Genomic DNA, 114,128 nt, shown 5'->3' on the forward strand with positions numbered 1-114,128 from the left:
CAAGCGACTGTATACAGGATAGTTCGTAGAGACGTTACTGGTGCGTGGTTTAACGTGTGGATGGTTAGCCTCCTTTACAATTTCTTTTTATTTGATAATTTTTTTGCATTTGCTTGTTTTTCTTCAATGTGTTGAATTTTTTGCTGATGTGCTTTTATTTACTTACCCTGAGAATGGTCCTACACCTTCCGATCGTTTCTACTCCGCTGTCGAAGCACGTGATAGACGGGCATATAGAGACAGACGGGGAGACAAATAGAACTCTAGAATGATTGGGGGGGTGGTAACCTAAGTTAAACATAAAATCAATGGACAGTAAGACTGATACAAAGGGAGACGGATGTAGACAGACAGATGGACCGAAAGACACAAACAAAGAGCCGGATGGACGGATGGGTCTATGGATGTATAGATAGGTAGACAGACCTACAGACCATCAGACACTTCGTTTAACAAATTCTTGTGGAACAACTCAGCCCCACATTACCTTAAAACCTTGAAAGCCACCTTCAGGCGTGGTGAGAGACTTGTCTAAGTCGTTAGCCACGCTTTATTGGGTATTTGCTTTGATAAGTGCAATCCCAGATCGGCGCTAGAAAAAAAATACATGTGATGAACATCTCTTTCATTCGTTGCCCACCTGATACATGGTGTAGAGCTCGAAGACGACCTAAGTAAAGTTAATAACCCAAAATGACACTCCTTAGGTGCTGGTGCGTCTTCCGATGGCAGAAGAAGAGGCTGCGTTGGAAGCAGCGGCCGCAATGGCCCACGTGGTCCCAGTGGGCATGTAAACACACGGGCGGAACCACGCCTCCGAAGCGTGCATATTCCATGTGGGCAGTTCATTTAATTTACATTTGAGCGCGAGAGCGGCAGTTGCGTTTTTGTTGAAAAATACATCATTTGTGAGAAGCCGAAAAATGCCCCAAGAGAGAATGCGAGCGAGCAACATCTTGTCACCATCACTAACCAGTCCCGAGTGAAAGAGCGTCCAGCTATAAAAAAAGCAGGCTACGTCTCAATCGCTGTGAAAATTTTCGGCGACTGCCAACGCTGAGTATTTCTCACCCCACTGCATGAAATGCGCGGGCCTCGAATGAAGCCCAGTTCTGTCTGCTGCTTGCCCGCCGTCGAGCGACATGACGCACAGAAGATGGCGGTATACGTTCGGTTGTAGCCCATAATTATAAGCTTGTGCAGGGAGCACAAGCAGGGAGCACAAGTTTCAAGCCTGAATGGACCCGATGCGCTGGCAGTTGATCCTGCTGTATAACCTCTTGCATAAAAAGGTCGTGAAGAAGAAATGCATTTGTCTTTGCTTAATTTTATCTGCTTGAGCGACCATTAGTAACATGAATCCAAAATATTTTCACTATTCATTGCTTCTGAAATTTGTAAGACGCCTTTGGAATTCCCATTTTGAGGTGCACCACAAGCGACCATGCGCGCATCTTTGGTAGGCAGCACAAGAAGCAGTGGTGTCACATTAAGAACACTCCGGAGTTAAACGATCTTTATGTATATTGTTCTGTACAGTTGAAAACTCGGCATTTAAAGAAAATGTCTCATTTATTCGGTGGGGTAAACAATTTACTATCGACGTTACCGGGGTCCCGAAAGTTGTCTTCTGTTGTCTGGCAACCCTTACAGCAGAACTCAGAGCTACCGGCTGTTTGTACGGTTTCCATCCAGTTTTCCTGTTGAAGTTCACATCGTGTTGACGAATTCTCTTCGCAGTCTTACACTTTCTTAATCAAATGGCACAACACAACTTAAGCAAAAAAGTGACCCGTGTGCGATTGGAACGTGCGGCCGCCGAGCGAGCCCAATGTCATGGCGAGCCTGCAGTGAAGACAGACACTTCACCCACTACACTAAAGAAATTAGAAGAGCACGCGGCACGAACCTGCGGCTTAAAAGCTGCTTTGCGTTTCTAACCTCGCGCTATGCTGCGATTTTATCAATTCTATTCAACCCAGAGCTTTAGCCACCGAATTAGGCAGTAAGCCAAATGGGGCAATATTTATTCAACAAAACAACGTTAACAGCATTGTTTATTGGAGGAAACAGGAAAGAAATTTACCTGCGGGATGGTAGCACTCGGGGGCCCGCCGCTGTATCACTGCTTCTCACTCATTATTTTTGCACTTGATCGGTAAATGATGGGTCAGTTCCAAGTTACGACTACTCGAAGTTCATTCGATAAACGTGTTTATGTAGTAAATTCTAATGTTAAGCTTTCGGTAATTTATCTCGTCGGTTCAGAAGTTTCACATTTGCGCACAGCTCACATTACAAGATACCTGAGACAGACGTCGGCAAGCTTGTGCGAGAATACCGGCCAAGAAAACAACTGCTTAGACTCGTTCGAAACAGCGTAAACACTTTACAAATACTCAGTTTACTTCAAACGGGGTTTCTTGTACCTGCGCCACTAGCCCGCGCTCTGGACTGGAAGTTCGACCACTGTGATGAGTACTGTCACAGATCAGGCGTCTCATCATGGCGCCAATGTAGCTTTATCTGACCCTCTGCGAGCCCGCTCTGTGCCGACATGTTGTGCAGACAAGGGGGAACTGGAAATGTGGTTGTCTTCTTATGCTTAAAAATCATTTCTGTACGCCCCATTTCGCCTGATTCGGCACAGGATCGCTTCGTTTTGCTTGAACAAGCCGCGTGTCATTCGGACTCAGCTGTCTCGGTACATTGCGTGCATCTACAGGTTCGCCTGGATTCAGTCTGGAGCAAACGTTGATACCTGTTTGCAGCCGAATAATGAAAAACTGCTCCATCACGCTGTTTGAACAACGCTACTGTTATAAAGGCATCAAAAGTGCGTAAGCAGCAACTCGCTCGGCTTGTTTGTTGCCACCCACACCCCAGTGAGCTCGTAGCACCTGTAGTGCAAAGCGTGTCGGCTATTTACTGCCTGCGCGGGCATGACATGCGTTTCCTGACCAAGCTCCTAATGCGGCACAGCCATCACAGTCTGTAAGGTGGTGCGGAGATCAGAAAGATTGCCCACCCTTGAACTGGGGCAATTAGAGTCTGCTGCAGTGCACCACCCAGAGCAGTAAGTACGTGATGTTCGAGGGAGTTTGTTTACGAGCACAGCGGTAATCGTACGTTTTGACGGTACCCATATTTCCATGCCTGATAATGCAAGCGTCATTGAGTGGTCCAGTATAATTTTAGTGAATTATCTAAAGGCATTGGAATTGTGCTCAAGTGCAAAGAACTCCTGCGGGTGTGCAGGCAGCTTGACTTGGCTTTGTATGCCTTCACTGTAATATCATTTTCCGACGCGAGATTTTTTATTGTTACCTGCATCACTTTGATTGGCTGTGGGACACTGGTGAAAAACATTACACCGTTGGCTTCTGCGTTAGAAGCCAGCGGTGCTGGAACGACGGGGATGCAAACTGACGAGCGCACGAAGGAACTCATTCTTTTAAAGAGCAGTTGCAAGAAGGCGCTACACACCTTAAGGGCTACACAATGAGCGCTTAGGTTCACAAGCCTTCTAGAAGCCGTTTATTTTTGACACATCCTAAGCAACAGCGAAGGGACACGTCGCAAACTCTGATGTAGAGCCTGAGAAGGGCTGTGACCTATGATTATCCAACCGCGTTAGAGTTCAGGCAGAACATCGATGCCTAGGCCTCGGATTTTTCTTTATGTACGCATGGGTGTTGTGACAATGGCATATTTTCCTTTACAACGTCAAGAAATTAGTAGCTTTTCAACGAATAGTATAAAACGTATTGTTAGCTCTAAGGGATAGGACGACATATCTTGTTTTTTGAAGTCTACAGTGTCTCTCATCTCAGCAGCGTGCGCTAGGAATGTTGTCATATGTATTGTCCCTTTGACGCCTATCGGGGAGTATGCCTCAGTTGCTTCCAGAGTCCCATATATATCTATTGTCAGCACAAACGACAATCTGAACCGGCGGCGGCAAACATTTCCCCAGTTTTAATTAGGCGTGTGCTCCGTAACATCGGGCCTAAAATTCTTCCCCCTAGAGGCCGCGACTGACATTCTCAAGAGCTGCACCAGCGAGTTTTGCTTACCTGTACTCTAACCTGTGGAATAGATAACCGCAGGGCAGGGCATTGTCAACGCCACCCCTGCCTTTTCGGTATTTGGGCATCTGCGCGGGTCTTCGAATTGTAGCCAAAGTTGGATAATGCAGCGTACGTATAGTTACTTTGACTTCCGGATATTGGAAAACGGACCTGAGTGTTGCTAACGCTTCGGCAGTGGTCAATGGAGCATCCACGATAGCTCCATAACTTAGTGAAGAATAAATGTGATAAGTAGGAATGTGCCGTGGCATCATGATCCCGATCCACATAAAGGATATCTATGCATCGCCCGCTTGTACATTTAGCAACATTAGTTTATAATTGCATACGCAGATAAACGTCGAAGGTTTTCAGTTGTGTAGCGCCTTAAATAAAAACGCTAATTTTCCCGAACTCGCACGAATGCAGTTCTCTGGCCATTTCTAGGATAAAGTCGGTTACGAGAACAAACGGAAAGCTATTAGAGTACCATGTGGCAAAAGTGCCAGATCTACTGGTTGGGGGAGGACTAACATATTTTTCCCCAGGCATCGTAATTTCAATATGGTAAAAAATATATTTGTATTATAACGACCGCTAGAAAAAAATGTTTGCTTCGGGGTTCTGCTCAAGAAACTTGCTGGATGTTCCCAACTTTCTACAAAGCACACGATAGAACAATGATTATATTCTCTTACGTGTTTCTCACAGAATGCGCCCTGGCATCCAGCTCAGATTCTTGACAGTTCTACTAGCAACTTTACAAATATCCAAAAACAGCAAAAAAATTGACGCATGTGAAGGGCGAACGTTCGTGTAATTCATGGCCACAGTATAAGGCATAAAGCGTGCGTAATGTTAGGAGTTTAGTGTGACTCGTAATGACATTTTACCCACAAAAAAGGGTTAAAACATTTTATTTCCCCTCACAACCCTCCCAGCCTATTTCTTGACGTCAGATAAGATAACACGCTGGCGAGCAAGGCGGCGCACACGTAAAGCGTGCTTTCTAACTGGATATTCAGCGCTGCCATAAGCATAGACTACATATTAACCCCAAAATGTTGAATATTCCCTGAAATGTTGAATATTTAGCGACCCCTCCGGCTTGAAGGGTACCGAATTTAGGTTTTGAAGTGTAGATATAGCTTCTAGACTTGTTCTTTACAGTGTCGCATATAGAGGTGAGAAGGTGCTGAGTGCAGCCTTTAAACAAATGTTATTTATTTATGTGCGAGTCATTGCAAATACTAATAACACACTGGACTTCTCATTGATAGTCACAAAACATATCGCATGGGTTAAACTTACAAATGGCGCAACGGCAGAGCCCTAAAAATAACTACAACCTTCGTTGAAACGGTTTTTGCTCAAAGGTTAGGGCTAAAAAAATTGAAGAAGGGTGCGCGTATGTAGCTCATCTTTTTTAAAGTGGTGTTCTTAGTTTTTGAATGCAGGGCCAATGGGATCTGCTCGTCAGTCTCCAGCAAAAAACTCTGAGGGATCTACTGATTCTACGCAACTTTGCCCAGATACACTGGACTGTATATAGAAATAAAAGATGGGTGGATAAAATTTGTTCAGAAGCAATAAAGAGTCGTGCACCTATTAAAGTTGACGAGCGAATCCGAGTGCAGTGGCTCGCTATTTGGGTTATATCGCTAATTATTGCGAGCCACCAAGCAACAGATTTTTAGTGGTCAAGCACCTTGGGGGCTCAGAGGAAGGGCGCTGCGCCCGCCAAGGTGAGCCAACGTGATTCACATCGGCTCCTGCTTTAGTGACAATTAACGCAGTTCTAATTGGTATCGCTGAGAGACGAGGAGCAGAGGATCCGCGAAGCTACGGAGCACCCGCAGATACCGGATTCGCCCAAGTGGGAGGTTAATTTCGGACTTTTTCCCGATTTTCTCTGAGCATCGAGGGAGCCCCGCGCTAAGTCTAACCATTCGGCCGGGGGATACACGGCAAGCATAGGCCGTTAGGCCTAGGCAGCCGAGGCAGCGAGGCATGGCTGAGAAAATGGAGATGGCCACGTCTCCCCAGACGACATTGACTCTGGTCGCTCACGACGGGGACCGGATGTGCCTCGAAATAGAAGGGGAGGATATGACTCCAGAAGAGAACGTAGACGCAGCGGATTGGAGGGAAGTCGTTCGCCGCTTTAAAAGACCCAAGGAGGTCGGCGCGCCGGTCCCTTCACACCTTCCCCGCTCATAAGCGAAGGAGTGCGCTAGGAAGACAGCAGCTTCGGCAACAATGGCGCAAGGATGCCCGACGTGTTGCCGAAAGAACGCAACAAGATTGTCGTGCGCCCTTGGGGTGGCCTAAACATCGTGAAGACTCCGATCGCAGTCATGGCGGCGGCCGTCATCACGGCGGCTAAAATATCGGGAGACGAAGCGTCGGGAGACACCTTCCTGCGGAACAACGGACAGAACATCATGATCGTATGTACCTCTGACTTATCACTGCACGGAAATACGCCAGAATTCAAGAGATCAAGATCGGGGAGCAAGTGCTCGAGGAGGGGGCTAACATGACGGTGCGGGACAGCGTGGTGAAAGGCGTTATTCGCGGAGTTCCGGTAGAGTACACGCCAGCGGAGATGGACAAGAGCATGGTTACTAACAGGAGCCTGACAGCAGTGGGTGGGAAAAGTATCAGAACCTCTACCATGGTGATCGTGGCATTTGAGGTTTAAAAGGTACACGAATACGTGTTTTTACGGGCCGGCAGTAATCCGATGTAGCACATACCGCAAACACTTTGATGTGTGTAAGAGATGCGGCAAGATCGAACATAGGAAGGACGTGCGCCATGCGACTACCCCACGGGTGTGCTTAGATTGCGGGGACAACATACCCGGTGAGGGCCACGCGGAGTTAGGCAAGCCGAAGTGCAAGCTCCGCGATGGAAAGCACTCGACAGCAGATAAGGGCTGCAATAACTAATTCAAGATTCCGTACATCGTTACGAAAAGGCGCTGGAAAAGAAGGATGGCTGAACAAGAGGAGCTGATGCAACAACGGGAGAAGCTTGCACCGAGTAACGTTCCGGCCCTGACGCCAGGAGGTGACGACAGGGCAAACAGCCAGGGGCGTGCGTCACGCTCGAAGAGGCGATCCAGAAAGGTTATCGCTGGCGGTGACAATAACGTCAACCGCGGAGCGAACAAAGGTCGCTCGAAATCGGGAGAAATACTGAAATGGGCACAGGTGAACGGCAGCAGCGGAGTCGGGAAAGGAAAGGTCACCCCGCAATCGTACGTGTCCAGCTCGACGAGCGAAGGAAGCATTGCAAGCTCCGCGGAGAGCGAGGTCATCAAGGCGCTTCGCGAGGCGAATGACGCACTCCGCAAAGAAAACCCGCGGCTGCGGGTTTTCTTTGGACCTGACCACGATCCTCATCGAAGTGATCGGCGAGATAGGAGAAGACGAGGTACGAAGACAAATCAACCACAAGTACCTCCCAACGAGCCCGGCGGAGTGGCACCCAGACTACCGGGGTGAGACAAACAAGAACCTCGACAGGGACATAGAGGTCTGAGAGTACAGAGCGGCAGGGCATGAAGTCAAATGTGGCTCAGCCGCCGGCCCGGACAGGATTACCAACAAATCCCGGAAGAATCTCAGCGAGAAGGGAATAGAGAGACTGACGGCGCTGTTCAACCAGTGCTGGTAGTCGGGCAATATACCCAAGAAATGGAGGACCGCGAAGGCGATCCTTATACCGAAACTCGGAAAGCCACCCAGCATCGAGAACCTCCAACCCGTCTCCCAGACTTCGTGCGTCGGGAAGGCACTGGAACACGTTCTGATAAACCGCTGGAAGCGTTACATCGAGAAAGAGGACCTGTTCCCGGAGTCAATGCTCGGATTTAGGGCAAGCTCTGCAACCAAGACGCGGTGATCCAGCTGAAGGCGTAAATCAGTGACGACAGGACGAAGACGCAGGACAACAAGGTGGTGCTGGGGCTAGACATGCAGACCGCGTTTGACAAGGTCAAGCCCTCTGCAAGTCTGGCCCAGGCCGACAAACTGAACATCGGCGAGAGGTCCTACAACTACATACCAGGGTTTCTGTCGGACTGAACTGAGGAAATCCAAGTCGGTGACCTGAAGCTAGAGGAGAAGCAGCCGGGCAGCCCCTGGATCCCACAGGGCTAGGTGATATCGCCACTACTCTTCAACATCGTGATGATCAGCGTTGGCCGGTGCCTAGAAACGCTGGCGGGCGGGCGTCACACGATATAAGCCGATGACATAACGTTGTGGGCCCCTGTTGGCACACATCGCTACAGACAGCGGTGGATGCTATCGACGAGCAACTTGACGGGTCGGGCCTGATCTGCTCCCCAACCAAGTCGGAAATCCTGGTGCTACCACCGAAGGGCGCAAGAAAGAACACCGATCTAACGGAGCACGAGAAGATCAAGATCAGAACCAGTACCATACAGGTGATTCCCGATGCCGAGAAGATCTGGGTGCTGGTCCTATTTAATCGAGAAACACCGAACCAACGGCGAAACGATCAATCGCCTCACTACCAAGGTGTCTGCTGCCACGCTGCTCGCAACGAAAGTGGCCAAAAGACAGGCCGGCATGCGGAGGACAGCCTGTTGTGGCTCGTTCACTCGTTCGCCATGAGCAACGTGGCAATAGTCGCCGCCTTTTACAACTTGCGGCTAGACGAACGCAATAAGATCAATGCGATGATCCGCAAGGCCTACCCGACGGCACTTGGACTTGACTGCACGAGCACCGACAAGCTGCTAGACCTCGGCGTGCACAGCACTCTCGAAGAGATCAGAGAGGCACACAGAGCCGCCCAGCTCGAACGGCTCGCGAAAACTAAGACCGGAAGAGCCATCTTGAAGAGACTGGGCGTAGACACCGATTCTAGCAAAAACGGCTACGGCCGCGCAGGAGATATCCCGAACTACGTAGGAAGGAGTATGAGAATCTATCGGATTCCTAAGAACATGAGCCCAGAAGACAACCGGGAACGAAGAATGGCGAGTGTCAAGGCAATGGTGCAACTGCACGCGGAGCTGCCGGAGACCAGGTACGTCGATGCTGCGGACTATCGAGAACGCGGAGCGTTCACGGCGGTGGTCATCGATGCTACGACCGGCATGCGCATGTGCGCGTGCGTGTGTGTGTGCGTTTGTGTGTGCGTGTGTGTGTGTGTGACTCATCGGAACAATTTGAAATAATCACGACTTCACTGAGAATCGAGTTTCTCAATGCCATCAATAGAAATGTTAAACCGACGTATTAGCTCCTAGAAGACAGAATTTGCCTCGAACATAATCGTACCCTACCGATGTGTCAAGTCAAGTGGAACGTCTTGTACAGCAAACTGCGGTTGCGGGTGGGCTGCGTAACACGTGAAAGCGTAAATTAATGCGAAAGTGGCGCGATCCCACCAGACATTATGGGACATCACCACCGCTCATACCGATGGTAGCAGCCAATCCATAACGCGTGTTTGGATGCATGGCCACTAAAATCCAGCGGGGCCATGTGCCAGAGCATACGCATGGTTAGCCGTAATCACGCCACTGACGCGCTGTTTTAACATTACTGCTGCGACATAAAAATGTCTTCAGATTCCTCTATAAAAACAAAAAAAAAGTAGACAAGAGGAAAAAATCTTTAAACGCCAGTAACAAACAGTATGTGCTTGAATTGCATATCTTGATGTGTGCGACTGTTATATTAACCACATCCTAGCGCTGAACAGGAAAATGATTTTATTGCGCATCAGGAATGATCATCAACGCAAAATGTATGTAACGTGCAACCTACTTAACCTGGCTGAGACCCAGTTTCCTAGGACCCAACTGATTTGGCGTGCACTGGTGCACGCAAAGTCAGCGATCAGCTGTAAAAATGTGGTCCAGACGCCCGTATCCAGTAGTGGCCAGGTATCGTAGCGAATATACTACTCTGTGTTTTATGTTGATATCGCGCCTCTTCAATAAGGTTTTCGACTTGAAAAGCCTGTGTTTCTTCGTTTATTCTTCTTATCGAGTTATGGAGCTCGATAAGGCAGCTTCAGGGGCACATTAGATTTTTTCAGGTGTGTAAGCATAGTGTTGTGATTCACGTTTTATTTATAATTTCAATTGTTAAAACTTTTGCTTGTTAGAATCGTTGTCTTCCTATTGGCTATTCTTCTACCCTCAATATGAATTCATTTTTGATTCTCGCGGCGTGTGTGTGAGGTTTGTGCGCCCGCTTCGTTTCCCCGTTTTGTCGGTTGAGCGCTGTTTGTATTATGATGAGTGCGGGCATGGTTGTAGTGCTTTTTGCTACCCAGTCGCAACTGTAGTGTGGCGCCACGAACGCAGTAGAAGTGAGAACGGCCCCAGGTATACGTATGGAGTACGTAAAACTGTTAGTAATAAACTCCCAGCATGAAGCTGGAAGCGTTCGCGTGCAAGGTCAAAGGCACGTTTAAAACTGCATTGCACAAATACCAAGGTTTAAAAAAGATTCACGAATTCACGAAGAAGGCAATTCTTCAAAACTAAGTTACAAATACTCCCAACCCGTTTCCCGCCGGATTCCACCATTTCGCAACCGTACGGCTAAGGACATCAGAACAGGCGAGGCTGTTATGCCTAGTACAGCTCAATATTTGTTTTCAGGTGGGGGATCCCGTATAGCCCTCCTAAGTGCGAGAAATGTGGCAGCGAGGTGTTCTGCAGTGCGCGACACCAACTGGAATGTTCGGCGCTCGGTGTGCACAGAAAACGCTACCAGAGGACACTTGGCCTGCTGCGGCTGGTGGCTACGACCTCTGAGTCAATTCACTTGGCGCTGCATTCTAAAAAAGGCCCCTACTGGACTGTCTGCTCCGTTTACTGCAAAGCTCTATACGTCTACCCCCGAACTGTTTCATCTGCATGGACGAAAACAGTTTTCGTTGCCAAAAACGCCTATTAAAAGAACACAACGGGAGAATCGTTATCCAACGCTTCGCGCTAGAACGCTTCGTGCTTCAAAGACACCAGACTCTTACCGTAAAGCTGTATAAAAAAAACCTAAACGTTTCTTCTTCGTCGGAAAAAATGCCAAGCACCAATGTCTCAGTCGCCGAGCGCATGCGTCAGGGTAATCTGGCATATAACATAGAGCTCAGTATTCTTTTAAGGAAACCGCCAAACAAGCATCGAAACCGCGTTACGAATGATAAGGCGCCTGTGAATAATGGGACCCTCCCACCATGTGTTTCTGGTAAAGATTATCTTTGCAGATTATCTTTGAAGGCTAGGCAAAATCTAGTGACACTGGCTATGCGCAAAAAATAAGCCCGCCGAGACGACGAGAAAGATTTCGTACCATCCTCCATCACCATCACTGCTTTATAACAGCTTTTCTGAACATCCACTTTCGCAGGCCGGCTTAGAAACCATTTTTTTTCATCAGAGAAGCCAACATTGGGGACTGCTTGTATCTGCCTTTCTTCAACTTGTTCCCGAGTTCTGCCGGCTCCTTAATTCCTATCCAATTTGCCACTCTTTGCCGAGGCCTTGGGTCATGTCAATAGGCCTTCTGTTTTGTTCAATGAACGTGCGTGAATTCCTTTATTCAATTGTTGCGGAGAAACACCCGCGTTTATGTTTTTTAGATCCTGGTAAAACCATAATGCCCGTAAACAGTATAAATGTGTAAGCCTTCTTTGAGGGCATTGTATATTCCCAGTGATGTGGAAATCGCGAGTTTAAGTCAAGTAATAGTTGTAATAACATAAGAGTCGTGCTATGAAGAAATACATAAATAAAAAAGAACGGAAACTACAACCAAACAAAATGCTCCTCGCTGTAGATAAAGTAACAAGTAAAGCAGGAATTAGGTTTTGAAAGCGCGAAGGTTTATGTACCCCGACGTCAAACCATTACTGAAGGCAAACAAAAAACTACAAAAAATTGGCAAAACAAAAAAAAAATAACCAGGCTTCAAAGTGCATCTAATCTAGCTGGAATGCGCTATTCGCTGAAATGACAAATTATAGAAAGATAAAATATTGAAATAAACCCCCAATTCAAGAAGGTTTTTTTGCTCAAGGACTCTCACGCGATCAGATAAAAATCAAAAACAGAGAATAAGGCTTTGTCTGGGCTGACGGGCTCTTTCAAAGCTGTTGAGGATAGGACAGGTTAGTGAACCATAGAAGTGACGTAAGAAATGCTACACGCTGGCTTACAATTCTCAGATTTTCTGCATCGATCTTGTTACTTTATTTACGCAGCTCATGCGCTACCGCCTACTTCTCGGGTGCTCCCACAGATCGCTTCACTTGAGGCCGTATAACCTCCCGGAGAGGGAAAGCTTCAGGCCGATGGATTCGTAAAAGTTATGAGAGAATTGAAATAGTTAACTATGCGAGATTACCAATGGCAAAAATTGTAGCCCAGAAACAAACAGATATTAGTTCACAAGTTTTTGTTGGGACTAATATAGACTGGAACCAGCTGGAAAAATTGAAATTGTGCTCTGGGAGTGTCGAAACATTTTCTTTAATTATCCTCGCTGCAAGTCCGGAACTCTCCTGGCTATGAAGGGCCTTCTGAAAGAAGAAACGTAATGCCTCGAGAATGAAAAAAATCCTGAGAATAAGCGTCTCTGTACTGTTCCTCGCCACGCTTACGTATTCGATGCTGTTAAACAATTTATTAGGAAGGAACTATTACCTGCGCGTTGGATAAGTTAAAAAAAAGTACATGCTGCCATCAATTATCTATGTTTAGGCGAAGAAAAGGCCTCCTTCCTCGGTCAACCATGAAATGTGGGATTAAAAGATGTTGGCTCCAAGTTTTTCGAATTATTTTATCTATAAGTAATGGTTTTCGTGCAGTGCAGTTGCAATACACACAGTTAATATTTCCGAATTGCACAAAACAACAAACCAGTATGTTACGAGAAACATGATAAAAGTAGTTCGAAGGTTTGATATAAATATTTATTTATTTATTTACCGTTTTGTTTATTTTTTTATTATTTATTCATTTGTTTATTTATTTACCTTGAGGTCCTCGAGGGCATTACATAAGGGCGGTTTCATATTGTATATAATGACAACAGCAATTATTTTGTTACAAGAAAACAAGGAGACAAGAAAACATGTGGAGGAAACACAGGCGGTCAACCAAAATGAGCAAGAAAGAAAAGAGCAAGGTTTTGACAAGTGAGCACACTGAAAAAGGCGCGCCACGTTATACAGCAGAAAAAATGGCCATGGCTGAGGTTGTCTATCACGTCCGAGGAATGCAAATAATGCAGTCTGGAAAGTTGAGTGCTGTGCAAGCGTTACAATGCTAGCAGGCAGAGCATTCCACTCGTTTATCGACAAAACAACGGGTGGGTATTTGTGTTTGTGCTAGAAAATATATGTTCTATTTTATGATCATGGTCGAGACGTGTGTAAATGTACGAAGCAGGGTGAATATTGTATGGCGGAACGGGTAATCACTGTGATATAATTTGTGGAAGAAAAATAGGCGGAAACATTTTCTGCGCATAGCAAGAGGTAAAAGCTGCTATTTCCGCGTTTAGCTCAGCAACCATGCACAAATTTATGGTAAATAAAAGAAAGCTACTTGTCCCCACAGGTCTACACTTTTCTTAATGACTGATACACTTTCATAGCGAGAATAACATGACAAAGTAAATGGGGCGGCTTTGTTAGTGAACAGATTCGAGCATATCAGTAAGGATTGCTCTGTGAGGGTGCCATACTATGGAAGCATATTCTAGGGTTGGTCGGATTAGAGTGTTGTATGCTTGAAGTATTTTGTCTTTTTTCTGAAGTTTTAGGTGGCGCTCAAGACGGCCAAGTTTCTGTAATGATTTGGCGGTAATTTGTTCTAGCTGGCTAGTCCAGGTTAGATCAAAGTGTAATAAAATGCCTAGATATTTTATAGATATAGAATTGTTTGAATTACTAAGTTGTTATGGACATACACATTGGTCCAAGGATCTGCAACAGATGAAAAACGTACGTGCTCGGTTTCGTTAATATTTATATCCATTTGCCATAAACGTCACCATTCTGATAATTTCGTAAGTTTGGGCTGCAAGATGGTTACGTCGTTTGGTTCTCTCTTTATTTGCTATCAAGAAGGTATCTGAAAAAATATCAGTTCCCTTCCTCTTTGTGAAGAATAATGACCAGCGAAGTTTTTTGCAGACCTATGACTGCACGAAACAAAACAGGTTTGTTTGTAATCCGTGATTGAGCACACTTTCTACAACTCATTGTGGAATCAAGCGTGGAAGGACCAGAGTTTCATTGTAGCGAACAAACATGGGGCTGACCGTTTCACTTCCATTTCGTTGTCATGTTACTGCCTGTGTAACACACAAGTCCCTAGAGAGTCCCGTCGATCTGGATCATGACGTGTCCACGTTTACATGACCGACCAGCAGAACAGGACTTTGATCATTGAGCGCATGAACCCTGGCTGCGCGTGCATGGCCCTCCCCCTTCACTCCCATCCGTGCACGCATAGCCAGCCACCGGGGATGTGCGCGTGATTAGACGTGAAAGTCACCGACGTTCTTTTCTCTCCGGACGATTAAAAACACCGCCCAAATCATCCATACAGGGGCGCTTCAAGTCTTAAACAATACACACTAGCTATTGGGTGCGAAAAGTTTTCGGTCTGCGCCGATTTATCCACGCGCTCTAGCTCCTTTGGAAAATGCGGCAGGTCTTGGGACCAAACCCAACTATCTGGATTGCGCATTCGATGTCACCAACTCAGCCACGTGTGAGGCCGTATTCTCCGCCGCTTGCTGTGGAATTTATGTAACTGTAAACCTATCCTACCCCTTAGGTGGTAGTTATTGCAGCTAGGAATTCAAACAGCACCTTTTTCAAACCCCAGGGCAGTAATCTTAGCGCCTGGAGTGGACCGAGAGAAATTGACTACTGTGAAACCCACTTTTGCCAAAATAACTACCAGGCCCACCAAAACAATGTACTGAAACCATGTAGTTTTAATTAGGTTTTCTTTAACGACTCTATATATCCAAGCAGCCAGAAAACTTGTCAAATATAAACGTAAAGAGATTGCTCTAAAAAATCAGTTTCATTGGGAAGTCCTGTGGCGGAAGCTAGCCCTTATATTGGGCTCAGTTTTATGCTGTACTCATGAGAAAGTTTCTCACTGTAAACAAGTAAAGCTTGATATTTGCTACCTTGTTGAGATGCCTAGGACGTCATAAAGCTGCCTGTGAATACTACCTTCAAGGTGAACATATCTTGGAGCAAGGAGAACAAAAGTGCACCGAACTTAGAACACTTCAGAAGAAAAGGGATGCAAAACAGCCGTTCTAAGTTTGTCCCAGTCTGTTAACTGCTCGCCTAACGCTAGAACAAGACAATAGCCGAATTGACATCATGTTGTCTTCGTTTGCCTTTCGTGGTATTGTTGTGTGAGCATCTGCTGATCGTCTTCATACAGATGTGACCCTTCAGAAGCTCTCTGTACAAAAACCAGTCTCTTGGCTGCTCAAGGGAACATTGAAACCGTCATTTCATTTTCCAGAAGGCAGGAGCTCGAGAGAATGAAAAAACATCTGGACCTCTTTCAAGCCCTTGCGGCCTTCGTAGTCTTTGGAAATGGTAAGTATGTGGCATTCTGTTGATTTATTTAATAAGCATTTGTTGTCGAGGAGCCATTATTTAAAACATTGAGCCGATAACCTTTTATTTCTCGGAGATTCGTTTACAATTCGTAAGTATAAAGCAAAGATAACCCCTTCTACCGTCTTCCCCTGAGGAGCCTAGTTAAGTGTCAAAAGCAAGAATAAACTCAATTTTAAAACATCGCTTTCGGCCTAGACACATGCTAAGATCGACTGCTTCCTGCTAATAATACTTCGTATTTCTACTGTAAGCAAAGGACGAATGTGTGACTTTCAAATTCTAAACGAAACTTTGGCAAGGGCAAAATGTTATCTAAAGTACCACCCAGAAGTTTCAATTGCTTCAGAAATATCTACCAGTCATTGTGGCTCAGGGGCTAAGGAGTGCAGCACGAGGACGCCGGATCGATTCCCTGCCGTGGCAGCCACTTTTCTGATTGAGGAGAAAAGCAAAAACGTCCGTGTGTACGAGATTTTGGCGCACGTTAAAGAGCCAAAATGGTCAAAATTAATCCGGAGCCCTCCACTACGGCGAGCCTCATCACCTGCGTTGCGTTGGTGCGTTAAACCCTAGAAAAAAACAATGAATCAGCTTCTGAAATATCTCATCTTGATGCCACATTTTTCAACAAATTGAGGAAGGGTTAAGAAATAAATTGTAAAGAATGAAGTACAATATAAAAACCGCTCTTTTGCGATACCACTGACACCACAGAAAGAAGCCAGATGAATTCGGCTAAAGCAATGCCCTTATTTGCAAATTCGTTAGTGTATTTAGGATAGATTGAGGAGCTACCTATGGTACAGTCGTTCTTCACAGAGAAAATATGCACAATAAATACTCGTTTAAAAATAAACGATGATTGTGTTGCCCTAAGTTTAGTAAACTTTACAAAACCTGGACCCGCCGAGTTTGCGCAGTGCCTAAGGAGATGTGCTGTTGAGCCCAAGAACGATGGTTCGATCCCGGCCGTGGGGCTGCTTTTCTGATGAAGACCAGAAGCGGAAAGGCCCGTGCGACAAGATTTCTGCGCACGTAGAGGCACGCCAATTGGCCCCGGTGCAGCTTCGGCACGTTAAGTCCCACATCCAATCAATTGAGGAAAACTACATGAAGACCAATGCTTTCTATCGGATCGACGTCTTTCATACAACCAGGGCATCAGATATACAGCGCTCTACCGAGCTGCTCCTCCGTCCAGAGTGAATCTGATAACATTGTCGTAATTGCTACTATTCTCGTTGAACTTGTCTTGTCCAGTTATAATTATCTCCCGTGAATTAAGGTGCGATGAAAATATGACTGCCCTTCTACGGAAAATGTCATGGAAAGAGAAACATTTTTTTAATTAACTTACGTAAGGAAAGACTCGAGTAAGGCGTTTGCTAGTTTTGTTCAGTATAAAGAAGCACAATGAGCTGTTTGAGTTTCTGCCTGCCTTGAAACTAAAGCTTCGTTATCAAGCCATCTGTTAGCATTTTCTCGACAATGATTAGGGCGTGTAGCAAATCCTTTAGAGAAACAGCGATGTGATCACAAAATATACTGTACTTGAAACTTGTTGAGTTGGGCCAGCAAAGGAGGAGGAGGAATAAACGTTTATTGATTCCTATAAGAGGAAAATTGAGAGCTGGATAATCTTCAGTGTAGTAGCGTTGATCATCCATGGTGGGTGGCGTCCCTAGTCCAGGATGCCATGGCACTAAGCTGCATGTCTGGCCCGGATCATCAGGCCGCGCTGGTCATCCAGAACCTCACTGGACAGGAGGGCCTCCCATTGCTCCGTCGGTGGCGCCAGGACCTCTGGGAGTTCTTTCATACCCTTGCACTCCCACACCATGTAGTAGAGAGTGTTGGGGGCGACGCAGAGTTGGCAGTCGTAACTGTACAGACTGGGATGAATCATCTGCAACTGTGGGGCGTGCGGAAAAGAGTTATTTTGGAGTCTTCTTATCTGCGTTGCTTCTTCTTTGGTGAGTTGTGGATGAGTAGGTGGATATTTCTGTCTGCTCAATCTGTAATGTTCCAATATGTCTCTGCAGAGTCGTGGGATAGTTGGGACCATCGGCGGCGGAGTGGCTTGAGCTGTGATGGGGGCGAGGGTAGTGGTTGTCTCCCGGTGGGAATGATCTCGGGCAGCTCCATCAGCCTCCATATTACCCTCTAGAAACTCGTTCCCCGGTGTCCACACGATGTAAATGTCCCGTACATCTTTTTATCCTTTAGCTTCAGGAGTAAATTAAGCGCTACTGTGGAGATGAGACCTTTCTGAAAATTTATGTAGGCTGTTTAGGAATCTGTGATTATATTCATGCGAGCTTCGCTTTCCGTGATCGTTGTAGTAGCGAGAGCAATCGCTTCTTCTTCTGCGCAGTCAATGTTTTCAGTCGGGATAGTTGTCGAGCTTAGTTCCTTTCCTTTGCTCTCGGTCACGGTTATCGCGTGTGCTCCATGGTTTGCGCTTATATATATCTTGCGGCGTCGATGTACCTCGTTCCACTTTCCTTACCATAGGCTTTTTTCGGTGCCTTTACCCTGGCATTTCTCCTTCCTTTTTGGTAAAGAGGGTGCATGTTGCGAGGGATATTTGCAACCGTGATGTAGGCCCTCAGACAAAAAGGAATGCGGCTTTTTTGGGTTTGGGAATCCAAGTTCACCTCATAGCCGAGACAGCGTAAAGTGGCGCGACCTGTTTCTGTGAGTTTCAGCCATTCAATTTGGCTAACCCTGTGGGCCTCCACAAGTTTCTCCCACGTATTATGTACCCCTAGTTGCAGGGGCTTCTCTGTTGAAGTCTTCACCGGGATACCCAGTGTCAATTTGTACGTTTGCCTCATCAGGATGTTGAGTGTTTCTTTTTCGGCGTTTTTTAGCCCCAAATATGCGGTACCTTGTGTAATTCTGCTGATACTTAATGCTTGTATTAATTGAATTGTATCTTCTTTCTCTAGTCCATGATTTTGTTCGCAACCTTCTTGACCAGGTGGGTTACCTGGGTGATGGTGCTTTTGATCTTGTGGAGTGTCACGCTCTTGTTCCGTCCTTTTGGAGAGTGAGGTCTAATACTCCCAGTGTGTCTTCTTTTGGGATACGGATGCTATGAAGCTTCACTTCCGGGTCTGGTGCTTCCGGTAGGGGTCTGCCTGTCGTCCTCTTTCTTAGTACCAGAAGTTCCGATTTTTCTGAGGCGACGGAAAGTCCACACTGCTTGAGGTCTGCCTTGGTGGGGTCTACGGCTTCGTGCAGGGAATCCTGCTGGTTTCCCATTGACGCTCTGGTTGTAGAGAACGTGAGGTCATCAGCGTAGATGGCATGCCTAAGACCAGGGATTGCATTTAGCTGTGTCGGGTAGGTTGATCAACGCGATATTAAAAAGTAACGGTGAGATCACTGAACCCTGTGAGGTGCCCTTTGCTGGAACCTGGAATTTGTCACTCCGAAGCTTTCCAAGGCCAACTGTTGCCGTCCGAGACTAAACGAAGTCCCGAACGTAGTTATAGGCCCTCACCTCACATTGCGAGTCTTGTAAGTTCTTCAGTATGGCCCCGTGCGATACATTATCGAACGCACCTTTACCATCAAGCGCCAGGATGGCGCTTTTTTGTGACGTGCTGAGGTTGTCAATGACCTCCTCCTTGATCTGTAGCAGAATACCTTGCGTCGATAAGTATGGCCGGAAACCGTACATGAAGTCTGGAATACTTATTTTGTTGTTGTGCTCCATGTGAAGGGTTAGGCGATCCAGAACCATGAGCTCCATGAGTTTTTCTACGCACGATGTCAACAAAATCGGCCTGAGGTTGGACAATCCGATAGGCTTGTTGGGCTTTGAAATCATGGTCACGTTGGCATGCTTCCACGGCGCCGGCATACTTCCACTCTCATACCTCGTTTATTCTGTTGAGAAAATCCTGCTTGATTTTTTCAGGGATGTTGCGGAGTATTCTGTTGGTAATCTTGTCCCCTCCTGGCGCAGTGTTCCTTGTGAGCTTGGCGAGCGTGGCATCCAGCTCGGCCCTGGTGAAAGGGGTGTCAATGTCGAGGTTCGGTACCCCTACTTAATCAGGGTGGGTAAGGGGTATAATTTGGTCTTGCTCACCAATAAGTTTTCTTTGCCGCCCTAGGGATATCCTCTTCAGTACCCGGGAAATTGTGGATGAGGCGCTCTATTTGTCATCCGGTCATGTTTTTGGATCCAGTGTTGGGGATGAGTGACTTCAGGATATTCCACGTTCTTTGGGTACTGAGTGTCCCCTGTAAGCGGTCACATAACTGGTTCCAGTTCTGCCTTCCCAGCTGGCTAGCGTACTCTTCTGCTTGCTTTGTTAAAGGCCAACTGCACTCAAATTTTACCTCGACCAAATTTATCTTTAATGCGTAGTAAGTACCCCCAGATTAACTGGGACACAAGTCGTAGCTCTGTTAAACGCCTAGTTAATCAGTCAGAAGCGTTTAAAAAAGGTCCGCCGCAGACCACGGTGCACCTGCCGGCGGATCGCGCAAACAGCCATGACGCGCCTGTGACGTTCCAACCGACGGGGACTTCTTCCTTTGGCCAGCCACGAAGCTGGAGAACCGGTTCAGCTCTGCTGCCCGTGCGCGCGTAGAGCTTGCGCGCATACTTTGTCCCGTGCTGGTGACCGTCCGGCCGCTCGCTGGACGACTGCAACGTCACTGCAATGGCCACGCTCTCTTCGGCTTGGGTTTCAAAATCGTCGATTTTTGCTGGCCGCTTGCGGCGTCCATGCGCGTATTTCAGCTGTTGTATTTTGCATGTTGCTTTCTTTTTAAGCAGACTATACGTAAATAGCGTTTTCAAGAGGACAAAATTTTGAGTGCAGTTGGCCTTTAAAGGAGCCATGAAGAGAAAACACAAGTTTGGTTCATTCGAAAGATTGCCTCGTTAGAACCATAACGACACCACTTATAACGCAAACTTCGCTCAAATAAGCTACATAATTAGGAAAAACGGGAATGGTCATGCGACCCACCAGCTCATTTCCCGCAACAGAACCTATGCCGTCACATGGGCTAAGCTCTGCGATTGGCGGAGGCCGGCAAAAGCAAACGCATGTTAGGCAGGGCTTACAGCTTGCATAGCGAGCTAAATGCCCGTGAAACATACTGCACATTCTTTTTATGACAAAGAACGGTGGAGTAAACGGTTGAAGGTCCGAACGAACTCGCAAGCGTGTGCGCCAATGCGTACGAAACTAGCGCGCCGGCCGAGCTCGACATCTCGCCGTCGCGCAGACGAATTTTCGGGTTCGAGGCTCTTCGGGGCCAACGAACCGTTCCAGCACGCACAGCCGCGACCTTGCTTCGTATCGTAATCCTTTCACAGGAGGTTGGCCGTCATATCGCCAACCAGCAAAGGTAAAAATAGAAACGAGGGGAGTAAGGAACAGCAAGAAGCGACGAGATAGTGCCAGTCGTCGCGTGAGTTTCGAATGGTGTTGGTTTGCTGCTGTCGTTACGAGCTCGTTTCCAGTTTACAACCACTGAAAACTTCAGTTTGTTCAGTTACGGCAGGGACCCTTACGTTAGCTCACTCCTGGAACATGCTGGCGCTCGTTGCCGACTTCGTCAAATCGCTCTGACCTTGGGGAAAAAAATGCCGTAAACACCGCGCATTGACGCTCGTATCTTTCTGGTCGAAGCAGAGAGCTCGCGCGAACGGCTTTCCATACACGACACCGGCCAACTGGCATAAGTGATACTGCTACTGAAATTGAACTATTATTAACCGTAATCAAAATACGGCACATACGTACCAGTCTATATTCGTCCGTCGCGACGGGGCTGACGAGGCAGCGGTGCCGAAGGCTGGGCGTTCGTCTGTTGTGGCTATCGCGGAATGGTCGCTTTCCCGTCCACCGCGTATCCCACAACTCTTGCCGCTCGTGCACTTAGAAGCATTGAGCGTTATTGTGGTGTGAGGTTGTTAAATGCAAGCCCGAGCTCCTCGGCGAGAGTTTTGTTCTCCGGATCAGGCGATTCCATGACTAGGGCTGCGGGTGCACTAGGTTTTACTAGTATTTTTAAAATGGCCGCCGTCTCGATCGACTCCCGCGTGTGGGTGCTATATGGAGTCGACATACTAAGTATCTGTTTCATGGACCGGCTCTATGACGCCATTGTACACGTCACGGAATGTTCAATTTTAGCGGGAGATTTAAAATTTTGGCTTAAATTGCCTTATTTATCAGTGAATAAAGCATCATTTGCTTCCGGGAAAGCGCTTGGGGTACTATGAAACACCTAATCTTTCGAATAAAACAAACTTTTGTTTTCTCTTCATGGCTCCTTTAAGAGGGCAATGTGTTTCTGTAGATTCTTGTTACACTTTTGTTTTTCCCACCTCCGTGTAAGGCATCTGCGAACCTCCCAAATATGTAAGAGGTGAGGGTCTACTTCTGGTTTTTGATCTGTTAATTGGATCTATTTTGTGAATTTGTTGGCTTTTTGAACCAGTTCTGTGGTCTATTCTTGAAGATCCATGTCTATGTTTATTGATTGTTGGTCATTTTCTTCTCAGAAGGCTTTCCAGTCTGTAATTCTTGCCTTTCCCGTTTTTGCGGGCGTTCGCCGATGGTCACTTTCCAGTTGAACAATGTAGTGGTAACTACCGAGATTCTCGACCAGTCTCTGCCATTCAGCATGCGTGATGCTGCTCGTGAAAGTGAGGTCACGGGTTGTGTCTCTCGACACACTGTTACCCATTCGGGTGGGGTATTGGAGATCATTCCACAGCGTAAGGCGGTGTTGTTGAGCCACGTTGGTGACATTTTCTCCTTTCTTTAATGACCTTTTTTACTCCCATGCCAAGTGGGGTGCAATTAAGTCTCCTACCACCACCATCTTGTGACCCGCGGTCAATTTCAAGACCATACAAAAAATCTTTCGAGGTCCCCCAAGTTTTCGGTGGGTGGCCTATAGATGTTCAATATGAACAGGCTCTGCATAGTTTTCCTGTCGGGTATGATCTCCGCGAGGGTGTGCTCGATCCTGTGCTGGATGGGGTGCAACTGTGTGGCCAACTGCTTTAGGGTAAGGATGGCAGTTCAGGTCATGCCCTCGGCTATATGCGTATCGTAGCCCGTTAAGTTAATGTTTTCAGCTTGGGTTTCCTGCAGAGCAGTGACATCTGGTTTCTCATTTGAGCTGAATTGTATCAAGTTTTGTTTTTTTACATCTAATGGTTCTGCATTTTCATTGCCAAATTTTGAATTTGGAAACTGTTCGAAATGGGGGCTTCGTGGTACCTGAGGGGCTACTCGTCATATTCAAGCATTTCCTCCATTCGAGCTTCTCTCCCAGAATAATTCTTTGGTTTCTTGCGAGCCTTATCTTTTGCATCTATAACCGTCACCCTTTTGTCGAAGTCTTCCATTTGATTCAGTATGGTCATATTTGTTTCTTGAATTTCCTGATGCGTCATGTGGATGTCCTGGATCTGCTCCTGGATCTGTTGAAATAGTCCTAGCACAGTTTGGTGAAATTCGGCATGACCGTGTTTAATTTGGGCCCGATCCTGCTTGATTTTAAGGGTTCCTTTATCTTGTATTGCTTGTTGTTGTCTAATATGCATTATTTCCTGCATCATGCTTGAGATTTGTTTGACCAATTCCTTGACCATGCGCGTGTTTTCATCGACGTTGCGTTTAAGGCTTCGAAGAGAGCCACCCTGTCTGGGGTGCCTTTACCGTCGTTATTGTTATCAGTAGGGGCTGCAACCAAAGGTGGAAAATTGTAATTCCAGGACATTGCTCTGTTATGTTCTCCACAGTGCTGATTCCACACTGTTGAAGGAAATCGGGTTATTGATCTCGATCTCAACCTTGATTTTCCTGTGGCCCTCGACTTGGAACGTGACCTAGACCTGGATCTAGATGAGGAGTATCTCAAATTGCCATCAAAAATAATGCAAAGGTTGTGCTGCTTTCCGGGTGGGCTGAGCCACAGCCCGTCCCCGAGGATGCCATGCCACCTTTCTGGAGCTTGGCCTGCCTGACATGTAGAGGAGGGGGTGCTGGCCGTAGTCGCCTCTTGCATTCTTTGCTGGCTGTTTCATGCGGCTGGTTGCACAGCTTGCATTGGTGGCAATCGTGATTAGCTTCGGCTGTTTCTTTTCCACATCTAACGCATAGCTCTGGCTTGGGCAACGGGCATGTGTCCTGTCGGTGACAAACGTTCCCGCATGCCCTACAAAAGTGAACTGACTTGCGGTATGGACGGCATCTGGTTATTGCCCCTAATACCTTAACGTAGAAGGGTACATGCTGTCCCTTGAAGTGGAGCAAAGCTGCCGACGAGGTCCCTAGCCGTATGGCGGATACTATTTCATGCCGCGGTGCGGTAATGTACTCCATGATGTTATCGTTCGTCAGCCAGTCGGTGATCCCAACCACCACTCCCGCGCTCGTGTTCGGTAAAGGCTTGAGGTATGGAACAAACTTGTATTCATTTGATGCTACCTGTAGGTGGGCAATGCGGGCCAGTCGATCCACAAGCTCCTCGGGTGCCGTGCTACCGAGAAGCAGGTTTTGTGTCCGCTGTACTTGAGTGGCGACCTGATTCACGAAATCCTTCAATGGCATGTTCATCGCCCGCGCCATGGCGATAGCGGCGTCCGAGTTCTTCCACTTTGCGAGTTGGAGTCCGGGCGGTGGACTGTACACAACCTTGTAGTCAATCTCCGGCAAAGGCGGCTACCTACTGGCAGTAGATTTCTTCCTCCCAGTTGCTGGATTTTCTTTCTTGCCTGAGGCAGTGGCTCCTTCTAACTCTTGCTGCACTGTGCATGACTGTAAGCTTGCCTTCTTCTTCCTTCTTCTTCCTAGCAGCGCCTCTTCTGTGGAGGTCAGTCAGCCACACGGTTTGATACAACGTCCTGCCGCTGTTTTCATCGAAGCTTTTTCGGGCGCCGCCGCCTTCTGCTCCCTCACTTGTGTCCTCTGGGCATTCTTCGCTCATCTGGTCGCTCTCGGAGGCCATCGCCCTCTACGCTGGCCACCGACAAGCGCCAAGCCACGCGACACGAGCGCGAGAATGCCACGCACCACGTCAACCGAGGAGCGATGGCCGGGTGTTCTTTTGATCAGGCTTAAATCGCTTCGTCCCGCTTGCTGGCCTAGAACTGGTGTAGAAGTACAAGTACCAGTCAGACTCCCATGTGCACCGGTTCCGTTTCACTTCGCGGTTGCGATGACGTCGCTGTCTCGTTGACTGCAGGCAAAAAACCAGGACAATGCTCGAAAAACGCAGGAGCCCATGCGAAGCGCATCCACACCACGCGGCCCCCTGGCGTTTTTTTCCGCCAGCAAACGTCAAATAAAAAACACCAAAATATCGTCAGACTGCAATCTAGCGTGAAATTGCGTAGGATCGAAAGCAACGGAAGAAGCCGCGACGTATGGCAAATTGAACTACAACCACGCTGTAAGAACTATTTAGGTAAGCGAACAGCTCATACGACGCGCTTCTCCGAGAATGCCTCAGGCGCCTCCTGCAAACTAATACACTAATTTGCCGGGCACTACTACAGCTCAGATAATAATGGGGTGCAGTGCATTTGGCAGGCATTCTCAGATAATGAATGGCAGCCTACCATTGTCCCTAAAGAGGAAAGCGCATAACAGCTGCATCTTATCGGTACTCACCTACGGGGCAGAAACTTAGTGGCTCACTAAGAAGGTTTAACTTAAATTGAGGACGACTCAGGGAGCAATGGAACGGAAGATGATAGGTGTAACGTTGAAGGACATGAAGAGAGTGGAGTGGGTGAGGGAACAAACACGTGTTAAGGTCTTATTAGTAGAAATTAAGAAGAAGAAATTTGTGTGGGCGCGGCATGTAATGCGAAGGCGAGATTACCATCGATCATTAAGGGTAACGGAGTGGATCCCTAGAGAAAGGAAACGTGGCAGGGCGCGGTAGAAAGTTAGATGGGCAGATGAGATCAAGAAGTTTGAGGAGATAAATTGGTCGCCGTCAGCACAGGATCGGGGTAATTGCAGATGTATGGGGGAGGCCTTTTCTCGGCATTGGGCGTATGCAGGCTGCTGCTGCTGCTGCTGCTGCTGCTGATAATGATGATGATGATAATGATGATGACAAACTATCTACACCGATCAGTATTCCTCACCGAATCGCCTCTTTTGTGGCACCCCCGCCGTCTTGACCACTCTACGCGGGCACGTCCCCAAGATCTCTTCGCGTTTGTAAATGGGGATGCGCAGTGGGAGGGTGCGCTGGGCAGCTGGGACATAAACGTGCAAACGCTTCTGGTCACTAGGGCTGCCACCATCGCCGCCAGAGTTATTTCGCCGGTCAACACACACCACTAAACCAGATGACTCAACAACAGTGTTTCTATCTCTCTCTCCTCCTGAGAAAGAGAAACGGTAGGGGCGCGGAGCTAGCGACCGTGCTTGAACCCACCTATGCTTTCGCGAGCATTTTTTTACGTTATCTACTGCGGAAAGGACAACTTGCTAACAACTGATTTTGTTTAACTCGATAACTGCTGTTTCGGGAGGCTGAGGGACGTGGCGGTGTTTTCTGCCATTTGTCAATAGTGGGTAGAAGTCGTACCAAGAAAAGTCTCGCTTTCCAAGCCGCCGGCCGGCGAGGCGAAGCTCAAGGCACGGAGGCCAGCTATACAACGCAGAGATCGTGTACTTCAACCAACAAAGCGTATCTGTTAAAAGATATTTGCACCGCATTTCGTTAAAAGGCATGGTCCGCGAAGATAATGGTCGTTGCCTAATGCCGGGCAAAACGAAGAGACGGACTTCTTAATTGGTTGGATTGGAAAAAACTTTTATTGGGCCAGCGGTTAAAGCCTTCTTAAGGATAATTCACCTTGCACCTTTACGGGAGTACCGAGCTATTTGCCGAAGATCAAATCCTGGATAAGTAGGTAGGACGTGGAGTTTTGATCGTTGCCCCTTCCGCTGTTGTATGTTCCCGTAGCAGTAGCATGGCCATGCGCAGGCTGTGCGAGGAATTAGAAGCCACTGATCACAACTCGGCTAATGTAGCCTAAAAAAACGGGAATACTGCTGAAGTGAATACTTCCCAATGGTCGCCCTTGGACAAACTGTACCTCTCAGCTTCAAAACTTTTCCTACCTAAGCTAACGTGGGCGGTGTATCCCACCGAACCGGTGGATGCATAAACGTCGGTTTTAATGACGTTGCTGTGAAGTGTAGCACGCGTGATGAATTCTGTCTATTTGCAAGACTTTTGCACATGTGAAAAGCGACGTTGTTATACAGGTGTTTGTTTTGGGCCATGCGCCTTAACTAAACCAGCATCCGATGTTCAGAGCGTAGTAAAAACTAGAAAAAGCATATTCCAGTATTTTTTTTAAGTAGTTGCTTCCACGTTCGTTGTATAGGAGCTCTGCTGTAAAAATGTTTAGTCTGTTAATAAGTGACTATGCCATTTTTACACGTTGTTAATACAATTGTTTATCGTAGGAAAGGCTAAACGATACAGTATTAGTAAAAAGGGACAGATTTGTGCCATGTGTGGACAAAGAAGTGGCCTCAAAACACGTGGGGGACAATATTTGCAAAATATTAGGATAATAATTAAAAAATTAATTAAAAAAACTCCCACTCTGTACAGCTCAGTAGCGTTTTTCTACTGGTATACTCACACTGCAACTCTTCCGACAAATGCGGAAGGAGTAATATGGCAGAACGGCCTATCCACTACATTGGTGTCCGCAATGACTCAACTATGTTGAAAGTTCTAAATGTGCAAGAGTGATGGATTGAGAACAGAAAAAATGAAAACTGCTTACTGGTATACAAAGCCATTAGTTTTAGAAGGAAAGCTTTCTACCTCTACAAGCCAACGTTTCTTCTGCTGCGTGCGGGACAATGAACTCCCAAAGCAGCGGAAGCTGAAGCTGGGCGGGGGGGGGGGGGGGGGGGGGGGGGAGAAAGGGAGGAGAAGGGGGGCGGAGGGAGGGTGTAGGGGGGGAGGTTTCACTCATGGAGCACACTGTAGTTGGCGCGGTGAATTACCCAGCGTTCCCCGAGCAGACGTGCCTGCTTGCCGGCGGGGCGTGTCAGTGGTACGTTTTTGTCGTCTACTTTCGCAACGGCTGTCCTGTTTTGGCGCAGCTTCGCTCCCTTGTGCGCTTGCTTCTCACGGCTTGGTTAACTTGTTAGACAGCACCTCCTGGGTAACCAGAACCCGACGGAATAAAGCGGTCGTACGGCAAAGATACGTTAAGGATTGGTTTGAAGGGCGGAAAAACAAAATGTAGAGACCACATACAGACATCTGGCCGCTAGAGAAACGCTACCTTTTGCGCACTGCTTGCCAGGAATGGGCGTCGTTTTCTAAATTGATGAGTACGAATTCGGTTCGGTTTTAAGAGGTATTACAAAAAGCGGAAGGAGCAACTGGTCCTGATAAATAGCGACTATAAAAGTACTGCCACTTTCTCGCAATTCTCAAACTTACTAATTTGACTAGTTTAAATCGGTATAAATAAGAATCACTAAGCTCACATGCCAAATTGTTTCGGTGTATGCGGTTGCGTCGCGCTGTGGTGTAGCCCCAAGCTAGCACATCAGGATGGCTAGGTACCGCTGTCTCACTCTTCGAAAGACGCTCCTCTCCTTTTTCTCTCTCCCGACTCATGGCCGGGCGACAGCGGCGGCGTCCGCTGCTCTAGCCCGGCCGTGGCCGACGCTGCTGCGTTCGGGACGCCGCCCCCGCGAATTCCAAGTAACGGCTAGCAGAATCTCCGGTTTCATTCGTTGTAGCGCAAAGTTTTTGAATTCAAGTGACGTTGCATGGGTGTATGTGTCATTTAAAGCTTTGCTTTCCAATCACCTTCACAGCGTGGATTAAAGCCGATTTTTTCTTTCTGCATTTACTTAGTCCTAGCCATATTTTATCGGCTATTATAAGGCGCTTTCCTGTTCAAAGCATACACGATAATTGATGTATTGTGCGCAGTTGCTGGTCAGCAGTTGGGTACTCTGCTGATATTGTAAAAGCCCCAGTGAAAAGAAATAATATATTTTGTATAAATATTGCCAACATTTTAAATAGCTCGAATATGGTTCGCCATAGTTTCCACGGAAGTCTGACGTAGCGCGCAGCAGTCAACATTGTAGTTATAAGTATAATTCCAACCGCAAGTTCAGTGATTTCAAATTCTAGTTCGTTTTATAATTTCGTAATAGAAACACAAAGGCACTTCTTTGTGATACGAAATAACGCTTCATGGAATTGTTGTTGAACAGATCAAGGCCGTTCCACTCAGCCTGTACCCAGTGGAAAGTGCAAAGCAGTAATTCATTATAATAGGTGGTGGCACAGCTATCCGCTCACTACTACCACCCTCACGCTCTTCGCCTCAATGTGCACGGCTGTCTTGCTGAATTGAATGGAGGTTTGCAGAACGCATTTCAAATTTCCCGCTTTTGCAGTGCTCGCGCGCCTCCTTCGTGAAACAGCGCCAGCTGGAGTTCTGGTCTTTTTGTGCTTGCTTTTTTCCCGCACTTGCTGCGCCTTACTACAGTGCACTATAAGAAAAAGGTGTGTCCCTCGGGGAAAAACCAATCAAGGGTCCGGGCCCATTTTGCTATGAAGCAAAAATGTATGGAGCACCGGCATTCCCAAAAGAACTCCTGTACGTTGGAGCCTACACTACCTAAACGTCTTTACACCAAGGCAACATTATGCCATCAAACGAAAAAAATACGACTATTTGACGCAATAAACAAAAAGAAATTCAACAAACAAAACTTATGAGGCCACCTGGTGAACAACGGCCGCCAGGGACGCTGCTTAAAACAAGAGTTCCTCAACAGAAATTTTCATCGCAAACGGGACCCACCGACCAGCCCTGAGAGACCCACCTGGCGGTTCTAGTTCACCTTATACTTACTCGCAGTTTGGAACGCGCCGTTTTTTTTCTTGCACTGCCACTTTTTTTGGCTTTTCGTAAAAACCAACCCAACGAGCGTTCCTAACTAAATGAATGTGGGGGCTGCCGGTTAACCGCCTATATTTTGCTTCAAATGTACCGGCAGTTTGCGCTAAACAACGGGGAGATGTATGACAACCGCCAGGGGTTCACTGGTTTCGGACGGTTATGACTATATAAACCGCTTCTTATTCGAAACCTGTGTGTTACTCACCTTCGGTCGGTTATCTCGCTGCGCCGCCTGATTCCGGCAGTCGCTTGACATATAGCAGCGTTACAGCGGGCGAGCTACGACGAAACACGAGAGCCCCTAAAGTGCTTTTCCCTCAACTATTCTCGCTGGGGCAGTGAACCTCCAATAGAGCTGTTAATGTTTCTGTAGGTGAAAGCTGCTTAGTAAAAAACACAGTATTAGTGCTTTACCTATGTTTTGTAAGACGAAACAGGAGTTGTAAAAATAGTCGCTTGGGTTAGCGATATTCACCACTACGTCGTTTCGCACAGGTTTAAGATTTTTGTATTCTGCCTGTTATAAGTTGTATAAACGGCCACTAACCTTCAAGAAAACAATTTAGGTGGCTATCATCGACAATATTGTATTCTGTAAAACTAGAATATATCAACCATACCCTCTTCGCAATCAGGAGCGTTATTTACCAAAACAAGTCTATAGGGTGTTTTCGTTTTTTTCTCTCGTAATGTCAATTTCACTTTCCTTCAACTAATAATATTACAGCGTTTGCAAATAGTGATAGAGCTTTCTGTTTTATTTCTGTGAATAATTAGCGGCCGGCCACTCGCTGCAAATGCCAGTGCAAACACCACAAAGGTTAAGCAGTCAAGGACCAGGACCAAGTGGCCCTCGAAGCTATGGTACACCCTTTGGAGAGGGTGGTAGTGATGGCTCAGGCGGACTCTTCGGGGGAATCCCTGACGATCGAGGACTTGGCACCGGTTTCGGAGGAGCCGCCGAGAGAGGCGGCGGTAGCGGTAGTCCTGGAGGCCATGGCAGCTTCGGCAGCGACAGCGGCCGGGGCCGCACAGGACCAGGTACGCTGTAAAATGGGCATTGCGCCCCAAAAGTCGCGTTTGTGTGCGCCGACAAAAAAAATCTCGTGCTGCTGTCGTCTTTTTGAATGTTTATTATGGACACAGATAGATGCGATGGACCTTTTACAACATGTGAATAATACTACCAATTGAATTAGAAGACAGTTAGGCTAGAAGTTGTTCTCTCAAAAATAGAAAGGCACAGAGAGCAAGGGTTTTCCAATAAAGAGAGGGAATGGCAACTTAGTTTCTGGCATATTTGGTATGTCTGATTTATGTGAATGATGTGCGTTTGTGATACAATAGGGTGATTGTTAGATATGGCAGTTACAGACGTAGGATGTAAAAGGGCACCGTAGTTAAAGCCTATCTCCACGTCGTATGAGAAACATAAATCCAGCTCGTGTAGCTCAAGCGAAGTCGAATTAAAATACCAGCTCAAAAAGCGGTATATGTTCTTGCAGACATTTTACTCTTTAAACAGGGTTAAGTCCTCAAACAAAAGCGGCTCTGCTGGTTTGGAGTGTTGGCGCATGTCTGACATGAGAGAGAGTCTAATAGTTACTCTGCAATTTACGGCCGGGCCAAACTCCTCCTTTGAGTGCTTCTACTCATCCTTTTGGAGGACACGAGTTTACAGGCATTGTGTAATGCTATTATAAATAAATTAATTGGTAGAGGACACAGTGGTTTTCGACATTATAAAATAGAAGAAGATTTTTAGGCATCAAGCTAGAAGTGTGAGCATCTTGCTCTGTTAGAGTATCTCGAAACTGGGGAAATGATAAAATAAATCCTCCGAATAACACCCATAGAAACAAAAACAAAATTAGTAGCTTCCTAGTAAACAAATGACTCGTCAAAAGTCTCTAGAAAGAAAAAAAACAGGCACGTTTGCAAGCTCACAACTGGTACTAAGCATTACATACCCATTTCTCTCCCAAAAGTCCATAGAAGAAAACACCCAAATAGGCATAATGCAGGGCACAATTTTGTTTTTGTGCTCCAACCAAATACGCCATGGGTAATATTGTAGTTTAAATAGTATTTAATGCACAGGACTATTTTCCCATCGCCATGCCGACACGAGATTTTCAAGTTCTATCTATAAAAAAATTTTGCAAACCGTTTTCTTTGGCATGAAAAAATCAGTGGCTGGAATATAAATAGGTTCATTTTAATTTCACTTGGAATTTCAGGGCACCTTCATCTTCTAACTAAAAAAATTGAGCCTTCGTCAAGTAATGTTACTGAAAACGAATAATAAAATTACGACTTTATTCTTCTATTGTTTTTATTGAATTCAATTTTAAAAGTGTTTTGGGAGCAATATATTCTCAATAATATTGCTATTACAATTTTAACCAACTAATAACCCCACACTGTCATTCAGCAGCAACAAAAACGTCATAAACGTAGACAATTTTTAAAAGGAAACCCGGCCCTATGGGAACTGCATGTTTGGCACAAAATGTTCCGTAGCTCTTGCGCACCCACGAAGATATACGTACTTGGCTGACCCGAAAAATGTAACTTTTGAACCCCAACCGCAAGGCATATGCGCTTACTACTAACTCAGCGTCCGTTTAATATCTTTAGAGTCTCTGCCACGATGTCCTCACATGTAAACGCGCTGGACGAGAATTCACGAAGTCACGGTCTCTATATTTGTCCTCATAAAATTCTGGTGCTAAAAGCGCCTTTCGCACGTACTTTTGAATAGTGGTTCCGGTGGGAACTTTCAATGCAAAAAAAAAAAATGAAGCCTTCAATCGGCTGCGTATAAATGTCTGCAACTCTTACCGGGGCGTGAGCGCCCTGCACGCCAAGGAGAAAACATTCTTTCTCGTGGGACGGAAGTCCCACGTTTTTGAACTTAGCCATTTTTGTACAGTCTCTCAAATGCAGAGTCGTGAGGTTTTTACAAATCATAAAGAAGGAGGCGTGGATATATGACGAAGTGTGATTGAAGAAGCAGTTCGTATACTTTCCATCATAGAAGGCGCGGGCCCGCTGTTCGTATGCGAAGCCAGGTTACCAAGGCTTTGGCTGGTACAAAATTAAAATTGCCATTGTCTAATGTGTCATTCTTTATTCTAACAGTAACAATTAGCTGTTACGAATACAAAGCCTTATGTTCTGAAGTCGTTCAGGAGGATACTTCTAGCCTGGAAATTATGCGCATAATCTGATTCAATCGACCTTTCATTATGCATTACTTGTTCTTAAAATCGGGTTTCGTGCGGTGCAAAGATTATTTTATTGTGAGAGAAAACGTACGGCATTAATTACCCTAAATTTCGAAAAAGTGGTGTCTCAATATTCGGATAACGAAACCTGACAAAGATTTTGATTGCCTGCGGGTTGATGTTACAGAAACACAAATTGGCTTCGCCGCCTACAGACCACATTGGCTTAATATGGGCGTAAGTGCGGGCGTTACGTCCCATATGCTCCTACCCATCATGTGGTTGCGGATTGAGGCATACGGAAGCGTGGCGCACCCATTCGGTGTGCGACTGAATGACATTAGCCCTACCGTTGCACTTTGAGGTTTATAGCCATCCCCCTGGACCAGCAGCTTGACGTGCAATAAGTTTAGATTTCAGTGGCCGGGCGTTGTGCAGAGTTTTCGGGTCACTGTTTAGATTTCAGTGGCCGGGCGCTGGGCGCAGTTTTCGGGTCACTGAAGGTTGAGGCTGAACTGCATAGACATATCGGTGGGTTGTCCTGTGACAATGACAGCAGCGGCGCGACGTTCACAGACAATTCACTAATTACAGTTTGACAGCCGGTCACCGTACAGGTGCTATAAAATTAAACGGAGCACGAGAGCTGTGGCCAGAGCGGGCAAAACTGCATTCAAGGGCGATCTATGAATAGATACGCCGCAGATAGCGAGATGCGTGGACACATCCGGCTGGCCCACCTTGATGTTCTGACACTCGCCTTATACCGGCTCAAGCGAAGCCGCTCTGCTGCCATCCCTGCTTGCCAGGGGTGCCTCCAATACTTCGTATCAAGCTGGGATACCCTACTTTTTAACATACTTTAGTGAAGTTTGTGTAATGAAACCAATTTTTTTAATCAACTGACTTCTGATCGGCCCGCCTCCGCAATTTCCTTGAGCGCCCAATAAATCTATGAAAGCAATGCAGCCAATACGCGCATAAACTGCGCTTTTATACATTTTTATGCGTTTCCTTGAGCCAAGTATGATTATGACCGCTGCTCTGGAATGATTCGCGAGTGTATCAAGCTCATGGCAGAGCAAACTTGCCGCGGAAATAATCGCAAGCTACGGCAGGCACGTGGATTCCTATCGAAACGGAACCCCTACGCCACTGAAGAATTGTTTTCTTCCCGACGCGGGCAAAGAGGTTTGTGCATGAAGCATTCGATGCGCCCCTAGAGAGCAGCGATGGGCGAAGAGAAGCGAGACTTCGCTTGAGCCGGCGATAAGGTGAGCATGAGAACATGGAAATAGGCCAGCCAGATGTGTCCACACAGCCTCGCTATCTGCGGCTTATCTATTCATAGATCGCGCTGGAATGCAGCTTCGCCCGCCCACTCCGGCCACCGCTCTCGCGTTCCGTTTAACTTTTGGAGCATCTGTACACAGTTCTCACGTACCCACTGAAAGGTATTGGTCAGGGGCAATTATTACGGCAGACGCAGACTCAGGGACAATTCAACAATTCCCCTGAAGAATGACGTAAACATACCCCCCCCCCCCACCGCACACACACACACATGCTTAACAACTGGCAAACTATGATGACGCCACTCGTACAATTGCAAAAGCTTAGGAGCCTCTGCAACTCTTCCACCGTCATCGCCGTTTCCTGTTACGGCTGATCGTTTGGTCAAAGCGCTCTTATTTAATATAGTCTAGCACCCAAATCCAAAGGTAGCCATAGAGAGTGCTGTAAACTGAAAGCAGAAAATGGTAGCTGTGCGGACGGGGTAGCTTGCTACGCCAGACGGGGTACACTGAAGGCGGAGATGTTATTCCCGGAAGTGATGGCCACTTCAAGCAGATACAATAATGACTGTTCAGAATCATCTGAATGTAAACACTGGCCTCAAAAAGTAAATAAAACGGAAGCAAAAAACTCAAATAACAAGTACAAGAAAATAAAAAGAACAAACGGCAGCGAGCGAAAGCGAGACAGCAACGTTTTTACTGATATTATGAAGAAGATGAGGACAAAGAACAATTGCACTAAATATTGTACTCAATAGTGCAATATTGTACTATTTTACTCTATAGAAACTTTTCAGGTCTAGAAACAAGAACAGCGACAATTCAGGCCTTCGCAGTAAAAAATGCGCGCCAATTCACCGTGTCAAGGTGGTTGGAAAGCGAAGTTGTTAATGACACCCATGACGATTACTCATTCGACATTCCTTTAATTCACACTCGTGGCTCTACAAAGAGTGAGACCAGAAGGAAGTGAAATCTACTTAACCCCGCCTTTTATTACTTCATATATATTTTTAAAGACGATAGTCTTTCTTGGGCTACTTAAACCCAGAAATTTTGGTCTGTCTGTATGTCTGTTTTTTGTTGTCGGTCTGTCTGAAAGGATAAATTTATTCCAAAAAAAAATTTCCCTCGCACTTCCCCGAGGGGGAGAGTGTGTAAGTGCGAATGCACGGTTGTTGATTGCGCGATTACGGTGGATATCGTGATCTTGGAGTGGAGAGGAGGCGCCCAACACCCGCAGTCACTGAGCGGAGAGAGGAGGAGGAAGTAGCGCCCGCCGTTACGGCGAGGGCTACACGAGCGCCCTCACGCGTCGGAATGCGGAGCGCCCGCTACGCGAGCGAGAGCTCTCCCGCCCGAAGTGGAGAGGAGGCGCCCAACACCCGCAGTCACTGAGCGGAGAGAGGAGGAGGAGAGTAGCGCGCGCCCATCTCCCCCCGTTGCTAGGGAAGACGAGGAGGAAGACGAGGAGCGCGCGCACCCGCAGCTGTTGCTATGCGGACTACGGCGGCGGACGATTCAGGCTCGCTTAAGAAGTGCATTCGCACTTAAAAAATCCTGGTATCAATGATACAACGTAACAACTAGAAACAATTAAACAAGTGCCGCGCCGGTTGCTACAAAACTAACTGTGACTCGATTCAGCCTCCCGGCCAAAGCAAATTAGATATTGCGCAATAGTCTTATATACTCACAGCCAAAGGTAAACGTCTAAGCCCAGTTTATATGTTCATACTTGTCAACTTTGTTGAACAAGAACAAGACATTGCGCATATATAAGACATGAAATTACTACACAAGGGATCTTTACAGTGTTTCTTTACTACAAAAATCATAGATGCTTGGTTTTAAATAGCAAATGATATTCTACAGCTACTGAAAATATGAAAAATCACGCGACAACAGCAACGAAAGATGATGATGACGATTACTCAAAGATCTTAGCAGGCACCCACAAGGGGGGACTGGCCAGGTCTAAGGGCTAAATGGGTTGTTCCACTAGCTAGGTTCCACGTTCTGCTTGGAACGCATGTGGAGAAGGGCCACGCGGTTCTATAAACCTTGAAGTCGGCCGCCACGATTCACGCGCGTCACCGCCGTACTGCAGCGATGGCATCGAGGGGGGGGGGGCGGAGGTGGTAGAGGAGGTAAAATGCCTCCTTCAATACGGTGGGTGAACACGGCACAACAATACACAGGTCGCTACATTCCTGTCCACGGTATACGGTATCCGTCCAATGAATTACCAAAGAATATTGCTATTACACAGTTTATATAATAACTTCGGGGGTCAATTGATAACGATTAAATCAACACTACGACGACATTTTCCCAGGTACCAACAAGCAGCATACAGCAACGATGCGGTCCTTCGGACTGAAAGCGAAAGCGGCAAGCCTTATTGGGCTTGTTTTGCAGGGTTAATGATGTACTGAGGATGATTCGATGTGTCAATCGTTTGTTTATTTTTATCAGTCGGCCTATAAAAAACTTTTTTCTGGGAATTTTCCGTGCTTAGAGCTATAGCTAGTTCATTTCGATTAGTACTGGCGGTCGGCCTATTTCACGTGGTTGGTTGCAGGCGCATTTACATTAATAAAATAAACGTACTTACGCGCTTTGAACATTGCTAGAGGTCGCAATAGCTATTAACGGTACAAAAAATAAGCAAGGGCGAAAATCAGCGTTTTTGGAGGCAGCAAAGGACTTTTTTACTGTCTCGAAGCGCAATATAAATTCACAGATGCATTGCCATTTGCCGGTCTCGTGATACGGCAAGAATAAAGGCATATCATGCTACAAACTCATTTTTTATCAGCCTAGTCACAGTGTAAAGATTATGCCCTCTTTCATCCAGCATCATGGAAGTCTGTGGACGTGGATCAAATATTGTTACGTAAACAAATAATAACGTTACGTATCTTTATGTGTAATTGCTTTTAGTGTGGAACTATTTGGGTCCACTTTCAAGCCAAATGTGTAACGCGCAAACTAGCTAATGCTTCCTTTCACTTCACGAATCCTAAAGGATTATCCAAGTTCTGTTTTCTAAAACAGACGTTCCAGAACTAACCTACCGCCTTTCTTGCTTTATTAGTCTACCAAGACCAGAGATTCCTCACTTCGGAGCTGCTTAAGTCTTAAACCCTGTCCACTTTCCATTGTATTTATACTTTCCACAGGTGCAGGTGGAGGATCAAGTAGTAGTCCGCTTTCTGGTGCAAATGGCGACTTCCTGGGTGGCTCACCTTCCCCTGCTGGTCCCGGTACGGGCATTGGAAGAGGTTTGGGCGGAGCTTTCGGTCCTGGCTCTCCCGCTGGTTCAATGGGTTCAAGTGGAGGTGGTCCTGCAAGTGCTTCTGTTGGCGCTGACGGCTTTGAAAGACCGATTGGTTCGGGCCGGCGTGGCACCTTTTCAGGTATAGTAAAATCAAGAGGGTGCGCTTTAAAAAAGTGTAACACTATTGCCCTAAGATAAATGTGGCACTGCAATTTTTTGCTGACAGCTCAATGATATTTTCAGTATTTGTATTCATTCTTGGAACCACCAGCGTCAAATAAGCACTATCAACAAACACATTTTTTATCAATTTATTTTTAGGATAGGATTCCGTGGAGGCGTAATGATAATGCGCTTGTTGAGATACTACAAAAAAATAACGGAATGGATTCAAGGACTTTTACCCGCTTTTGACAGTATTCTGGCACTTTAAAACAACCTTTCCAAAACCGGTGATAATATTTGTGCCTTTATGTCCACAAAGATATTCTTTAAACCAACTGTGTCATTAAACCCGGCTTGCAAATACCATAAGTGCCGATACCGAATCCAGCAATGAGCGTGTAAAATTATCAGCCGCTTTTTTCCGGCACTAAATTTGGAGACGTTCTGCTTGATTGCATGCTCAAATAATTACCATACTTCGCAGATTCTGTAAAGTTCTTCGCTACAAAAAATTGTTACTAACAAAAGCAAGCTATTTCAAAACACCCAAGCATTTTTCGCATTTAATGAGTATAAAACCACACAAATGCGTGCCTAACACGCAGCTCTATGTGGCATAGTCCAGGACGCGACTTCTTATTTTTATCTTATTGCTCGTTTTCTAAATAAAGTGGGCTTATTTTGAATTTGCATGCTATACAAAAGAACATCCTCATATGTGCTAGTGGAGTAAAATATCTTCGAATTCCCGAACCAACCTTTTGGGCCGTTGCGAAAGTTTCTTTCCGCATAACGGCAAGTTGAAGATTTTCTTGTCTTGTTTGAACAATTATAAGTAGTGTAAAGCTTATAGCAGAGACTCGGATGCTTATATTTGACTAAATACTTGCAGAATACCATGTGAGGGAACGTTTTTTTTTCGAGGACGCATTTTACGCGTCTTAAAGCGACGCTTTGTAGCGCTACGAACGAAGGTTCTGTCGAGAGTATCGGCGTCAACAGAAAAGTCTTGCGAACAATTATAAAAAAACTAGCATAGCCAGCGCTTGAACTTGCACCTAATAGATAAACTGAGTGAGAGACCGTTGTCTTACCAATTGAGCTACGAGCGTACGCAGAGACGGCGGAGACAGACGGTGTACTCCCCGAGCACAGCTGCCGGTTAATCCTCTTTTCGCTGAATGCCACGTGATAGCGGCACGCAACCTATCGCGGCGCTGTGCGCTCCGCCTACGGGAGGTGTAGCGGCCGTGTGCACAAAATTCTGTTTGCGGCTCTTAATGTCAGATCACTGGGCCTGCATTCGGAGGACCTGACACATGACTTCCTCGTCAACCAAGTGCCAGTGCTGTGTCTCTCGGACACATGGACTGACTCGTCGTTGGACGCGTTTTACCACCTCCGCGGGTACACAGGATAAGCGGCTGCGAGTCGAAAGACCAGTCGGGCTTCGGGAGTTGCAATATACGCGAGGGGTGACGTTAGCAAACACGTCCAAGCGCATGCTCGAAACGTCGGACCAAGACCTCGACTGCGGCAACGTGTACCCCCTGACTACGAGAGATAGCATCGCCATTTATACTGTCTGCATCGCTCCGAACACACGCAATACCGACATCGAACATTTCATGCGAACGCAATGCGCCTTCATTTCTGATTCAAAGACTGCAGTTCAAGATTTCACCACGGGCCGATTATCACGAATGGCACTCAAAATTCTGAAAAAATGCCCACCTATATCCCCTGGCCAGACAATTCACTTGACCTGGGAACCCGCATACTCCGGCCACGAGGGAAACGAGGCGGCCCACGAACACGCCTGAGAGCTCATGATCCGGGACGGGCCTCATCTCTATCCCGATCACGGGGCGGGGTCTGCGAGGGATCGCCTGGTTGCATTTGATGATATCACACATACAACCGCCTATCCCGCCAGATCTACCCACCGGTGGAGCAGCGATTAGATAACAGCAAAGCTCACATTTGGCGTTTGCTACAAACAGACACTTTCCCCAAACCAGCCCGTCTTAGCCACGTACACCCAAGTCTCTACCCAACCGCAGCCTGCAACCTGTGCGCTGAACACGCCACCCTATCTCACATAATATGGGCATGCCCCGAGGATTCGTTCCCACTAATCACCACTGGAGATGATTTAGAGGCCGCGCTCCGCAGCTCCGATCCGGTCCTTCAGGTACGGTTAATCGACAGGGCTGAGGAGGTCGTTGGGGAGTGGAGGCCACCGGCTACAAGCGCGACCTGAATGGCATTAACCGAAATAAAGTTTTTGTGTCTGTCTGTCTCTCACTACCGATGATTACGCTGCACCCATGATCGTCGTCGGAGGTTTCAACGTTGACATCGTGAAAACGCAAAACTTGTGGTTCGTCCATTTTGTTACAAAGAGTTTGGACTCGTGTGCAACACCCATACCAAACAACCGACTACCATCCTTGGAACGTGCATTGACTAGACGTTCACGAAGAATATAACTGCGATGAAAAGGCAAAGTCTCAGTGTGTATAACACCGAGCATAAGGAGGTCCTGAATGTCGTGCTGAAGTGAAATAATAAAGAACATGTTACAGGTACAGTTTAATGCGTGCAGGTCGTAGTCACCCGCGGTAGGTGGTGCATACAGCTTCGCTTACCATTCTTCTAGCAGCGCTAAGACGACGGGGGCAAAGAAAGGACAAACACGGCGCTGACTATCAACTAAAATTTATTCAAAGGAAAGCATTTTATACACGTACTTCGGGTCAGGTGCAATGACTGCGTGCATCAATAAAAACAACGGCAAGATTTTTCGTTCGCCCTTTAAACAATAAACAAATAAGTAATAAGCAAGTGCGCTAGGTCTTACGCAGATTCTCGCAGTAGTATAATAAAATACCGTTAAGCTTGGGTTGTGTCTTTTTCGCGCCATTTTGCCACAGGGCCTCATATAAAGTAAAAGGTGAAAAATTAGGAAAGTAACGGGAGGCAAGCGCCTTCATGCACTACAGAAGGCCGTATAGGCGCGTCTCAGCAAGAAAGTTCAACAGCTGCTTGCAAAGAGTTGCTGGATTGAATTTTCCTCCTACGAAGACTATATACATAGCACATATATCAATCCCCGATCCATGAGCAAACGTCTCAACGCTAAGACCTGCTAAGACTACGAAAGATTGCGAGCCACCCGAAGGGGAGAGGACGGGCAAAGGCATTAGAAGACGTACGAGGGGCCCGAACGGCACATAGGAGGTGAGACGTCACTTAGAAAAGTTGAGGAGGAAGCGGTGGCCAGAGTTCTTCTGAAGAATAAAAATCTTCAAACCTCTCACGCGCTTTTGCCTCGTTTTTAATGGATCGCGGAACAATGTTCAGCAGCTATAGCCATGCAGAGCTCTATCATTACGCGATGGAATTTCCCCGAAATACCGCGGAGGAGTACTGTAGGCTTCTGTCCACAAGATCAGCACCTCCGCCATGACCTACAAGTGGCCCCTCCGAAGTACCGCCAGCTGCTTGCACCGCCATCGACCTCCCCTCTTCTGCGCAAGATCAAGACCCAGCCCGTGCCCGTGCCAACTAACATTCTCCGCCTGGTCAAGACAAAATCACCTATCAGGCCATTTCTCAACGGTACTCTCACACTCGATTACGTCTCGTAGAATGCTGCAATTCAATTTGGTTTTCTGGCACCGTACCTTCTGAATGGAAACTAGCAAAGCTGGTGGCCATCCTGAAACTTGTAAAATCACTAACAAGATATGATTTTTTCATGCCAATATTTTGGTAAGCTGTGTAAATAAAATTATGCAAAACATGATATTCAGAAGAATGCGTTGGTACCTTGAGAGCAAGAAACTTTATCCACCGCGGATGGACGGTATTCGCGAGAAAAGAGCAGCCATCAGCAATGTAATTTCACAGGTTTATTCTATAAAAGACGAATTGCATGACCCACCACGGTGGCTCATTGACTAAGGGGTTGTGCTCCTGAGGACAAGGACGCGGGTTCAATTTCCGGCCGCGGCGACCGCTTTTCTGATAGAGGCGAAAAGCAAAAACGCCCGTGCGTACGAGATTTCGGCGCACGTTAAAGATTCGCAGGTGGTCAGAATTATTCCGGCGCCCTCCAGTACGGCGCGCCTCATCGCCTGTGCTGCATCGGCGCATTAAACCACACAATCAATCAAACCAGACGAATTGCATAACCTATACAACCACATTGCAATATTCTTGGACTGTAGATCGAAGATTATTCGAGGTTAGTGACGTTAGGGCAAAGCACTCTCCCTAACACATCAGATAACTGTGCGGAATAAAATATAAAGAACGGAACAACCCCTTCACTTGGCACACAGATAAGAAAGCCTGGCGCAGCCGGGCAGTAAAAACCATCCGTAAACAAGTAAACCAAATGCATGGTTCGTGCCAATATCAAAGTACCTACAGGGGCGAGAACTCTTTATATGCACTCCAGAATGCCCAACGTCCCACTACGCTATACAAAAAAGGAGTGCCCCAAGGGGCCATCTTCAGCCCTCTCTAGTTAAACCGGACACTCATCCGCCTAAAGCGAGCCCTCCCGCACGGCGTACATGTCACACTCTATGCGGACGACATCTCATTTGGAGTGCGGTGCGAGCCCGTCGCACCACACAACAAAGACAGAAAATAAAGAAAGACAGAGAACACAGAAAACTCTCGCGAAAATATCTGCATACCTTCCACCCACAGCACTGCATCTCTTTTCCGAAAAAAGTGTTTCCATGGCTTTCACCCGTAAGTACATGAAGCAGCACCCATTAGTAGTGATTAGTTGCCGTACCCTTTAGTATGTAGGTACAAAAATATTCCTCGGAATTTTAATAGACCCTATTCTTTCCTGGGCTCCGGAGGATATAAGGCTCTGTCCGCGAATATCTCCGATGTCAAGGATCGTCGGTATCTTGAGGGTAGTCGATGGCGCAGTGACTGTCACTCAATGGTACAGCTCTGCTAAGCCTCTGTCGACAGCGTACTGCGCCAGTCTCCCTCTACTCCAAAAACTGTCACCCAGGAGCAGAAACCAGCTGATTTCGGGAAGAAACATTTGCCTCCATATGTCTCCGACAGTCGCCGTGCTTGGGTGCTGACCCTGATGCTGGCTGTCTGCCCTTGGACGTGATTAGGCTCCACGAAACCATGCATCCGGGATACATCTACGACATCGGATGCACGCCAAATCCCATATATTAACGCTCATTGCAGAAAAAGGCAACTCAAGTTTTGGTCCAGCATTGAAGACATTGCATCTCTCCGTTCCCTCCCGGGCACCAAATTCAATGCCATCTTACTTTCCGCCCTGGACCCTCTCGCCATTTCATATTTCATGCAACAACCCCTGAATGGACTTAAAGAAGAATATGCTTACAAGCGCCTTGTGACAGTTAACACTCGGGAACATAAGCCAGCTATACTCAGGCACAAAGCAATGTTTTACAGACGGATCATGTGCGCTTGAACGCAGTTCCTCTGGGATCTTTACATTGTCCACTGTCCAGACGTTCTCTCATCGCCTCGAGCGGGTAACGGCACATAGGTGAGCCGAGCTTCACGCAAACAAGGAAGCCATTATGTGCCAACCTCCGGGGCAAGGGACCACCTTCACAGATTCCAAGGCAGCCCTCTAAAGCCTACAGCGCCATGACTGCTTCAGCAGTCACGAACACTCATCTCGTAAAATAACATACTTGCACCACCTAGCCAAAGACATTGGTTACCAAGTGACATTTCAAAGGCTTTCAGGCCACTGTGATGTTCCAGGGAACGACACCATACATGACGCTCCGCGCAGGCGCGTTAAATGTATAATACGAGTAAGGTATTCTTCACCGAGCATGATGCCTAAGCCCTGACGAAGGCACTTGTTTTAATGGAGCAAAACCGTCTATGGTCTCTTCCGGAGCCCCATCATGCCTTCTTGCACTGGGTAGGCCCGGATCAGGATTACGCTTCCAGAGCGACTTCCGCACCGACTAGAAACCACCGAATACGCCTACACGCTGCGTTTACGCAATCATACTTGTTACGACTTGGTGCAACCTCGAATCCTAACTGTTAACACTTCGGATCGCCGGAAGCCGTGAAACACGTACTGTTAGAGTGCCCGGCTTATATGCTTCCAAGGTGGCGTTTGGTGCAGGATTTCGAACACCTACGCCCAGGACCAATAAGCTTAAAAGTACTCGTTGGTCCACTGTCCTTCCCTTCAGCTCAAAGCAAAGCACTTGTGGCGTTATTTGAATACCTGAACGAGATCGGATTCACTGAACTGATTTAAAATACTACTCTTCGTGATCTTCATCGAACAGTTCCCGCAAGCTGCACGCTGTCTGTTTTTTGTTTGTTGGTTTTTACTTCTTTTCCCAAATTTATTCTGCTCCGTTAACTATAAGGCATTTTCTATCCTCCCTTACTCTTTCCCCCGCCAAGTAGCATGTAGATGTCGGTGTTGATACTCTGGCAAACCTCTCGGTTTTCCTTTCTAACAAAGTAAGTTTCTTTTTCTTTCTCCCCTCCCTGTCCCTCTTCCTCGCTTGCTTCAGCTTAGGGGATTTGCCAGCAACACTAAAATATTTTGGCCGATCACTGTAAGCTTCAATTCCACCTAGACCTTATCAGTGACCATGTCGATTAAAACGATACGTGGTACTATTTCAGATGCGCTGTTCCCGAGCCCTTGTTAACATTTTTATGGATAAGTGCTAAGCTACAAAGCAGCATGGAATGCATGATCGCTTGCTTCGGGAGGGGGGAGGGGGGGCGGAGGCATTTTTAAGCAATGCTAAAAATGCTTTGGCCGACAATTTTGCGCTATACGTGGATTTACGTCTTACTACCAGTGTTCATATAGATCAAAACGATGCGGCGTCCTGTTTCGTATTCGATGTTCAACATTTGTGTAAAAAGTAAAAATTTTCTGACTGAGGCTTTATATAATAACTAAAGCTGAAGGACGTTGTTATGTATAGAGGTATGATACACACCCAGAGAGAGGTTAACGCGTGCCACCAGTGAATTTGGGGGGTTTAAAGAACATTGAGCCTTCCACGTTCCTTCTATACTTCCAGTCTGGAACGGTGGGCACGTTCGTAACCTAAGTAGTTACCAGTTTTCCTAACGTCATATGAAACACATTTCATAAAAAATTCGCTGATTGTTTCATTCAGCGGCAGAAATTTTGAGAACGGCGTTGATATTTACTGATAAAATTAGCCTTTGAGAACTAATCTGTCGCCTTTGAGAAAACTTTATGGTACCAGAGCTTCCCTGCCCTGGCATAACACAGCATTTAAACTGCGTTCTCTGGATGTCCGATGGGTGCAGGTGGACCACTTGGCGGTACCCGCGGCCCTAATGGACTTCCAGGCTCTGAAGGTAATATAGGACTTTCTTCTGGTGTTCGTTAAGGTGTTGCGAACGGCTTATGGAATTGGGGCACAGCTGCTGGATCTCAGTTATGCTCTGGCACTGATGGTTTTAGGCTGTGTGGCCGTGACACAGGTATTGTGGAAACTGAGAGGGTGTGCATATTTAAGGGGTAACAAAGATACATGTGGCAAAATATGGCAGTGAAGCATTCTGCTGGCATGGCGGTGATCTATATGGGTATTTTTTCATGTTTGAAGTCGCGTTAGAATTTCATGCGTATTCTCACTAGAGTCCTCCTACGGGCACGCTATAAATATATTTATAAAAAGTGGAAGTTAGATGTGCTTATTAAGGTACAATGGAAATAAACATCAATACCCACTGGCACGACGCCGAGTCGATGCGAAGCTAGGGCCAAGGTAGGGATAGCCCATGGAACACCGAACATGTTAAGCTTCTCCAGGACACTAACCAATATTGAGAATTATGAACGATCTTTTTACAATATTTGCGGGCGTCCATGACAAAGCCCGGGCAGGGTGCCCGCAAGCCACTTCGTCATCATTGATAGTGGGCTGTGGTGCGATGGGCCTATGTCCCGTTACAATATTTTAAAATGAATGCAGAAAGCGAGTTATTACATTCTGCAATTTAGAAACAATTTAAAACACAACGTTCAAAGGAAGAGAATCGTTTCCATGCGCTGCCTCAGCTGAATCGTTGTTTGTTGTCGTTGGAGGCTGCTTCTTTTCTCATTCGCCAATTATTCTAGGGAAAAGGTTATCTCATTAATATGGTCATACCTTTCAGTGCCTAAATAAAGAAGTGAGAGGGATTTTCAGTGAGAACTTGTGGAGGGCTCGCTTTCCTAGCCTGGATTAGATGCCCTATAGCGCTCAGGTTGTGGTTGTGGGATATGATACTCGTTGCAGCAGAACGTAAAATGGAGGACTGTGATAACAGAACAACTGAGAATACCAAAGTGCTATATCGATAAAAAAAAAACCGCCGCGGTGGCTCAGTGGCTAAGGCGTTGCGCTGCTGAGTCGCGGGTTCGATTCCCGGCCGCGGCGGTCGCTTTTCTGATGGAGGCGAAAAGTAAAAACGCCCGTGTGTACGAGATTTCGGCGCACGATAAAGATCCCCAGGTGGTCAAAATAAATCCGGAGCCCTTCACTACGGCGCGCCTCATCGCCCGCGTTGCGTCGGCGCGTTAGACCCCACAATCAATCAATTATATCGATAAAAAATCCCGGCCCTTCCCCACTAATGAATTACCTGGAAACAATTAACTTCTTCTATGCACATCAACACGGTTTTCGAAAGTCATTTTCCTGCGAAACGCAGTTAGCAGAATTTACATATGACATATTTTACTACATGGAAGACAACCTCCAAGTAGACGCAGTATTTTTGGATTTTTCAAGGGCGTTTGACCGGGTTCCCCATATTCTTCTCTTGCTTAAGCTCTCTTCTCTTGGAATTCCCATTAATATACTACGCTGGATCGAACACTTTCTACAAGGCCGCATGCAATATACTACCGCTAACAACCAACGCTCATCGCTCGCCAATGTAACTTCTAGAGTCCCGCAAGGCGCAAGCCTATCACCATTGTTGTTCCTCATCTACATAAACGATTTACCGACCAATATTACAACAAAATTACGATTATTCGCTGATGACTGCGTCATCTATAACCCCATCCGCTCTCCCTCTGACAACCACTCTTTGCAACACGATCTCAACACAATTTCTACTTGGTGCGATAAATCCCTCATGCCATTAAACTTCAAAAAATGCAAAGTCTTGTCATTCTCCCGAAAACACACTATTGTTCAACACCTGTACACAATTAAATCAGTACCAGTAATCCCGGCCACTACGTACAAATACCTTGGTGTTCATCTGACATCATCGTTGTCATGGGTGTCCCATATCGAATCCATCTGCTCAGACGCTTCGCGCACACTTGGCTACCTCCGTCGCAACCTTAAAACCGCATCCGCCGATGTTAAAAAACTTGCATATCTAACGTTCGTTCGACCAAGGCTAGAATATGCATCATCAATTTGGAACCCCTCGCAATCATATCTTTCTCACGATTTGGAATCGATACAAAACCGTGCCACCCGTTTTATAACATCGCAGTACTCCCACACAGTCAGCGTGACGTCACTCAAACAGTACATCAACCTCCCCACCCTCGCTACACGCCGCGTTATCGCTCGTTTGTGCCTTCTACACACCTTCTATTTCCCGTCACAATCACGACATGCTTTATTGACGCCCCCACCAAGAGCTTCTGCCCGTTTTAACCACAGTCACCAAATATCTAGAATCAAGTGCCGTACATTATCAATGAATAGTTCTTTCTTTCCTCACGCAATAGCAATTTGGAATTCCCTACCCAATGACATAGCTTCATGCCCTAACCGAAAATTATTTCGCAAAAAACTTGAAACGGCGAACCTTTCAGCCTACACGTGATACCCCTGCCGAATCGATTGTGAAAATTCTGTTGTCATGTTCTCTCTTTTTTTTTCTCTCTCTCCCTCTCACTCGAGTAATTATGTTTACAATAGTTTCGCTATTCCTAACTGATGTTGCTTTTTATTGTAGTCTTGTTTTTGTTGTTGTTATTTTCGGTGTATGTATTCTTATACCTTGGCGCAAGCCCCCCCTTATGTAATGCCTTCGGGCCTTTAAGGAGCAAATAAATGAAATGAAATGAAATGAACGTCACACCTGTGGAGGGGCGAATAATGAAGAGCATAAGTGTATTCTTGGCGCCTTGGCGTTTTTTCCCACGCAGATGAAGCCGTTGGGGGCGGGGGAAGACGCATACAGCCTTTCTTTAAGTCTCGTGTCTTTGAAGCACGAAGCGTTCTATCTCGAGGGATTGGAAAACGAGTGTCAAGGTGTGTTCATCTAGTACGCGCTTTTCCCAGGAAGATGAAACGTTCTAGCGCGAGGAATTGGAAAACGAGTGTCCCGGTGTACTCTCTTTGAACGTAATAGATTGTAGCGCGAGTCGATGGCAAACGAGGGTTCCGGTGTTTTAGCACTGTGACTACAAATTGCTACCACCATGACGACAGGAGAAGCCGACAGCCTGAGCCCCTAAAACATACAAAGAAACAAGCTACAAGATCATAAACATACAAAGAAGATAACAAAAGCACAAGGGAGGCCAAGCAAAGATTATTAGGCGATTACGAAAACATAACCGTTCAGTGTCAGCATGTAATTATACTAGGTCACTTATCACCACTGTTCTATAAAGTAACGCTGCAGTGGAGGAGCTGCCATTGCCGTTGCTAACCACTCCATTGTTCTTTGTCACCCTGCGCAAGCCCACGTGTTGGCGAATCACGGTACCCTCTTTTTTTGTGGCTCCTTTCTGCGGCACGCGCTATTAAACAGGCTGAAGCACCAATCATTCGTTTGTGTGCCGCTTTTCTGATGGGGCGGCTTCGTGTTAGCACTATTAAAGAGACGGCTTTTTTGCTAAATTAGCCCCTTAGCAGTTTGTCATACGAAAATTACCATTTGTGGCGGCTTTCTAGACGTCGCAAATGAGACATAGAGGTAGATGCTGTCTTAAAGTAGCTTGACAAGTTGGTTTCACGGCTTAAGCTGTGATCAAATAGCAAAATACAAAAGATGCAACTAAGGTCACCAAGTAAACAAATTTAAAAATGAAGATGTCACAGCACACGGCTCCTTGCTCACACTGTCTTTCTTTTTAGTTAGTTACCCGCGTTTTCTCTCTTGAATTCAAGCAGCCGTGATCGAAGGCAGATGCCAAGGTAATATTTGACAGGCCCACGGTATGAATTCAATTCGCGCCAGTGTTTTACTAGCTGTGGTACATACAGTGAAACACGGATATATCGAACACGGGTATATCGAATTATTGTCTATATCGAACTCATGAATTATCCCCTTGAAAATTCTGTGTAAAAGTATAGGAATTCGTACGTTTATATCGAACGGTATTTTTCCCGACATTTGGTATATCGAACACCGCCCGAGCTGGAAGGTGCTCTTCGGCGGTCGCTGCACCCCCGATTTCCGCAGTCGCTTAGTGCCTTCGCCGAAACCCAACAGGGACAAAAGCCGGGGCGTCGGAGCGTCACGCTTGCCTTTTCATGGATAACTGCTCGGCCTACCAAACCACCTGCGAGCTCGACAACATCGAGCTCAAGTTTCTGCCTCCGAACACAACAGCCACGCTGCAGCCGCTCGACCGCTCGACTAAGTCGTTCAAGGTTGGGTACAGGAGACGACTCCTCGATAGGCTTTTGATGAACCTCCGCGTGGGCACCGAGCTTAAAGTTGACCAGTTGGGGGCCATACACATGATTACGGGTGCCTGGAACAGCGTAAAGCAGAGCGTGGCCAACTGCTTCCGGAAGGCAGGCTTCGGGACGGCCGAACATTCGGAAGCTTGCGAAGACGGCGACGACGACGAATAGGGCATGGACGACACGTTTCGCGAGCTGTCGTCCCTTTTCCCGGCTGCTGTTCCAGCCGGACTGTCTGCTGGCGACTTCGTGAACGCTGACAGCAATGTTTAGGCTGTTGCGAGCGTCGGCGACGACGATATCGTAGCTGCGGGTGCAGGAACCCAGGCTGATAGCTCGAGTGTCGAAGATCGTCCGGACGAGGATGCGGCTACACGATCGTACTCCGCCGGTGAACTGGCGGCTGCGTTCAGCTTGATTCTACGTAGTTGCGGCGACATGGGAGGAACTGGGCTGTCACACCTGGATAGCCTCGAGAATATCGAGACCAGCGTCTTTAATTCCATGTACAGGACGAAGAAGCAGGCTAAGATCAGCGATTTCTTTTCACGCAAATAAAGCATCCTGCGTCGTTAGTGCGGAATTAGTTGTCATGCTTGAATGCGCAGATCGGTAAGTGGCCGTCCGCCGCAGGTGAGGTCTCAGAGCCCATTTTTTTTTATATCGAATTTTTTATATATCGAACTATTTCGCGATCCCTTTGGAGTTCGATATATCCGTGTTCGACTGTACTAAATTTAGGCCCTCAAGTGCATTTCTATTTGGTGTATGTCAATCACTCCTTCGAATCTTGGTATGACCATTTGAAGGCCTAAATATGAAAATCGAGATTTATGCGTTGCTTCAGTGGCCGTAGTCTAAGTGAAACAGTATATTCATTGGCAGCACGCTAGATACATAGGTACTAAGTAGTTACGAAGTTGTGAATCCTCGGAACGAGTTGTGGCCGGGCAAAACTTTCGTGCAGCCCAGACGAGAAGACGTTGGAGCGTTCATAGGACAGGGACGACCTCCGCGGAGGATGTGAAGTTGACATGTGCTGGTTAATATACATCTTGATGGTTTAAACCCATTTACTCACCTTTATGGAGGTTTCCTGCCGCTGGAAGTGCCCTTTCTATCGCATCACATCGGCCACTGCATGCATAATGATATAACCGAAAGTCGCATTCCGGACATTGCCCAATTTTTTCTTGGCATAAGTCGCTGCTTTTTAAATCCTACTTGGCTGTTTTAAAAGAAAAGACCAATGAAAAGATTTTGTTGAGACTCGGGGTCTTAAGTTTGTCAGAATAATGGTAGATGTCCGTGTTAAGACTGGCATTGCTGCGCTTTTTTTAGTTGAGAACAGCCGTAGATGTGCAGTGCTATACTCTGCCAGTTGTATTGACAGCTGGCCAAGTTAAGTCTAATGTGACAATAAGAAAAAAATAATTAATGTACGACTCCTTGTGTGTGGCTCATTTAAGCTAAAAATTATTTATTTTACACAAACGATTTTTCTTCTGGTCGACCAGAGAAGAACAAATTATATACCGTCGTTCTCGAAATTTTATGAATGTGTAAGCAGAGCTACCAAAGCAGAGGGCATGAGTGTACACAAGTGTTGATGAACCTCTGCAAAACAATGCACTGTCCAGGTCCTTCGCTCACATATTGCATGAACCACATGCGGGTGATTATATATACACTAGTATGTTGCTAATAATTTGGAGTGCTACGTGATCACAATGAAGCAACGCCATAACAGCCCTTCACCCATATTTTGATGCGCATGGTACGTATTTTCCAGGTGGGCAATGGGAAATAAAACATATTTTAAGGGCATATGTTTCTAGTAAGAAATTTCAAGGTACGGAGATAAACGCGAAGTGTCGGTTGCTTTGTACAAATTTACCGCATTAGCAGAGCAAGGCACGCAGCATTTTAGCTCACAATTTTAGTCTTTATGTGATTTTTGTCCTACTGCCACTGTTATAATTAAATCACCTCAGTGGGGTTTCTCAGGTGCGCTGTCCCTATCGTTTATCTTATCAATTTCTACTGACTAACTGCTTTCAAAAATTACTAGAGTTGAAGTTTTGTTTTATCCAGCAATGCATTTATAGCAAACAACCGAAACACTTTTCCTATTTTTCATGGGGCTTAAACAACCCACGTTTTGCCTGTAGTCCAAGTTTGGTAATTCGTTTAAAATTAGGAACATATGTGGTAGGCTGCTTTGTTAAGTTGTAACAAAGTCAATATCCCTATGACCTTCGCGTTTTACGTTGCACCCTAATGTTTTAGGAACATCTTTTCATACTACTAGCTGTTAAAACAAGCCTTTCAGGAAAGATGTATCAGAACTGTTGCGGAAGATTTAGAGCAAAAGATCGTTCTGTACTTGCGCCGCATAATGTTTAAACTCTCCTACTGTGTGTTCAGTAGGTTGGATGGGACAAGCAAATGGATTTACCAGTTCTGGTGAACGTGCAGGCCAGGCTGAAGCTCCTAGCTTGCCGGGTGGCCTCGGATCCTTTGGTGGTCAAACTGGCGGCATTGGAAGTGGCTTCGGCACTTTTGGCCCTAATGGAAGACTTTCCGGGGCTGGTGGCACGGGAATCTCATGTAGTAGAGTGTTTTTTGCCGTCTTTGTTGCCATCACTATTTCAGGCAGAATTATCAACAAGGGCCTTCGAAATACCGGAAATATTTTCATTGAATATTTACGGCAACGGTCAATAACAGACACTTGTTCAGCCATTCTTCCAACCTATATTTTCGAACAAGAACATCAAATTCCTGGCTTTCACATTTTAGTTACATTTGAAACGAATACGAAGAAAATGTGGAGCAATAGATCGCTATCGTTGTTTTAATTCAGGTATAGGTGGTATTGCCAACAAAAATGGTACTCTCCATCAGCCAAACATTAACACGCGCAAGAGCTCGACTCAATGCAAAAGCATGAAAAATGTATTTTTTTAGTGAAATGATAGCCCGTTACCAGAACCAAAAAATAAAATCTGTGGTTGTGTGAAGCACGACCTTTCACCGATATTTAAGGCCATGGAGTTGGAAAGGCCCAAAAGGTTGTTCCGCAGGGGAAACACAGGCTAGAAGGCAAAAACAAAATTTTCGCGTTCGACCCGAGCACAATGCTAGTGGGAAAAGGTTTTAATCTTATGCGCCTACTATGCCACTTACATTACTTATGTTTTTATCAGCCCTGATTGCATTGATGCCTTGTACAAGGAGGGCTCGGGCTTATTCAAGTGAAATTCCTTTCACTTTTCGCTCGAGCCAACCCACATCTTCACGATGTAAATAAAAAAAAACTTGAATTTAAAACTTTTAGTTACAACAGTTAGTTTAGTTACAACAGTTTAGTTAACTAAACTGTTGTAACTAAACTAACTGTTGTAACTTCCCGGAATATGCTGTTGTACCACTAATTAGTGGTACAACAGCATATTCCGGGAATGTTATACGCAGACGACATTGTTCTTTTAGCTGATAACCAAACCGATATGCAGCGGCTAATAAATATTTGCGGCCAGGAAGCCACTGACCTCGGGTTAAATTTCAGTGCAGAAAAATCAGGAATAATGGTTTTTAATGACGCTACCACCGACGTAGTGTCTATCCAGCAAGGCGAATTACCTAGAGTGAAGGAATATAAATATTTGGGAGTGTGGATAAACGAAGGGGATAACTACTTAAGTACTCACGAGAAGCAACTTAAGGTTAAGGGAAAGCGAAACGTATCTATAATGAAGCATAGAGCTCTGGGGGGTATAACAAATATGAAGTAGTAAGAGGAATGTGGAAAGGAGTAATGGTTCCGGGTCTCACGTTTGCGAATGCTGTACTCTGCTTAAAATCAGGCGTTCTATCAGGCCTGGAAGTAAACCAGAGAACGGTAGGACGTTTGGCCTTAGGCGCGCATGGAAAAACAACTTACGAAGCAGTTCAGGGAGATATGGGGTGGGCGTCGTTTGAAGCTAGAGGAGCTCAGAGTAAAATATGCTTTGAGACGAGGTTGAAGGCAATGGATCAACGAAGGTGGGCAGCTAAGGTTTTTAGGTACCTATACTTGAAAAGCGTGGACACGCAGTGGTTAAGAAAGACTAGAAGGCTAACGATGAAATCAGGAAAGAACAGTGGGGAATCCAAAACAGCCAAGGTAACCAAAAAAGAGGCAAGGCAGATTGAAACGAATAAATGGAGGGAAAAAATGGAAGCTAAAACGTCATTAAAGATGCACTTGGGCTGAGAAGATTAACATCAGAAAGGAAAATTTCTACGATAATTCCCAAAGCAGTGCTTTGCTTTTTGAGGCTAGAGCAGGTTGCCTGCGAACTAAGAGTTTTGTCGGGAAGTATTCACAAAATGATGGGGTATGTGTGGTCTGCGGAAAAGAAACAGAAACTATGCGGCACATAGTGTTAGAATGTGAGGGTATCCATCCGAATCTACATGAAGGGAATATTGGGCTTCCAGAAGCCCTAGGATTTAAGGGTATCACAGAGGAAGTTAACTTCAAGGCTGTCGAGGGGACGAAAAGAAGATTAGAATGCTGGTGGACGAAAAGCAGAGAGGGGAATATTGCCTAGGACAGTTACCACCTGTAACAGGGAAAAGAAAGTATTTCGGGCCTAATAAGCGTTAGTTCCTGCCCTAAGCAGCGCTAGTATTAAACCAAGAGTGTAAAACATGGTTATATTAGTCCTTTTTGGTAAGATGACATGTCTTCACCCCGCTTCAAAGGGGATACCAATAGGAATCATCATCATCATAGTTATCTTCGTGATGTTCTTTCCCCGGGGCTTCTCCTCCAAGCCGCAGTAGCGCTGAGGATCTGACCCCGGGTATCCTCAACCGACAAACTCCGCCTCCGATACAAACTGTAGATTTATTTACAGCCCGGCGGGCGATTAAAAAACAGTACTCGCGCGGAGCCCGAAGACGACGGGCCGAGCTCTCCTGCGCCCGGACCGCGTCTCTCTTGTCTTCATCCCCTCGTCTTGTCGCTGGGGCCGGGGAAGGGGGAAGAGCGAGTCCTTCGTGGGGGTCCAACCCCATGTGCTGGCCATTAGCGCATCCGGTGTGAGCAGGCGCGACCTTCCACGGAATGCACGGCGTTTCAAAGCGGCGCGCGACACGTGCTTTCATTTGTCCGCTGCTCGTCCCACGGCCCGCGCCAGTTCGTGCGTCGAAGCGCCCGACACCTCCACCGCCACTGTGAAACATAACTTCAGGGATGTTTCACACACGAAACACACACACCACACTCACGTTTCGCACGTGCTCCATCGTTCCTTCAATTGGCGACACAACAATCAGCATGGCCAGTGCCCCCTGACCCTGGCTGCAGATCACCATGACAAAGTAGCCACAATCCTCACATATCTCATTCAGAGCGAGCGGTCTTTAGAAGGTACGCACCGGCCCTCGTCGTCCGAAAACAGCCTTGCCACGCGGCGCACCTCGTCGCACAACGGTATCCGGGGCCCCTCTCCTCCTCGCTTTCTCGCTCGAGAAGGGACCGCTGCTGGCTTGTGAGCATGCGTTGCCGCCACGCTGCACAGAGCTGACCGACGTTTGCGCCTCTTTCTAGGCGAACCCTCGGGTTCGGCCGCTTCTGCGCTCGAAACGCCGTTTTCCACGACGAGGCGTTGGTCAGCGTTAGCAGCAGAGGGCTGCTTAGCGGCCACATCAACACTGACATGCAATGCTGGAGAGGCTATCTCTTCAGCCACTCCTGCAGCCCTTACTGCACCTGCCTGGGGCTGCATTGCTTGAGCAGCCGATGCCTGATTTACACTTTCCGCGCTCAATTCGCTGGAGCTCCCCGCGGCAATCACATTTTCGGGACTCGACATTTGGGGACCTCCAGAAACACAAGATGCAGTGTGCACGACACCAACTGCATCCTCGCGCGATTCCCGTTCTGCTGCATTCTGCAAAGCAACGGGCCGCTCGGCCACGCTCCCAGAATGTTATCCGTCTCCGCACGGTGCGACGACGGGCTCACGCTCAACTGAAACCAGCCTCAGCCCCTTCAATACTGCTGCCTTAAGAACTGCGTAGCTCTTGCGCTGCTCCCCCGAGAGTCCAGCTAGGCACCCTCTAGCCCTCACGCTCAAGTAGGGAAGAATTACCCCTGCTCGCCATTTTGGCGGAACACAGTAGCAGTCCAGCCTGACCTCGGCACCCACGAACCAATCAAGCACAAGCGTGTCCTGGGAGGGCATATCTGCGAGCACCCCTTGCAGCATGCTCATGAAATCTAATCTCCCATCCATCTCGCTGCACCCTTGCGCTCGCTGCCCGATCGGTGAGGCGGTGGCGTTGTTAGCTCTTCTCAAACGCTCACTCGTTAGACATTCCGCTGCTAACTCCGCCTCAGCAATCTTCAATTTCGCCTGCAGTAGCGCCTTCTGCTCAGCGAACGACATTCCCATGCTTGCTGTTTCTGCATCGTTCATATCCAGCACTTCCTACTCCTCATCATTATCTCGCGGCTACACCTAGATACCCGCTATGTCATGGTGAACCGAAGACCCAGCATCAAACGAGGCACTGACCTGCATAGCTCGGCGCCTGTAGAGATGCCGCACCGGTGCAGACGGGGTATCCATTTATGCGGCGCTCCTTCCGCCGAGGTGTCCACCAAACAATGGCTCGCCGACTTCTCGCCTGCCGACAGCTCGCTGCTCCTGCCGCTCCTCGTTCAGTGGGCTGCTGATGCCTCCACTGACCGCTGGTCAAGCTGCTTCTCCGCCGCTCAGCAGGCCGCAGACATTGCCTCGGTCTCCGTTGAGAAGTTCGCTGAGCGCCGGTCGAGCCGCTTTTCCTCCTGGGTCGCGAGCTCGCTGCTCCTGCCGATCTCGTACAGCAGACCGCAATTCCTCCGCGTGCTCCGTCCGTCGAGGGGCCCGTCTCGCCCGCCGGCCAGCTGAGTCGTCGCTGTTGAAGATCCTGTCGATCTGCGCCAGTTGTCTTCGTGATGTTCTTTCCCCGGGGCTTCTCCTCCAAGCCGCAGTAGCGCTGAGGATCTGACCCCGGGTATCCTCAACCGACAAACTCAGCCTCCGATACAAACTGTAGATTTATTTACAGCCCGGCGGGCGATTAAAAAACAGTACTCGCGTGGAGCCCGAAGACGACGGGCCGAGCTCTCCTGCGCCCGGAACGCGTCTCTCTTGTCTTCATCCCCTCGTCTTGTCGCTGAGGCCGGGGAAGGGGGAAGAGCGAGTCCTTCGTGGGGGTCCAACCCCATGTGCTGGCCATTAGCGCATCCGGTGTGAGCAGGCACGACCTTCCACGGAATGCACGGCGTTTCAAGGCGGCGCGCGACACGTGCGTTTCATTTGTCCGCTGCTCGTCCCACGGCCCGCGCCAGTTCGTGCGTCGAAGCGCCCGACAATCATCATCATCAGTTTTTAAGACATCCAAGAAATTTTTAAAATTTTCTTCGTCTCAGTGTTTCTTCAAACGTTCACTGTAGTACCAGACACACTGTCTCAAATAAAGTGAGCGGATTTTGGCCACTTATTGTTTAAAAGCAATATTGATCACTCAACTACATGGTTTGAGTGCACGGTGTAAGAATATTTAGGTGTTGACACTCGCCGGCCGCCGCGGCGGAGAACGCGGCCAGATCGTGTTCGCCCTTAGTACATGCGCAGACCGCAGCGGCGCGGGGCGCTGCGAATGAGGGGCCGGCTATCGCTTGCGGAGTAGCGGGCGCAGCTGCGGTGGACGCGCGGCGTGCTTGACTTTCCGTGTCATTCACGCTGCGTTTCGGTGTTTTCTGCTGCCAGAGTGAGGAGTAGACATTATTATTCAGCTTCCACGTTGTGTTCGTCACCGATCACTGCGGCACCAGCCACAGTGAGCATTGTGGAACTCACGCGGTACAGCAAGGCGACGCAGTGCGCGGATATCGCGGCCCATGTGCTTTTTCGATGTCAAATCCCTGCGAACGGCACTTGTAATGCATTGTGTTTTCTCCAGCAAGAAAGGCGACTTGTATTTAAAAATTTGTGTTACACATAACGGCTATTTTGGCTTTCGTGGAACAAAAATATTTTTTATCTTTATGCTGAATGTATACATGGGTAATCAGGGGCCTAGACAGAGCAATGCTATTAACACACCGAATCTTTATATTAAAATTTAAAAACAAAGACAACAAGAATGTTGGTTTGTTCAGAAGTATGGTACCTTCAGAGCCCTGTACGTACCCGTATTTTTGTGCTGATATTACGCCGACGAAACAAATAACAAGGCAGAAAAACGAAAATTGCTTCGCCGCAGGATCTATTGATTTTATTTTTTAACCTGTGGCGTATAGCAACCCCCGAAAATAATTTCTGGATACGCCACAGTGGGAAATATTAGACACCGCAATGCAAGGCTTCAAATTTGGACCAAATGGGATTATTCAAATCGTACAGAACACGGGCACCAGTTGCATTCTTTGGCTGATGCCGCAGTCAGTGTTACACTCCAGACTCTTGATATTGTGAGATTGAGCTCCCTGATCAGTAAAATCTCACAATATCAAAAGCCTGGAGGTCACAAGGTCCACGGACGAAATAATTGAGGCTTCCGTAAATTTTGACAAAAAAAAAAACGTGCATAGATAAGGACAAAAAAAAGGAAATACAAACACGAGCTCTTGTTTATTCCTTTATTCGCCCCCTGTACGTGCAGTTTTTTTGTAAAAATAGGCGAAAGAACCAGTTAGCCCAAGTTCCAAATTTATTAGAAATAATTTAGGCTACCGATGCCGGTATCTTTTATGTGTTTTCAAAGAAGCATTTAACAAGGCACACCACACGCCGTATGCCATGGCCGCGATGTGGTTAAGTTTATATACAGCCATAGCGGGCCCAGTTTTTACCCGCTGCACATTTTGGTTTAACATAATACGTTTATAAAGCTGTATAATTTGCCCTGACCCTACTATGTTCGGTGGAGAATTTTGTGGTCCACGAAATCGCCTAAAGGAGCCATGAAGAAAAAAAACAAGTTTGGTTCATTCAAAAGATTGTCTCGTTAGAATCATACTGACACCACTTCTAACGTAAACTTCGCTCATATAAGCTACATAATTAGGAAAAACGGGAATGGTCATGCGACCCACCAGCTCATTTCCCGCAACAGAACCTATGATGTCACATGAGCTAAGCTCTGCGATCGGCGGAGGCTGGCAGAAGCAGACGCAAATTAGGTAGAGCTTACAAACTAGATGAACGAGCGATTTGCGCTTAAATTTAGGGCACATTCTTTACAAAGCAATAAGAATGATGGGACAAACAGTGGAAGTTACGAAAGCACATGTAAACATAGAAGTACTGATGCGTTCTGCTGTACGTACTGCGCACAGCATGCTTGGTTTAGCTGCACAGGACTACGGGGCTTGGGGTTGTTTCAGACGACACTGGCCGATTGACGCAAGCAGCGGTGTCTTCCGTGACCCCATTTGTCGAGCGAGCACTGTTTCAGGGAACGAATATTTTCTCCCAGAACAAAAACAAGCCAGGTTTAGATTAGGGCAAAAACAAACCAAACGCTTGCCACGGTATGGTGGCGCCATCTAGGTTACGGAACGTAAAGAAACGCGGGAACAAACCTACACCGCTGTGCAGGGTGGAGACAACCTTTGAACGGTCCCGTGCCGCCGCAGTTGGGCGAACGGGCTCAACGTGTTATTCTTATCGTTTCCCACGAGACCTAGCAACGCGAAACAGACAATATGATTCAAACTTCTTCAGTAAACCGCGTTGCGGCGATAATTTTAGCGCGGTTTTGACACAATGACGTGCTTCGGCGGCGAGCGAGCAACCGAAAATGGCGGCGCCAGCGTATACGTGTCTCTACCCTGTACGGCGGATGCGTGAATTAAGGTACTCTAGGCTGCAGAGCTAGAGTGTACTAGAAGTTTTAGAGTGGCCCGAGCGGCGGCCTCTCCCATTGCTCCGCCGGGTTGACTTTCGCGCAGAAAATAAAACCGGTATAGCGGCGGCGCTGCTGTCGCCGAGAACTGAACAGCCGACGCTCCCCGGCACCTGCGCGCGGCAAGATTTGCTTTGCTCGCTGCGGCGTTTTGCGCTTGCTCTGCTGATTTAGTTTGAATCATGAGGTTTAACGCGCCCGTGCTACACAGGCAATGAGGCAAGCGGTAGTGGAGGGCTCCGGATTAATTTTGACCATTTGGAGATCTTTAGCATGCGCCGAAATCTCGAAGACACGAGCGCTTTTCGCTTTTATCCTCCATCGCAAGAGCGGCTGCCGCGGCCGGGAATCAAACCCGCACCTTTGGTCAGCTAAATCTACTTTGGTGATTTAGAAAGTAGACGCAGACCGTTCTGACTCCGCTTGATCAAACTTTAAACTAGTACGACCCAACATTTATCTAACACCCTTCTCCCCCCCCCCCCCCCCAAATACTTTCTCATGTTTTGATGCGTATTCTGAGAACGTTGTTGATCTACAGTAATCTCTCGTTAACTCAAAGTCGTAAAATTAGCTGAAAATTTCGAGATAAGCGCGGAGTTTCGAGTTAAGTCAAATGCAGGAAATTTGTGGCTAGGTCCCTGAAAAGCAGCTAGTGCTTCTAACAAAAGCACTATTGCACAGGGGAGATTTCGTTATAAAGGCAAAATAATTCGCACGAAAAAGAAACTTTTATTATTGCAGAAGAAAGAACTGTTTTGTGCTCGGCTGTGTCGCGTTCGCATCTGCATACCAGAAAAGCCTACTCGAGCTTCTCAATGCATCGTATGAATTGGTGGTCGCCACCGCTACATTCTACCTTGCTACGAAGCAGACGCAGCATCTATGTTGTATCGGCCGTTGTTGTATGTTGTATCTGCCGTCGTAGTCACTTCTGGGGGTTCCTCCTCCTCCGCATGATCAGCTGCGTCGTCCACAGCTTCCTCAATGATGTACGCGCCAGACAGCATTCCGGTAACGGGGACGCGTAGTCCGCGTAATTAAACTTGCATTTCACGGCCGCGTTCGGTGCGTAGTGGGAGCAAGCATTCGAACGGGGACCTTATCAGCTGCCTGTAGCGGACTTTGCCTTGTGTCCTCACTGCCAGTATTTCAATATATCCGTCGTCCTCCGAAAAAAAAAAAACGTTTCGAGATAAAGCGGGCAAATGCGTATGACCTATGGGAGGTAAACACACGGTAAGAAAAAGTTTCGAGAATATATTCTGAGATAGCATGAGTTCAAGTTAACGAGGGATTAATTTGACGGACAGGCACCAGGAATGTTTTCCCTTGCCCTTCTTGACTCTGCGCGTGAAGCAAAAGCGGCGGGGCGCACATTCTATAGGCTGAAAAAAGTTTGCTGTTTTTTTACGTTCCTATTTGGAACGAAAATATTAAGAGCCTTCTTATGAGATACCCCTAACGTTGGTGCTTGTACTGTCATTAGTGGGGTTTCTTATTTTATTAACGTACTATGTTGCAGGCACTTGGTCAGTAAGTGTGTACTGAAAACGAAGTGCCAAAATAAGTCTGCAGGACCAACTACTGCTTCCTGCATGCCAGGGGAAGATGCCGCTGTATTTACTACCTCAGGCTTGTAATTTTGGGGGACTTCTCAATCCTTCCGTGCATTTTTAAAGTTTATTAGCGATCTCTAGGACGTTTTTACCGGTTGCTTCAGCGACAAGGAGCTCCACCATGACAGCGTTATGGATGTGCTGCAGCCCTTATTCACAACAAACACCTTAACGGCGTTGGTTGCGACCAGCACAGCGAGACCTTGACAGCAAATTTGGTTTGTTTTGTATACATTGTGACACGGATTCATTTCTATATAAAAGGTTTAAACAAGTTTCGTGATTACATGCGAAGGCGGGAGCAACACCTTAGACTTAGCCGTCGCTAATGATTGCAGGCGAGTTATGAAAATGCGTTGGCCAAAAATGTCAATTTAAATCTCCCTGTTAGCGTCATTCCCAAACCGTTACCTGTGTAGACTTTGTGCGTGATTTCCCGCGTAACATTTTATATGCTGGGCTATTGAAAATGAAAACACAATGTGTATTTTGTTCTAGTTCCGTTTATTTGAACCACTATGTTAGCTTTCTTGACTTTGTGTATGATTTCCCGTGTTATATTTCATTTTTGTCGCGGTCAATATATTTTCTGATCTATGCTTTGCTTTGGTTTTATGTGCGTCTAATTATACTCTCAGCATACTTGTGAATTAAATTTGTGTTAAGTTGATTGAAATCCTTTCTTGACCGAATCAGGTGAAAGGTGGTGCGATTAATAGAATGTTGTGGGCATAGTTCTGTGAAAGACGGTGATTGGAACAACTGAGATAACCGCTGGGCTATCCATTTTTTATTTAAAAAGATATCTCCCTTGCGCGTGTAATTTTCTGTTCGGACCGGCGACAGCATTAACACCACGGTGACCCCTAATTATCACAAGCGGGCCACTGCTTAAAGGGGCCCTGAAAGGCGTTTTGAGCACACTAAATTGACTAGCGCAATCGTTAGATTGGGTCGTCAACATCATCTGTGCCAAGTATTACTCTTTTACGCCCAGCGGAAAGCTCACACTTTTGTTGCAAAGTTTGTCGCTTTTTTCTCACCCTTTCCTTCGTGTTTTTGGACGCCGCCATCTTCACATGTCTACATCATCAATTCCCAGATGTTCGTCATGAGCTAGACATCCTGCTATTGGGCGGCTTTTTCACGCACTTCCGGCAAAGAGATGAGTCGTCTGCTCAGCGTCGGCTCGCCGGCTGATCTGCCAGCGGAGTGTCGGAGGGCTTGGACATTTTACGACAAACGAAACAAGTGTAAACAAACGCTTAACCGTTCGTATTGAATGCAACACGGCCATAACACGACATGGATATTCTCTTACCTGAGTACGTTTCATAAAGAAAGCGTTGAAGCCCCGTGGCACTTCTTTCGTGCAATCGCAGAGAACGCCCTGAGCCGAATGCCCGGGTTTGACGGATACATTTCATTCCACTTCAAAACAATCCAGAGATGCGTTTCGAACGAACACAACGTCACAACATGCGTTGCAAGTCTGAACCGCGATTGACAGACGATGGGTTGCCTCCTCCTGCCCGTCGTAAATTCGGCACTCACCTCGCGCGCGGTTTGCGGGGACGAACAGCAAGTCACTCAACTCTGGCGCGCAAGCCGAGATGGCTTTTAGCCACGCACACTGCACATACCCCATGCGAGGTTGAGTCGTACGTCGCTCGAGAAAGATAATCCAGACCATGGGAAGCACTACCCACCCGCAGAAGCACAACGTCGCATTTCATCGCGAAACAAAGGCGTCCACAACACACACACAATCGCCTCCTGTAATGCCAAACGCATCTCGCACTTCCAAATGAGAGTGAGTAGTATGCCTGCAGTGCCCATATGCCGCGAGGTGGGGCCCCAAGCTGAACCGGGATCACGCAACCGTAACTGACTTCTGGGCCGGTTTGTGCCTTGTTACCAAGGCAACCGATGTTTGATATTGTCAAAGAAATGGTGCTCGCTCCAGCGCTAGAAAGCTCAGATCCGCGGCGGAGCATGTTTTGCCAACGTTGCCGCTCTCCACCACGCGTCGCCCCAAGCTGAACTGGCGTTTTGTGCACGGGTTCTGTATAGGTTTAAAATGTCTTTTTCACATGCCACCGGCAGAAATTACCACCGCCACAAAATAAGACCCGGCACCAGTGGGGCCACACCTGATACGGCGCTTTTTGGATAAACAGTGCGCGGTGCATGAGGGGCATGAGGGACCGAGCGCACGGTCCTCCCCGGGCGGCTGCGAGTTTGCCGCCGATTAAAAGTCACGTGCTGCCCTTCAGCAACGCACACCGCGAAAGGGCAAGGCCAGGCCGCTGCACAAATGCGGTCAGATTTTTCGTTCGCTTTTCCAGCCTTGATCGGAGTGAGGGATTCAAGGTGTCAACAAAGCTTGCCCGTAGCAGACGGCGGTATGAGCAGCGCGATAGCGGAAGTACGTCACCGCCGAGGAGCGCAGCATCATGGGAGGGAAGGCTCGCTCGGCGTCAACAGCGGAGAGTAAGTTGAAAGGAGGAGGAAACGCGGCGCGACGATAATGCGCGGTTTTTCATTTACGATTTCTCAGCTAATACTCATCGCTTCAACAAAATTCTTGCGGGAGGAGATTACTAATACATTGCTTTATTTGGTTACATGTACATCCCCGCATCGGCGGAAGGTATTTCAGGACCCCTTTAAATAACAACTCACGCAATAAAAAAACCAACACAACCTATGATATTAACCCACATAACTGCAGTCGGAGCATAAAGTGCGTGACAATAAATAAGAAATTCATCTGAAAAGCCATCATCCCAGTCCTCATATTTTTTCATGTCATTAGTGCCGACCAATTATGTCCATCAAGCAGCACAATAAGGACACACTCATCAAGCAATAATGAACTGGTTCATATCAGGCAATTTCGCGCAAAATAAATTTTGATGGGAAGTTGGAATAGCCAAAATGTCGATGCAAATACTTTATTTACAATCCGCTAAGAATGTTGCGCCCAATTAAGAAAAATTCGTAATTTTTTCGTTGTTGTCGAGCGGCAAAGGCAAAACTAACGCAAAATGAGCTGCAGCGTTTATTATTCCTTTCGTTACCCACAGTCCACTATACCTACAGTATATTGAAGCAATTGGATGTCCCGCAGAACAAATTTCGAGCGCTCCGCGCGTAAAGAAGCAGCGTTTCCTGGCCCGTCTGGGCGCGCGGCCGAACGCGCGGCGAGCCGCCGCTTTCAGTTGTTGTTGACTACAGCGCCTCCGCTATTTTCTGCGCGAAACGAGCACCTCTCCGGGCGGCCGGGCGGGCCACTCTAAAACTTCTAGTACACTCTCATTTGGGACCACGAAAACGCAGGATTGAGCGGGAAAATCAAAATTTTAACCTAAATTGTGTAATTTCGCAGTGAATAAAGCACCGTTTGTATCCGGACAAGAGCTGGGGGCACTATAAAACACGAAATCTTTCGAATAAAACCAACTTGCATTTTCTCTTCATGGCTCCTTTAAAAGCCGCTCAAAAGAAAAGCTGACCTCGCCGGGAATAGAACCCGCAAGCAATCCACAACGTTGACCGAGTGGGCACGACGCTCGATACCACTGTGCCACCGCACAAATGCTGCGCCACCGCACACATGCTGCGCCACCGGCAAATGACCCGTGTACTAGATGGAGGCCCATCCTTTGCGTTGCACATCGCTGTTTACTAGCCGGTTTACTGAATTCCTGGCTGGTAAACTGAAATTTCTTAAATAGCTCTTCCGCAGTAAGGTTTCCCGAAGCCCCCACAATAGCTTATCGCCATCAACTCCGCTGCTTCGCGATAGCACTCGCAAAAAATGTGTGCCCGGCTGCGACTGCGACCTTGACCTGCGGGGACAGTGCTTGCCGTACTTTGGCTTTACGTTTTACGCAAGAAACCTTGACCGATATTGATCGCTTATTACCCAAATTACTCTACGTAATTTTGCCTCTGCACAAAACTGACCTTATATTTTCTACATGCGAGCCGATCGCAGTTTGCAGCTCCGGGTAGCGGCTTCGCCGAACTGCACGACCGAACCATCGAAAGCCAAAATATGGATCGCATTAGCGCTAGTGTTGAATTGTGTGGGCTTCATTGACCTTACTGACTTTATTACGTTCCAGAAACTAACAAAATAGAGCCGCCTTTATTGCGGCACGAATATTGTTTGGGTGCAGTATTCGCTTTTTGGTCGATTCCTGACGACGCGTCGAGCGACCGGTTGAACGAGCAGTTTTGTTGGCGTCTTAAGTCGGCGGGCCAGTCACACAACGCGGACTTTCCATCGGCCGACGTGTTTGTGTCGCCGTCGGTGTAGTATGACAACGCAGACTGGCAACTGGGCAGTTGGCCGACGGTTCCGCGACTCGTCGGCGTTGCCATTGCATCTTCGTCGCCGTCGTGTCGGCATAGTGTGAACTCGCGGTAGAGGGTTGTCTGTCAGATTACGGTTCACATTTTGTTTCGTAAAGCATACAGAAGACTTGCGAAAAACATTCCTATTTTTTTAAAAACAGTCGTTCAAGCGAAATTCATTGTTGTTTCAATGTAATCAAGTTACAAGGAGCCTTTCTTCGTCCCGGCATAACGTTAAGGCTGTGCTAACATGCTGTTTTATAGGACTGTACGGTGCGGGACCTGGACAGTTTAGTGGAAATCAAGGATCTCGTCCACGTCAAGGCAGTACTGGTATTGGCGGCTTGCCAACTGGTCCGGGACCCTTTCCTGGTTCTGGTGCAACCCCTGAAAACAGCCCAAGTCATGCAAACGGTCCTGCAGGAGCTTTTCCTGGCTTTGACGGCGTTGGGAGCGCATTCGCCGCCGGTCCCGGTAGTGAAAGTTCAGGTACAGCAAACCTTGCCCCATGAGAATTAAGGAGTGCCGCACAATTACCTCAATAATCGTGTGGAAGCGTAGTCATCTTATTGTGGTTCCAGTATGCATAGCTGTCTTCATAACCTTAAGCATATCAGGTAAAGTGTAAAGTTGAAAGATTTAAAACTCGACAAAACTTTTGATAGGATGCATCCGAAACCGGGTACAGATTGCGTGTGTTAAGATGTTAAGCCATTAACTATTTTAATGAAAACTGAACGTGTTCTTGTGCGTCTCACAATGCTGGAGCATCTTGAAATACCATAATATCGTAAACCGTGAACAACACAGCCTCTGATTCATTGGAAGGTTTTTTCGGAGTACCGCAAGATTTCGTTTTAGGACCCATCTTGTTTATAATATATGTTAATGATATCTATACTTGCCTTGAGCCTAACATTAAATGATACTATTCACTGATGACTGCATGATCTACACTATTCTCCGCACTACTGATCAGCTCAGACTTGACACCAGGGTAGCTAATGTTGCGTGTTGGTGCCTTGAGCGGGGAATGGAAATTAACGTGTCCAAAACAGCTTGCCGTAGCATAACTCGTAGAGAACAGATCCAGCATTTTAATTACAATTTAGTTAAGACAATCATTGCAAGAAACAACGCTGGGAATTTGCATGGGTGTCACTTTTACGAGTAAACTCAAGTGGGATGCACATATATGCAGCACATACACAAAAGCATACCACCAGCTACAGTTCCTGCCTCAAAAACTTGCATCAATTGGCGCCTTCTAATGTAAGACTGAGAGCCTATAAATCTTTCATAAGGCCGATCCTCGAGTACGCCAGCATTGTTTGGAACACCCATCAAGAATATCTTTTCAACAAATTAGAAAACGTACAACACAAGGTCCTTCCCTAATCTATTCGAAGTATTCGATGCATGACAGTCTCACTGAGATGCGCAGGCGGGCGTGCATATCAACCCTTGCAGCCGGTCGCTGTGTCTGTTCCTTAAAGTTCTTTTTTCTTTTATATCGCAACAGTTTACACATAGATAAAGACAACTAAATAAAGCCGCCTAATGACCACTCCCTTCGTACCAACCATAATAAGGGCATCAGACCATTCATGTCACTTTGTGACACCTTTATTCATTTTTCCCGTCAGCAGTGGAAGGGTGGAATAAACTGACACGTGAAATATTTAGTCTTTCTTCTGCATATGCATTTGTTCGAAATGTAGAAAGGGTGTTTTATGAAGAATAGGAGTTTCCCTTTTTGTTTGCGAGCACCTTCGAACACCCTGGTCACTGTACCATATGCGGATGCCAGGATGATGCTTTGCGACGTGGCCTTGATTATGTGCAACAGCTTTCATCGTTCAGTTTTATTTTCGCCAGCATCTTGTGGTTTTGTTTCTTTTTGTATGTGCGATATTGCTTGATTTGCACGTGCGTATGCATATTTGCACGCCCACCCTGTATGAGCCTGAGAAAGGCTTGCAATATTAAATGAAAAAATTAAATAAAAAATTAAAATGAATGCGGATGCTCTGCTTCGGTTTCTATTACCAAATTTCTGATGATAGAAAGGGGTCGTTATGCAACGTTTAAGAATGCTAAATAGCTGTGAAAAGTTTCAAAACATTTATACACAACGTTTAAACTGAAGTAATCGCACGTCACAGATATAGAATATTTTCGTAGGGAACACTTCCACTACCATTCAATGAGCCTTGCACATAGCTACCGCGGGCGAAAGGCCCTCCAAGAAGGCGGCGGGTGAAAGTGTAGAAGTGCAAAAGGCCATGAAACAATAATTTTGTATTTCAGGATAATACCAATTTTCATGCCGCTTCGATAGTTTCAGTGCGACGAGAACACATTGCAACCGTCATTACGAGATCTGAAATTTTTAAACTGTGGTCGATAAATTAAGGAGTAGTAGAAAGATAGGATTACATTCAAATAAATTGTAAACTTTTGATGTGGTATAAAAGACACAGTGAAAAGAATAACTATTTTGCCTTTGAACTTAGGCGGTTATGTGAAGACTTCTGCCGCCTCTGAAATTATACCCAAGTTTTACTATACATGCCTTAGGCTCTCTGGAATCACGAATTCACACCTATTGGGTATTTAGTGTTGTTGTCTTCTAGTATTTTTCAAATTGGTAGTATACATTGAGGTAATTAGGATTTTGCTATTTTTAAGTAACAATCGTTAGCAAGAACAAAACATCTGGCTGATGTCATTTTAAGAATGCTGTAATAATTTGTAAGAAAAAGGGGACGGCAGAGCACAAGCATGCTGGTGAAAAACAAAACGTTTTCAAATCCTGACTGGAATTACGTAAAACCATGCGTTATGGTGTGGTGATACGGCGATCGCGTTTCAAAATTCTGAAGCATGCTAAGGTTGAAAGCTAGATAACAGTGTATCGATACGAATTAATAATTCCAAAGACCTGTGACAACTATGTCTAACCCGTATGCACCTTCCGTGAAAATTTGAGAATACGATTGTCTAAGGGTTCCAATTATTGCCTTCATTTTGTCATGAACGGTTTACGTCCAGCATTCATGTTCGGAAAAATTTTGAATGCGTACGTTGAAGGTTTTGAATGCCTGGATTTGAATGGGGTTTCTGAAGCAGCGTGTAAGAAGTTTTTATTGACATGAGCCTCAAACCTGAAGGCAGAAGTTCCAGACATCTTCTTTGACATCCGTCCAATACACATCTGCGAGTATTAGCATAGAAGCGGCACCAGCGTTCTACAAAACAGTATTTTAAACTGGTGAGAATTTGGATTTCGGCAAGAGAATCGCTTCTTCAGGAGAACTCATCTGATCCCATTCCTATGGGAGTCTACTAATTCATAACCGACGGGCTTCAAAAGCATCGCGTACGGGATACAAAAAGTTCTAAAAATACTTACAAGTTTTTTAGCAGCCCAGTTTGCTTCTTTTAGAAATATATCACTTCTTTACTCCCACAGAAATAAAACAAGAAACGCATTTCAGTTTATCAAATTTTCACTAGATGGCCTCAGTGATCTACAAAGAAAGAGGTTTATTTGTGTAAGTGCAGAAGTCACAGATCTATAAAATGAGCAAACTATCGCTGTTTTAAATATTTATATGTATATATGTGAAGCTTTTACGTACGTGGGTCATGAACTAGTTTTTTCACAGGAATGTCAACAGTTGAGTCCCCCTTATGTGAAAAAGGAGGAATAAATTACAAGGATTGCGTGAGCCACCTAGGACGATCCGAGAAAACGTGGTTAAGAGAAACAGAGCCCAGACAGTGTTATATATTTGCTGCTACGGAGGCCTGTATTTGTTTCGATTTTTTAATCATTGCCTGTTGCTAGCCCGAAGAAATAGAGATTCTGGCATGAATATTTGTTTGCAACCTAAGCTACCGTTTGCAACCCCTCATTCAGCACCAGCGCTCGGACAGAACGCCTATAGACGCTGGTAATGACAGTAACTTTTGGCTATTTTGCAAAACTTCACCAGTGACACACAGATCCTAAGTTGCGTTTTTATTAGACGCATTTAAAGGAAAACCCACCGGTAAGCTCTGGTAATAAAAAAATAAATTTTATGCTAGGGAACGCGGCAAGTTCCCATCAAAGGAAAGTATTGCGAGTAGCGACTCGCAATATTTATGGCAATTTATACAGACGTTAAAAGTAATCGGTGACCGGCCCATGAATCGCAGTTTGCGTGTGGCTACTGCTCGGAAGGCTCTGCTGCGAGGGCAAGAAAACGCGTGTGATAAATACTGATCCGCCATCGTGCAGAGCGGGACGTAATTCTGTGTCATCGTATTATGAGTGTGGATGACGCCACACCTACTCCTTGTCACTGTCGCGTTGTATGCTTAAGGCGAACGTTGAATTCTTCTAAAGCTCTGCATTCATGTGTTTGTAGAAGAGCGTGTTACGTTGTTTTCCTAGAAAGTACTTACAAGCGTTGAAGTTAGTAACATTAAGTTTAATGCTTAAACACGACAACTAAGCTTTAAACAGAAAAAAGGAAATGTAAACACACGCGGCGCTATGTTTAACTTTCTAGTATCAGGTACGTGCTTTTATTAGAAAAATTTGAAATGGTTCAAAATTTTTTGAAGTTTCTGAGGAATTTACTGTGTTCTTTCCGAGATGAATTCAATAATTTTGTTAAATATGTGAAAAATTTAAATATTCGCTGGCTCGTTGAAACGCATTCTCTGTTGTACTGCAAAAGACGTTTATTGGAACGTAACAAAATTTAAGAACCTTTTTTAACATTCTTGTTTAAACGTTGTCGCAGCTGTTCCGACCTAAACATATTAGTTTTTCCGCATACATTTACTAAAAAACTTTTACTCTTTCCCACATAATTACACGAAGTATGACTTTTCGATATGTTTGTGCCATAGATATTCAGTGCTCAAATATTTCGTGGTAATAAATATTTTCTCACGTTACAAAAGCTTGATGAGGGCGAGTTGGTACATACTGCTTAAAAAATTAATTAAACAGAGAGGAAGAAGAAACACGTAACACACAGCACGGCACCGTGCTGTATGTTACGTGTTTGTTTTTCGTCCCTGTTTTAGCGCCGATTAATTTTGTTAACATTTTCTCTTTATTGAGACATAATGCACTGAATGTTCACATGACCTAGGATGCGGAAATTAGCAGGCGAGTTTCATATTTTTGATACAACCCGAGCATCTTTATTGCTGTTGGAATCACGAGTGTAGTGGAGTGTACGTTTTGGGCCCGCGGTACTAAAGTAGCGTATAAAATAGCTCTCAGCTTTGAGAGTATTTCGCGGTCTTTGTATCTCCATAAGTATGACCTATTTGGGTTTTATGCACACATTTCTTGCCTGCGAATAAACAAAAAGAGCTTCTTCAGGAATATAGGATTTTCTTTGTGATGCGAACAAATGCGGTCGTGTTGCGGGAATTAATTTTGGAATTACCACAGGAACCGGAGGTGGTGCTGCATTTGGGTCACCTACGCCGCAACCAGGAGCGTTTGCTGCGGGAGGTTTTCCTGCCGGGCAACCTGAGATGGCAGGCCCCCTTAATGGACCCGGTGGTTCTGGCGTCGGAACAGGTTTGTGGAGATCGCAAATGAGTGATAACGAGTTCATAAAGGAGCATAAGCAAAAGAGAAGACCTAAGAGAAAACAGTCCAGAATGGCTGTCTAGTGCAATCACTGCGGAGCAGTATATGGCTACCCACCCTAATTTTCATTCCAGTGAAGCCGATTTTCTCTGCGCCATTCCGGAGCTCCTCCTCGCCCCCGCCGACCCATTCTCAAAACTGTTTTTCTCTCACCACCACTAATGCCTATTTTACAATTTCCGCAAACGGCTCATAACAGCGGTTACCTCTTTATCACATGGTTGCGGGGAACCAACAGACGCGCGAATAGGCATAAAAATGCCTCACAGCAGCTTCCGCCGTTGGCGCCTGAAATTCTACCTCACCGTATATTTTGGAACCCATCTATGATTAAGACGAACTTGCCTGGTTGGAACTCGGCGTGAGCCTATAATTCTTCAGCTTGAAAGTATTTCCACAAACTATTTTCTCGGGTATGTTGCGCGCCTATGTATACGCTCATTCGCAATTGCCGGTTTATGCGCACGTGGGTTAGCGGTGGAAAAAAAAGTCGATCCACGTATAGCTGACACTCACGCCGCTAGGGATAAAATTCCCGGTGTGCTGCTGGGAGATTTAAACGTAATACCCCATTTTAACTGTACTCCGTAATCTATCGGTCTGGGTCAAGGTTTGTACGTTATGGCGACAGCAAGATGCTACGGCTTAAGATGGAAACGGACAGTAGCATGTTTTTCAGCTACAATAAAGCTTGAGGCCTTCCAGCTTTTAAATAACTATGTGAGGTATCCATGTCGTTCGCTTTGGAGGAAGAAGCGAGCGAACCGAAGAAGCGTGGGCGTAAGCAAAAGCGCGAATGGGCGTAAGGGCAACGGAAAGCCACCACCGTTACCGCTGCAAGTTCCAGCTCGTGCACTAGCTGCGAGTCCTTCCCGGATTAACAGCAACTTGTTCCCTTGGAAAGCTGACGTGAGCCAGTATTACTTGTCCAGACTAAATGGCTTTCAATTCTATCTTTCAATTCTAAGCACGTGCACATAACCGGCTGCCCGTTTACGTGTGTGCTTTACGGGAGTTGGGGAAGGGGGGGTGCTTGCACGAGAAGCATTAGGATTCATGCCCTTACTTATTACATATTAGTTGTTCATGCGGGTAGGTTTAACCCTGGACGTCAAACGGCTCATTGCAACGTGTCTGGTGTCCTAAGCGGTCGAGGGTATTTGGTTAGTGTGTTACACAACCAGAAAAACTGCTACGACGTAGCAAGGAAACAGAGGGGTTCAGTGTTTTTCCTTAAGAATATACCCCCGTTCTTTCCACGTTTCATTCAGCTAATTGGCAAAAAAGTATACTCAATCGCAAAATATAAAAAATGCATGTTTTGTTTTTTGCGCAGCGTGGACTGCATCCAGCTTCGCTGGTCATACTTCTTTCCAGAGTGAAAGGGCACAACTTTTTTCTTCTGTCTCTTCGGTGGGCTTTATTCTGCTGCTTTATTAAGAATTTTAGCATACCGTTACCGTATTTACGTTACCGTGCACCGTGCTTGCGGGAATCGACAGCGCATGCGCGAGGAGAAGTTACCTTCACGGGTAACTTATCGGCGCAGCCTGTACCGTCGCCAGCAAGCCTCCGGAGCAGACAAAGTGTGCCCTCTACAGCAAACTCATTGAGCTCGGCGCTTGATACTTCATACAGTGGATGAAAGTGTCGGTATTGTTTATTATATTTTTTGTTCAATGATGCTTAGGAGTACGACAAATACCTGTTTTTCCCGAATGGGCGCGCGAAATGGTCGCCCGTGTTCGTGATAAGCCTCACCCGCCTCAAATAGTTCAGATGAGTTTCGGAGCCAGCAAAGAGCTGTTATGCCTCTAAAATTGGTGTGGAGAAGGTAGTGGAAGTTACTAGGTAATCATTTCGACATATTTTACCCATTTCATGCCGAAATATTTAGCGCATTCGTACAGTACAGTTTACCGTGATTCCAACTGTACTGAATAGATAGCGGCACCGATATCACATTTTCGTTTTTTAACGCTCTATAGGTGATGGCTACAGTATTATCTAAACAAATAATGTTATTGTGAACGCCTAATCCATAGAGGCAAACATTCCAGCTACTTTAAACGAAATCAAGGAGAATGAGCAACAAAATTAGACGTGATTTGTTTTGAGACTAATGCATCAGATGTCGCTACGTGCACTACGACGGCCGGTAAGCTGGAATACTTAAACCGCAAACGATGTACTAAAACGTGTAATACCGTTTTCAGCAGCAAATGCAAACTCCGTCTTCCGATAACACCGTAAACGGTAACGCAAGCACGGTAACGATATGGTAAAATTGTCCATTTAGCAGTCACCACGTCACCGGTGGGGACATTATATTCGCCACAAAATAGGACGGTATTTAAATCAGCAAGTACTACATTTATGGCAAGTGATCTTCTTCTTAAATTTACGTATTACCCCAACGAAGTTCTGGAGTCATTCTTTAAAGGAAGAGCTACAGGCGATGGCCTAACTATGGTTCCACTATACAAAATAGATACGCAAAAAACATAGTTTAGGAATTTAAACCCTAGAATTATCAGTCAGAATAAAAACGATGAACTTTACATGGGCCTTTGCACCTGGCCAATGAGTAGCTCGAACGATCACTTACACCAAATCGAAAAGTTAGGTACATTTTATCATAAAAAATTACTTATAAGAATAAGCGCAGGTCTTGTCAATATGCAAGCTACCAAACTATTTGAAAGCAGAATATGGAATACTTTTACACAAAAAAGGAGGCGGCAATAAGAGTTGTGAGACTCAAAAGCAGGGGAAAAAATAAACATGCTGCAAAAAGAAGTCAATGCCACCAGAACTTCATTTTCACTAATATACACTTCTAGACACAAGGAACAAACGACATTAGGTTCTTGTCTCTTTTAATAAGTAAGCCTATGTATCTGAAATTGCAATATATGGCTCCGTGGCTCCATTACCACCTTTTCCTTGGCGTAATATCCTCATAAAAATCACTGTTAGAAACCTGGGTAGGCTTAAAAGGGAAGACAAAATCTCACATGTATTTTAAGAATTTAAACAGAGGTCAGTCGAAAAAACAATTAAGCTAAACTTGGCGCCATATCCGTCGCTATAATCTATATCTGTGTCTTAGTGCTTCGTCTTTTTGAACTATGCGAACCCGCTTGCTCACGTTACGTCTTGAATTTTTTTTTATTTTGCGCCCCCAGTTGTTTGATAATTAGAGAATTTTTTGATAATACAAGAGCATTCCATTGCGTAGGCAAGCCCTCACACGCAGGAAATCGGAGCACTGCCTGGCAGAGAGAATCACTGAAGTTTATCCTCACGTCCGTGGTATCAGATTTAGAACTAATTGCATTAGGAAACTTCAGTGAATGAATTAAGTGTTTCAGATTGTCGTGCTATTTCAAAAAAGTATATGTTTTGTTACAAAGTGTGAAAACACCGCGTATGTTTAGGGCGCACTCTTCCGGTAGCTTTGCTAATAGACGAAAATGGACATATGGCCTCATCTTTAGACCTGCTGGCATTTATCATTGCAAAGCGCGAACACAAACTGAAATATCATTACGTGACGGAAGTACACAGGAAATGAACCATAGAAGATTCGAGAGATGTATTTGCACTATGTACACAATGTCCGCCATGATAGAGCCCGCACGGCTCGCTCCTAATCTCCTCTTCTTCTCCGGAAGTCGCATCACAGCTTTCGTCTTCTTCCTGTGAAAATGTTTACGATGTAAACTTATTTAGGGAGCACAAGTGGACTAAAAAAAGAGCACGCTACGCTTCTTCCAAAACCTATAATCTGTGATGTGCTACGCGAATCAAAGGCCCTGAAACATGGGCGTTAAGCGACAAGTGTACTTGAGCTTGACTATGTGGGCAATTGAAGACTGTACTAATATTTCCGCCATACGATCACTTGGGCACCTTATGAGAGAAATTCCTCAAGCATACATTATCAGGTTTCGTATTGACAGCCCACAAGCGTATTTTTTCCTTAACAAAAGGTGTTAGAAATATTCAAGCCCACATTTGGCTGTCATTTTGAAAAGGTTTCTCCACGGTTTCTTAGCTAGGATAGGTGCTTATTAGTGTTGTAAGGTAAAGGAAAGCTCGGAAAACGGCTTCGGTAGCTGACCACAGCATCTTTCAAAACACTTAAAGGTGTTACTTCACTGCACACTTAAATTGGAATTATTGTGTTGCCCATACGTGTGGCGACTTACCAGCGTGAGTCTCCAACCTTCCCGGCAAGAGATGTCAAGACCACCGCGTGTTCCTCTTGGCCGCGGTCAGGGTGAAATGACCACTTGAAAGTTTCGGCGCATTCAAACGGCACTCCGCTCGTATTCGTGATTTTCAGCTACTACAAAGAACCTTGGAGTACTTCTTTAAAGGAGCCATGAAGAGAAAACAAAAGTTTGTTTTATTCGAAAGATTAGGTGTTTCATAGTACCCCAAGCGCTTTCCCGGAAGCAAATGATGCTTTATTCACTGAGAAATAAGGCAATTTAAGCCAAAATTTTAAATCTCCCGCTAAAATTGCACATTTGGTGACGTGAGCAATGGTGTCACACGGGCCGGTCCATGAAACAGATACTTAGTATGTCGACTCCATATAGCACCCACACGCGGGAGTCGACCGAGACGGCGGCCATTTTAAAAATGCTAGTAAAACCTAGTGCACCCGCAGCCCTAGTCATGGAATCGCCTGATCCGGAGAACAAAACTCTCGCCGAGGAGCTCGGGCTTGCATTTAACAACCTCACACCACTTGAACGCTCAACGCTTCTAAGTGCACGAGCGGCAAGAGTTGTGGGATACGCGGTGGACGGAAAAGCGACCATTCCGTGATAGCCACAACAGACGAACGCCCTGCCGTCGGCACCGCTGCCTCGTCAGCGCCGTCGCCACGGACGAATACAGACTGGTACGTATGTGCCGTATTTTTATTACGGTTAATAATAGTTCAACTTCAGTAGCAGTATCGCTTATGCCAGTTGGCCGGTGTCGTGTATGGAAAGCCGTTCGCGCGAGCTCTCTGCTTCGACCAGAAAGATACGAGCGTCAATGCGCGGTGTTTACGGCATTTTTCCTCCAAGGTCAGAGCGCCTCGAACCCGAAAATTCGTCTGCGCGACGGCGAGATGTCGAGCTCGGCCAGGCGGTAGTTTCGTACGCATTGGCGCACACGCTTGCGTGTTCGTTCGGAACTTCAACCGTTTACTCCACCGTTCTTTGTCATAAAAAGAATGTGCAGTATGTTTCACGGGCATTTAGCTCTCTATGCAAACTGTAAGCCCTGCCTAACATGCGTTTGCTTTTGCCGGCCTCCGCCAATCGCAGAGCTTAGCCCATGTGACGGCATAGGTTCTGTTGCGGGAAATGAGCTGGTGGGTCGCATGACCATTCCCGTTTTTCCTAATTATGTAGCTTATTTGAGCGAAGTTTGCGTTATAAGTGGTGTCGTTATGGTTCTAACGAGGCAATCTTTCGAATGAACCAAACTTGTGTTTTCTCTTCATGGCTCCTTTAATGTTCACTCCATGCTTTTGTGGTTGAAGCCCTGCACCGCTTCCCCTACCCTAAAAGATTCACACCGTTATTGCTTGGTACTCCATTATGCAAGACGCATGGCCAAGGTGGCGACCGTAACGAAGATAAAAAGGCACGTCACGAGCCTTACTCCCGCGAAAGTCACTACGCTGAAGGCAGAAGAGGTAGCTATAGCACTGGTGATAATCACGGATTCTCAGTCGGTATGTAGGAGCTACTTCCAAGGCCGCGCCTGACACACCGCAATGACGGTTTTGAGCCAGAACCCTCCAAAGAAATGTTACTCGTTGTTTGGACACCGGCTCGCACTTCTCCCCGTGGTAATGTCTTTTTCCATCAGACTGCTCGAGGTCTAACGTGCCGAGCGCCCTGAAAGAATTGGCTAGAGACTACGATCACCTTGCCATTATTCTATGAGGTGGCGCAATACTATAAGCCAGCCCTGCTTACGCTGCCCCCTGCACCCCCTTCTCTCAGCAAGAAAGAGTAGCGCTACTGGAGTCTCCTGCCAACGAACACATCTCCCCACCCTAACAAGCTGCAATTCATCTGGCCTATGCAACACGACGCGCAGTGTCGATTTGGAACTGTACCCCATGGTGTGGGAGTAACAGCTCAACCCTTCACTTTCCTCGATTTCTAACCCCACGGTTGAGCAGTGGGTGGAGAACCGGCCAGCTCGAACGCCGAAGATCAGTTCCGGCTGATCCGCCGGGCTAAGGCGGCTGGACGCCCCAATAGGGTCCTGGACTGAGGAAAGCGACCACTTAGCTCCTTTCCTTTAAATAAAATTTACCCTCTTTCTCTCTCCGTCCTCCAACTGCCTGTAAGAGACATTTCTCGCTTTTGTACGTAGATGCATGAAAATGGAAAATGATGTCTGGTGCCGAAGAATTTCTCATTTGCTAACTAATAACGGGTGAAAGTAACAAGGACGATGGGAAGGAAAAAAGGAAAAGGAAAGCCTCGTTGCTCTTTTGCACTGTCAGTTGTAACCGCTGCTAGAACTTTGTCCTGAGAAGATTACGTGGAATTTATAGCCGCTTGATTATGACAGAAATATGCGACATGAGATGTTGGTGTCAAAAGAAGTTTTACGTGCGTTGTATTCCTTCTTTCGTATAACCACTTTCCTTCAATGCTTTTGAGACTCTGGTATAAGTACGTTGTGTATTACTCTGGTATAAGTACGTTGTGTATTACGTTGTGTATAGGTACGTTGTGTTATACCGAGTACGTTGTGTATTACTGGTAAAACCGATGCCAAGAATCCGTCTAAACACAACTCTGCAGGTATCAGTGGGACTTCCCCTGCTGGAACCCCGAGCGTCAGTAGTACCAGTGGTCCCGGCGGTTCCGGTGGAAGCGGTGCGCTGGGTGTTCCTGGTTCAACGGCAACTGGAGGACCAGGTGGGAGCCCCGGCCATGCTGCCGGGAGTGACTACTATATGCTTAAATCCGCATCATTCCGCTGTCCAATGTAATAATGCCGTTTGCGGGTTGGCGATCGCAGAAGTCCTTTTTATTTATACGTCAGCATGGACTAAAAAAAAATAATAAGGATACCGTGAGACTTAGGTCTGCTCCTCGCACGCACGACGGTAAATCCTGATGCAGCCATGGCGTCGGCTATCGAAACCGGCATTAGAAGTTGGATTGATCAACTGCGACAGCCCGTGAGAGTTTATAAATTATTCAATTACCAAGTCATTGCCGGGGTACAGCGCGATACAGAGACAGACACACAAGCGCACGCACGCGCAAACACACGCAAAAACACTGTGTATTCGTGAGTATGTATGTTGGTGCAGGGTGTTGCAGCAATAAAGGTAACATTTAAAACACTTTCCTGGGCCAACCGCAGCTTTTTTCAAGCTCAAACTTCACACAGAGGTCACATTTTTGGCCTATGTTGTTTGACACCAGAAAAAACAACGACGGTACTTACTTGCTCATAGTGAAAATAAATAAAAACAATTTTCGCTTAGTCAAAAATGCCGACAAATCTGGGTGTGAGATCTGATGTTGGCACATCGGCGCCAGCTGAAATATGCTAAACGAAACGCGCAATGGTGATTCATGGTAGTAAGGAGCCAAATAAGGTAGCAGACGGACAGAAATGCTGTTTTGTCGATTGTTTACGATGGGCACAAATAGTTACACCACAGCTCATACGAATCATACCAAGGCATTCCGAGGTTTTTTGTTCTCAATACCTGTAATCTGGGTTCAAACCGTCTGTCGTCTGCTGTGCCAGCTTACCCGCTGTCCCAAATACGGTTCAAGCTTCTGTGTTTACGTTTGTTACTTTGTTCTCCTTTTACTTTTATTATTCTTTGCCCGCGTGTCTGTGCTTTTGACATGGCGTAATGAAACCATTCACTACCGGTGAGTAGGCGGCGTTTTGGTCTGCAAGGAATCATCTCATGACGCCATGTCACAAGCATCGACACGCGCGCACAGAGTAATAGAAGTAAAACGAGAACAAAGCAACAAACGTAAACAGAGAATCGTGAGCCTTATTTCGGTAAGCGTGTAACCTGCCTGAGCAGACGACAGAGGACCCGACGGTCCCAACACCAGATGACTGGCAAAGTTTTCTTGAAATAGGAGTTGCCAAACTCACCGTGGGCCCCATGCTCCAACAAGCCGGCCTGCGATTGGTCCCCTGTTTCGGATGTTTCGTACAGTTGCGCCATCTAATGGCGATGGAATGAACTGCCCAACGTGCTTCTTCACTGCACGGCTGCGCGGCGTGGCCGGACTCTAGGAAATAGTTTCTGTAAATAGCTCCCCTAGGAAAGCTCTACTCGGACGAGTGAAACTTGGAAAGTATCAGCCATGGTACCGCTAGTACCGTCTTTTTTCTCTCCCCGCCTTCGCGCGAATCAGCGCCAATCCTTGGTTCGTTTTCTTTACATGGTCGGCAGCGACTAGTGCTTGTGCAGCTGCTCGGTTCACCATGTGAGTGGCGGCTGAGATACCACGGCCATAGAACTGCGTCGTTTCTTTCGTGCGTGTGTTATCATTACACAAGTACTACAACGCATTGTAAAGGCGAAGAGAATGCCAGGGTGCTGCGCTTTCGACTGCAGCAACACATGAGATGCTGGAAAGGCACTTTTTTCTATTCCAAGCGGCAAGCGATATGGATACAAAGGATTCGACGGGACAAATGTGACCACGCAGAAGTGCCAGCTGTGCGAGGACTTTACAAAGGGCTGTACAATTGTTTCTTTTTAAAACATATATCCTTAAGGACTCCGGCAAAATAGCGCGGAGTTCCACCTCCCTGCCGTAAGAGAGCGTGTCGTTGAGGTCGGCTCTACTGGATATTCGACATAGGCGGAGTGTTGAGTGCTTCTTTTGGATGGAGTAGGCAAACAATCCGCCATGAGCACGAACGTCTCGGTTGCTACATCTGCGGATCGCCTGCGGATCATGGTTGCGGACCGAGTACTAGTGGGTGGGGTACACCTAGACCTGGTGACGGTGCGTGAAAACACATTGTTCGCACTCGTGAATCAGATGAGTGAGCAGATATGGACCAGCAGGAGCGACCTCACTGCTTCACCTACGGCTCTTCCTTCGGGAATGTATTCCTGTGTTAACGAGGGAAGCAGCTGTGCCCGTTCACGCCTATCTCAATGACGAAAGGGGCTCTCTGACCGTCTATGGTGGATGGTGGACTTGATGTTTTTCTTTTCTTGTGCTCGTTTATATCGCACACAACTTCCGCTTGACTGTGTTGCCAGGAAAACGGGAACCCTATGTCAGGAGCAACGTGATGACCCCCGCCACACATAGGTATAGATAGGATGGATGACAACTAATGATGCCTCTGATGGATATATCATTTTTTAAAGTTTTGCCATAGAAATGTTTGTTGAAGGAAAACTAATACATTGGCTTCACTCATGTTTTCACAGTTTTGTGCGTACAGTCTTCTCCGGGAACCCTATAAAGAAATTAAGTGCACGCTATTAGAACATACTCGTAAGCAAATGCGCGCTAAAATGTGTAATAGAACTCGATATTAAATCCCGTGTACGCCACTGGCAGATACTCATATAAATCTTCAATGATTAGCGCCCTACGCACCACTGCATGTTTGAAAACTGTCCCGATAAAAGTGGCGAGACCTGCACAATTCGGGAAAAACAAGAAGCTTCCGATAAAGATGATGGTCGCCCAATAGGGGCGTACTATTTTGAGCGCTCGAAGAACCAATAGCGCGTAACTGTACGGCGCACGAAGTTACGGTGACTTTACAGAGCACGGGAAAACGTGTTACTTGCCCTTGGCGTTATTACCGATCGTTACCGCGCAACGAAAGATATACGGTTTTGTAGCCTGTTTGTTCTTTGGGTTTAATGCGTACTATTGTTTCCCGAGTACCCCACCAGCCAGGATCGGTAACGCCCTGCATTTCCAGAAAAATGGCGTTATCGCGGAAGTTCCACCCGTAATCGCTGTAATGGCGGGAATAAAGATAACTGGTCGCGTGAAATTTTGAAAACCTAAAAAAAATAATAAAAAAGTTACGGAAAATGGTGAAACGCGTAACGCCCTGCATTTTCATAATAATACAGATTTCGTGAAACTTCCACCCGCAATCGTCATAATAGCGTTAATGGGGATAAGTTGTCGAACGAAGTTTTGAAAAACTAAAAACGTAAGAAAAATATAAAATCCTTACGAAAACTGGCGAACCGTGTAACGCCCTGCCTTTCCACAATAAGGAAAATCTCGAGAAAGTTTCAAATGTAACCCTTGTAAAACGCCAATTGAAATAAATGGACGAACTAAATATTGAAAAACTAAAAGTAAGAAAATTATAAAAACTTACGGAAAAGGTCAGAACGTATGACACATGGGATTTCGTATGACACATGGAAAAAATGCAGATATCGTGAAAATTCCACCTGTAATAGTTACAATAGCGCAAATGGCGAGGATTGGTCGAATGTAATTTTGAAAAAACTAAATATTAAAAAAATGCAAAATTATTCGCACTGTAACTCCGCCATCCTCTCCCACATCTCCCCCTCACGCTTCAAGTAAAGTTCCAGCCACCACTGCCCACTTCGTCTTCCTGTGCCCTCAACACCCTGTTCCTCTTCCTTCCCCTACCCCCGAGCTGTGGGAATGCGCGTTGACCAGCTCGGACCTGCAGGAGCAGCTCAGGCTGATCCAGCGGGCCACGCGAACAGCGGCGGCGCTCGGCCTCCTGAACTGAGAAGGCCACCGACCGTTTTCTTTATTACTTTTTTCTCAATAACAATTTGCCGCCTCCTCTTCCTGAAAATGAAGAACCATCTAACGCTCTGCATTTTAGCAATAATGCAGATTCGAGAAATTTCCACCTGTAGTCGTAATAATAGCGTAAATGGAGATGATGGGTCGTAAAACATTTTGAAAAAGTATTAAAACAAAAATATAAAACAATTTGCAAAATGGCAAACCATACAACGACCTACATTTCAGCAATAATGCAGATTTTGCAGAAGTCACTCTGAAAACCGTTACATTAGCGTAAATTAGATAATTGGTACGAAGAAAATTTGACAGCCTAAGAAATAAGAATTATATAGAAAATGAAAAAAATGGCTAACCGGGCAAAGTCCCGGTTTTCCACAATAATGCAAATTTCCAGAAAGTTTCAAACTTAGTCGTTATATTAGCGCACATGGAGATAATTGGTCGAACAAAATTCTGAAAAACTAAAAAAAAAGAAGAATATTGAGCAATTACAGAAAAAAAAACGGTAATCGGTATAACGCCCTGAATTTCCCCAATAATGCATATTTCGTAACGGTTCCACTTCTAATCGTTCTAATTGCGGAAATGGACAGAATTGGTCTGACAGGATTTTGAAAAAACTCACACTCAGGACAAGCGGCATAAGAATGCTACGCATTAGTAGATAATTCTCTGAATTTCTGCAGATTTTATTTAAATTCCACAGAATTCCCGAATAACATCCCATAAATGTCTAATCCGCGCGCTGTAGAACAATTTCCTCACGCGTCAGCGGCGATTTCTAGGCGAAGCAGACGACGCGCGCGCGTATTGCCAGAGTGGCGGGGGCTGCCACACTCAAGCGGTACATACTGTTAGGCTAAATATTAATACCCCGGAAAGTAATAACACAGACACCGAGATAGCCTAATCCGTAACGCATCCGACATCTAATCCGATGGAATCGGTTCGGTCCCCACTCTCGACACGTTTTTTCTTTCCTTTTTTCCCATATAAATAAAAAAATCATACTGATTTACTGATCGTAGTACAAAATAAAGCCTAACCAATAATTACGCCATAGAGTTTCATACAATGATAATTAGAAATGAAAGAGGCGCTGGTTTCACCACGCACTCCAAGACAGCGCTTACGATTCGTTACGAGCGATGGGTAGTAGTGAAACCGGGTTGCGTAGGATCGAAACGCGGGGACGGCTGCGGATGTTGAATTTTTTACCAAAAAAAAACTATTCATGGCGCGGTTACTTATTTAGAAATTACTATGTGTACATAAAGTTTAGTTTTTAAAAACTGGCGTTGAAATAAAGGTGTGTTTACATAAAAAGCATACGTGGAGTCAAGGAGGTTTTCGGAGTACATTTGTCGTTTGCCTCCAACTACAGCGGGACGCGGAGTTTTTTAAAACTGTTTGTAAAAGCTTTGGCGCTTGTAGTTTTTATCATTAAAAGATTTTTTCCTCACAAAGGGAAAGGAATCGTTTACTTTTGGGCAAGTTATTTTAGCCTGAACCAGTAGCATTCATTGGGATGCCTTCCTATCGGCCGCCGGTCCGGGGTGGCATGACACACCTTTGATAATTTTCATGATCTTCAGGGCTGACTGCTCAATATATTTGTAGGCGACCGTGTTTATTCGTAATAATATGACCTAGGAATTACTTTAGCCGCAAGCCTTAATTCTACATATTTTCCAGTAACACTGCTGCAGTTTCCACACAAATACTAAATTTGTGTTTGGGCTGGGTCACTGGCTGAGGACGTGATCACTACCTCAATAATCATCCATTCAAAATTATATTTGTGTCTTTTCGTGCACGCTTGTGTGTAGGCAATATGGTGTGCCTCGCTTCCTGGGATTTTCTTTAAACGCTGTGAGTTGCGCCTTTCCTTTAACGGGCGTTTTTCGCCAAGGTAACCGTGGTTATTATTATTTTAGTATTTTTAGTAACAGGCCTACGACTGTGCTACTTTATAAACGTCCGGCTAGATTTATCCGCGTTTGGTCTCGGTGAATGTAACTCTTCAGGATGTACAAAGCCGTTGGTGGGCCATGGCGTGCGGTCTACACTTTATCCACAAAGCTCCGCTAACGAGGGTTATAGGAATAATGTTTTTATTAAAATACACTACTGGACTTTCTCGTATAGTCGGTTTCCGGATGCTTTAAGTAGCTCAATTTGATGGCCTAGCCCTCTTTTCTGCAATATTATGTGCTCTCCTTCGTAAATGTATTGCGCGCGTCAGTTAAAATCAGCTTCATAGAAAATACCGAGCTCAACATATTCTAAAGTCCGTGCGGAACTTACCAAATGTCCTTAGGGAATTACAACTATTTTTGTCTTTTTCCTCGTCAGGAGCCGGGGCTTCTGCCAATCGCCGTCCAGGAAGACCACGTGAGTGCTAGAATGTTTGTTTTACCTTTTTTGCTTCAGGTAATCTGACTTCGAGTAAAATAGAGCACATGAAAGTGAAAATTTTAACGTATTCTTCGCAGCAATCGTCATGTACGCTCACCATATCAAGCGATGTATTGGCGGACCTGTTTTTATAACGCAAACTTTGTAACCCCCCTTTAAGCGGAGGGCTTAGTGTTCAAATTGGGAGAGAACTTCTGATGTATTATGCTTTTTGTTCAGATGTGTAACTATATTTATGGTTACTACTAAACGCCGTTTGTAAGCTGGCCTGCAAAACATTTTTTTGCCTTTTCATTTCGTACAGTTGTAGTACTTCCGGTTGGAATTTTTCTTATTTGTAGCAGAAATAAATACACCACTCAATTTTGAGTTTTGAAATATCCACACGAACTCTCATCCAGCTTCTAATTGTGCAAGTATAATTTGGAACTGTATGTGGAGAGGTACCTTAGAGGTGGTAAAAATATTCTAATTAAGGCGCACAGCTATAATTCTACTCGCACTCCAAAAGGTATCTTTTTGTTAAATAATTAAATTATAAGGCATATAAATCTGCACAATTTGGATTCTGTGAATATATTAACTGATGCGGCTATAGACTTGAACACCTTGCGCAGTCGCCAAGCGCATCGTGCTTAATTCTTCCGCTCACATCCACGTGTGCGCATGCCTTCACTGGTAGACTGGATATAGCCTCATTGCATAATTACACGTTTGATATGAGTTACTGTGCATACCTCATGCCTTGGCGGCGGTATGGCCTGCGTTTTTAGATGCAAATGATCTCTCAGTCGACCCTCCGTCGGCCGGCGTCCGGCGTCCGCACCTCTCTTCCTCTCCACACCACCTGTGATAACACCATTCTCTCATTACCTCCTCTCTACACCACCTATGCGCTTGCGCACGCTGCTCCTCCTCTCCACACCACCTGTACGCTACGCGCGACGCTCCTCCTCTCCCCTCTCCACACCAGCTGTCCAATCGCGCGCATGCGCGCTGCTCCTCCTCTCCACTCTCTCTCCTCTGCAAATAAAGAAGTGCGGGCAGTGAGGCCTCGTTTCGGGCATAAGCTCTCTCCTCCCGCCGCTAGCCATCGGCCACCGCCACGTCCCTCGCCGTGGAACTATGACGCCGTTTTGTAGCTTCTCGACAAACACAGCTAGTCAGCTCTGCGAACAAGCTGTCAACTGCCATCGAATTGCCGAAGCCACCAGCCCGTCTGCGCTTTACTGCTCACCCGCCGCGCCAGCCACATGGGACTGGAGTAGGCCAGTTTCTCTGTGGTCCTGTGTGTGCTATGTTGATGGGCGTTTCCCTCGTGGCGTACGTGACCGCTTCGATTGTCACTGAATAGAATGCACGCGTTCATGTTGAAACAGTAGCATGGCTCCTCGCTCTCCGCACTATACGGCCCATTCCTGCATAACAAAAAGTGGCGAGGCTGCCAGTATTCCCGTCTCAGCACTTGTACAGGGTAGTACCGCTGTTGTTAGCCTTCCAGTCACGGAAATATACAAACATGTATCTAGCGGGTGTGAAAAAAAATCATGAAAGCTTGGCACGAATTGGGATTGACAGGTGCAGCGCTTCGCAACTACTTTAATAAGGAGCATGTGAAGCTTAATGACGCGTTAGCTCCGAAAAGAGAGGCCAGGAGACTTGGTGTCGACGTTGCTCTAATGCAACACGCTAGTTAGCATTAATAATAGTTCCTGAGGTAATGTCAGCAAAAGAACAAAGAGGATAGAAGACAGACCCACTGGAAGTATAGGAAGAGGAAAGACACGAAGGAACGAGAGATAGGGGCCTTCAAAAAGCAAATCTCCACTTTTTCTGATGACTGGACCGGGAATCACACGTGACGGAAACTGAAATAATGCTTGTTCTGGAGAGGAGGAGACATTGTATTTATATATTGGCACACCACACAAGCGAGGTCTAAAGAAACAGCGAAACGGTACACACTAACGACATTCCTGGTAAGTTAGTGGGAAAGAAATAACCCAAGCGGTGCACTACAATGCCTACGACTAGAAGGTCCGCGAACGTCCCCGTAAACGTCCAGAGAAAATAAAGAGCTCACGGCGAAGTCCGGAAAAGACGCGGGTCACTCACGTCACCCTCGTAACGATGCTCATAAGGATGACGCCTGCCCGTAGCCACAGGTTGCCGCTCCTTAGAAGGTCTCAGTTAGGTCAGTCGAAAGTTTCGTCTCCCATCGCGGCCAGTCACACGCCCTTAGGCCCGCCGTGCAGGTAGACGGTAAAACGGGCCGACTAAGATCTGGCCATGACGCCCAAAGCCGCGGCGGTTGCTAGCGACGACCTTGCTTTGGTGTGGTACGTAGACCATGCGTTTTAAGCCGTACATAGACCCATCCAAAAAAGGCACGGTGGCCGGTTATATCATCGTATCGGTGGCCTGGAAATATCAGCGGAGCTTTCCCAAGGTTCACATTAGAGCCAAATCCCCCTTTTAACTGACGGTGTAGTGGAGCAGATCGCAAGATTATTCGGCTCTCGTATGCGACACCACACTCTTGAAATTTATTATCCCCCGCGATAAGCACTGGAAAGAAAAAAAATCCATTAGAATCTGCGCGGATGCCAGTTAAGCAGGTGGGTGAAAATCGATATAGTCGACAATCTGAGCAGACGACATAAGCGTCGCAAACGCGTCCTCGCAGGGCGGTGACCAATCAGCAATGCTCTGGTTCTGATGAGCTTGATTAGAGTACAATGGATGGGCACTAATTAGCGAACAAATTGCGGCAAACGCCCATTCTATATATTCGAGTGAATTACTGTTGCGGATAAGGTTATTAAGTTGAACATTAAAATTTGATGATAAACTTTGTGAAAATGATGCTTTGGAAAGACACTTTGAGCCGGATAAAAATAAGAACTGGATTCTAAAATTTGGAGAGGGTTAGCAATGTGTTAAAAAATAACAGGATATGCTTTTGAGTGATATTGGATGAACGGTGATAGGTGATGGATTATCATCCGATTAAAAGACTTCTTTACCATCTTTAAACTCCTTTAAGACTCATTTAAAAAACTACCTTTACCATCTTTCACTCAGTGTACAACCCTCTTGATTCTAAACAAATTTGAAAAAGTGTATCAAGGAAAATCCTAGAATACAGGAGTGCACTTTTTAAAGACTTCGCTTTGATTCTGTCAATGTTGGCAGAAGAATATATATTCTTCGCACGTTACTTATGGGAACAATGGCAGTTGGGTGTGTCAAGAATGGCCGCGTCAGAAAGTATTCGTAAACGGGGTTTCTGGAAGTTGCTATGCATAGTAAATATGGTGTAAGAAACGCTGTTCACAATAATTCAATTTGAAAGTGTACGATGATTTATTTACTTATTTTTAAGGAAGAGCCTACCAACAGCACGAGGACTTCTGGGGTGCAGCATATAAGACTAGAAAACGACAGACAAAAAATAATGCAATAGTGCTAGTTTCGACTACAGTGAATCGTGAATTGTAGTGTGCCACTGCACGCGCACGCGCACGCGCACACACGCAGGCACACACACACACACACACATACACACGCACACACACAAACACACACAGACACACGCGCATGCACACGCAGGCACCTACGCACACGTCACACACCGACGCATGCATATACACGTATATATACGCACAAAATAACAGATATGAGTATTGCGGTCGGGTACATCGACACGTGTAAAGACAGGCTACGTGACAAAGTACAGGCAGGTACAGGCATCTGCATAAACCCACATTCCAGACGATCAATTGGTGGTGCTAGCCCACCGTGTGATACTGAGACACAGATGTCGTGAGATACAGCATGTGAAGGAACATTGATAAATCTTCCCAAGACACGCACACGCCCATGCACACGCAGACACATACGCACATGCATGCGTAGATGCCCATGGACACATACGCAGACAATAACGGGTGTTAAAAATAAATCCTTATGGTTTTCTCAAAATTAACCGTTGGAACCCAGTGGAAGACGCTCCAAGACAAGCTGTGCAATACCTTATAGGTCCAGGCGACATAAAGTAATAAGATAATTATTGATGTCAGCGTAGCAATTACTAAAATTGATTAATTGACTTTTGTTGACTGCAGTGTGTACGTTTGTATTGAATAGTTAGAGGTAGTCGTGTTTCTACAGGGTATCAGTTGGAATAATTCTTCCAGCGTGTCTGTGCTCCAGGACATCCGGCTCCAAATGTTCATTGTAGTTGGCATGGTTACGCATGCAGAAGTTAAGATCGTCACAATGTTCCTTCCTGATGTGAAGCAGCTGTTGCGGCTGTTCTTGCTGTTGCGCTGTCATACCTTGATTTAGCCAGCCGACAAGAGAAGGAGGAGAGTTATCATCTCTGCCAGTGCAACCGTGTTCCGTTGTCAGACAAAACGCCACACGCAACAGCCGCGTCAAATCAGAGAGGAGCTTGTCGGCGATCTTAATGCTCTTTCATGCGTAATCATACGATGCACCATTAAAATTTGAAGTCGGATATCTCAAAGCACAGACAGGCTAAAAGAATTTCTTCCAACTGATAGTGTGCAGAAACCCGACTGAATCTATCTTTTCAATACAAACATTCCCATTTCCCGCAGTCAACAAATAGTTGATTACGTAATTTTAGTTGATTGTGCGGCCCTGAGAGCGATAATTATCATCTCACTTTGCGTCTCCGTGGCCACGTCACTTAGCGCTCGTACAGGTAGACTTTGCGTGCCTCCCAGTGCCTCAAAGTGCCACGAGTCATGCATTGAATTCGTTTATTTAGTGTTTGGTTTTTGCTCCGGCTGCGCCGAGGCTGTGTTATCTGCGCCCCGAGTGAAGGGCATGTTCCATGCCTTTTTTTATCCCGCATGGATTACCTCATTTGGTAGGGATAATGTTTCTCCCTACCGCCCCTAGCCTAGAATAGTCTTCTCTTATCTACAGTTTTCTCGATATAATTCGACGGTTCGAGAAACACCCGCGCCGGAAGATAAATAACCGCAGAGCAGGCGCCACGGCATTCAATTCACCGACGCTCGCCTACGGACGTCACTTTGCTGACTGCTGCTTCACCGGCTGTGGATGCTCGGGTTTGGGCGATTGCGAGGGCGATCACGGACTGCCAAGCCGCATACAGAAATTATGCGGCAGGAATAATTTCCACACTCGCTCTCGGCATCATCCTTCAGCACCCACCTCGGAGAAACATCAGAATATTCTGGACTCCAGCCCAGTCTTCTCTCTGCGGAAACCAGGCGGCGCACGCCTTCGCTCGAGATTTGGTCAGCCGAGCACCGTTAGAAGAAGAGGAAAGGACAGTATACCCCCTTCTCACGTACAAGGACATCACACAGCATTACCGGCTTGGCCGAATGCGATACCCTCCAGTTTCTGAGCAACTAACCAGGCCCCAACAGGCTGCTCTTCGTCAACTCCAGACGAACACGTACCCACACCCTACGAGGCTGCACGCTATACACCCCACCCTCTATGATCCCCTGTGCAGACACTGCGGCATCCCTGCCAGCTTTATCACATGTTATGGGAATGCCAAGTTAACCCCCACATTGACCCCATCCCAAACCCCTCCCGAGAGAGAGCAGTGGGAGAGAGAACTCGCTAGCTCTTGCCCCAGCAGACAGCTGCAGCTGATCGAACGGGCGAAGACGGCGGGTTGCTCCAATGGTGCCCTGGACTGAGGGCTCCGCCCACAAGGCTTTTCGAAGCAGTAAAAGTTGTACTCCTCCTCCTCCTCCTCACCGGCTGTGTATTTGTTGAGTTGTTAGAACACCACAAGTTCACTCCAATAAACTAGTTTTTTCTTCAAGCCAACTTCGCCATATCTGGCTTCGTGACATTGTTAAGAAGACCATATAGCTTAATTTTGAACACCCGGCCAACCTAAACATACATACATACATACATACATACATACATACATACATACATACATACATACATACATACATACATACATACATACATACATGCATGCATGCATGCATGCATGCATACATACATACATACATACATACATACATACATACATACATACATACATACATACATACATACATACATACATACATACATACATGCCCTCGTGTGCACGTGGAATGCAAAGGCGCAGCTTTGGAATTTCGCAAAAAAGCCCTAAAACAACTGGTCGGTATCCATTACACATGGTACTGAGGATGAATGATAGCTTTAAATACTTGCATTTTTATGAGCAGGCTTGAAAGACCTCATATTGTCAGAGAGGATGCCTATGGAGACCGAAAACCATCATTATACGGTCGTAGACCCGGAACAGTGAACACACCATCTCTGAGGCTGTTACATCAAAGCACAAGTGAGGAAGGAGTGCTCGCATTGGCGCCCGAATGCGAACAGAGCCCCCTAATCTAGAGCTGTCGCATTCGGAGTGAATACACTTGAACAGATAAAGATAAATCGCGCCTGGTGCGTCGAAATTTTCATTCGTCTAGGTTAACACGCTTGAGGACGTCGTTGTACGCGTATTTCACATGCGGGATGTAGTTGCACAAGATGATCCTCAATTGACACCTTGTTGCCTGTACCATGTATTAGCAAAACCGTTTCCCTTTTGTGACAATTACCACAATTTAAATAGTTTTTAGGGTTTCTAGTTACGTAGACGACATTAAAAGTTCGCCTTCGGGGCCTTGACAGACAACAAATATATGACTGGTGCATTACCATACGCCAGCCCCCGTTCATTGGTGGGGCATTTTGTTGCGGTATCGTATGGACGTTTCTTTTATTAGCACAGCTGTTAGGCCGAGCGCTATCCGTTCGTTGCACCCAACAACCTCGAAGACTAAAGAAAAAAATTTGTCAAGGGAGGTCGCTGGAATCGCACTGGGAACCTAACCACTGGGCCTACCCAAAATGTCGAGGGTTATGGGGCTAGCAGGTGTGAGGACCAATAATATTTCTAGCCATCACTAACGACAAGAAGGTTGTTTTGCCTCGCAGTGCGCGACACGTAACAGAAAAAAATGCCAGATAGGAATTTTCACGAGTAGTAAAGCGAAATAAGGCAAGAGCCACCTCTGTTGTCAAAAATACCAAGACGCGGAGGCCTAAGACTCCAAGCGCACGCCTGACGCTAATCAGGTAATGAGGATGGAGCTCAGAATTCGCTTACGCCAACCACACGACCAGCATCGAAACAGCATTATGAATGTTAAGTCGCCCATGAATAATCGGACCTCTACACCATGTGTTCCTGGTAAAAAATGTTTTTAGTTTATCTATGAAAGCTTGGCAGGACGTGTGCCACTAAATAAAGCTGTTCTTACTCAAGACGCTGAGCGCGTGCGCCAGGCTAGGCAGGACCCAGCATTTGTCGCCAGTCAAGACGAACGTAACGTTAGTAGATAAGGTATTGGAGTACCGGGACACTGAGGCACGCGAATCAGCAACCGGGGCAATTTTGCCGTTCATCTGTGTTGGGAGATTGCCGCATGTACGTCCTCGCTGTTAACTTCGACCGGGTCGTTCGTGAACAACATTACCAAGCTCCAGCAAATCGGCATGTTTTGACGCACTTCTACTGCTGAAATGCTGTTACACGCGTTATCTTTGATTCCCAGTCGTAACGACATCCATAACCTGCCGTTGCACAGCAGTGAGGACAAGTTAAGCCTAGCAGAGGTGACAGACTAAAACGTCTAAACAATATTAATGGCGGCGGCCATTAACCGTTACCGTGAAACAAATATCACGTGACGCTAACTTACCAATCATCATTTAGGCCTTTAGGCCTCGTCAAGCTTCTGAATGAGCACCTTTTTGTCTGGGGTCCGTTTTCCCACTGAGAGAAATAAAAAAAATTCTGATTCTGATTCTGATCATAGCGGCGCCCGAGTACAACATGTGAAAACGGTGCCGATGTTATGTGACAATAGTCGAGCGCAAGCGAAAGCCCACTGAGACTACGAAAAACATTTCATGCCCTTACCCATCACCATTTGTAGTGGAGCAAAACAGCTTTGCTGAACATCCACTTTCGCAGACCGGGATGGTGACCATTGTTTTTTCTGATTTTGATTAACAATTCTTGTGGTATTCCGGTTGTACTAGGGAGCATTGGAATCGGAAAATATTTTTTTGTGGTATATATCCATTCGGTACGTAAAGCACTTTTGTTTGAATACATTACAGTAGTGCTGAAGCAATCATTTTTTACAACAGCCCACGAAATATCCCGAAAGGAGCACAGGTTGGCATTATTGCATGCAAGTGAGCGGCGTAGAAGTCCCCAGTAATACTTTTCGGCAGTTTAACAGTGACATTAAGAGTAATGTTCATAAAACAATGGGCACTGAGGTGAAGAATGTATTTTGTATCTGATGAGAGGTCGGCGGCTGTTGAAACACTAAATCAGGAATTATACAAGAGTCAGAGATACCCCGTTAGGCTCAGGGAAAACTTGGGAGACGTTAAATTCCAAACACATGAACTAATTGATTGATTGTAGGGTTTAACGCGCCGACGCAACGCAGGCGATGAGGCGCGCCGTAGTGGAGGGCTCCGGATTATTTTGACCACCTGGGGATCTTTATCGTGCGCCGAAATCTCGTACACACGCGTTTTTGCTTTTCGCCTCCATCAGAAAAGCGACCGCCGCGGCCGGCAAAACACATGAACTAAGCCATTCGCCTGTAAAGGCCTTGATAGAGGAATAGTTATAATTAATAATTATTTATTTAATTAATTTATTTATTTAACATACGCTGAAGCGCCAACGCATAGTAGAGGAGAGTGGGAAAACAATACATAGCACGTTTAATGAGTAGATCTAATGTATAATGTTAGTACATTGTTTGTACAATCTCATATTGTTAGCACATTGAATCTGTGGAAAAGTAGATCCCCCAGACGAAATGATACAGAAGTCAGCAAACAGCTGATGACCGTATTATTCGCGTCATGTAGCTCATCATTACCAGTGGTGGGAGAAAGGGCGGGTGAGGGGCGGCTGTAGCTTGCTTAAGATATATATTTTTAAAGTGAAGCGTTAGTGTTCTCAGTGACTGCGTCCGTAACGCGAAAACGCCGAAGTTTTTAGAAACGCTTCACGAAGCCGCCCATTGGGTAATGAACCCATCGTGTACCTGATTGCCCCATTTCAACACGTTTATTAAGTGCGAATGCACTTTATAAGCGACCCTGAATTCCGTTGACCGCCGTCCGTCCACATAGCAACAGCTGCGGGTGCGCGCGCTCCTCGTCTTCCTTGGCAACGGGGGGAGATGGGCGACATGGCACATACCCACGTGGGGGATTGGCCAGGAATCTCCTCGTCTTCCTTGGCAACGGGGGGAGATGGGCGCGCGCTGCCTGGCCGCTGACATGGCACATACCCACGGGGGGGATTGGCCAGGAATCGGGCGTGAGAAGGGCTAATGCACCCGCTTAAAGGAGTACTGACACGAAATTTCAAAGCTGAGATCCGCTCTAGCAATCAAGTACAACGACAACACAAATAGGTGTCTGTGCATGGCACATACCCACGTTGGGGATTGGCCAGGAATCGGGCGTGAGAAGGGCTAATGCACCCGCTTAAAGGAGTACTGACACGAAATTTCGAGCTGAGATCCGCTCTAGCAATCAAGTACAACGACAACACAAATAGGTGTCTGTGAATAAATGCATCTTTCTTTCTTTGTAGTTGTGTGTGTGTGTGGGTGATCTCTCTTTCGCGAACATTACCGAACCGCGCAAATTCAACTCCTGCATTCGACTTTCACATTCTTCCCCTCGGGGAAATGCGGGGAAATTTTTGATGCTCCTTTTCGTCATAATATAGGCGGTTTGGATTATTTATACGACAACCAGAGAATCTGTCACAAAAAAGCTTCGCGTTCAGCCATCATTTTCGTTCGACCGAGGGGTGAAAGAGTTTTAACAGTGAAAGGGTTGAAAAAATCGTGCGGTTAAGGAGTCCACAATTTCTAAAATACCAAGAAAACGCCTAGCGCTCGTGCACGTGTGCGTCAAGCGCATTTTCGTCAAGCTGAGCATACCCATATAGGGAGATTTGGTAATATTGTAAAGAAAACTCGAGCATTCGCCGCGTACCTTGACCGCACGTTCGCCAAGCCACGCATACCCACTTAGGGAGATTGGCGAACATGGGCCACAAGAAAACTGTAGCGTTCCGAGTATCATGGCAACACTTCCTCGAACGAGAAAGACACGTCATAGTGTACGCCCTTGTTCGTTCGTCCTCAGCTCGTCTTGCGCATACGCTCTGTACCATACAAGAGCCGCGACTTAAATTTAGGAGCTGCTGCAGGTGACCACTGACTCCACATGGCCCAGCGGCAGATAGTTCACATGGCCGGGGAAGAGGCCACACTTCTAGAAGCTCGGCGTGCAAAGCATCCGCTAGAGACAAGTCGCGCTTGCAGAGTTGCGTACAAAAACGTCGACCGAAAGGATGAGCTCACTGTGGCCTTAAAGTCATTGAAATGGCAATCCACCGACGTCAACCAACACATCATAACGGTACTAAAGCTCAAATTTGTGCCCGTCAGTGATCACCTAAACAGCTTCGCCATTCAAGTCTTGCACGGGAGCGCAAGGGTCCCTGAATTTTTTTGACGGTTGAATTATGAACCCAATTTGTTTCCAAACACGAGTCAATGTGTATACGTGTTAACATAATGTTTCTTTGTGCAGCGATAACTGTTGCCCATTTATGCTTTGCTTGCAGTATATCTGTATAATCTGCAACAGCTGGGTTGATCCAAGACCTCTGGGTTAAGAATGTTGTAATTCATCCAAATTCCCACAATATTAAGATACCAGGATCGCACGTCCCAATAACAGAATTCAAAGAGATATACTTTCTTGCTACGCTATGTATGTTAGTACGAAGAACAGATAAGTTCGAAGATGGCCGCGGCGATTCTGGGTACGTAATATGTGCCAAGTCATTAGTTGCTGGAAAGTGACGTATTAGGTCGACTTTGATTGTCGAAGCAAGTGTATCGTAAACACATCGCTTCTTGTTCATGGCTGTTCAAAGCGGGAGAACCGGGCTGTTATATAGCAAACTCATAATTTTAGAGAGGCAATCTTGTGCCAACAAAAAGTCGTGACGTGGGATTGTTAATAGGATAGCGTAACCAGGCTTATTTTCTGATTTTTCTGTGGGTGATAGCCATCCGCTCTCAACCAGCCATGTCCGCGGAAGTAAGTCATCGCTGCCAAGCGGAAGCAACGACTGAGGCAGCCAGACACGAGTGTTCCGATGTGCTTCAGTGTGGATGAGGCTAAACATCTTTATTGTTGGCAAAATTTGCATGTGCTCTTCAGGAGGTGAAGTCTTCAGTCCAGGACCTCATATGTCTTGCTAGCCGCTGAAGCCCTCTTCGCCAGTCAAACCTGGAGAGACAGGCATGAGCTGGAGTGTGTAAAGCAGGACAATGATGCTACGGTGGAGGTCAAAGGCTTCGTGATTTCAGCAGGCATAACGCCAGCGCAGCGGCGCACGTTCTACGCCATTTCAATGGTCCCATGCTCGGCATACACGGTAGCCAGCCTCGCCCATCACTTACGCCATCCCAATAAGGTGCCTCTCGCACCGTAACTGATGCCGACGGGAACCTGTTGTCTGGTACGTTCATAAGAGAAAAAAAGTATAATGCCAAGCTGTAAAAAATAAAAAAATGCCTAAATTATAACAGGAACGAAAAGTATGTCCAGATGAGAAATGGCACAGACGAGATGTTGCACCTCGCTGGTTCTAGGCTTTAGCGTAGGTTCACTGCACTAATTTTGGCTAACACCACCGGTGTAGATTATTGCCATTCTCTCTTCTCTCTCTTCACGAACTGGCTGCAAGGCGAAAGTAGTCCCCAATGGCTTGCCGAAGCGTGCGACGCCCGTCTATTCTGCGCACCAGATGATGATGATCCACGAGGAAATGATGCTGAAGAGAAAACTATTAAGTTTTTTTAGATTGCTTATCTCATCAAAAGGTGGTATTTACATCAGTGACTTTGGAACTCGGCATTCGCGGTTAAATGGGTGTTTGCCCGGTGGAGTAAAAAGTTACTGCAAACGAGGTTATCGTTTCATCCTATCTAAGCACACGTACGAATTCCATGCACGGCTCCACAGAGAACCGGCAGAGAAGTTCTCACAATAATCAAACTAAAGAAAATCTTCAAACAATTTTGCCAGGATTGTAAAATGTCTGAACAGAGAAAGGGCAGGAATGAGACAAGAAACGACAGGACTTATACAGACACTAATTATGAGCCGGATACCGAACAGCCTCCCCTCGTAAATGTATTCAACCCAATGAGACAAAAGAAACACCATTACCTGGGGAGCATATCAGGCAGCCATAAACATCATAATATTCTCGATCACCATAACTGCGTTTATAATGCATTTCAGGAAACCACGGAGACCACTCACCTACAATGAAGGAAGCGCATGAAAAAACAAATCAGGGATGAGGCATCCTATAGGACAAATGCACCCCTACAGAAAAGAAACGACTGGAAACTATGATAAGCCTGTTCACGATCCAGGGACACTGTCTAAAAACACTACTCCATCTAAAAAAGAAGGATCCAAACCTACACATGAACAGGCAACACGCCAGAAACGAATCCCTTCGAGGAAATGCCGCCGGGATGTTCGGAAGCGCGAAGACAACTATTGTGGTAGTGGGCTACCTTTGCCATTGTTGTGACTCCGTGACCCCTTACACACGGGAACAGAAGCACACATTCGAGCCATTCAATTTAAACCAGACAAGCGGAACAAAGAAATGGCAGCTGAAACTTCAATACAAACTTCGAAAGGCGCTGAAACTGTTAGCGGCTGGGACAGTGCTGAAAGTCTAAAAAGACAATCACATCCACCATGATAAAAGTTTGCATCACATTAACACGTGGGCACGACGGTGTTCAAGGAAAAGAAGGAGCTGACGAAGAATCATGCAATTTGGAATACAGTGCTCCCGGCGGCCATTACTCCCCTCCCTGAAAGATAATGTAACGATGATTACAAGTAAGTGGTAAACACTGTTAAATTCCACAAGGTGAACTTGTGCCCACAAGCAATCAGTTCTTGCTAGCCTCAACCGATCCACGGCCTTCTGCCTTTTTCCCACCCGGAGCGCACTCCTGTTCCTCTGTGTTGCCTTCGAGCAACGCCTAACGGGAGAACGGGAAGGTACACCGCAATGGGCACGGCGGCAAGTTGAATCTGCACTACATGAGTTGCTGCATTGCTCTCCCTCCGGGTGGAATCTACCCGATGCCACTAGAATGCGCACACGCAGGGGCAACAGAAAGAAAACAAATACAGAGAACAAAGCAACATAAATATTTCGAACACCAGTCAGGAAGAGGGTAACAGGAACCATTGAAATAAGTGCATGTATAGTAGGTCAAACGGGAGTGTTAATTGCCCGGCGTGATATGGCTTTAGGGGCACCACGTGCACGACTTCAGAATTGGGTCGCCATCGGGAAGTAATATTGGAGTTGCTCTCAGGTAACACCTCGTAGTTACCCATATCAACCACATTTTTGTAACTTTCCGGAGATGTAGAGGGTAATACGGGCTTCCCTGAAATTGAGGTACCACAATTTATAGCACAGATCAGGAACAGAACTGATCACGACCGCAAAGCAGCTGGAGCCACAGAAAATACCACAAGTTCCTGAGAACCCCGAGAGCGTCTACTACTGCTGGCAGACTTTCAGGGTATATCTCTTGATCAACCAGCAAGGCATGATGAACTTTCTCAAAATTTTCGCAACATAAAAACCTGCCAGAACGATATTAGCCCTACTTTAGATGACATCAGTGAATGACTGTCCAGTGTTGAAAAGTATGCGGTCGATCCCTCTTGCACAGAAATAGGTAAAGCACGCAAGTTAAATGTGGCTTTCCAGGAGCAGTTGAATATTTATTGTTCATCTACATGAGCTTCACATAGCTATTTATATATCGTCAGCGTGGCACCATCAGACACATCAACATAAGACAGTGGATTACAAGCGCCGGAGCATTGCGTAAATTCGATTGAAACCCCAGGCGCTCGCAAACTGTGCGAAATAAACCGAACGGGTTGACAGCGAGTCGTTTGGTGAAGTAGCCGTCTGCTATCGCGATAGGAGCATGATTTACGAGTCGGCAGCAGTCTTGTGGGTGTGCTTGGAGTCCTCTTGGTGGGTCGCTTCAGTAAAGGTGCGACCACTTCGTTCCTGCTACACGGCGTTAACGGCAAACGCCTGCTTTGGGACGAGCTCCGCTTGTGGAACGCGAGAGGCAGAGTTTATAGCTAGAAACATGAATGCGTGAACACGTACTGCTTACAGTCTCCCGCCTCGTCCAGTTGAGGCCGTGCAGAGAACTGTCCATTATTGGTTCCAATGTAAGGTGAATGTTGCAAAACACACAATTGCATAACAATAAATTTGTGGGCTATCCAAAGGCAACAGTGCGTCTTTTTGGCGAACATTATCCGTCACTGGGACCCTCAGTGGGACCAACGAGTGATGACAAACATTCGCTCACTGCAAAGGGTCCAGCGTATCGTGGATCGCAGTACACGGTACTCATTTTACCTGGTTTGGTGTTGAAGCAGAGATAATTAACTCTGGACCCGCTATACTTGCATTTGTTCCTAAGAAGAATTAGGAAGTCCACGAACTGTTTAGGGCGACTCACACGTCGCTGGACTATACTCGTCATGTGGTTTTAAATAGTTCGGCGCTCTCACAGTGTGTACACGATGCTGGTGCTGTCGACGTGAGTCACGCAAACCATTCTCAAATAATTAGTTAACAGCGGAAGTGCGGCTCGCCTTGCAAGCTCCGCTTATGATAAAACAGCACTTACAAAGGAAAGAACCAAGTTTTCCTATTTGGGTGGTGTCCACGCTGTTCTAGGTGAAGTGGGAGAAGGAATTGTACAACATCTGGGTGGAAAGCATGACGAAGCCCTCCGTTCCCCAATCTTCAGATTGCACAATATCTCTAGTGCAATAAATAATAGACAAGTATGTACAAGCTCGTTGATGTGAAGTGCTTGTTCGTGAAACTATAAGCGCATGGATTTACCGATGGATTGATTCACAACATAGAAAAAGTTAAATGTTCGGAGGCAGGGAAAAAACTTTTCCACAGATTAAAATGTCGGACGAAGTAAAAAAACACCGGCGTAAGGAACAGAAGTATAAAAGAATAAAACTTGGACAGAAGACCCTGGCGGGACCAGGAGGACTTCAGCAAACAACAACGTTGAAAAGGTGCCACGTAGGAATAGTCGAAGGTGACACTGGCAAATTGGCATTCTGCACGGCAAGAATCAAAGGGGACTTTTTGGCAGGAAATAATATCCCAACTATAGATGGCGGCATAACAGCAAGAGGAGAGCGGGAAAAACTTATTGGTGTATGAACAGTTAGACATGAAGACACGAGCTGTGCTCCCCGCAAATGGCCAAATGGGTTGTGAACTGATGATTGATAATAAGAATTTAAAAATGGCGTCACGGCTCTCCCGTAGAAGGGAAGAGGTTGGAATAAATAACAGGAACAGCGGCGAAGATATCGATTAGTGAGACGGCGGGACACCTTGTCCAATTATATCAAATACGTTCGTTGACAAAAAGTTAGGGATTGTTGAACTGATGTCGTGCGTTTCTTTTGCTGGGGAATGTTACCGTTCGTTTTTTCCCGCCCCACTCGTGGGTGGTGACGCGTCTGAGACAGGGAGCGGGAAGTGGGTGTGGGTGTAATACAGCCACTGAGAGCGGGTCAGTGAAAAATCTCGGCGGGATAGTTACACAGTGCTTGCTTGGATCACACGGCAGTTTATAAGAGGCGAGTGAAAAAAAGAGCACGGGAAAGTTTACGGGGTGCAATAAACGAAAGCAACGCAGCCGACGACAGGACCAGAGCTTCCACAAGCAAAACAGAGTGGAATATATTCTTTAATGCAGAGCGGACGGTGAAATGTGGTGCAGGTCACCTGGGTTGGCCGCCGTCCCTTTGGTACGTAAACCGGTTCAAGGTGGTGTACCATTCTGGGGTTGAAGGACCAAGGAGGGGGTTGCAATGGCATCTGTCCTGCAGCGGTGTAGATGAGGGGCCAAGTAACCTACGTGTTGTCCTGACCGAATGGTAGTGCTCCAGTACCTGTTTCTGTAGCCACAGCCACTCGTAATGGGAATCCTCCACCAACAAAATCATATGTACATTTGATCTTTTTTGAACTGGCTTTGAAATTACTTGTGGCCTAGTAGTGCACAGCTGAGTGTGCAAAATGCGCAAGCGGTATTTTTGGAGCCTTAGGACTTTTCAATTTACTACTGTCTAACAGCCCTACTACAGAAAGAAAAAAACAATAGTTTGTTTAGGTGCATTTAAAGAACAGGTGGAATGCAATTTATTATAAATCTTGTGTTTGAAGTGAGTTGGCGTCGCTTTACACACCTTTTTCCTTTGCAGAAGCGACCAGTTTGAAAGGGCAGAACGAATCTTGAGGAAAATTTAAAAAGTGGTAACATTTGTTAAATGTATATAGCTTACACGACTTAACTCCTTTAGATTCTCTTAAATGACATATAATTTGCCTGAGCATGTATTTTATGCCTAGCGTTATGGTTCCATCAGTGCTCGCGTTTGTGGTTTCATTTGTGGTTTCAAGTCTCATTTCGCTTATGCCAAAACTCAATTGAAATTTACTTGATCAGCAGCGCCTTTATACAGAGTCTTGCATGTTTTACTTTTTTGTAGATAAGCCCCTAAGCAAAACGGACAAAGCTGCGATTGGGCTTGGAGTAACTGGCAGCTTGTTGGCATTAGGTGCCATCAGCGCCGCCATTGCAAGCGCGGTAGAAACTGCAAAGAAAAATCGCCCACCAAAGCCAGGTAAGTAAGCATGGTGCATCACGTTATTAATATTGCGATGATTCCTCCACCTGAGAGAATCATGCAAGTGTTTTTAGAAAAACAAACGCTGTTTCCAGAAATTTTTCCTTCCTTTTTTTCTCAATACCTCCAAGTTCACGGGTAATAAAGTAAGCTAATGATCACAGAAAACAAAGCGACTGTGTTGCTTGTGACACACTTCAATAGCTGAAGAAATATGCTGGCCACGTAAAAGCGAATGCATAAAACATGTATCAATAGCTATGTTACAGGTAGGTGAACGAAATGATTACATAATACAATGTTATAAAATGCAAATGGGGAAACTTCGAAGGTCCATTGTCAAATGTTTCCCATGTATTTCTGCTATGCTTGTCGCGATTACTTTGCACCTTATTATTTGCCCAATATTTCAGCTGTATAGTTTGATACCAAAACCAGTATTTATTTATTCTTGCCTTATCACTGCCTATTATTTTAGCCTGATTTGTTATTGTTAGGTGGGAGAAAAGAAAAATGACCTCCCCAACAATTTACTCACTTTTTTCGAAGAATAATTTTTGGTAACCTCAAGAGCCCTCACTCTGACCAACAAAGCAAAAGTATTCATTATTTTTTCTCTTTTACATCAAACCCATCCACGTGTTCGCACACGTGTATGTATTTGTCTGTGGCATTAGCGTGCGAGTTAAAAGTAGCTTCACAGCCTGTCAAAAATTCTGCTTCATTAGAGAAAATTTTCGGCAAGCACTACGGCATCACGAGTTTCAGTTTGTACGCATATTGGCTATTGTGCCCCATCGTCAGATTTTATTAAAAATAACTGAAACGTTGCAACAGAAAAGGGCAAATGTTTGAGCAGCCGGAGCTAGTTTAACTAAATGGGTCTTCACACACTAAAATATGCTGGTTTGGGCAGCAGCATATTTTCATATGAAACCGCAATTTCTTCGTGAATCATGTCCGTGCTATTGACATCACATAATTTGTGTTGCAATACTTTAGCTTCACTGAGACAATAGAAATCCTGCCGCTTTCTTTTTATTCAATCTTATACACAGCATTTGCAGCGAGTAAATTCAATGGGAAGGACATGCCTGAATATCATAGGGATGTATAACTTTTTCCTTTGGAGGGGATCCCATTGTCTTTAATCCATACAAAATTTTGGGCAATCTTGGCCTAATTTAAACACACATTTAATATTGTCGGTCTTCGCTTGCTTGCTCATAATGTTTGACGAGGTAATAACATGATTATCTATTTCTATGGTCTACGAGCACATAATAAAGTATAGCGGTGTTCGCAATATACAGTTAGAAACATACTAAAGAAATCATAGGGCACATATTTTATAAATTTGTGGCAGCTGAACTTCCTGAAAAAGAAATCAATAGATAACCTGTGACTTTAGTTCCACAACATAAAAATGCTGAGCTGTTCAGGATTCATTTGCAGATAAGTATTGAAACGTATGCACACAGCTTGAAAACTTGTAAAATTTATGGGCATGTTGTTTTCCACTGACACCCAAGTAACCTTTCTTTATTCTTTGTTTCTCGTCCTGCTTCTAGGACGTCTTTAAGATAGTGTAGTTTTGATCTTTTCTAACATTCATCCTTTCAATATTCACAGAAAAACTGGGCGCCGAAAGAGGGAAGCGATGCAAATGGTAGTGGGAAGGGATATGCAATTGGCGTGCCGGAAATGTGAAAAACGGTACCTGACTAGTTAGGCAGGCTAAATAAAAAATAACCAGAAATATTCACCATATTTTTTTATACACGACTCTAATGTTTTCATTTCTATGTTGATATTTTTGAAACAGCTTAGAGAATGATGCCATCTAACTGAAAATATAGAAAAGCACCACCACAAAAAGAATAAAATCGACCCAGAGTAGCTAATCCTTTTGGTGTTCGATTCTAATAACGGTCGCATTTAGATTCAACTCAACGGCCATGTGTTTCAGGCAGAGTAACCACCCTAAAAAATATTGGAGGATTGGTTGTTGAAATTAACATCCACAAACTTAAACGGTTGTTATATAAAATCGGGTTGTTTTATTTTATTTTAAATGCTATGTAACGCGTGCCTTTTGTTATGTACTTGGAATGTACTCTTTGTGTTTGTGCATGACATGGAACCGTTGTGAGTTTTGGTTTTTGTTGTTTTTGTTTTGTTTTTATGTATCGTTTGAGTTCTATTCAACCTTATGTTAAATGTTTGAATGTTCTACTGTAAGCACTGTGTATCGCGTGTCTTTTGTTGCGTGCTTGAGGATACGGTTTCTGCATTACCTTCTACGCTGAACTGTAGGGAGACAGAGGTTTTATCAGGCATTTCGCGTATATCTATGCCCCATCACGATTAGCACCCGTGGAAACAATTCGGAATAAAAAAAGCAGTCTAAGTTAATTTGCGCTAACCTCCTTCAAAGGTCATTTTAAAAAGAAAGTATTATAAAACTTTCCCATGCCATGACTTTTTCAAATACGACAGACGCAATTCATATGTCATAGCTATTCCTTTGCAGGTACTTAAAACGTGTTTCGTAGTGCTTTAAACATCATTGGTTAATTTTATTTGAAATACTCAAGAATTGCGAAATTGCTTTTTTCCTGAATTGAGCGGTTCTAACTGTTTGCGTCAAGATGAAGCAATAGGTTGTGCAAAAGACTCCCCTAGCAATGTGTGGTCGTAAGCACATTTCCCGCCTCTCATCCCCCACTGATTTGTTACGGGCTTCATGCCTCAGAAAAACTTATACGACGTTCTTCCACCGATAAATTCGGGACGGTAAGGATTTTGCCGATAAAGAAGATAACTCAAACAAAATCCGTATAGTAAACGAGCAGGACTTGGCTAAATTTGCCTAAGATAGCATGGAAGTAATGCGTATAAATATTTAACCATGGCGGAACCCTTACAACTTCCCTACACACCCCATTTTTCAAACATAAGTGTCAATAACACCTCACTAACAATTTTTACGTTAAAGCAGAATCAGATCGAAACAATTTCGAAGTATTGGTTTACTTATTGCAGAGCTTTACACGCAACTGTGACACCATAACGCTCATTGAAACGCGGTACACAAATGAGACTGACATAGCTATCATATCTGGGTATAAGCCATTTTTGAAATCGATCAGGAAAAAGTGGTAATGGTGCTTTTATCACCATGAGTGACGCTCTGCCTGCCTATATTGTGCCAGAAGTATTTTTAATAACCGATGATTTCGAAGAGATCCCAATCCAGCACGCAGCCTACTTATTATCCCTCGTATACCGCCAACATCAGGTTCATGCTGCACCCTTTTGTGAATATTTAGACCATTCTTCTGAGTATGTATCTAGATACAGATATGACCTTATCTTGCGTGGCGACTTTAAAATTATTCTGTTCGGGCCTTCGGCTATTAGAACCGAGTTCTTAAATCTACTGCGTGCAAATAATTTGAGCAATGTGATTCACTGTCCAACACATATCACAGCTTCACACTCGTCGCTGCTTGATCTGTTTTTAAGCAATATTGAACTCAATAATATATCTGCAGGAACATAAACTGCGCTATCATCCACCACTTACCTATATATTTTTTACTCAAGAAAGCTGCCGTAAACCGTAAGCAAAGACATACTGTGCCCTTTCGAAATATTACCCAGGGCATGCCGGCTTGCTTCCGGAACCTAGTAGCGAATGCAGAGTTGCTTATCGCGCAAATGACGCTAATAGTGGTTACAACGTATTGTTCGTATTTTTGTTTCGTTAAGTAAGAAGCCTTTCACAACGAATGTTTTCCTGGAAAAATGTTTAAAGAAGGTCGCGAAGCGCAGAAGCCTTGGGTAAGTGAAGAATGTGGAAAAATGATACAAGAACAAACGCTCCTCCTGCAAGATTAACTAAAAGCAGATATATAGCAGATCTTCAACGATTCAGAAAATGTGGAAATTAACTAAAGAAAACAATCTGCCGCTGTAAAAAACGTTACCTAAACGATATTTTCCCCATACCATGTTATCTACTCCGTACAAAACCTGGAAAGAGATACATAGTTTGCTGGGTTGTTAAGTGGCGCACGGGATACAGGTAATCCAGAATGTGGATATGGTACGATACGTGACTCTTGCCATCATGTTTAACGAAAACTTTATTAACTTGACACAACAACGCAATAGGAAAACCCCAAACACCTATCTTCGTGAACCTAGAAGGCAAACTTTCCACTTCCATCCAGCCACTGAAGCAGAAGTTTTTGTAGCCGAACAAACTCTCCGAAACACGAACAGCAAAGATGTCGATGGTATTGAGCTACGACCGGTTAAATTTGTGCTGCATATAATAACGCCTATTATACCGTATATTTTTCATCCTCTGTTTCGCATCTCGAATTTTTCCAAAAAAAGCTTCAGGTAGCGAAAGTGAGCGCGGTATTAAAAAGTGGTGACAAAAACGGCTTTGCAAACTACTCACCCATATCAGTGCTGCAAACTTTCTTTGATGGCATAGAAAAAAAACTTCTTTCGAGAATTACAACCTTTTGTGATAAGTTTCTCATTTTTTCGAGCGCGCAGTATGAATTTCGACGAGGCAAATCTACAACACATGCACTACGTAAACAAAAAGAAATAATATTGAATGGTTTTGAGTCGAAGCTAATAACTCTAGGAAGTTTTGTGAATTGTTGTAAAGCGTTTGACAGACCTAATATGTGACGTTAATAACCGAACTTTAACTATCTGGCATCCGAGGGACGGCTTTAAATCTAATCAGAAGTTACTCAGAATTCTCGTAGACACTGTGTCGTCATTAACAAAGCCCATTCCATATTTTTTCCTATCAGTGCAGTGGTTCCAGAAGGCCGCATTTTAGGGCCGTTACTATTTAATCTGTGCGTCAATGACAATATCAAAATCAACCCAAATTAAAATATTTAATTTATGCGGATGACACCAGCCTTTTTTTTAATGCGTCGTTTTGCCACAGGGCAAAAGTAACAAGGAGACACCAGCCTTTTCCTCACTGCTAATACCAGTTAAGAATTAACTCATGCAGCAAATAGTACCTTAGAAAAACTGCATGAATGCAGTATGGCTAACTTCCTAGCTATCAACGTATTAAAACTGGATCATTTGTTTTCAGAACTAGAAATAAAATATTGCGCGGCCCTGTGGTTTTATTCCTTGTTGGCTGTAAAATACCTTGTGTTCCGAATGTCACAACTTTGGGTGTAACATTTATTGAGCAGTTATATTGGCATCCGCAGATTGATCAAATAAAATTAATCTTTCGAGGTCATGTGGGGTTACCGGCAGGGTCAGGTACTTTCTTCCACAAAATGTGAAATTGCTCATTTACAGCTTATTGTTTCACAGTCAAATAACCTATGCTCTATTGGTCTGGGGGACGACTGCACAAAGCCATCTAATTAAACTGGAAATATTGCAAAACAAGGTATTGCCCAATGTAACGAACCGCTCTCGTGATTCGCCGTCTAAAGACCTATACACCGATCTAAAATTGATTCGAAAAAGCGCATACTCATACATGCTGATACAACACTACATAAAGGAAAAGAAGACTGGTAGTAGGTTCTTGGGGGATACCGCTAGATTAGCAAACAGCCCAATCACTCGAACACTCCGTCGCATCCCACATTGGTTACCTCTGTCTCCAGGACAAACTACGGAAAGCAATGAGTGCAATTTCAGCCGCTTTTCTATTTAAACCAACTATACCTATGTAATATACAGACAGAAAAACCTAACGCTTAAATTGTAGGAGCAATACAATGTTCATTTGGGGCTCTTCTGCTAAATGTGCATACGTGTTATCTGTATTCACGTTCACGCTTGTTGTTATGCTGTACATTGATTCAAGTTGTGAAATTCTCTAGGATGTAAATAAGGTGCATATTTGTTTCTTATGAACTGTGCATTAGATACTGTGCCATTTATAATTGTTGTGTTGATTTTTTTTTTCGTTTTCTGTCATCTGTTTTTTTTTTACTTTTTAACACTTGGTTGGTCGATTGATGTTCGACTTGTTTCTGTTCATTTTTTGTACCGTATGTCACTTGCTTAAAATTACAGGCCGGCAGTGCTGCGCTGCCGTCGAAGTGTGAATACGGGTAGGGTACTCGTCAAGCCAGCGCCTGTGCTGACATTTTTTCCACATTCTTTGCAACATGAGATATAAATGCATAAATGAATGAACTTGAATTCAAATTCAATTTTCAGATGTAATATGTTGCCACACTGATTCATTATTACCAAAGCCGTGCAGTTGTCACAAATCGTTGTGAGGAACCAGGCGGTAATATTTTTTCAAGTGAGGTGGCGAAAACATAGGTATTTGGTCGATTGAAATTGGTAGCGTCGTATAACTGCTGCTCTGACCAGGATCGTGCCCGCCTTCAGAGCTGTGCCTTTTTTTCAAAACGGCGTGGTTTGGATGCAGGAAAACACCATGGTCGACCTTGTACGACATGCCCGACGTCACCACGCCCGAACGGTAGCGTTCGCTTGCGGCGGTCGGTACCAGAATCCAAGGTCCCTGCCGCTATTTTGGACAACATTCCAAGTAGGTTTAACTTTTTTTAAGTTGAAGTGTATCTTATATTTCCAAACCACGGCACAGTTCCTTCGAGACGTGGCCAGTAACTGGAAGTAACTAGAATGAAGTGTGTTACTAAATTTGTTGCTATCCACGTAGTCTGTCTGCACGCGATTGAACCGGAGGTGAAATAAAAACTTCCAAGGTCTCTACCTCGTAACGTAGAAACATCATACCATCATCTGCGACTGAACTCGGCTTGCACCAACACTAACCATTTTCGCCTCGGACTGACGACCAACCCGTACTGGGACAAGTGTCCTTCCGTAAGAAAAGTTGAACATACGTTATTAGAAAGTGTTGCCTACTTAGGACTAACAGCCCATTTGTTTTAATTGTTGAACGCTTAGAACAAGGGTCAGTAACTATGAAGACGATCTTGGGACCATGTACTTTCCAATGAAAGCTGCGTCAGGTTCTGAAACGTTTGGTTTTTTTGTAGGGCATTGGTCACATTTCAAAATTGTGAGTTCTGTGGTACAATCTGCAAAATAGTCCATAATGCATGTCAAGACGTGCCAGTGTTTTTGTTTTCTTTCTGCCCACATCTTTCTAGGGCCTTTTTTCCTGCATACCCTACCCACAGCCGATGAGCATGAAGGCGATTGCAAGCGCCGGCAAAACTCTGCTTTTTCAATAGAGAGACTTCTCTCCCTCTCTCTCTCTCTATCACTTTCGAATGCGGCTAATAAAATGTAGGATCCGTGTAGAAGCAAGCGATAAGGAGGAATTCAATGCATTCAATAATTCGAATGATGCTATTCCGACACTAATTCAAATCAAAGGTTGGAAGTGGAAGTTACTGGGGTCTGGTTAAATATAACTTTTTTGCTCACTACAGTCACTATATTTTTCCTGCAAACATGCGCCAAATAAAAGGAGAGTGTTTAAAGAGACGTTTGCATTACCGAATGAAAGGACGAAGGCACATAAACGCTCCTTATGAAGCAGTGAATGCGAGAGCCGGTGTACAACGGACCAACGGGCTTTCACAGTGCCTGAGCAGATACCGGCATTCGTATCATCAAGCGAAGAGGACATAAAACCCGACATGCTTTGCTAATTGCCCAAGTGCTAACTTTGTAATGAGCATGTTTACTTTACTCATGTAGGCGTCACCACATGTCTCTAGAAAGTTTCATACCACGAGCTTTCACTAGGTCCGTCGTTTTCATTCAGGGTCATTCAGATATGGTTGTATTAGAAGCACGTGTATCTTTTACAATACGGACACCCTGGGTAAGTTTTCTTACAGGCCCTAATACAGACAATTTCTAACGTGTTTAACTACACTTTTTTCTCCGAGCGTTGTCTGTTATTTTGTTTTGCCTGCACAAGACGCTGCACCTTCTACCCATGCACTAAGCTAATGCTTTGCGCTTTATAATATTGTTTGATTGATTGTAAGGTTTAACGCGCGACGTAACGCAGGCGATGAGGCGCCCCGTAGTGGAGGGCTCCGGGTTAATTTTGATAATAATATTGTAGTAAAACACTTTAATGATATCGCATGGATGTCTAAAATTTGTTGCGGTTTCTTTACACAAATTCAATTTGTTTGTCAGGAACGGAGACTAGATATATCAACAAGGCAAGAAGAGTAGGCTCCTGTAAAAGCTGCCCGCAGCGCGAATAGGCGAAAAAAACCAGTAGATGGCAGACGTTTTGACACTAGGAAACGGCACTGCCTTGTTTGGTGACATTTAAACTGAACGCGCAAGCTGTCCGCTTCACTACCGCGACGAATGTATAAATAGGCCGCCACTTCTACTTTACCAGCCAACAGGTAACTGGCAGCATGTAAGAAAAAATACTTTATGCAGCTAGTGGAGGGTTCCTCGCCCATTGCTGCACTGGGTGTCTTGGGACAACCAGCGACAACTCTTGCCATACCACGTAGTTAATCTTGGAATCCTCACGATAGTTCTCGACTGGCTGTTGCTCTAAGATACGGCAAATGTTTCACTGCCAGAATGTTTTCGAAAGCGAGATAGAGCATTATCGGTGCACGTCATCTTTGTGTGAGGAATTTTCCTTCCCTCTTTCGAAGAATTGCGCACCCTCAACACCCGACCTCTCTGCTTTTTTGATACGAAAGCACTTCTATCCTACCTTCTTGGACTCTTGGAATATAGCATAAATCTTTATCAATGGCACCTCAGTTGCCAGCATGATCACCAAAATATTGCTTGCGCAGACACTAGTGCGTTACCACTTCCCTTAAGCTTTGCTTCGATGTTTGAAGTCTCGCTTTAAAGTTTCTCGCTTGTCGATGTGCAATGAGATGGACGTTGCCTAGCAGATATTAGGCTCACTGGTGCAGCTGCCTATCGTTCTCCTTGAGCACGGGCCCAGGGTTATTGGTTATTGCGAAACTAGCCATGGTTCGTAGTCATTGTAATAAAGAGAAAACTCAATAAAGCGAAAATGATTGCGATGGCGTTTTTATCCTTACACTTTAGGCTCCTATCTTGAAATGTTTCCTGCTATTTTAATCCATCTCATCGACAGTGACTTACTTCGACAGGGGCATTGCACAAAGCTCAATAAACGCCCAATATACTCAGTCAGATGACTCGTGTAAAAATTTATTTAATCACGCAAATAGAGCGCAATCACATAATCGGTCCGCCGCAAGAGCTCTGTGCGCTTATTCTGAAGAAAAGAAAGTTGTTATTCACCCAAAAAGTGTCACATTCCTGCTGTAGTGTAATAAACAACGCATTGTACGCAGGGACGTGTGTTGCTTTGCCATGATGTTCTTTGGAAGGAGCAGCTAAACCGTTCCTTATTTTTTTTATTCAAGAGCATTTCGTGGCGGCATGAGCAAACAGCTCCCGTCCTCGCATGTAGATGTGAAACTGATCTTGATTTTTTTCCTCTGACATTGACTCTCCTTAAAGAAAGTAACGAACACTTACAAACTCGGTAACAGATTCAGTGTACGCGTTCTGACAGAAAGTATCCTAACCATTTCCACACGCAGACGCCCCGACAAAACAGGCGTTTGAGATGCTTTTGTTACGGTAAGAGAGGTATAAATTTAACTTGTAGCTGGAAACAGATCTATGGGGCGGTCTAATGTCCACACTAGCTGGAACGCGTCATGTGTCCGCGTAGCAACAGCGTAAAAATCCCTATGAAGCCAACCTAATGGCTGGCGGCGCACCAGCAGTGGGGACGCCGGTATGGGCTGGCTCTTAAAATCAGTGCAGAGCAGTTGCAGCTTAATTAATGGACAGCGTTATCATCCTTACTACTTATGGGTTTGGTACGTCCGACCAAATTTTTATGCGCGATTTTTTGTAGAACGATTACCTGTAGCACACCTACACACCTTGTGTAGAAGGAGCCTCAAGACAAATTATATGTCGGCAACCCTCTCCAAATTTTTACAACGAGCGGCACGCTTCGCACGTGTAAACATCGCTTCGCACTTGGGCCAGTTGTAGTGCGAACATAACCACACGAGTCCTTCTCGTGGTGTTCTTATTCAATGTACTTAACGGAGTGGTTAATGTTGAAATAGCCTGGACATAAAGGCACGGAAAATAGAAGGTGTTGCTTTTCGTTTAATGCCTTCGGACAATTGAATTACGTCGTCGAGCTTGTATTTTCCTGTATGAAAGGCGATTATATATGCAGGATATCGCCTGGCTCCGGAGAAAAAAATTTAATAGCAGAGATGTTGAAGCTTGAGCTTCGTCCGTGGGCGTTAGCACAAAAATACCAAGAAAAAAAGCTCTACGGGCGCGATTCACCAGGCACTGCCTTCGAGCAATGGCTTTAGCAAAAAAGAAAATACCGAGCGCACGTGAGCGCGCACTTTGTTAGGAGCGCCGGGCGCCATTGTGGTTGTTTTTGCTGTTGTTGTTGTTTTTGTTGTTGTTCTTGGTAACTTGGCACACACCCATGTGGGGGATTGACCAGGAATCGGGCGTGAGAAGGGCTAATGCACCAGCTTAAAACACCAGAAAATTATAAAACTATCGATCTATCGTCCAGGCTTGCGCGTGGGCTTGAGCCACGTGAGGAGCTTCAGCCTTCGTCTTCGTCGTCCCCGGCGAGGCGAACCCGTGGCGCGCCGGTCGCTACCGGGCTGCCCTCCCCATAGAGCCGGAACGCGTTCAGTTGCACAAGTGTAGTTTTTTGTCGGTTGAGCTTTGGAATAACGAGATGGGGCTGTTGAGACGTGGAAGGTCCGGGTGAGTTGGGTGATGTGATGACAGCGGGTATGACTCTGTCGGCTGTGACGACGTCTTGGCTGCTGTTAATATCGGTGGTTACTGTCTTAGGTGGCCGCTAACTGTACCAGGAACGTGCATAGACCTGCTTTTTAAGTGCGAATGCACTTCTTAAGCGACCCTGAATCACGCGTCCACCGCCGTCCGTCCGTCCGCACCACATACCCACTTAGGGCGATTGGCCAAGAAGAATTCTTTCGCATCACCCGTGCATTCCCACTTCCCCATCGACGACTGCTGCTTCGCCAGGAGCGGAAGTCGGGGCGAGTACTGCGGCGTCTACCTCGTCGGTCACGTCTACGCGAACCTCGTGTCGCACGCCGTGTCCACCTCGCCGGTCAGGGACGAGTCGCCGTACAGTGCCGTCTACACCGACGCGTACTCGGGCGACGGAATCGTGGTCGTCACCCTCTACCTCGCGCCAAACATCTCGCGCGACGACGTCGTCGAATACGTGGACGCGGCGATGGAGAGTGTGGCCAGGCGCGTAAAGCCCTCGGACCCGGTCGTGGTTGTTGGGGACTTTAACGTGGACGTGCGAAAGGGCGGCGAGTGGTTGATGGAATACATGCTCGCCAACCACTCCATGACGTGCCTACCGCTAGAGGCTCCCACCACCATCAACGGCAGCTACATCGACCTGGCCTTTGCGAGGAACTTTCTTATACGCGCGGTATTGCAACAACTCTTGACCGTACATTTCAGTGACCACAAGGCGGTCATAATGACCGTCAACTACAACGAAAACACCAACAAGTGCTGAATAAAGAATACTGTCGCTTCACTTTACTTGCGTGTGTGTGTGATCTCCTCGAACATACACTTTAATTCACCAAGATTTCCAGAGAACGACTAACGGGGTGTGTGAATCCCCACTTGATCACGCGGGGGTGTTAAATGCAACTAACGGGCGAATGCCAACACAGTTCAACATAACTCCCCCTCATAGCATCACCCGTGCATTCGCACTTCCCCATGCTCCCCTTCGGGGAAATGCGGGTGTTTTTATTCTGTTCCGGCTCTCTCCAGGGATCCGCTGCCCATGTGGGGAGAAGCTAGGTGGACCTGCAGCTCGGGTGCTTGTCCTGCCTTGCATCACTAGTGCCAGCTGCGTCATTTTTTCTCCACAACGCAGCATTGAGCGTTACTAATCAATGGTTGCAGTCACAACGGCCTATAATGCCGGTTAGGCGGAGCTGGGGGGGAACGTACGTCGACAGGAAAAATTTTTCGATGCACGCACGCACGTACGTAGGTGCAAACATACACCTGTACGTATTATTTCTGGAAACCACAGCAAAATCATACTCTACAAAAAATGATAAATTACTTATTGATGCCAGCGTGTCCGTGAAAGCATTCACTGCTGCGGCACGTTTTGGCTATGTCGTAATACGTTTAAATTCATGCTACTCTGTGCGGGCATTTGCTTAAGAGACTCATCAAATGTGTCATAAATGACTTCATTTCTAGTTACCAAAGATGTACAGAAAACGCTGCCTTTTCCACCGACAACCCATAGGTCTTTTGGCTTTAGTCAATCCATCTCGATATTTATTATTCGCTCTGGATAAAGATATTGATTACCTAAGTACTTACATGAACGCTTTGGCTTTCAGAATTCTTACATAAGTTCTACATAAGATTTAGTTAAAACGAAATAAATATTGAGTGATGTTAATTCTGCCATTGACAATAATACAAGAGTCCTTCAATGGACTCTCATAATTCTATACAAAAATACTCTGCAGCTTCATATCATAATGAATCTTTTTACAGCATTCATTTGTGCGTCTTTTAAAAGGTCACTGTACCCTACTTGCTAATGGTACATTACGGGAAAAGCCACGAAAAATCGGCGATGTAGAATAGCAAGACAGTTATTAGAATAAAAGCAACGTTAAATTTCTTTGCAATGTTTCCTGTTGCCAGTAAAAGCGCGTCGTCCTGTGTACTTTATATAAGGTGTAGCCATCATTTCTCGCGCCTTTTTTATGATATATAAAAAACCTACTCAGCAAATTTTTCATCTTGGTAATGGTATTCTCTCGTATTCTTTTACGCAGCGGATTTCGAAAGACTATACTGAGGAC

General features: G+C 45.8%; 2 protein-coding genes across 2 annotated transcripts; one reads left to right on the plus strand and one right to left on the minus strand.

Annotated features, from left to right (window-relative positions):
- Positions 1 to 17,436: 17,436 nt before the first annotated feature.
- On the minus strand, positions 17,437 to 19,605 carry LOC144160517 (uncharacterized). Its single transcript, XM_077691784.1, has 2 exons — positions 19,243 to 19,605; positions 17,437 to 17,646 (listed from the first exon to the last, which is right to left on the minus strand). Exons 1-2 carry the CDS (start codon positions 19,603 to 19,605, stop codon positions 17,437 to 17,439), a joined length of 573 nt encoding a protein of 190 aa, XP_077547910.1.
- Positions 19,606 to 30,597: 10,992 nt separating this feature from the next.
- On the plus strand, positions 30,598 to 101,176 carry LOC144160518 (uncharacterized). The gene is made up of 8 exons (XM_077691785.1): positions 30,598 to 30,747; positions 37,420 to 37,656; positions 45,039 to 45,089; positions 65,593 to 65,817; positions 70,793 to 70,924; positions 77,833 to 77,949; positions 84,157 to 84,195; positions 101,038 to 101,176. Exons 1-8 carry the CDS (start codon positions 30,598 to 30,600, stop codon positions 101,047 to 101,049), a joined length of 963 nt encoding a protein of 320 aa, XP_077547911.1. The 3' UTR covers positions 101,050 to 101,176.
- Positions 101,177 to 114,128: the final 12,952 nt, after the last annotated feature.

The sequence above is a fragment of the Haemaphysalis longicornis genome, unplaced genomic scaffold (assembly GCF_048455015.1).
Source record: "Haemaphysalis longicornis isolate Haplotype H1 unplaced genomic scaffold, Haemaphysalis longicornis Haplotype H1 scaffold_101, whole genome shotgun sequence".
Lineage (NCBI taxonomy): Eukaryota > Metazoa > Arthropoda > Arachnida > Ixodida > Ixodidae > Haemaphysalis > Haemaphysalis longicornis.

Bases quoted from the DNA above. Each gene is read 5' to 3' on its own strand.
- LOC144160517 (XM_077691784.1), bottom strand. From the start codon at position 19,605: ATGCCGGCGCCGTGGAAGCATGCCAACGTGACCATGATTTCAAAGCCC. The intron at 17,647-19,242 runs GTGAGGGCCTAT...CACGCCCCACAG, and splicing joins TACAAGACTCGCAATGTGAG to TTGCAGATGATTCATCCCAG.
- LOC144160518 (XM_077691785.1), top strand. From the start codon at position 30,598: ATGGCTCAGGCGGACTCTTCGGGGGAATCCCTGACGATCGAGGACTTG. The intron at 45,090-65,592 runs GTAATATAGGAC...GCTGTTTTATAG, and splicing joins TGGACTTCCAGGCTCTGAAG to GACTGTACGGTGCGGGACCT. The intron at 70,925-77,832 runs GTTTGTGGAGAT...ACAACTCTGCAG, and splicing joins TGGTTCTGGCGTCGGAACAG to GTATCAGTGGGACTTCCCCT.